At 41.0% G+C, this 141594-nt stretch overlaps 11 protein-coding genes and 1 long non-coding RNA gene across 14 annotated transcripts; 7 read left to right on the top strand and 5 right to left on the bottom strand.

The window, feature by feature from the left end:
- Window positions 1–10097: 10097 nt before the first annotated feature.
- adora1b (adenosine A1 receptor b) lies at window positions 10098–14543 on the top strand. The gene is made up of 2 exons (XM_046398157.1): window positions 10098–11313; window positions 12954–14543. The coding sequence occupies exons 1-2, from the start codon at window positions 10973–10975 to the stop codon at window positions 13738–13740; spliced, it is 1128 nt and encodes a 375-aa protein (XP_046254113.1). The 5' UTR covers window positions 10098–10972; the 3' UTR covers window positions 13741–14543.
- An 11522-nt stretch (window positions 14544–26065) lies between these two features.
- mmp9 (matrix metallopeptidase 9) lies at window positions 26066–30545 on the top strand. The gene is made up of 13 exons (XM_046396590.1): window positions 26066–26397; window positions 26639–26877; window positions 27048–27196; window positions 27307–27435; window positions 27545–27718; window positions 27809–27982; window positions 28074–28247; window positions 28339–28494; window positions 28615–28837; window positions 28937–29076; window positions 29171–29321; window positions 29582–29685; window positions 29805–30545. The coding sequence occupies exons 1-13, from the start codon at window positions 26260–26262 to the stop codon at window positions 29927–29929; spliced, it is 2076 nt and encodes a 691-aa protein (XP_046252546.1). The 5' UTR covers window positions 26066–26259; the 3' UTR covers window positions 29930–30545.
- Window positions 30546–30848: 303 nt separating this feature from the next.
- On the top strand, window positions 30849–41884 carry LOC124063190 (zinc finger protein 335-like). Of its 2 annotated transcripts, none has more exons than XM_046396588.1 (28): window positions 30849–31096; window positions 32519–32725; window positions 32873–33149; window positions 33253–33330; window positions 33573–34703; window positions 34810–34992; window positions 35114–35278; window positions 35385–35643; window positions 35752–35929; window positions 36020–36132; window positions 36254–36272; window positions 36360–36476; window positions 36793–36869; window positions 37034–37194; window positions 37299–37519; window positions 37632–37731; window positions 37830–37918; window positions 38007–38263; window positions 38375–38486; window positions 38584–38781; window positions 38986–39128; window positions 39273–39412; window positions 39557–39654; window positions 39758–39844; window positions 39983–40066; window positions 40151–40210; window positions 40317–40422; window positions 41182–41884. In XM_046396588.1, the coding sequence occupies exons 2-28, from the start codon at window positions 32534–32536 to the stop codon at window positions 41301–41303; spliced, it is 4767 nt and encodes a 1588-aa protein (XP_046252544.1). In that variant the 5' UTR covers window positions 30849–31096; window positions 32519–32533; the 3' UTR covers window positions 41304–41884. The 2 variants fall into 2 exon arrangements, with proteins under 2 accessions (XP_046252544.1, XP_046252545.1); XM_046396589.1 differs by lacking the exon at window positions 30849–31096 and adding an exon at window positions 31148–31305.
- Window positions 41885–42759: 875 nt separating this feature from the next.
- On the top strand, window positions 42760–45098 carry LOC124063193. Its single transcript, XM_046396591.1, has 6 exons — window positions 42760–42959; window positions 43038–43349; window positions 43583–43709; window positions 43821–43939; window positions 44054–44100; window positions 44233–45098. Exons 1-6 carry the CDS (start codon window positions 42926–42928, stop codon window positions 44401–44403), a joined length of 810 nt encoding a protein of 269 aa, XP_046252547.1. The 5' UTR covers window positions 42760–42925; the 3' UTR covers window positions 44404–45098.
- Window positions 45099–45238: 140 nt separating this feature from the next.
- Window positions 45239–48619, bottom strand: LOC124063274 (pepsin A-like). The gene is made up of 9 exons (XM_046396741.1): window positions 48515–48619; window positions 48117–48258; window positions 47766–47883; window positions 46987–47105; window positions 46686–46882; window positions 46481–46597; window positions 46240–46384; window positions 45594–45692; window positions 45239–45496 (listed from the first exon to the last, which is right to left on the bottom strand). Exons 1-9 carry the CDS (start codon window positions 48571–48573, stop codon window positions 45359–45361), a joined length of 1134 nt encoding a protein of 377 aa, XP_046252697.1. The 5' UTR covers window positions 48574–48619; the 3' UTR covers window positions 45239–45358.
- Window positions 48620–50204: 1585 nt separating this feature from the next.
- prok1 (prokineticin 1) lies at window positions 50205–52409 on the bottom strand. The gene is given in 4 exon segments (XM_046395877.1): window positions 50205–50681; window positions 51076–51201; window positions 52229–52370; window positions 52372–52409. Coding segments are annotated over 4 exon segments (426 nt in total). The 3' UTR covers window positions 50205–50561.
- Window positions 52410–54491: 2082 nt separating this feature from the next.
- Window positions 54492–57678, top strand: lamtor5 (late endosomal/lysosomal adaptor, MAPK and MTOR activator 5). The gene is made up of 4 exons (XM_046395879.1): window positions 54492–54651; window positions 54739–54800; window positions 56199–56316; window positions 57217–57678. Exons 1-4 carry the CDS (start codon window positions 54617–54619, stop codon window positions 57275–57277), a joined length of 276 nt encoding a protein of 91 aa, XP_046251835.1. The 5' UTR covers window positions 54492–54616; the 3' UTR covers window positions 57278–57678.
- A 138-nt stretch (window positions 57679–57816) lies between these two features.
- Window positions 57817–80393, top strand: slc16a4 (solute carrier family 16 member 4). 2 transcript variants are annotated; one of them, XM_046395876.1, is made up of 11 exons: window positions 57817–58441; window positions 58754–58827; window positions 60910–61046; window positions 67464–67596; window positions 67932–68064; window positions 68773–68916; window positions 69125–69286; window positions 69410–70063; window positions 74271–74482; window positions 75965–76058; window positions 78366–80393. In XM_046395876.1, exons 4-11 carry the CDS (start codon window positions 67480–67482, stop codon window positions 78572–78574), a joined length of 1725 nt encoding a protein of 574 aa, XP_046251832.1. In that variant the 5' UTR covers window positions 57817–58441; window positions 58754–58827; window positions 60910–61046; window positions 67464–67479; the 3' UTR covers window positions 78575–80393. The 2 variants fall into 2 exon arrangements, with proteins under 2 accessions (XP_046251832.1, XP_046251831.1); XM_046395875.1 differs by lacking the exons at window positions 57817–58441; window positions 58754–58827 and adding an exon at window positions 58918–59422.
- A 3760-nt stretch (window positions 80394–84153) lies between these two features.
- Window positions 84154–88916, bottom strand: rbm15 (RNA binding motif protein 15). The gene has a single exon (XM_046395874.1). The coding sequence runs from the start codon at window positions 88757–88759 to the stop codon at window positions 86210–86212; it is 2550 nt and encodes an 849-aa protein (XP_046251830.1). The 5' UTR covers window positions 88760–88916; the 3' UTR covers window positions 84154–86209.
- A 2803-nt stretch (window positions 88917–91719) lies between these two features.
- Window positions 91720–97559, bottom strand: alx3 (ALX homeobox 3). The gene is made up of 4 exons (XM_046398242.1): window positions 97051–97559; window positions 92905–93179; window positions 92662–92784; window positions 91720–92459 (listed from the first exon to the last, which is right to left on the bottom strand). The coding sequence occupies exons 1-4, from the start codon at window positions 97400–97402 to the stop codon at window positions 92112–92114; spliced, it is 1098 nt and encodes a 365-aa protein (XP_046254198.1). The 5' UTR covers window positions 97403–97559; the 3' UTR covers window positions 91720–92111.
- A 192-nt stretch (window positions 97560–97751) lies between these two features.
- LOC124064008 lies at window positions 97752–102986 on the bottom strand. The gene is made up of 3 exons (XR_006844198.1): window positions 100571–102986; window positions 99556–99611; window positions 97752–99430 (listed from the first exon to the last, which is right to left on the bottom strand). It is a non-coding gene; the product is annotated as an uncharacterized LOC124064008 (long non-coding RNA).
- A 15446-nt stretch (window positions 102987–118432) lies between these two features.
- slc6a17 (solute carrier family 6 member 17) lies at window positions 118433–136970 on the top strand. Its single transcript, XM_046397344.1, has 13 exons — window positions 118433–118589; window positions 118746–118845; window positions 122744–123167; window positions 126271–126428; window positions 128318–128444; window positions 129871–130052; window positions 130796–130906; window positions 132230–132471; window positions 132594–132786; window positions 133387–133579; window positions 133669–133828; window positions 134526–134688; window positions 134896–136970. The coding sequence occupies exons 3-13, from the start codon at window positions 122867–122869 to the stop codon at window positions 135256–135258; spliced, it is 2193 nt and encodes a 730-aa protein (XP_046253300.1). The 5' UTR covers window positions 118433–118589; window positions 118746–118845; window positions 122744–122866; the 3' UTR covers window positions 135259–136970.
- The last annotated feature ends 4624 nt before the right edge of the window (window positions 136971–141594 follow it).

Raw genomic sequence — 141594 nt, forward strand, 5'->3', positions numbered from 1 at the left:
GTGGGGAACACAGTCACATCAATTTATGCTGCTGTTGTTTAATATTCATGGTTCGGGATAGATTTTTAAGGGAAGAAGGACCTGACAAAAATGCCAATAAGAATGTCCCATCTGATTGACAAGACAAGGCTAAAATGTTAGTGGTGGGTTGTCACACATTTAAAAGCCTGCATGATATTTTCCCTCAATTGTGCATCAGTCAAAAACAAACAATGCATGTCTGTTATTGACTGATGTGTGTAGATTCCCAGAATCCCACTGCTGTTTCACACTGACTGCAAGATAATGACAACAACATAATGAACAACATGATGGCTTCAGTGCCAAAAGGGGTTGGATGGAAAGAAGAATAAATCTATGTACGCACTTTATAATTTGGCAGAAAGGCAAACACAATGCACTGTAGCAAAGGGAGATGCAGAGGTGCCCTGTGGCTACAAACTGAGTGGGAGGAATAAAACCAAACCTGAAGAGACACTTGAATGTGCAGAACCCGGATATACTGCAAGTTCAAATGTTAACTAAGCACAGAGATTTGCTAACATTAAACCTGGAGAACTTCTGTCTCCCTCTTTCAGCAATGAGCGCACACCCCACCATTCTGTGGGAAATTCACCACAGACACCAGATAAAAAAAAAAAAAACTGTGGTATACTGCAAAACAGACATTTATGAGACATTTATGTGGTGGTGATCTTAATCAGCTTTGTGTGAACTCATATGGCAAGGACTTGAATGTAATGGATGTTCCTTTATATCAAATAATTCCAGGATGAAGTCAGTTTTTCTGGGCAGTCGACTATACAAACTTGTGGCAAATTTATTGGCTGTCTTAGCCTGTTTTATTCCCAAATTGTTGCTAGTTTTTTTTTTTTTTTTTTTTTAATGAAGCTAATAGTGCTATTTGAAGCTAATATCTGTTTTTTTAGCTTCAAAACTACAAAACTGAGTGCTTGACAATTAATGACAATTAACTTGTTCGATTGAGTGAAACATGCAGGGGAAACCATTGTGGCTTTTCAGACCGGTTTCCCAGTGTGTCTAAATATGCATCACTTATTACTGCTCAAATGTTTTAAGCCTGTGAGTTCATTTATTTATTTATTTGGACAAGCAACTTGTAGTTGCACTCTTAATGGTAAGCCCTGAAGAGGACACACAGTGCAATTAATATCTAGTCAAGATGTTAACACAGCAATTTATTTGGAAGATATTTGTGTATGATTTCTTAGCTCTAAGGATAGGTAGCCATACTGTATTAATATTAACTTCTGTCAACTAAAACTGGGCTAAAATTATGAAGGATAGAGTGTGTCTAAACTTTCAAGTATTTGCAAGTCTAAGACAAAGCCAAGTCTGGTCTTTTACATTAAAACTCATTCACTCAATTAAATTGTTCTGTGATTTAAAGGCTCATGAAAGGGCCTCCTTACATTAACAAACAAAGATAAACCAAGTGAAGTCTGTTTCAGTTTAAAGATTAAGGGCACAGTGAATACTGATGATTGTGTGGATGCTTTAATCATGACAATTCAAATGAGAGACTACAATGGTGCCTATAATCGTTCTTTTCTGTATGTTAATAATGCAACCCCATATCTCTCTTCCAGAGACTGAAGTGCTCACATTGCAGAGCTCTTTTTACTGCCAGGCGCTTTCCAGCATCCACACACAAACAAGAATAATGCATTTCACGCTCAACTAATTATTTCCTGTCTTAGAGCCAATATTTTTGCCCTCGAGTTTGTGTAAACACACACACACAAACACACACACACACACACACAGTCATGTTTCCATCCCTTTTGGGGACATTACATATACTTACATTCATTTCCTGGACGCTTAACCACCTAACCGTAACAATAAACATTACTTGCCTAATACTAACCCTTACCTCCACCTAACCTTAAAGCAAGTCTTTACCCTAATATTTAATGATTTATGTTGTGGTGACTCGTGTTTTCTCCCCTTAAGTAAGGCGGGTCCCCACAATGTGACTGTGTAAACAGATTTCTGTCCCCATAACTACAGGAATGTGCGTACACAAGCTTTATAATCCCAGGCCAGCCAACAATTTCCCTCATTTGCAGGATTGCTCTTAGATTGAAATGGCATATAACCATAGAGTGCAGGGATTTTATCTCATTAATAAACTATTACGCCTTCTCTAAGGCTATACACGGTTCAGAAGAAACTCAGCGTGGCAAGAAACAAAGGACCTTTTAAAATCAATTCTCAATTTCTCTGTCAGGGAAAATTGTGACCATGATATAAAAGATTGACAGGGAAGAAATGCTTCTTTGGGTTAAACAATTTGCACAGACTTCTCCCCCTTTCTGCCATCTGACTTAAGTGGCTGTTTGTTTTCAAGTACTACAGATAGTAATACCCTCGCCCCCATCCCCCCAAAGCTATCCAATTTTAATAGAGAGGCCAAAGAAGATATTGGTTTCTGAAACGCCTACATGTAAACTGTGCCTGCCAGGCTGCGATAAAATTCTGGTTATCATTCAGTGTGACCGACAGACAATGCGACCATACAGCTATTATTATGTTCTCTGGTTGTATCTGGATAACTAGAAAATCAAACAAAACACAGTGTCCTTTGCAAATAGATTTAGCATTGTTGAAGACAGCAAAAGTAGGAATATGTTGTTTTGCCTATGTGTGCTGGATATTTCAAAAGGTATAGAGCACCCATATACTAAAACATTTCAGTCAGGGGATTCTTATGACTGAGAGGCGGTGAGCAGGAAAAATCCTGCAGCAATGCAGGGTGGCATGCAATGTGAATGCAGCACACATTCAGCGACACAAAAGTATCCTGCTTTTGCTCAGTGGGAGGAGCAGATGCTGGCTTTCAGATTGATCTTTTACACTAACAAATGCACACTGTACAGGTTGCCAGAGCTGATACACTTTTGAATGACATTGTTAGTCATTCAAAAGCAAAGTTATTTTATTATTCTCCAAGAGGGGAAATAACTCCGAGCAGTTTGGGGTTCAGTGTCTGTGCTGGACATAAACCAGTCACCATCCACTCCCCAAGCCAAGCCCTGACAGACTGAGCCACAGCCCATGTTTTCTGGACTGTGGTAGGAAAATCCCTCACAAGTACAAGGAGAACATGTGTCAGATTTACAAAATATACAGTAAAGAAAAATTAAATAAAACACATGCCATCTCCCCTGCGATTGACTGGCGACCAGTCCAGGGTGTACCCCGCCTCTCGCCCGTAGTCAGCTGGGATAGACTCCAGCTCCCCCGCAACCCTGACGGATAAGCGGTATAGAAAATGGATGGCTGGACATGCCATCTCCACTAATGATGCAGTTGTACTGGATGAAGAACAAGAAAACATGTTTTGGGGATTGCACATGGTATGGAAAGAGGAGAAGGAGGAATCAGTCTAAGATATTGACACACAGAAGCAAAAGGAATAATAATCCTAATAGCTGAACAGTTTCTATAATTATATAAAATATTCCAGAGTATGGAAAAATAGTAAAATGGAAATAGTTTGAGGAGGCCATAAATTCACCAAAATCAGAAGGATTCTTTTATCAGTGAGTGTGAATGTACATTGTAAATATTGTGACTTGATGATGAACTGATCAGAAATTACAGTCATCAAAAATATAAGAAAGTTCCTCCTGGCTGAAGTGCCAAACAAGGATACAAGGTTAAAGACATTATTCCTTTTTACAATCTGCAAAACAAATGCCATATACAGGCATTAGTTATTTTGGAGGTGCAGTCAGTTTTCAGCACAGAGAAACAAATGGATGTACCTGTCAGCGACTGCACGATCTCCTCGCCAGTGCTCATTTAACAAACACTGTGGTGCCTGTCTTCGGCCAATGAATGCAGTTCTGAGAATTAATGGAACACATGCGCGGCACAGGCTAGAGACAGGTGCACACGTTAGAGAAATCAGAATAAATAAATCCATCCATCTAATCAGCAGCATCAAGAATGCATTTGTATCTGTTGCATCATCCCCAAAGTATGTCAAGGTCTGATTAGTGGCAGGCAAACTGTTGTGCATGATAAACCAACATCCACAGTCCCAAAACAATTTCACTGTGTGGCATAATGATGGGTATGAGCATCCAGAATAAATACACGTAGTCTTTTGTATGCAGACACTGCACACTGAATACTGCAGCTTCTTGGTGTACTCCACTAGAATTAGACTTGATTATTAATTCTTGCTTTTGCAACGCTGAATCCTGACAGCCTCCAAATTCACTGAGCCAACATCAAAGAAGATGAGGCAGGAGCACAATGTTCCCCTCCACAGAGAGGCAATACTCCATGTTTGACCCAGTTTTCTTTTACTCTTAAGGACCTGCTTTTCCAAAGAGTATTTTCAAAGTAATATCACAGTAAAGTGGGCCGACAACAGCCGTGACTTAAAAGACACATTCTGAAGTGATAAATGCACAAGAGGCCACATCAAGTTCTTTGATTTGGGATTGACCACACCTCTTAAATAGACGAGATTCAGAGTTTTGTCATTAAACCGCACATTTTTTCCACCTCTTCCCTCATTTCCTTTCATGTCCTCTGTCATCTGTCTTGTCGCCGCACAGAGACCTAACTGATGCCGCTCTCGTTTTTCTCTTTCTAATTATATTCCTTCTGCCTTTCACTGATTCTCCACCATTTTCCTCTGTGCTGACTTTATAAGCTGTTGAGAGTTCAGTGTTGTTGAGAGGAACAAGATCCAAAAAGAGGAGTGCTGACGTGTTTTGAAGGCTGTAATTATTCAGGTCTGGCCTTATTCCTTTCACTAACTCTGAATAAGGATTGATTTAATTGTATAGTGTGATATTTGTTGATGCAGTAATAAGCACATATGCAAAACATATCATTACACATTGTGCCCTAATTACAACCTTTTGTTGACAAATTATAAATTTGTAATCAGTAGCTGATATAGTAGAGCATCAATATTCCATTTGCAAATTGTGATCATGGGAGGCATGTTATTCTACATGCTGCTCTTTAAGTGCTTCCAGTTTTTGCTGTGTGCCAGTAATAAGAGCACATGTTGGGAAAAAGGCATTAAATATTCCCTGTCATCCAGAGGCCTTTGCAAGCTATCGTTGCAAACCACGAGGAGAAATTGAGACTAGTAATAAATCATTTCTACGTTGTTAGCAATGGCTATACTGGGCTCATGGTGGCCAATTAAAGTTATATCGAAAATAGCATCAAGCAGCCCAACACAAAGTGAAGCTAGCTCAGACACCTGTATGAAGACAGGATGTGGGTTTCTCATTAGGTGTTTTTTTTCTTGTTTGTTTGTTTTCTTTTTTAACACATGCATCTAATAATAAGTTTGGGCTTAATTCTGTGACTCTTGTGTAGGCTGCTGGCAAGCAATTTTCCATAAAGTCGTGTGTGGGAGCATCTGAGATGTTTCCATGCAAATAACATGCTGATCAGTGGGCAGGATGGCCAATGTCAATTGAATGTTAAAACTGCAAACATGCAATGTGTGAATTATATATTTAAACTGGATATTTTGTGAGGAGTAGAGTGTGGCACCCACTGATGCTGAGTGAAGAGCTCTGGGAGATACAATATATTTTCTGCACTGTAATCTTATTTGGAGCTGGTATTGGATGACGTGGAGGCGCTCTACCCTCAGAGCTGCATCAGGGAGCCTGTGGTTTCAGTTAAGCTTTTCTGTTGGGGTGGACGTCCACTTCACATTTCAGCACGCATTCAAACACACACTCCTACACATACAGAAAGAAAAACACCGTGGGGAAATCCCTGCTCTGACTGTTGGGGAATCACAGAAAGGAAAGACTATAATCCAAGACCATGACGTGGTCATATTACTTGTTGCCAACTTTCCATTCAAATATCTAAAGAGGATGCTGTTGTTAAAGAAATATGACAACAATTGTGGAAATACGCTTATTGATTTTGCTGCTGAGAGAGTTAGATGAGAAGATTAAATTAAAAAAAAACTTAAATATGAAGCTACAGCTAGAAGTTGGTTAGTTTAGCTTAACGTAGAGAATGGTAACTGTTGTAAAAACTAAGGCTAAGTACCCGTAATGCAAAAACACTCACAACACAAAGTAGGTAAAGTTTAACAGTAAGTCCAGAGAAGTGATCTGGGGCCGAGAGGCAGGTGAGTGCTTGTGGGAAGGTAGAGACGGTTGGATGGGTGGCAGGGGATTAAAAGATACTGCCATAAAGAAGACCAATCATCGGGCCAGATTTTGTTCTTTTCATGCAAAGAAAACATAATGTGTAAAACAACATCATGAGTTACAGCATGTGTCCTGTCCCAGTGAATTTTTACACAAACATCAATTCTGCTCTGCTACCACCTCCACTGTTGGCTTAAGGGTGAAAAACTAGAACCAGTCCATGTAGTTACTTTATGCAGAACAGCAAGATGCAACATTCCTGCCTTGAACAGGCCTTGTAAAGGTGTATTAATTATTGAGATTTAGAGGTGCTGGTAGGCAGGTGTTGTTCCCTTTGGAGAGAGTCACAATAGCAGTCTAGTGTGGTTGACCAGGCTAATCACCTCCTGGCTCTAGCTCTGCAGTTTACTTAACTGACAGACATGTTAAGCAAATAAGTACATTTCCCAAAATTTTAAGGCTTTCTTTTCATATTTCTTTATTCATTTTTCACTTGTCTTTTTGGCAGAAAAATAAAACTAAACTTCTTCACAACAAGGGGATTTAGACTTTTTTTTTTTTTTAACAAAATTTCAATATTCCCGGCAGGGTCAGGATGGTTTGGATGCAGCACTTAGCTCATCATATGTTTAATAACACCAGTGAAAACATATATAATTGAATGGTTTAATGAATTTAAATAACCAGCAAATGTTTTTTTGGTGTGTAGCCACAGATTCTCAGGGTGACTCATGACCTCCATATTTTTAAAATTCTGGCTGCTACCTTGTCAATCATTTATGTTATTTGACAAAAACTCATCAGTTGGCGAAATTGAAAGACTCACACATCAAAATATCCCAGTTTTCATGATCATTTTGATCTTTTTGTATGATACCAGACAGCGAGCAGCCGGATTAGCTGTTGACATTTTTCATTTTCACCCTGTCAGCTCAAGCAGCTTGGAGTGGATGTGGTGGTTAATTTCCTGCGTACCCTGTGGGTCTCGAGCTGGCAATGACGACACAGTTCAACCAGCTGGCAGCTTTGTGGAGAACTCTTACACCAAAATCAGTATGTCTGCAAGGTTGTTCTCTTGTATTTTTCATGGGCAGTGTATGATTATGTGGTCCAGATGAGCCACACTCAGACTCAACACTCAGAACTGCAACAAGCTTAACTGTTTATTCTTAGAATGTAGACCAAGATCTGCGTCACACGGATAACATAAAAAATTAATAATGACATTCCCATGTAAGTAACAGAGGGTGACATTCATTCTCTGCAGCTGTAAGAGTTTAGAGCCTGCTTGTTTGATTGACTGCAGGTTACATGGGAGTGCTTGAGGGTTGAGGGTTCAGATTGCCTTCTGTTTAAGATTTTCATCAGCCGTGGCCTAGAGGTTGGAGAAGCGGCTTGTGATCGGAGGGTCACCGGTTCGATTCCCCCACCAGACGGGCAGGAAAAATTTGGGTGTGCGAAGGGGGGGGGTCATGCGAAAAATGACCCCCCCCTCCATTAGCCAGCTGATGTGCCCTTGAGCAAGGCACTTAACCCCCAATATGCTCCCCGGGTGCTTGATGCTGCCCACTGCTTCTGAGTGTGTTTCACTGCATGTAATTTGCCGGATGTTGCATGTGTGTGTTTAACTAAGGATGGGTCAAATGCAGAAGACGAATTCAGTGTGTGTATGTAAAAATATATATACTGTCAATAAAAGCTGATTCCTCTTCTTCTTCTAACAAGGGCCGAACCAAAGATATTCATCTTGTGCTGTTTTTCCTGGAGTAGCTATCGCTTGTAACAACATTGCAATTGTACTCCTCGATGACTCCAGTCTTTTCTGAAATGGCTAAACTGTTTTCCTGAAGGTTTTCCTGGCTAATAGGACGAGGTCCCAAGGCTTTGACGGTTTTAATAATGGTGTAGCTGTCTGGTTCAGCCTTCCCCTGAGAAAGCCACTGCAGTTCATTGCCGAGGATTTTTTTCATGGTTAAGCAGTATTGTTTTTGAACTCAGTTCAGCAGACAAGACACTGGGGAGGAAGCCGCTATGTGATCTGTCATCACTTAAAGAAGGACATGGTTGTGTGCTTGTTTTTTTCACCCAAGCACTTGATTCCTTCATATAAATTGTGCTACGGCAAATCAAAAAGGTTGATGTGCTTTACAAGCTGTGAGGGCGTCACACCGTGCCTGTGCCCATTAGCTGGTCTTTCTGTCATCAATGAGAATGATCAACTTTTCATAAAGAGGTTGTGTTAAAAACCTCACAGCTTCCAAGCTTCTTTTCCACCAGTCAAAATAAAGCTCTTGGGCTGAAGGCTACTTATTAACTGTGGACATTTGCAACTGCTGAGGTGTCTATTTGATCCTGAGCTGAGCAGAAAAAGAGCACTGAACTGAAGAATCTGTCTCATAAAATGAAGCACACTGCACTTCACTGGTTGCACATCCTCGAATGACAAAAACCTGACAAACGTTTACTGAAGCATTTCCTCATATCCTTGTAATCTGTCATAGAAGTAATAATAAGCTTTATTAAAATTTACCCCTGAAAGACCTTGATAGTAATCGAAGTCAAGCTGTTTTTGGACACATGAGATACAGGGAATGTTATACATCTCCCATATTGTCAGCTTCCAGCGATGTCCTCAGTGGAAGCTGTGAGCAAGCATAAACAGCATTATGAGGTCTATGCAAACTATGTTGAGCTGTGAACTGTGTTCCATGTTCTGAGTCCATAAGCTGCTAAAAGGAGAAACACAGTTAAAAACAGCAGCCTGAAATGGTGTAAGCTTCTTTCCGGATCCCTATGCGACTCTCAGCTAAGGTTTGACAAACTGTAACAGCGGGATTTGTACATATTTTTAACTGAAAAAGTGCATAGAAGGAAGGAAATGAAACCCTGACAGTGAGTGAAAGTAAACCAACTCATAATCTCTCTTAACTGTCGGCTGTATCGGCCTGAGTGTTTGTGCACACACTTAGCTCCACAATGATTGATTTCTCAATGCATTACCAACATGCTTATGCTCATTAAGATGTCACAAGTGGGTTTGATGCCAATCACTGCAGGCAGACCATATGGCTGCTTCCTCCCTCAGTGTATGCTGGCTGACCTCTAGACTGACACTGACATCTCTGACCACGATGCTGGTCACAGATGGAAACTGTCTTCAGCTAAGCCCGTGCTGATCACACGCGGTCTCTGGGTGTGAACACTGACCACAGTATTACCATGCTTTGTCTTTTGTTGTTGCCTCACTCTGAATCTCACACCAGCTGTCAGTTGGAACCCAGGATTTCCACCATGCCTTCTTCCATATTACATCTGAGCACAGAGCACCGTCAGGGACGCCTTCACATCCAGCCTACAGAGTCACGCCTGCTTGGGTGTGAAAATAGATGTCCTGCCACGGTCGGAGATGCATGCAGCTGCCTGCTGCTGACCTTTGAACCACAGCGAGGGAACGCGAGATGCTATTCACTCCTGTGTGGTTGCAATGCTTGACTGTCTCAGGTTCAATGAGTGTTGACAGGACAGAGCATTGTGTCCCTGGGATCAACAACATCCTTTTCAAAAACCTCTTGGAAAGCTACAGATAGTTTTTTAAAAGGCTGGTTAATGGATCTAAATCAGTCACAAGGTCTCTAAGTGTTGTTATAGATTTCCTATTAGTTTGGAGGATGGGGCACGCCTGAGGCTCAGAGTGGAGGTCTTTGAAGTCTGAAGCACATGTTTATATTTAGCATGACCTGAATATCTATTTGTGTTACAGATTTATGATTCTCTGAATATGTTTTGAATTAAATGAGGTGCATGCTGCCAGATGAGGGAAAACACAAGGAGAAGGATTGTGCCACTGTTTGCTCTGTCTTTTATCACTTGGTTCAAAGCTACAATGCCATTTTCATTAGCTTTATCTGTGTTATTTTTCTGTCAGCTCAGCGCCTCACCTCTTATCAGAAAAATACCCAACCGAGCAAGGTCCGTGAGCATTTGAAAGGGCGTATTGGACATGCTTGCATAGCATTACACAGGAAATGAATGTGAGTTCAAATCACCTCTGCTCTACCTGACTTCCTTGGGACGGTCCCGCAGAAGGCTACAGCAGCATGCACTTATTTCTGCACGGAAAATGAAGCAGTCGCATACACTAAATGAAACTAAAATTATACATTTCACAGAAACAAAGACAGCACCTTTGAACGGAACAAGAAAAGGCGAGAAGATAACACCGTTATTTTCGGCATTATTGCTCCAAGTGAAAGCACAGAAGAGGGAGAGAAGAGGCAGTGGGTGACACACGCCTGCGCAAAAGCTGCAACCGTGTGCGCTTTCATCCAGAAGAGAGTTAATAATTGCTTTGTTACAACGTGCTTTGATACACTTAAGAAAAACGTAGGCTGATGAGGATGAAGCGCCCTCTTGGATAAATCGGAGCACATGCTGGGAAGGATGCTACTCTCATCAGGAGCAGGTGTATTTAGCCAAATGGAGGAGCAGGGCACAGGGCAGGAGCGACGCACAACAGCCGCCGGACCACAACACCTGCTCCAAAAGGAAAACCCCTCATCCTTAGATATGCTGCTGGCTAACGCGCTTCTTCCCCTCAAAATCACTGGATTTTTCCTTGCAAGTTACATGTGGTAACCAGGGGAACGTGGGCACCGTGAAACTGATGGACGCGCATCTCGTTGGGAATATACTCTCATGACAAAGAAAAATCCAAGACTGCTCTCCTGGATTCTCATACGGCTGCTTCACTGAAATCAGTCTTGTTCTCATCAAGGACATAATCATCTGCAAGAATGCCCGGAGCCCTGTTGTCAGCGCAGTCGCTTTATATAGGAATGGAGGTGGTGATTGCAGTCGCGTCTGTAATCGGAAATGTGATGGTCGTCTGGGCGGTGAAAATTAACAAATCGTTACGAGATACCACGTTTTGCTTCATCGTCTCCCTGGCTCTGGCGGATATTGCAGTGGGAGCCCTCGTTATCCCTTTGGCCATCACCATCAGCATCGGACTCAAAACTCACTTTTACAGCTGCCTGCTCGTGGCGTGCACGGTGCTGGTGCTGACGCAAAGTTCAATCCTGGCCCTCCTGGCTATCGCGATTGATCGCTATCTCAGGGTCAAGATCCCCACCAGGTAATGAGGTTTTCACAGTCCACACAATGAAAATGTTATGCACTTATTCTCACCGTCAGGGCCAAACAGACAGATGATAGAGGTGTTGATGATGGCACCGTTTGACTTCTCAGAAAGCCCCCCAGAAGAAGTCACTACAGCTCCACTGTTATGTTCCTGGGCATTGATTTCCTTACGGGTCTTGTTTCACTTCACTGGATTCATCTGTCCTGCCAGACCCATTACACGCATATAGATCTGACTCACCAGCATAGACATGACAGCTAACCAGAGCAAGGCTCATCAACCAACAGCTTCAATCAGTCCCCCTGTTGTCAAGATACTGGAAGAGTAGTAAAGAGACAGATTTGGACATGGTGTTGTATAAAGGAAAATCATGTTTTCTGTGCTTCTGGAGGACACAAAAGATGTCTGGTTTGTTGTCAACGATATTTACAGTGTTCTTTGTATTTGACACAGAAGACCATCAGTGGTTTATTGTGTCAGACTGAAACAAAAGAGTGAGAGGCAGCACTGAAAGGCTGGAAAGATAAGCTTAACACCAGAGGGGAATTTATTGTCTGAGAATGTTGTCTGTGATATCCTCAAACTTTAATCTCCTGTCTGAGACTTCCAGGCTTATGATAGAAGTTTATCAGGAATTGTAGCTTTTGACTGCTTAGTCTTACTAAATATAAAACCCTCAAAGCTCAATGGTGTTTGCCTAAGGAGTTGTTACTGCCTGTGCCTTCCCACAACTTACTGTTTCTGTGTCATCAAGAGGGAGAATATAATTCAAATAACACAAATACACCATTATTTTGTGTTTCTTCTGTGCAGTAACACCACAAAGTGCTGATGTTCCCATTCTATCCTCATAGATATTAGATCAGTAGTATCTGATCTCGCTTCTGGTCTTTGAGTGTGAATAACGATCTTCTGGCTGTGCTTCAGACACAGACTTAACTTAACATATCCATCCCTAATCGATACTAATCCAAGAAATGGCACCTGTGACAGCCAGGCTAAATTGCAGTGCTTTGTTCAGCCTCTGGCTACACTTGTGTAAGGTCAGGTTAATGCATAATGTGTTCCTTATGATTACAACAACAGTAAATAGCGACCATTTATGATCCAGAAGGGTTAAATTGTTGCCCCACACACATTTTCAAACACAGACTGGATCAGATAACTGTTCACATTCCTGTTCACAGGAAAGCAGTGATAAGAATTTAGCGCCTCTGTTTGGTATCATTTTCTACCTTTGGATTCTTATCCATAAAACACTATAAACAATGAAAATTCTAAACCTGTAAAGCCTGTTGTAGCATGCCACAAACGGCAGCTTGTGTCCCCCGTACTGCTGTAATGGATTAGTCGCTGAGCCAATTTTAAGATCTATAATTCACTTTTGCTCTGAACAAAAGCATGAAAAGCAACAAGGCCAAGGTTTACTGATAACGGCTTGCAGGGACTGTCTGTTCAAGTTGAAATATGTGCGACATGGAGCTGTATGTAAAGTGTCAAGGGGATCTGTCTTCTGAATCATGCCTTTTGTCAGTACAAGAACACCGACAAATTGAAAAATGAAAATAAATAAAAAGCTTGCCTTAAAAGCACTGCCAGAAAAAGTGCTGACATGATACTGCTTCCTCCTGCAGGTACAAGCGGGTGGTGACACCTCGGCGAGCAGGGCTGGCAGTGGTGATATGCTGGACGGTGGCTTTCATCGTGGGACTCACACCCATGTTGGGCTGGAACAACCTGAGGCGCCTCCAGCAGAACGGCTCCATCAGCTCTGACCTCATCATCACTTGCCAGTTTGAAAATGTCATCAGCATGAACTACATGGTCTATTTCAACTTTTTTGGCTGGGTGTTGCCACCGCTGCTGCTCATGCTGGTCATCTATGCAGAGATCTTCTACATGATCCACAAGCAGCTAAACAATAAGAAGATCAACACGAGTCACACAGACCCCAACAAGTACTATGACAAAGAACTGAATCTTGCTAAATCACTGGCTCTGGTCCTTTTTCTCTTTGCCATTAGCTGGCTTCCCCTACACATCATCAACTGCATCACACTCTTTTGCCCTGAGTGCCAGAAGCCCATAGTCCTCCTCTACATCGCCATCCTGCTCACACATGGCAACTCGGCTGTCAACCCAATTGTCTACGCTTTCCGCATTAAGAAGTTCCGTATGGCCTTTAAGAAAATCTGGCAGCAATACTTTTGCTGCAAGGAAACACCAGCTCTGGAGATTCAGCCCAGTGACAGGAAAGAGATGCCCGATCCAGGACCACACCAGGTGACACAGAAGAAAATCTTAAATTCTGATCCAACACAACAGCAGCCGCCTCCATCTGAGCAACAGCAGGACCAGAGGACCAAACCACAGCAGCAACCTAAGGACCATCCACCCTTACTGGAGCAGAATCCAGTCTAAGCCAAGGAACGGAGCTGAGTAGCGGTCGGGAAAGTAAAGAACAGTGTATGAGCATTGGTTCTCATTTGAATGTCGTCTAATGAGGAGCATGAAGTGCTACGATGCTGTAGTGACTGATTCATCTTGGATGATAAATCTCAAACAGTGGAAGAATATTTTTGCTTTTGAGGAGTGGATTTACTTTGTTTGGTCAGGGCAAAAAAAATTAAAAAGGGTATCAGTAAACTTGCAATAATCGAAGTAATTTTGGCAGGGGCTGTCAATCTTAGTAACACACTGAAAACATTCTGGTCATTATGGTCAACCAGTTGATGCGAACATTACAAAATGTGCAGTGTAAGTTATTGCAGTTGGTCAGTATCAGCTTATCAAATTTTATAACTTGCTTTGAAGGAAAAATTTCTCCTTTCAAATAGAGCAGGTTCATCTTACTACTGTAATACTGTGTGTATGTTTAAATGGACAGTGGCTGAAGGATATGAATGTAATAATAATGTAAATAAGGGACTATGGCAACACAGCTGTGAACACTTATCTCTGTTTCAGGGTCTTTATCGCACAACAGCAGTAGAGCAAGTACCACTATAGGAAGAGATTTTTGCAGTAAGGAGGCGTGTATGTGCTGATAGAAGGGTTTTGTAATCCCTTAACTCTTCTCTACTGGAGCTGAGTCCCTCAGTGAGCCAGCAGCACTGATCCATTACAAAGGAGATGGACAGGGATAAGAAACAAACAGCTGGAGGGAAAGAGAGGTTTTAACCTTTTAGAAGCTGCGTGCAGTAGACTCCTGGCTGCAGGATGACAGCTCCTCATGGGGAGGGTGGGGGGGACAAGATGCACTTAAAGCTCATGTTTATCCAGCCTCCATGCCAGCTGGTGGTAATGAAAGTTTTTCTTTTTTTTTCCCTTCATGGACTGATAATAACCTCATTGCTGACTTACCACTAGATACAGTGGCATTCAGGGCCTTACTCAGTACTTTAATTAGTATGGACTGGACAAGAAAGACAACCTAAAGATTGTAGGTATGTTTACTATACTGTAAGCCCAACATTTTCTATAATGCCAAACTGGGGCATCTATAGATTAGTAAATAAACTATGTTCAATGCCGCTGACATAAACACTGTATGAGAATGTAAAGTAATTCTGTTTTGTCTCTTGTAAAGACTGTGGACAAGACAGTGCACTGATGCTCTCCTACGTGGCTGACAATCTCTTACGCAAGATGAAGACATTTTTTATTGCAGGCTTGACGAACATCTCTCAAGCAGGCAGTGAACATTTTGATGCTCTGATGGCTGAGAAAACAGTGTCAACAGAAACTTTAATGCAATCCACACCACCTGTATCATGATTTCTCTACAAAGTCTATAGACCAGGTGGACTGTACATAAGACACGCTTGATAAAAAGAAGTGCGTAAATAAATGTATAGCATAATGTGCTTTCTATAGATAATGTTATTTACAGTCTTGGTTTACAGTTTTGATTCCAATAGAACAGTGAAGTATACATTTGTGATATTATTTTATGATATTTCATGGTTTGATGAATGACCTGCCATGCAAATGTGACAACTGAGCACACACTTCAACCCTGTCTCCTAGAAATAACGTTTATATACAACTAATTTGCAGCAGTCATGTTTTCTGTTAACATAATGAGGAAATATCAATTAATTATTTAATTATTATTTGTGCATACTAAACATATCAGAAAAATGTTCACTAAGAGTTTATTTTTCGCTAGAATCTAATTTATCCATGCAAAATTAGCTCATAGTCGCTACTACATTATTAAACTTTTCATGGTTATGTTTGGGCATAACCACTTTGATTAAAAGAAGGGAAGGCTCCTGGTCTTCCTTTACAGAAGAGTCCGCATTGGCCTTAAGAATGAGACACAACATGATCATTCATTTCATTCAACGTTCATTTGAAAATCACATCCTTCTGCCTAACCAAATGCTTTTTTGCATAAACCTAACCATAGACAGACACAGGAATCTAGATGCGAACCCCAGACTTTGACGTCTAAGTCTGAACTATGCTGCCTATCCACCTCAGCTACATCTTGTGCAGTAGATATCTGTGGAGCTTCACTTACTTAATACTTAACATCGCATCTGAGCAGGTAATGATTCTCACCACAACATAATTTCTAAGAGACAGGGTTGGACAATCAAGCACAAAGTCATGGAGCACTGATCCACGCATTTTCAAGTGACTACATGGAATAGTTTTATACTAACAAAGGATCACCTGACAACTTTTACGAAATGCCCTCATATAGGCCTATACTTTCCCTCACCTCGGTGGTGTTGTGGTGTCTTTCAGCTCATTGTCTTCTGGCCCGCAATTGGAGTGTTTTGCATTAATCCTACTGTTCTGATCTTTGTTTCTAGCAGAAGAACGCTGTTATTTTAACCAAACATAGCAACTAGCTGGTGATGAAAATTGAGCATTTAGCAACAAGGCTAACATTTTTCTCAGGAGTTGCCAGACCAGAACAGAAATAAAAGCAAAGTAAATGTTGGACTTCCATCAACAGGTGTCCTAATGAATGTTAATGTTTCTACATATTAGCTAGCTGTGCAAATAAGCAGCTGTTTAAGATAAGATAGGACTTTATTAGCCCTGCACTAGGGAAACTCATAGCTTGTTTCCAGAAAATCTGTCCTTGTCAACACGTTCCTTCCCCACATAAAGTCAGCACTTTCTGTAACCAAGGATACACTTAAGAACAGCCACCCAACTACGTACTAAGCTCATCTATTAATTTCATTTTAAAATGAATGACAAATAGTGTATTATCTGTCTAGTCAGTTCTTTCAAGAAGTCAGGACTTCCTGAGTTGTAATTATTCCACCACAACCAACATTTAAACCCTGGATATCTCCGCTTTATATTGGCACCTTGCAGCAGGTTGACAGTTCTGTCAGAATTCTCATTACCACGGAGCAATAATGTGAGTTGTCACAGCTCTGACAACCCACTTCTCTCGTCAATACATGAATTTCTTTGATATTTGGCAACATATGAAGTTCCTGGAAAGACTATTTAATTGGACTATTAACTCATGCTGCTCTGCTGTGCTCTGCAAGGTCTCCACCTCTTATGCTGTGAACAGATTCACTTCAGTGTCCTCTGTCAAAAAGAGCTTGCCCAGAATCCATACAGCAGACAATACACAACACATGTTATGTAGTGCTGTCCAGAACGCTTATATAAAATAAATAGTCTGAATCAATATTGGGAATATTTTACTGAAAGTGTAACAGTGATAATTCTGTCTTGGAAGCTATTCTTATCATGATGGCTTGGTTTCCTGGGAAAAGATGTTCAGTTTCAGGCAAGGATTGAATATCAAGTCGAAGGAGAGCTCAGATAAGAACTGCAAAGAAGCGGAAAGGAAATACTCGTGCTGTGTATTTCCAATAGAACAGCAGAGGTGACCTTTCCCTGCAGTGACCTGTAGTCCTTGGGGCTAATGTGGATCTTAACCGCAGATCCTGAGAGAAGGAGAGGGGCCTCTCTTTCCACTACTTCATATGTACATTATGCAGTAAAATCAGCTCAGTGTCAGGGTGTACTGACCTTTTGTTTTAAACCAAAGATGTTAAGATAAAACGTGTGCTTATTAGATTCAGTAACTGCTTGGTGCTCATTTGAAAGGGAAATAATTCTTAAGAAATGTAAACTGTGGTAATTATGTGCTGAAATGAAGTCAAATTAACATCAGAATATTTAATAATAATAACAGGGCCAGTAACCTCTACTTCTGCTCCTCTGTATCTGCCCTTGTCCCCCTGCTGAAATGCACCAGGTCAATATTTCCACAGAATGGTTTGTTTCAGCCATGTTTCTGTTCAATACTCAGCTCAGTACATTAGCTGAAGCTCTCACAGAAACTGACCTTCCAATTCCCCAAAGACTCCCTGTACCTCCAATAGGGTGAGCTGACGGGAAATGCATGGTTTGAAATTTACGTCCAAGTGAAGGTCTTTTTTCATTAAAAATGGAGGAGCCGTTTGATCTACCTGAGCTCTGATCAGGCATCATGAATAAGCAAGCGTGTTGTGTCCCCAGTACTGCTGCACAACAGGAAACAAGACTGTTTGTCAGAACACTTTTTATACCATCACGACGTCTGTCTTATAGGGAGCAGCTGTAACATAGCTCTGACACACACCTTTGAAGGATGAGGGCTGGATAACAACATGTCATGAGGTACTATTATGCAGTCACAGCGGCATTCACAGTATCATGGTGTTATCCAGTAAAGCACGGAAAAATCTCCACCCTCACATACAGCTGATTTGTTCTTCTGCATGTGTGATTTCACAAAAAAGCAATCAATCATAAAAACAAGGCCACTAATTCTGTCTCTGCTGAAAGAGCATCTGCGTCAGACTCACCCATGTCAGGATACAGCAGTGTGGGAACATCAATTCCTAGTTGACTGCATCTGAACTGAATAGCATATAAGTAAGAAGATGTAGGGAAAAAAAGGGTAGATGCAAATTTACAGTACAAGGAAATTCTGCAACCAGTAACAACCAAACCCAGCCTATTGACATGCATCATATTTTAGATAAACAGTTACCAAATTGCAAAGCAATTACACAATCTTCATGGTAGCACCTGCCATCATCTTGAGCCGTGAACTTGAAGGTGGTGTAATCGGAAAACTGTGTTGTCTTTCATTGTCAGTCTTCAGAAAGGCTTTCATCCCACACAGAGAAACAGCAAAAAAGCCTCACGTCATACACAACAAACAGACTCATTTCCCCTAACAATTAATTATTCACCAAACAGGCTTGCAAAATTAATATTTTATCTCTCTTTAAAAAAAAAAAAAATCAAATCTCTGCCTCCAGAGGTATTTTAAAAATATGGCCTTGAAGCAAGGTTATAAAATGAAGGGGCGGATTGCCTTCTGTGTGAACCTAAACTGAAGCAGGTGTGATAAAATGTTCAAGAACCGAGATGGTTTTAAGCTTTGTTTAGTAGCATAATTCACTTCCTTGTGTATACGAGAGATTTTCCTTATATAGTTCCAACTAAAGCTTGATGCTGTGTTTCTTCCTAACACTAATTCCCTGTACCAAAGCTTTATTTCTAAATCTCCTTTGGCCTCACTGACTGTCCTTATGGCAGACTGCCACCTGCTGGTAAAGAATATTTTGCTGTGCTAAAGCTGCAGGAGGACTCACTGCTGATCTAGTTCCCTGATTCAGGGTACCAAGGTCACATCTGGTTCCTTCATTAAGCCTCTCCCACAGGTCCTGATGGCCACTTCGCTTTTATCTAAAATCTTCTGAAGGCAGTTCCAGAGACTGGCATGGCTAATTAATATCCTCAAGACACTAGAATTAGATCATGGACTGCAGATTCAAGTGCCAAAACAAAAGCCCCAACTGCTTGTATTTGCACATCAGATTCAGTGTGTAATTTAGCAACATGGTAAAAGCTCAGATACACCATAAATCCACAACTTACTCCGTTTTAAGTCAGTACGGGAAAAACATAACAATGCAGAGTAGAATGATAGTTCATCGTGTATTTTTATCATAAACAACATTTTTTCATTCTAGATTTGTGATTATAAAGCAGTTGATTGAAGTTGTTGATTATCTCACAGAGATTCTGAAGGTATGAACCAGAAACATTTCCCAAATCCACATCGTAGGATCACCCACACACGATCATAGTGCAGAAATGCTGTCTCTGCCACAACATTTCGGCACAATGAGTGAGAGAGGGCCACTCAAGAACTACAATATCCCTACAGGATAAAAAGACTGTGAATTTAGGGGGTTTTATTCCTTTATTCCTCTAACATTTTAAAACGATATGTTTCAGATAATGTTAAGCCAAATGTATCACTGTCCACTTTAGTAACACAGGAAGATTCATCAGCAAACCACACACAGTAACGTCAGGGTTTGAGTTGTTTTGCTGCACTACCGGAAAATGACACGTCGTGTGCAATTTAGGTTTTTGTCCTGGAGGGAAATGTTGCATGAGTTCAAACTCCGGCAACCCCACATACAGTAACAGAAAGCTCAAACACACATCAAAAGAAGGGATAATTGCTTGCCTCAACAAGTCTGAACCAAAGTGTGCAGAGGCAGCTGAAGTGCTGAGCCTGACTCACTTCCCGCCCTCACTTCCCTGCTATCAGCTGCTTATCCTTTATCAGGAAGGGGAAATTCCCATTTCTCATTCGCATTTTCTGAAATGGTTGTTTTAAAAACCTGCTGAATGAACTTTACACATGACCTCATTATACTAATGTTTTTTTGTTTTAATTGGGTTTTTTTCTCCGCAGGGGTGGGGGTTGGGGGTGGGGGGGGGGTCGCGTCGGAGGGTGGTCATAAAAAATCTTTATGCATCTTAGCATCTTTAAATGTGTTACAAAGCACTTCTTTTGTTTTGTTTTGGTTTACAGGCTCTCCATTTTTCTGCTGCACATTTGGAAAACAACTCTTTAAAAAGTTATGGAGGCGTTGCTCCGTATTGAGTTCAACAAGCAATAATAATATTCGGTGCAATCAGAGCTCTCTTCGTGGCCCATGCTGTCACTCCCTGTGGCTATGTTGTGGATGACACAGGATGGAACGCCCATAAAGGCCACTGCTGATGACTGGCAGTAATTAGCTTTTAACAGTAGTGGTGAAAGATGGCTATCCATAAAGTTAACACAACTCCGCCTGCCTGGGTTTGCTCTGCAGTGGCAGACGCAGTCTACTCTCAAGCATGGCTCTTGGCCAAACACGCCTATGCTATTTAGTGATATTACAGAATTACATGAACTCATACAAATTGTCTGTTTGTGGCCTAGAGGTTAGGGCGCCGACCATGAGAAACCATGTCCCCAGGAACCCGCTGATTGGTCCCTATATTGCAATTCTCTTCATTTCCTGTCATTATCTATTGGTTGAAAATGCTGAAATAATTGTGTGTGCATACCTCAATTCCTTTTGTCATGATAACTATCCATTGTCACGCAGGTGACCAATGTACACAACTAAGATGATATGTTTGGTCCTCATAAAGCCACAAGTTACTCAACACAATGCCACAAATGTTATAATCGCATATTGTATCCATACAAAGGCATTGCAAAACATCAGTACACATACATCACTTTGGTCTGGGGACTCTGTCATATCCTGTTTCAGTCATCAGTACCAAAGTGTCCCAATCCTGTAGAGTACCTGAGTGGAAGCTGAGGAAGTCTGCATTTTTGGTCTGTGGTTATCACCAGTTACTTGGTGCGAGAGTAATGGGAAAGAAAACAGTGATAAGCAGTAAAGGTTTATATGACATGCTCATTTAGCAGTTTTGATCAGATATAGCGGACACAGCACTGTGCTCTGAATCCTGGCAATGTGGTGGAACTTCATTTCCTCATATCAGATTGAGAAAAGTCGGTGTCTGCTAATGTGAGCCATGTGAAGCCTTGAGACTGAGTCAAGTTTTCAAAGGTATCAGATTACATAACAACTATTATGTTTTAATTGTTTATTTAGTTTTGTATCAACAAGTTATATTGGACTGACCTACTGTAATCCAACCTAGTATTTTATATTGTGCATCCTGAGCTGGATGCGACAATGACACATCACTGTGATGATCATCATTGTGACTATGACATGACTTCTGTGGTTTCAGCATCTGGAACTGCTATAATGCAGAAATATTTATATTTGAGCTACTTGTATGACTCATTTTGACTCCATGTTATTCAGAATCTCATTATCTTTACTGCTAATTATTAGGTTGTCATGCTGAAATACATGTTGAGTTGGGTGAAGCAGAAGTATCACTGATGTCTGCTGTCCCAGGGAAACATGAGTCAAAGCTGTGGCCTCTTGTTCTCCTACGATTCCATTCATATGACTGTACACAACTTTATGGCAACTGTTTAAAACTTGTTCATGGAATTATTTCTGTCAAACTTATCATGCTGACTTATGACTCATTACAGGCAAGCTGTTATATGAATGACATTTGAAGGCTTAGAGGGCACAATATGGTTTCCTCCCTTATTGCTTGTTTTATTTTGATTGTGTCATTTGTTTTGCTTGTTGTGCTCTGAGTATCTGTGTGCCAGTTTTACCCACAAGCATGCGTAGCATCTTGAGAAATCAAAAGGAATAACAAATATTCAAAGACAATACATTAGAAGTGCTGTTAATAACTGTTTTAGTCTTACTGTTGTCGTAATAATGAGGTGAACAATACTGAATGATCAAAACAAGATCAAGGAAATGTAGAGGCGAACTTCTTGGAAAGCTAAAATAAACTGCTGTCAGACTTTAGTTGGATATAAAAACAAAACTATTCCCAGAATAACTGCAAGGCACAGCAGACTCAGCACTGCTGGGTAAAGTACCTGGACATGGTGATGGGGTAACACTGCCCCCACATCAAACACAGTGACGGTCCTGTGTGTTGCACAGTCTCTGTGTCCCACCACAAAGTCAACAAACCAGTCGTCATAAAACACAACGCAGCTGAATAAGGGAGCTGGCCAAGGAACCACATCAACTGTGGCAGACAGGAAGTGATTTTTGCATTTATAACTGCCTGTTAGAAACATACCATAAGGCATAAACAGTTTGCCTTAACAAGACGGCTGGAAAATAAACAGGGCATTTCATAATTAAGCACAGAGTTGCAAAATTTGAACTGTAAGCGCTGAAGAATGTAGACTCAAGAATCTAGGATAAAGAATCTAGGTTAAAGAAAAAACAGGGTATAAAACAGGCCCCACAGTGCTTCGTATGAGAAGTCCCACATGTAATCAAAGTTTTCACCCTGAGCTAATAATAATCTTCTCACTGGTTTTAACACCACATCACCCCCTCCAGCCTCCCTTCCATGGCTGCCAGTTTGTTTTAAAACTGATTTTAAGATTTTACTGATCACTTTTAAAGCACATCTATTTTTTATTTTTATTTATTTTTTTAAATCGTAAACCTTCACCATTTGTCTATTTATATTTTGTTTATTGCATTTTATTCAGTGTACTAATTGTTGATTTTGTTTGGAATGATAGTTAAGCACCTGTTTTTTGGAAGGTGCTATATAAATAAAGTTATTATTATTATTATTATGCAATAGAGAGACAGGATTTTACTGTTTCTCTGCCTCACTTTGTTTTGGCAGCCCCAGAAAAAATAGGGAGAGGTCACAAATGATAACTTTTTGATATTATGTGACTCTGACATTGCATGGTTAATCCGATCATGAAGATTCTGCCCACGTGTGCTATGATGGTCTTGTTGTTCTACTATGATATTATCCAGCTCACTGGTGACGCAGTTGGCCACCCAATGGAGTTATATGGTCTGTGCCAACAGGCTGTGCAGTGACTGAGGGCAATTTTGGGAAGAATGCCACACAAAAATGTGTATTTTCTGAGGTTCTGTGCCAGACGTCTTTTTGGAAGCAAAGTGGCGAAACCAAATGAAGTGTGGCATTTGTTAAAATGCATGGAGCCGTATTCATTAAGCCTTTGACGCCATGCAAAATCAGTGGCAGATGTTTTCAAAGGAGGCCTGGGGATCCTCTGAGGAGCCACATTTGAACAAAAATACCCTTATGGTTGTTCCTGAATGAGCATAAAAACTGCAGCAAATGAAGGAGGGCTTGTGCATTTGAAGAGCTTAGAGCTGCTTTAGTCTGAATGAAATTTAATGTATGGCCAAAAATAGGTGCACAATATGGATATGTGTCAAGTAACTACACTGTGGTTGGTGTTATTTTTGTGTGTTTACCAAATGTCTGTTTTAAATATCTATATCCACTGAAATTAAATAACATTTTATTTCACTGGAGTTTCTTACATGCACATAAAAAGAGAGTCGACAAAGGACAAGCATCACAAAATAAAAAAAATTTACATTTTTGAATCTCCCTTACAAACAAATGTATTTTGACCTGACAGGGTGATTGTCACAATCTGAAAAAGGAATGTGTATTACCAGCACTGGGAACACACAACAGATTAAACTTTGGTATAAGCATTGGTGTAGAGATACACTATGTAGACAAAAGTATTCAAACAGGGGTTATTTTTCAGGGGTTGGGCTGGCCCTCTTACTTCCAGTGAAGGGCAATCTGGACAATGCTATGCTTCCAACTTTGTGACAACAGTTTGGGGAAGCCCTTTTCTATTCCAGCATGACTGTGTCCCAATGCACAAAACAAAGTCCATAAAGACATGGCTGGATTAGTTTAGCATGGAAGAACTTGACTGGCCTGCACAGAGCCCTGACCTCCAAACCACTAAACACCTTTGAAATGAACTGGAATAGAAATTGCAAGTCAGGCTTTTTCGTCCAACATCAGTGCCTGACCTCACAAATGCTCTGCTGCATGAATGAGCTAAAATTCAATTTAGTTCAATTCTGTTTATTTATATAGCACCAAATCACAACAAAAGGTCCCTCATGACATTTTCCAGTTAGAGCAGAAACACTCCAAAACCTTACGGAAAGCCTTCCCAGACTAATGGAAGTTCTTATAGGTGCACTCTCAAGAAATAACATTAAAGAAGTACTCAGAAGAAGACATGATAACATTTCCTTGACACGTCAACAACAAGTTAAACATAGTGGGACAGATGACATGTGTGTCAAAATGTGTGAAGCATCAACCACATCAGGAAACCATTTCTTCGTGAGAACGCAGTCCACATCTTCTCACAACAGTCATTAGGATAGCTACAAGATTTCCTTTACCTTAAAAGGCAAGTTACTAGATATCCTATGAAAGAGGATGTGGACTTAAATCTTTGCAATTTTCCAAGTTAATACATGTCTCAGCTACAGCTAATGTTTTCATATCCACTTGAATAATTTGAAAAATATTTATTCAACAGGGGCTTGGGCAGGGATCACTGTCTGCACTTTACATTGAATGTTTTGAGAGTTGTTTATTTTTCTGCACCTGAAAATGCAGCAAGGCTTTAAAGTAAACATGTTTGCACAGGAAGAAAGGATGTCAGTAGTGTGCTCATTGAAAAAAGCCCCTCATCAGCAGATTGGCCATTTATGTGGGAAAGCAGTGAGTCATGATACGCTGGTTGAGACACATCCTCTCCCACAACAACCTGATATTCACATACCCCAGAATATCAACATATACTCAGCATAAACATACTACAGCACATAGCTGGTACTTTCAAGATTACTGATTAGCCAGTGCATAAGTTGTTGTTCACAATAAAAAGTAATGCTGTCCCTGCATTTTCTGGCTCACTCTATTATGAAACAGAGATGTGCATGTGAGATAGAGAAGTAAGATAGAGAAGTAAGATCCTAACACAAAAACATTTAGTGCAACAGACATTGGTCCATAAGGTGTATAAATCATTTCAATGAATTTGGACACTTTGGACATTTTGCATCAGCAACAGCACATAGTCATGATGAAGCAGGTAGTTCCCAAAAATCTGACCAACAACAATGCTGTAATACTACTGAGAATCTGTTTTAAATACACTGGTATTTCTTAATCATCTCAGTCTGTTGGCATATCACAGTTTTAATATATAATTTCAGCAACACAGACAGTCAGTGGTGTAATTATAGTATATTCTTTCACCTTTTTTGAAAGAATTTACATTTGGCCTAGTTTGACATTTTATTGAGTATCTAATTATAGGTTTAGAGGAAACAAATTTATATTTATGAAAAAAAGTGGAAGCAGACTTTTTTCTATCATACCTCTGGGTAAAGAAATAACAGAAGTGTCTGGCTGGGTCCCATGATGAGTGTGTTGTATTCAGGCAAAAATACATTAGCATGTAAAAAAGACCAGTTGCTGTGAATTAAAAGGATAACATTGACTATGTACAATGAGCAAACACTGTGTTTATAATTTATTTAGGATATTTCCTGAAAGGATTTTATGCCCATTTTTTCTGATGTAAATTCTTAAGATAATAGAAACCTTAAAATCTTTCAATGTAATTTTTCATATTGTTAATAATTTCATTCATTAAAGTCATTCATTTATTAACAGTATGAATGCAAACATAAAAAATGTACATCACAATTTATGTTATCTATCTCTGCCATTGCTGGTTGTCATTACCACACCCTTCCAACTTGAAATATCTCCAAAAAAGAACAATTAGTTAACCACTCATTAGCTATTAGGTAAAGCTAAATGTGGATATTTTGGAAATTCCCCACATCCATTCAACCAGTACAGCCTACCAAGATGTAAGTGGGAGGGTTGAGGTTAGTGGTAGGCGGGAGCAAGGTTAGGTGACTAAGATGTTAGGGTGTATAAAAGAAGGTACGCAACCTCAACAAGGCAGAGACAGCAAGAACCACCAGTCAAAACAAAGAGTGAAGAGCAAAGCCAACACTGAAGGAGAAACACAGTCGATCTTCAGCTGAGAAGCTTTTTTAATTTTTTGTGTCAGAATATTTGTTCATTTCAGGGCTTTGTTTTTGTTGCTACAACTTGCATCAGTCTACAGACAATCTCATCATGAGATTCTGTGCTTTAGCTGTGTGTTTCATTTTGGGGATAAGTATTCAGGATGGATGGAGCCTTCCCCTCAAGTCTGTTTTTGTCACCTTCCCTGGAGACATCATCAAAAACATGACAGATATGGAGGTGGCAGAAGTGAGTAGCAGATGGTTCATTTTGTCTTGACATATTGAAATTCCCAAAACTGTGTGCAATCAAGCTGTGCAGGGAAGTAATTACCTGAACAGAGATCCTAATCATAATGCTAATTAAAAGAAAAATAGTTTCTTCTTCATTCAAAAGACACAAAAACATAAGGACAGAATTTGTTTTCCAAACTCAAGTTTACTTCATGAGGAACCAGTTATTAATGTGGTTTCTTCTGTTCTTCTGACAGAGTTATCTGGATAAGTATGGCTACACGAAGAAAGAGTTTCGCAGTGGCTTCCAGTCTATGGTATCCACTTCCAAAGCTTTGAAGATGATGCAGAGGCAGATGGGGTTGGAAGAGACAGGAGAGCTGGACAAGCCCACCCTGGACGCCATGAAACGGCCTCGCTGCGGGGTTCCTGATGTGGCCAACTACCAAACATTTGAAGGAGACCTCAAATGGGACCATCACGACATCACTTATAGGTGAGTATGGAGAAAGAACCCATTGCTACAGCTGGTGACAGTATAAGGCTTCTGGTTCGTAATGCAAGGTACCACATACAGTGTCTCCAATGGAGATTTATCACCAGTTGTCATCACTTACATTGTCAATCATAAGTCTGAATGCAGAGTGTCATTCTTTTCCTCTACAGAATTCTGAACTACTCTCCAGACATGGGGAGCTCACTGACTGATGACGCCTTCGCTAGAGCCTTCAAGGTGTGGAGTGATGTGACCCCTCTGACTTTTACTCGCCTCTTTGATGGGACGGCTGATATCATGATATCATTTGGAAAAGCCAGTAGGTTATGAATTTGTATGGTGATTTCTTCTCCGCCATTTATACTGATGTCACATAACTGAATTAAGTCATAAGTCCAAAATAAAAGACAATTCTAATTTTCTGTTCAGACCATGGAGACCCATACCCATTTGATGGTAAGGATGGCCTTCTGGCCCATGCTTATCCACCTGGTGAGGGTATCCAGGGAGACGCCCACTTTGACGATGACGAGTACTGGACTTTGGGGAAAGGACCAGGTATTTAGAAAAAAGATACAACTCCACCGCCAACAATTATTGTGAGGTTGTCTCCCCCTTGTGTTCATTTTGTAGATCTCATTAAATGTATGTTTTTCTACCTCTTAAGTTGTGACGACCAGCTATGGGAATGCGAATGGTGCTCTATGCCACTTCCCCTTCACTTTTGAGGGCAAATCCTACACCACGTGTACCACTGATGGCCGTGAAGACAACCTGCCATGGTGCGCCACCACAGCAGACTACACCAGAGACAAGAAATATGGCTTCTGCCCAAGTGAACGTAAGCTTGACTATTCTCCAGAGGTTAGCCAGATGAGGCATTTGACCCATTTCACACACTCATCCTTGCCCCAAATTCTCATCCTGACAGTTTTGAACACATTTGGAGGAAACGCAGACGGTGCTCCTTGTGTCTTCCCCTTTGTCTTTCTGGGGAATAAATATGACAGCTGCACAACAGAGGGCCGCAATGACGGCTACCGCTGGTGTGCCACCACAGACAACTATGACAGGGACACAAAATATGGATTCTGTCCCAGTCGTGGTGAGTGACAGTAAGCACACTGCATGAATGCCATGGGGTGCTACCACAAGGGCATGTTTTCTTACTGTTGTTGTTATGACTTTGTTTGCAGACACTGCTGTAATTGGTGGAAATTCAGAAGGAGAGCCTTGCCACTTCCCCTTTGTGTTCCTGGGTAAAACGTACGACTCCTGCACTAGTGAGGGGCGAGGAGATGGCAAGTTGTGGTGTGGTACCACTGCCAGTTATGATGATGACCAGAAGTGGGGCTTCTGTCCTGACAGTGGTGGGTAACAAATATAATGCAAGACAGGTAAAATGCTATGCATGTATTCACCCTTATGATTCATTAATATTCCTTCATGCATGTGTTCCAGGTTACAGTCTGTTCCTGGTGGCAGCCCATGAATTTGGACATGCCCTGGGCCTGGATCACTCCAACATAAGAGATGCTCTCATGTACCCCATGTACAGCTATGTGGAAGACTTCTCCCTGCATAGAGATGACATTGAAGGCATTCAGTATCTCTATGGTAAGGTCTTGACTGCATAAAAGACCAACCTGAACTGCATTATCATGCTAAATCACATCAAAATGTTTGAAGTTCCAACTTCTCGACAATTTTTCTCAATCAACACATTGTTTTTCTCAGGAAGCAAAACAGGCCCTGATCCCACCCCCCCTCAGCCTGACACCCCCACCACTGACTCCTACCCAGACCCTGATGAGACTGAAGCTACAGATGAACCTGAACCCACTGAGCCCACCACCACTGCCACCCCACATCCTGTGGATCCAACCAAAGACCCCTGCAAGTTCACCAAATTTGACACCATCACTGTGATTGAGGGAGAACTGCATTTCTTCAAGGATGGGTGAGCAAATCAGTCTATTCTTCTTTGTGAAAAAAGTAGAAACAACAGTGCACACAGAAACTGTAAGTGTTGATATGTTAATTTTATATTCATCAACAGAAATTACTGGAAGACGTCCAGTAGGAGTGATGCAGGACCCAAGGGACCATTTGCTGTTTCTGAGAAGTGGCCTGCTCTGCCAGCAGTCATTGACTCTGCTTTTGAGGACCTTCTGACCAGGAAATTGTACTTCTTCTCAGGTAATAAAGCCTCAGACACTTTGATGGAGGGAGCACCAACAATATAGTCAAAACTGCAGTCAACTTTCATAATTGTCCTTTTTTTTTTTTGTAGGGACCCGATTCTGGGTGTACACAGGGAAGAGTGTGCTGGGGCCCCGCAGCATAGAGAAGCTTGGCCTCCCCAGCAGCATTCAGAAGGTGGAGGGGGCACTGCAGAGGGGGAAAGGCAAAGTCCTGCTCTTCAGTGGAGAGAACTTCTGGAGGTGAGTTAAAATTGGGTCTTCAGCATATTTAAACCTTGAAATCAGGCTTGGTTAGAGTGTCTATTGCTGGAATACTTTCGGCTCAAATTCAACCCTTTTTTTGAGTCATCGAGCCAGCTATTTAAACTCTTCCTCCACTGATTATCCAGTGAGTCTGACTGTTGAAATCACCTTTTTTGTCAACATAATTAAAGTCTGTATTGTAACTGATTATATTTCACCATTGTAATAGCATTCTTTGGTGTGATTTTGTAACACAGGCTTGATGTGAAGGCCCAGAGCATTGACAAAGGGTACCCCAGATACACAGATGTTGTCTTTGGTGGTGTCCCCAGTGATGCTCATGATGTATTCCAGTACAAAGGTATGAAAACCTGTTTTTATCTACTGAGCGCAATACACAAAATTATCAAATAGCAGTAGACTGATGCGTTCAAAAAATTTAAAAATTGCATTCTAGTGATTTTAATATTTCTGCTGTAGGTCACTCCTACTTCTGCCGGGACCGCTTCTACTGGCGTATGAACTCTCAAAGGCAGGTGGATCGTGTTGGCTATGTGAAATATGACCTCCTCAAGTGCTCAGATTCTTCAAGCATTCGCTACTGAGGAGATGAACACACTGGGATAAGCTGGAAATTGTCTGTAATGTGGTAGCACCTACTTATCCCTTCTGTGCAAGTGACAGGGAGAATAACATGCAGTTATTTGTGTATAGCACCTGTTGTATGATGTGTGTGCTTTGATGTGAATAATTGGTCATCGTTGATGTTGGCTAAGTCTAAAATATACAGCACTGGCCTATAAATAGCTTGAGTTAAAGGCCTGAAGGAAAGCAGAGCAAACTGCAATCTCTGTCACTGCCCTGCCCTCAGTCTGATCATCTGTGAACTAATAGGTTATGATGGTCTAAAGATCCATAATCACAATAAAAATATTCCCAAAAGCAAACTAGATTTGCTAATTAACTCCTTTGTGTCTGACAGGCTCAGACTCTTTAACAGTATTGGATTATTTTGGTATTTATAGCAATATCTAATATTATTTTTGTGTCCTAAAGCTTGTTTTTTTGTATAATTCTGTGTATTTCTGAAAATGGCTTCAAAGCCAATTACTTGCACTGGAAGACAATGCATGTCTCCTTCACTGAAATTATTTATGAGTGATGCGTTTTGTATTTAAGTTTTAACTTTCAATGCAATAAACATTCAATGAGAACTACCTACTGCTGTCTTCAGTCTGTCTTTACTAACATGAACGGCTTGACATAAACATGAATGATGTGACAATGCCCACATATTCTTGTTGTTCGACATTAGTCCACGTTTCAACGACAGTACAAATATGCATATTGACAGCACGAAAGGGGCTGTAAATGTGTAATTTAACTCCTTTTGCATCGATTACCAACAGTCCCTTCAAACAACAGCCGTAAGTGGATACATATTACTCCGCATTCAAATGCGTAATACGGCTTCCTCTAAAAACAATAGTCCTCCAAGCGGTTATAAACAAACATTTATTGACTCAGAAGCAACATTTAACGGCCGATCTGTCAGTAAACAATAATAGATAAAATCGACGAATTAATCAACGTTTGCTGAAACAAAGGGCGAGATTTCAACAAAAATAATAAATAAGATCCGGTTGCACGGACAGGAAACGAGGAGAGTCTCATGGCGCCCGACTAGAATGAAGCAACAATTATCTGTTACTAATTTCTGTTCTATTTAGCGCATCTACACTGAAGGATACCTTTCTACACGAAAATATACGGTAAGAAAAAACCGTGGTGTTTCTAGCGCCGGAGAGGGAAAATATTTTCATTTTCTTCAGGGAGAGAATTTGGGCGGTCTGCCGCAGCTGAGGCCCTCGAGGTCCCCAGTACAGCTTTCAGAATGCCTGAGTGTAAAAGCGGGTTGCCTGCTGCAAAATGGCGACGCGGAGCAGGCAGGGTGAAGGGCAGCTAGGCCTGTTTTAAAACGGCTAGTACATGATGTGTTGAACGCTGTAACACTTGATTTGTGTACCTGGTTATATCGGGTTGAAGTTCTTTTTTCAACAGCGCTGTTCTATTCAGTCACTCAAGCGGTCATTGTACAAGTGCGAGACATTGAAATATGATTTGTACCTCACAAAACAAGATACTGAGCAAAATGACAACAAAGCTAGTAGCCAGCTAAGCTAACGTTAGCTGATCTGGTTTACCGTGGGCTAACATTAGTTTAAGCTGGCATCAAGTTTCTTAATAACTGATCATGATGATGATGTAATTTTACCACTTTAGTCATACTTTACCAATTGTGATCTGATCATGCAGCTGTCATCCCCACTTTAAATCACACCAACACTGAAGTTTTGGGCAGTTCACATAGCTTATGTACACAGACGTGAGAGACATTGGATCAGTTAAATGCCTTGTTACTTGTGCATCGAAACTCCTGAAGCAGTTAGTCTCTCCAAATAAACGCTGTTCTGTACACGTATTACAAACCACTACGTGAAATTACGCATAAAATACTCTAGTAAAAGAGCTGTTTTCGATTATTTAAGTCCAGGCACATAACTAAGCATCAGGAGTCAGGTTAGTTATATTTAGTATAGTCCAGAAACCCAAATCACAATTTGCTTCGAAGGATTTACATTTTGTACAGCATAGCACAAACTCTGTCCCTAGACCTTCGAGTTGGATAAGGAAATAGTTTACCAAAAATGAACTCACAGCCAGTAGATGGAGCAAAACAAGGTCTAAAAGTGTCAGTATGTTAAACCTGTTTACCTGATTAAATTACCTTTATTACTTTCCACCTTGTGATAGTGATGTTTCACAGTTAGCTATTTCAAGCTTGGTTTCCATGTGCACTTTAAATGGAATGAAGAAATTTTACATTCCTACACACCTACACCTACACATATTTAATTTGCAGTTGGATGGCCATCTGTTAAAATGAGTGAGTCAGGGTGTCCACAAGTCCTCAAGCCCTTAGGGTACCATTACCATACTTTGCCGTTTGTCTGGTGACAAATTAGGTTTGCAAACACTCTAAATAAGTGACAAACAGCTGTCTTATGGCAAGTAATCAAGGAACTAGAAATTAGATATGTTCATCTAAATAGAGTGAACTTGAAAGTAACTTAAAGCCATGCTTTAAAGATGTCACAAATTTTATCTGATATTAATATTGAATGTATTTTTAGTTTTTGCCGATAGTGATGGATTCAGAGGAGAATGAGGTGGAGAGCAGCAGTGATGCAGGCCCCTCAGGGATGGAGGAGCCGTCTGAAAGCGGTATGGGTATGGAGTCATCTGAGGCCATGTCTGCAGACAGCAGTGATGCTGCTGCCTCTCATGCACAGGCCCCAGAGTCTGACTGCCATGTGGGACAGAGCTCAGAGGGACTTGTGGTAAGCTTTATTAATAAATAAAATAAAAAGGCAACTTTGTGTACAAATGTGGTAAAAACGGCCACAAAACCAGATATAGCATTTAGTCTTTTTGATTTCATGATCAAAGTTTTTCAATATTGCCATCATGTGCTTGTCCCTGTTAAGGTGTTCATCCCAGAAACCAGCTCCAGTACAGACATCAGAGTTTCATCAGTCCACCTCCCGGACTCCTCCTCAGTTGCCCAGTCCACCAGTGTGTCCAGTGTCTCCACAGTGACGCAGTCAGTGCTGGTGTCTGAGTCAGCCCAAGTACTCGTCCACTCAAGTGCTGTGTCTGAAGGAGCCATGATGGTTTCTGACTCAACTGCCTCTACCTCGTCAGATCTAGGGTCTGCCATTGACAAGATCATAGAGTCCACCATCGGCCCTGACATCATGAACGGTATTTCCATTGATACTCTACATTCTGTTATACCTTAGGCTGAGCAGGGTGTGTCAGTTTGATTAATTAACTATAAAGTTCTGTTCTTCTGTTTGTCTATTAGGTTGTATAGCTGTGACCAGTGCAGAAGACGGAGGTGCAGAAACAACCCAGTATCTGATATTACAAGGACCAGATGATGGTAAGTGTACTATTGTTACAGCTAACTCATTAATTTTTTGACTTATTTCAAGTCATGTCAAGAAAAGTCACTAAAGTCAAGATAATTATACTGTATGTTGCTTCCACATATGATAGAAACCTATCATATTTAAAATTAAACCTTTCCATGTGAACTTGTTATGAACAACTTCATTATAATACTCTAACAAGTACATCTGATGATGCAATATTTTACAGTCCTTTTATATCTGCGCTCTATAGGTGCTCCAATGGTAGCCCAAATGTCATCTTCAGCCCTCTCTGATCGTATAGCTATTGAGGCTCTTGCAGAAGGCCCTACGTCCACCTGTCTGGACCAGGGAGACCTGCAGGGTAGCCTTGAACCTGACCAGCCTGACGATCAGCCTGGTCATTCGGGTTACCCCGAGGACAGCAGCAGTCAGCCTGACCAGCCCCAACATTCCCACCCCTCCCAGTACATGGATTGCAGTGCAGATGGTCCAGACCAGACAGAGGAATCTTCATCTTCCTATGTGGAGTGTTCAGGCGAGGAACCTGACCAGACACGCTCCCAGTCAGGTTTTCCTGACTACAGTGGGGATAACAGTGACCAGGACCTGCCTGGATATGTTGAATGCAGTGGGGCTGACTCAAACCCTACCAGCCGAGGTCACTATATGGTGGAGTGCAGTGCTGGGTATCTGGAATGTGCTGTGGATGACGGCGAACGACCACATCATTCCCGCAGTTACATTGATAGTAGTGCAGACCATCGTACCCAGACGAGTAGGCAGTATGGGGCTGAGTACAGAGGGGAGTGTGTTGCAGCTGCAGACTCTGAGCAACCAGGTTGTTCTCAGTATGAAGCAAGGGACGATGATGAAGATGATGAGCAGAACCAGGACCCAGATCAGCCACAGCACTCCCAACAGCAGCCCCAGCACTCCTGTTACATGGAAAGTAGCAATGGCCCAGAGGGCTCTCTCTATGCCGATGACAGCTCCTCATCAGACCACCCTTTGGCTGACACGGCAGGTTCAGGTGGGCTGCCTGAGGCTCTGGAGTGCAGTGAGAGCCAGCCTGGGCCCTACATCAGCAGCAGTGGGACGTACACCTCTAATCCAGAACCTGAGCTGGCGCAGCAGTGCTCACCTAGCCAGGAGGAGCCCCAAGGCTCCCAGGGGCCACAAAAGGAAGCTGGGTTTCTCAGGGAGATGGAAACCTCAACAGTGTCAGATGCCTCTGGAGACAGACCACCAAATTTGGCTGAGTTGGAGGAGATGATGGAAGTAGTGATTGTACAGCAGTTCAAGTGTAAGATGTGTCCATACAAAAGTGCTTCTAAAGATACACTCATTAACCACATGAGAGACAAACACTTCAAACCTGCAGGTAAAGTACAATGGTGTGGTTGATTATATGGTGAAGTGGACTTTACGTTGCCAATTTTTTCAAAATTTCTTTAAAATTTGTTTGCTGTATCATGTCCGGTTTTCAGGGGATATGCCAAAGAAGCGTAAGCGTGGGCGGCCTCCTAAAAGTGAGACGTTGGCCCGTCGTCAGGCAGAAAGAGAGGAAGCTGAAGAGAGGAAGGCAGCAACGGTTAAGGACGCTGAGCCCCAGCAAGCAGAAGAAGAGGATGATGACATTGTGGATGCTGGTGCCATTGATGACCCTGAAGGTCAGTGAGCAAGATTTCTATGAAACAGATTCATGAATATTCATACTTTTCTGAGTGAATCAGTCAAAGCATAAGAATCATATTCACGCATTCCTCTCCCCGTTCCTGTGTTTATCCCCAGAGGATAGTGACTACAACCCAGCAGATGAGGACTGCAACGGAAGACCACCTGCCATTCTGAAGAAGCCCACTCCTCCCATCTCTTCCTCCTCTCCACGACGTCCTCGACGTAAGGTTGGCCGTCCAAGAAAGTACAACCTTTTAGAAGAAGGCTACAGTGGCAAAGGTTGGTTTTCAGCTTTGACAGAGTGAAACAAAAAGCCGCCTGTTGCTGCATAGGAGAGCCTGCACCACAGTGCTTATGCTTGAAGTTGCTGTTATTTCGTTCACAGAAGCAGAGAGCATTGCAAAGAGGCCCAGGATTACTGGGGATGCTAGCACACCTGAAGAGGCAAGCTCTTCCGGGTTAACCAATGGTTCTGTCATGGTGACTGATGGAGAAACAGCTGAGGCAACAATAAGCCAATCAGACTCAGAGAACAAAGACCCATCTTCCAACACACAGCCAGAGGAGGAGTTGTTCCAGAGGAAGCGTGGCCGACCCTCCAAGCATTTTCTTCGCAAGAAGTATAAGAAATATATAAATCGAAAGTAAGTGTAAAATCATTAAATAAAGTTGTGATGTTTACATAATAAATAATACATATTACATAACTTTCACAACAAGCTAATTGCTTAGTTGTCTTCCTTATCTTCCAGTCGGTACTATAAATCCCTCAAACCGCTCCTGAGACCTCACAACTGCTGGATTTGTGGCTCACGCTTCCTCACTCAGGAAGATTTGCGCTTCCATGTGGACTCTCATGAAGGCAATGACCCAGAGCTCTTCAAGTGCCTCCAGTGCAACTATCGCTGCAAGCGCTGGTCCTCACTCAAGGTTAGTTTCAATAAAACAGGGCACTGGACCTCAGTTTACATACATGTTTGCACAGTGTCCTAAAAGGCTTGCTTGTGGGCTGTTGTGCAGGAACATATGTTCAATCACGAGGGCACCAAGCCATTCAAGTGTGAGGAGTGTGATTACACCAGTGTCTACAGGAAAGATGTCATTCGTCATTCAGCTGTCCACAACAAAGACAAGTAAGTAACTCATACAGTAACAACGTATAAGTATACGCGGTATGCAGTAAGAGGTTCCTAATCCTAAACATGTTTCACTGAGGTTCAAATATTGTTACTGTTTTTCCTTTCTCTCTGACAGGAAAAGAAAGACAGAGTTGGTGAGACTTTTCCCATATTTCAGTGATGGTTAAATGCAAATTAACATGCTCTTGGTATAATAATAATATTATTTTTAATTCTTGCAGGTACCAAAGGTGTCTGAGTTCCTCTGCCCTGTATGTCACAGGGTTTATCCCATGCAAAAGAGACTGACCCAACACATGAAGACCCACAGCTCAGAGAAACCGCACATGTGTGACAAGGTGGGATCCCAAAGACTGTAGAATTCAAGAACACTTATAGAACACATATATTTCAGAAGCAGTGGTGTTTGAGAAGTGAAAACTACAGGAGAGTGATTTTTTTTTCATATGTTCTCTGTCAAGCTTACAGTATATTGTGCAATTTTGCACACAATGGTTTAGACATAGGTAATCGGTGAAAGGTTTCATATAAAGACATTCCCAAAAGCGTAAAAAATGAAATATATACATAAATATATATGTATATATATATATATATATATATATATATATCAACTTCAAAACTCTTGTTGAAGATCCATCTCTGTCTTTGCAGTGTGGCAAGTCTTTCAAGAAACGGTACACATTCAAAATGCACCTATTGACCCACATCCAGAGTCTCGGAGACAGCAAGTGAGTATGAGTCCATATTTCAAAAACATGAATGTAAAAGAATTGTCTGATTAGCAGTTCTGGCTGGAATATGTCTTCAAGAATCAACATTGTTTTCTTTTTTGTTCGATTTCGGCAATGATGACATTATCTCAGTGAATAACATGTTGATGTGCATGTACCAGGTACAAGTGTGAATTTTGTGACTACACTTGTGAAAACAAGAAGCTGCTGCTCAACCATCAGTTGTCTCATACCAATGATCGGCCCTTCAAGTGTGACTTCTGTAAATACTCCACTTCTAAAGAGGAGTTCTTGATCTCCCATCTGGCCATCAAACACACAGGTGTGGCACAAAGATTTTCAGAAAGTTTAAGCTGAGCATGTTTTCATGTTCATACACATGTTCATGTTCAATAAATACTGTAAAATTTGTGAAAATATCTACAGGAGAGAAGCCCTTTTCCTGCGATATGTGTCACTTCATGACCAAGCACAGGAAGAACTTGCGTTTACATGTGCAGTGTCGCCACGCCGAGGCATTTGCAGAGTGGTCTGTGGCTCACCCTGAGGAGCCTGTGAGGAGGCGACGCAGACCCTTCTTCACCTTGCAGCAGATTGAGGAGCTCAAACAACAACACGACGACACGCAGGGCTTGCAGAATACTATTGTGAGTCTTTTACCGTGTTCTGTTTTTCATCTCAGGTCTAATTCTAATGTAATTTTACCATGCAACATAGGGAATGATACATAGTAACTGTTTTTTTACTGTTCTTCCTTAGGTCACAGTGGATTCTGCAACATTACAGGCCATGCAAGGTATGGAAAATGCCTCAGTGTCCCAGGATGCATTGGGAAACACCACCATCATCTATGAACAAGGTCAGTCCTGTTCTTATTCAGGAGATGTTTTCAGTATTCCTCGTCATGTGTGCCACCTGAAGGACAAATGCTGACATTTTTCTCCTTGTGCACCTCAGCTGAATCCAGTGATCTGTCTGCGCAGAATGCACTTGACCTGCTTTTAAATATGAGCAATGCCCGTGAACTAGTTGGAAATGCCTTACAGGTTGGTGGTGTGGCTCACAAAAAATGTCACGTAAGCAGGCAACATTTATATGGAAATAGTGTAAAAGTTGACTGACTGTAATCCTCAGGTGGCAGTGCTAAAGTCGGAAGGCAAAGCTTTGGAAAAGGGCTCTTGGAATACAGTGACCGCAGCACCGGGCCAGGCCCAAAAGATCGTGACCTTCCATGTGTCTGAGAACGGTGAGACAGTGCTACAAGAGGCCTATGAAGCGGCCACTTCTGAAACAGGAGAGCTCACCCAGATCGCCATCGAAGCCTTCGAGGGTGGAGGCGACTTCAGTGTGGTGGATCAAGCTGCTGATGAGAATCATAGCCCTGAAAACAGGTGATATAATACACTGAGTAGAAGGAACAGATAATGCTGGATTGGAAAACACTGTCATTTGACTATTATGTCTCAACAGTCTATAATGTCACGAAACTGCTGTCTTTGCAGTAATGTTGGGAGTCCTTCTCAGGCTGTAGAGGTCTCTGGGTCAGAGAGCCTGAAAAGTAACAAGTTCTACCTCACTTCAGCACTGCCTGATGGTGTTTTACAACAAGTGGAGGTAACTGCAAGAGAGAGTTGTTTTGGAGTATAAAAATCAGATCAGTGCAAACTCAGTACTTCCCCCTCTCTGATTGTGTTTCTTTGTTTTCTGTCAGCTGAGTAGCGAAGCTCCAGCCTCTCCCTCCAATGTGAGCTCTCCTAGTCTGAGTACGAAGAGGTTTTCCTGCCGAATATGCATGGAGTCTTTCCATGGACGCTCTGACATGGAGAACCACAAGAGGGCGCACTTGGATGCCAACACCTTCAAGTGTCCTGATTGTGACTTCACCTCCACCTCATGGCCTGAGGTCAAGGTGTGTCTTTCTAAATTGTACAACACTGTCTTCAACTCTGTACTCATCTTATTGTTTAAGAAACACGTTTGTTTCATTGAAAAGACATTTCTACCCTCATTTTTAATCTATTTTAAGGTGTTTCTGTCATTCCTGTTTTTGTCCTGAAGAATCCTGAATTTCTTGTCCTGTATATGAATGTCACTCGCATCCTTTTTACTTCAGGCTCACATGGGGCTGCATTCCTATCTACGCCCTCACAAGTGTCCAAACTGTAGCTTTGCCTCCAAGAACAAGAAAGACCTGCGGCGACACATGATGACACATACCAATGAGAAACCATTTTCTTGCAAACTCTGTGGACAGAGGTAGACATTTGAATTATCACCAAATCTATGTTTGGTTCACATTAGGAACGTGTTGGAATGCAAGATATCTGTATGCTGCAGAGCAGTAACGAACAGCAATCAGTGTGTGATGTTTTGTTTTGCTTTTTTTGCCTACTACCTCAGGTTTAACCGTAATGGCCATCTGAAATTTCACATGGAGCGTCTCCACAATCAAGATCATCCAACTCGGAAGAACCGTACTGCCACATCTCAGCAAACCATCATAGTCAACAGTGATGAGGAGGCCCTGGCCACACTACAGTGTAAGGGACACCATATAACACAACACAAGGCTTGAAAATTGAAAGTGAATGAATCATACCAGGTAGAACACTGGTTTATGGGTTATAAAAAAAGGCTGCATTCATATATGTGTGTGTGCGTTTGTGCTTGTGTATATCTAACAGCACTGCAGACGCATCAGACAGTGATTACTCCAGAGCGGTTGCAGACTCTGGGACAGGAGCACATCATTGTAGCTCAAGAACAGGCACTATCAGACCAGGTATATGCTGTAGCTTAACATAGCTCTCTCCTATTTTTTGAATACACTGTACAGTATAGGCTCTCATGTTGTAATTAAACGCATTAATGTGTACATTAATCAGGAGGAGGGCACATACATCCAGCAGATAACCACCATAGATGGACAGACAGTTCAGCACCTGATGACAGGAGACAACCAGGTGACTGAGGTAAGAGCCATTTTGTAGATTCTTACTACTTCCTGTTTTTATGTACATGTGGACAACAGTGTATCAGAGATTAATGTATATTTATTACAATGTCCGTATTATATTCTTTTGTCTCAACTCATTTGTCACATGTTTTAGGTTCAGTATATCATCTCACAGGACGGAGTGCAGCACTTGATCCCTCAGGAGTACGTAGTAGTAGCTGATGGCAACCACATACAGGTCAGTGATTTACCTCATGAGAGATCACGGTAGCTGGGTTGTAAGTTGGTGATGTCCGGTTTTGATTGCTCTTCTGTTCCTCAGATGCCAGATGGACAAATCATCCAGTATGAGCATGACGGAGCCTTTCTGCAAGAGCAACAGGTGAGACAGATGTTGGTGATCTAAAACACTATACGCTTGGCGGGACACCTGAAATGTTTTTCAGAGTTACAAAAAGCTCTTTCCTTCATGTTCTTTATGTGCTCAGATTGCTGTAAGTCATGATGGTCAGATCCAGTATCTCCCTGTGAGCTCGGAGCAACAAATAGTGAATCCTGAAGATCTGGAGGCTGCTGCCCACTCCGCTGTTACAGGTTGGCTCCCCTAGAGAACAAATTGCACTTCACTTGTTTTATATTAAGTCCTTCCCAAAACTGTGAGATTGTTTTATTTACCAACTTCATTGAAGACTAGGCCTATGATGTTACACGTAACGTTTTCCAAAGCTTACCACAAGTTTCTGAATTATATCTATATTATAAATTGTCTCTGAACTGTTGATTTTCCTTCACTTTAGTATTAAAATCCATCAGATAAATATATAATTAGGTAATCCATTGAAATGATAATTTAGGTTTTTTTGTCACACTTGCATCATTATAGTATGCTAATGCAGATAAAATCAGGGACCATTTTTAAAATGCTCCCTGATGATGTGTTTCAGTATGTTCTCATGTAAATTGGAGAGTCGGCTGCCATTTCACCCACGTCCTATTTTAATGTGAATGAGAAAGTTACTTTTTGACAGTTGACTCTTAAAACTCTCATGACGCTGCACTGAGGCCACCTTCAAAGAGGCAGTAGTGGTCTCTGCCGGCTGCCTTTAGTGAAATGAATGTAGACATATTGCTTCCTGAAATGTAAATTCTTTGGAAAATGGTGAACATCTGTAGATGATGTGCTGAAGTATAGCAAACTACCCGTATGGTTCATTGGGTGACTAGTTAATGATTTTATTCATTATGAATGTTTGTAATCTTATAAATAACATGAACTGAGATCACTGGTACGATGAATAATGGGATCCACATTACTCTGACACTAAATGGAAAATCTTGTTCTTGTTCTTGTAGCCGTTGCTGATGCAGCAATGGCTCAGACACAGACACTCTACACTGAAGCTACACCTGAACAGCTGGAGCAGCTGCAACAACAAGGAATCCAATACGATGTCATCACCTTCACAGACGAATAAACCATTTTTTAAAAAAAACAAAAAACAAACACCATGACACAAATCATCATGAGCCGACAAAGTGACCTCAGTTTATTTATGCATTGAACTGGCTGTGAACTAAAGCATTATCTTCTCCACAGAATCATCTGCTCGGGGGCAGTCGAATCATGAGATGAACGGCTTTTTATAGATTGAAATTATTGCACCCAATGCTTCTAACTTAATCACGGGGTTGTGCAGAGTAAATTCGAGCAAGGTTGGTCTGTTCTGTTTGTGTTTACGTGCTTCGACTGCTTCCACTTGCGAGACAATGTTATCAAAGATAATCAATGGCTTGTATGATGTCTTCGTAAATATGCAGAGCATCCAAATTAACGTTTTAGTTTTTGGGTGGGGGTAGGGAAAGGAAAGTGTTTATTTTTGATCTGAAATCAGATATGTTAATTGTTAGAATGCCACAACTTTGTGTTTACAGAATATTAATTTGTACATATTTTGTGCCTCTGTCTTCTGTTCTGTGATGGAGTTTATTTGGTGAATATGAAGTGTTTAATAAGCTGAAAGCTGACACCAAATAAATCAGTTTGTGTATACTTGTGTATAAATGTACAGTTTCGTTCTTAAATGCATTCATATCTGCTTTAAAGTATCATTATATTACAATGCAGTGGACACAATAAAAACAAAGCCATTACAAAATAATGTCTCTTGCTGTGTCAAAATTGAGTTGATGCGGTAATTTGTGGTGTTATATTGCATTACAATGTACTAATGGCAGTTGCAACATGTGTCAACATTATTGCAATCGGGAATGATGCAATTTCAGGAACTCTTGAGCAGTCTAATGTAATCCAATACAAACACACCACAAACTATGATCTCAAATATGACTTAAATTGACATCCATCTGACAGTGTCCATTAGGATCATTAGTTTAGCTCTTCGTTTTCGCCAGTGATTTTGTTTCTGTTCTCCCTGTGTGTGTGTGTGGATTCCTGTGGCAGGGCAGAGCTGGGCGAGGTTGATCCACTTCCTTCACATCTCTTCATCCGCACAATTGCCATTTATTCTACAATCAGTTTTTAAAGCTGCCAGTACTTAAGTCCCAATTCATCCACCCAGACTGTCAGATGGTTTCAGTCTACGCTGCGGTCCACTGCCTTGTCTCTGCCCGCCAGTCTCATTCAGCTCTGCCTCCAGTCATCTCCTGGTGTGTTGTTCCTGGATTCCTTCAGTCCTGTTCCCTGATCCTTCACTTCCTCCACCATCACTCCACTCACCTGTAAAGATCCAGACCACATTGCACTCACTTGTCACATAGATTCTCCCCTTTCGGAATCAAGCACTCACCCGCTTGGAAGCTTTGAACTGATTCCCCTCAGCTGAGAAACTGTTTGTACATTGTGTAAATAAATCAAAAATAAAACTGTTTTCCTTGAGTGGCTCCAGTGAGCTGCTTTTAGGTCTGATCGGATGTGTGCTACAGTCAAACAACTGACTCCCTCAAGGGAGGCACATCCATCTGTTCCTCCAGCTCATGAACTTCCTCTTTTCTTCAGTGGGGAGGGGCCTCTGATCCTCTAGAAAGAGTGGAAAACTGTCAAAAAAGTGCTGAGTGAGCAGTGAGCGTTACACTGAAGATGAAGATTTCATTCGTCTTGATTCTTTTATTAGGTATGGTGGAGAAAAAAAGCCAAATTGGATCATTTTCTGTTTCCTGTGCCTTTTAATCCCAAAATGTTTGCTTTCCAGATATCCCTCATCTGAAAGGGCAGCAGAGGATTGAGAAGTTTGAACACATTGTGCTGAGGCTCACCTTTCCCTCGTTTTACAATAGTTACTACAAGTCCTGCTGTAAACTCTATCCTGGAGGATGTTACAAGCTGCTGGACAGTACAGGATATACCTGTGATTTGCTAAAAGGAAGAGTTACAATAACTAAAAATGATGGCTGGATAGAATTTAAAATATCAAACGTGCAGCTTGCGGATGGAGGTTATTACAGATGTATCGTACTGGGAACCCAAAACCGCGTCTACAGTGATTACTATGTCGAGGTGTCTGGTAAGCAGTTTTCTAATCTTCATTGATGTGATGTTTTAAATGTGCACAAAAATGCTTGGACAAAACTGCATTATTACAGCTTCATAAGATAAATGTTTACTTGCAAAATAATATTTTAGGGTAGTTGGTAATAGTTTAGGTCATCTGTTTCCTGATAAATTTGGGGAACAAATGTAGAGGTTAATTATAGCCAGAAACGCTGGAAGCTTCTTTGATATTCTTGCATTTTACAGAGGTTTCAGTTCACCATAGCCAGTCTCAGCCTTCACTGACAACAACCATCAAAGCCCCCAACACCTCCACAACACTCCCAGGCTCCACTCGGGCTGTTTTGGCACAGGACCACAGTGACAGTCCCAGGTAGTCACCCTGCAGATAGCTTGTCTTCTGTTGTTCACTGGCCGCATAGTGCCGTGAGCCAGAAGAACAATAATGGTTAATCTGGACGTGGCATATTTTCTTTATTTCCAGAATTCCCTGGAGTTTCAGCCTGCCTGTAGCTGTCATTGTGTCCATCACAGGGATGATTTTAATCACTTCAGTTATTGGTGTGGCTTGCTGTGGAGTCAAGGGAAAACGCAAAGATTCGGGTAAGCAGTTTTCTTAAATTGATGATATCTACCAGTGTTTCCGGAAAATAAAATGCTGTGCATTTTCTTTGAAATGGGTACATCAAACCGAAGTGATTTTGTTTCTCTTTGTAGACAGATATGGAGAAACTCCATGTGAGTCACTGAAACAAGAGGCTCCGGTGAGTGCTAAACAGGGAACATGTCGCCTCTGTGATTCATCGTCACTTGTTTTTAAAAGCAGATTGAGTTTTTGTGCTTCAGACTTCCTCTACAAAAACGTCTCTTGACAAAGTTTGTCCCCCCCCCCCCAGGACACGAGTGGCATCATCTACACAACCGTAGACTTCAGAGCTCACCAGAGGCCGACAGAAGTGTGTGCAAACCTGAGAACACACAAAACACAAGTGAGAGCCCCTGACTCCATCTGGAGCGCCAACAATGATGGGATGGTGGAGTACTCCACTCTGGCAGTCCACCAGTGAATCCATGTGAAAGTCGGACTTCAATAGGACAGATCTTCTTTGTAAGGGAAAAAAAACGGAAGTTCAAGCATGGAGTGGAGTCTGAAAGACATTTACCTGGAAGGGAAGGTCTTGGTTGACACTGAAATGACGGAGCATATTTGGGGCTTTACAAACATTAGAGACTGTAATTCATGATATGTTGGCCTCTGCTGATTTTAGCTATTCTTTTGTCTGTTGTGGATCGATAGTTTTATGGAAGTGCAATATTAAATCACCGAGCTACCCCCTTTAAGAGTATATAACATGTTGTTTGCAATCAGGATAAATGACATAAGAATTTAATGATAATGGCATTAAAGAAATGAACACTGTGTTGATAAAGCCAATAATCTGGTGAAATAAAGACCAAACATTTGTTTCTATGTGGTTTTCTCTGAGCACTGCTGTCCTATTCACAGGTTGAGATAGCAGCATGGTTGTCGGATCATGTCATCAGGTTATCTTTTGTTATACTGATGCTGTTCTTATCAGTTTCTTCTCGATTACAGCCTCAGAGGACAACTGATTCTGCTATTCTGAGAGTCGCTCGATATTCTATTCTTGACCAGCTCTTCCTTTACCCAAAAAGCTGCCAGTGATCCTTTTTGTATCCTCTATAAAAGGTCAAGTTTCTTTAAAGAGCAAATGAATGAACAGCCTGGACATATTCTCATTCCTGTGACATTTCAGCCCTGCAGTGTAGCACAAAACCAAGGCCACTAAAGATGTTTCTGAAGATGTTTTTGCTATACTGAAATATGTTCTCAAAAAAAAAAAAAAAAAAAAAAACACATAATGAGGGTTTTTTTTTTTTTGTTTTTTATTTTGCTCTTTTATTTAATGCAAAGTCAGCTACAACACACTCACATGTAATCAGACAAGCCCCTACAGGAAAATACACACTTACAGATTATCCATCAGGTGTCTTATTTGATTACACAGACTTGGCCAGACCAACGTATTTAGTATGAGGATTAAAGACGGTGTAGTACTCCCTGATGAAGACATCTCCCAGGATCCAAAGCTGTTGAGTGCCACCCTGGCCAAAGCCAGTGCTGCAACCAGAAGAGCTCTGTTGAGAGAGAAGAGAGAACAGATTAATTCTCACAGTTCTTCATTATGGTGTTGAAAGCTTTTCTTTTGCAGTGGTTGGCAGGAGTCTAACTGACCTGAGAGACATAGGCAGATGCAGGGACAGTGAAGGCATGTCCATTGAGAGTGAAGGTGACTTCAGGCATGTTCTGGATGTTCTGGCAGTTCACTATAGCCTATAAGAGGAACATCACACGCAGAGTTTAATAACATGTGGCAGAGTAAATTGCATTTCTTGGTGTTTTAAAGGTTTACAACTAAAGCAAGTATCCGTCCATCCACCTTCTATTCTGCGTATCCATTAGGGTTGTGGGGGGGCTGGAGTCTATCCCAGCTGACTATGAGCGAGAGGCGAGGTTCACACTGGACTGGTCACCAGTCAATTGTAGGGCTTACACACACCTAGGGGCAATGTAGAGTGACCAATTAACCTAACCTAACAAGCATGTTTGTGGGATTGTGGGAGAAAGCCGGAGTACCCGGACAAAACCAACACAAGCACAGGGAGAACATGCAAACTCCACACAGAAGGGTCCAGGCTGGGATTCGAACCTGAAACTCTTGTTGTGAGGCAACAGTGCTAACCACTGCACCACCCTACCACCCTAAAGCAAGTATCAAAATCCTTATTTTTATTTGAAAGTTTTGACGTCAGAGCATTAAATGTCTGTTTATGTGTTCTGTCTGGGTTCAGGAAACGGTATGGAAAATGGTATGACTCACATCTCCATATTCATTTGTTGTGGCTCCAACCCAGGAATTTATGTTGTCGATTTCAGTGCTTGGGCCAACGATCAAGGAGGTGCCAGTGTCAATGATGGCCTGGCAGCCACCAGAGCAGGCCACAGTCTGTCCATTGATGGTAACACTATGAGTTGGAACAGCAGAAGGTGGATTACAGTCAAACTAGTGAACTTTGTGAAACTTATGTTTTGTGGTTGGTTAGTTAGTTAGTTCTTTGTACCTGTCCATGTTGATTTGATAATAGGTGGCAGAGGACAGAGGGATCCAGGTGATTTCTCCAGTGTAGTGGGTGCTGTCAATACCCCCGAAGATCACCTCGCTGCCAGCCTCACTGTCGCTATAAGAATGAAAAACAATTGTATGTAAATTTGATATCAAATGGCACACATGCTCTCAACCAACAGTGTTCCATCCTGTTTCAGTACCCGCTCAGGTAGACGGAGAAGTAGGGGTGGGCCACCAGTCCCTGCTTGATCATGTTGATGAAGACTGGCACAACATCATCAGAGGCAATGGACTGAAAGGCCAGACCCAGGATGCCATCAGCAGCCATTGAAGCCATGAAAGTAGCCTCTGTCTCGCTAAGTCCAAACACCTGGCTGGCCACAGAGATGCCACCCACCTGGACACACAAGACAGCTGTTAGTCACAGTTCAACAGACCGTGGAGATATGCCTGTTTGAAGTGTAAATAGACTATGCATTTTGTTCCAGGGGTTTTAGTTACCTCAACAGTGTCACTGCCCAGATATCCAGTCATGCTGCCAGTGCCGTACTGGATGGACAGAGACTCGCCGCCCCATTTAAAGGTGGAGGACAGCTGAGGGTTGAACTTTTTGTGGTTCTCTACAAATGAAAGGCGCATTTTCATGCATCATGCTTTTCAGAAATATGTCAAAAAACTTCAACCATCTCTGGTCCTTCTGCACTGAACATTGTACTACTGTTTATACCTTATTACCTATCATAGTGTAGCACACTATTAAAGTAATTAGTTGTGAAAGAAGAGTCTTCTACCATATACAGCAAATTAAAAATACTGCACTCCAAGTTAAATTTCTGAAGTCAGAGTTTTACCCATAGAATCACATACACAAAATGCAGTGAGGACAGCAAAATGAACTTCAAAGGCAGAAGTAATATAATACTGAAGTATTATTATGTTTTAAAATGGTTACTACTTCAGTTAGTAGTAGGTTATGTCATTTATAACAATCTATGCATTATATTCCATAAAAATAATTTCATGCATGTAGATTCTGTATGTAAAATATTAATCTGCACCAGTTACAAAAAAGTAAAAAGAAGAAGAAAGTAGCATAAAATAGATATTCGTTTTAAATACAAGTATTTCAAAATTGTACTGATATGAAGTCCTTGAGTAAATATAGTTTACTTTACTTTATTTTCCACCACGGTGTAAAACACTATCCAAATAAAAGCTTGTTGATCCTGAGAGTCAACTGACTGAGTAACAGCTTGGGTCGCAGTCTCAGCGATACTCACGGCAGGCCTCGCTGGTGCAGTAGACTGAAGGGACCCACAGGTTGGAGGACCCACTGTCAAAGATGACGGTGAAGGACTGAGGTGGGGTACCAATGGAGATCACACCATAGTAGGATAACTAGATGGGGCGTGAGAAGACATATGTATTGATTCAAAGCACAAAATTTGTTTGTGTCTTATGCGCAACAGCAACAGAAGTACGTTTAAGTACGTCTTGCTTGTCACCTAATATTAAACACCTGTTATTCGCTCATTGAGACACAACTCTGTATATTATGTCCTTCAACCAAAGGCGACTCAGGACAAACAATGAGATGAACCAAGTTTAAGTCGTCCCCAGTCTGGACTCACGTCAGCATCGTTGGTCATGGACTCGGTTCCGGTCTGGATGAACTTGGCCAGTGGGTTGTATGGATACATCTTCCTGTACTTCTCCCATAATCCTTTCTCCTTCAGGGCTTGCCTGGCAGTCTTTCCCTTGATCAGGGGAATCCTACACACAGAAACACATAGAGTGAATGAAGAATCAGCAAAATGCACAGGTGTTTAGCATTTCATAGTCAGAGACAAGTACGAGGTTTGTGATCAAAGTTTGAAAGGTGTGATAGCTCAAAGCGTGATGACCATTCAATTTTCCCTCAGGAATATTAGACTGAGTGACTATCTTTCGACTATTCGGCCTACTGAGGTGTAAAAAGTCATAGAAATTAAAGGACAGTTTGCTTTTCAGTCAGCCGTGACAAACTTACCTGTGGAAGCACTCGGAGAAAGCCACGAGGGCTGAAAGAACAACAAGCCACTTCATCATGTTGGTTGCTTCGTTGCTGGACTCAGAAGAGTGACGTTTCAGCAGCAGAGTCCACACCTTATATACAACGTATCAAGGTTGTGTCATCAAAATGCCCTTCCACATTACTTGATATCATGCATCAGCTGGAGATAAGAAACATGCAATATGGTGATAAATTGCGTCTTATCTACAGGAGCAAATATTACATTGAACAACTGAACAATGAAAACCTTTATCAGAATTCTAAAATATTTTTGAGCAACAATTTACTGTAAAACAAAACATACTCATTTGAATTTCGCTGTGCTGAAGAGAAATCACACGAGAGAAAAGTAGTGTGAGAGTGCTAATGTTTATGTCAGCATTGTTAATTTGCTTTATTTAAACTTAATTTGTGAAAAACAAAAAGATTTCTTTGACTTTTATCAACAGATGATATATATTAACAGATCATGTGAATGTACAGCCTCAGACTGATGTTGATATGGAAGTTTCCATGAGTTTTTCCAAGGGTGTGAACTGAAGTTAAGTGGGTGAGGTTATCTGAGAACAGTACTACACAAAACAAATAGCAATGACTTCATGTTTAAGTGAAGAATATCAAAGTGCTTTGTACATACTGTGTACTATGATTGGCAAGCTGAAAGCATTGCAAGTTTTTTCACAAAAAGTAAAACAATGTAAAAAAATACATTACAAGTAAATATCATGCATTCAAAATCTGAATTAAGTGAATAATATGTTATACATGTATAATATATATAATATTGAATAATATTCTCAGTTATGTAGTTCATATGTTAGCAGCTGGCTGAGGTCATACTAATTTTGACAGGAAGATTCATCTGTAGGATTAATTGTTAACAAACCATTATATTTTATCGGTTCATCGTTATGTTTTTTATATCATAACTTGATCTGCAAAGTGCACTATATAGTGTATAGTGTGTGTATAGTGCCCCAGTGCACAAAGCAAAGTCCATAAAGACATAGTTGGATGAGTTTGGTGTGGAAGAACTTGACTGACCCACAAAAAACCCTGGCGCCAACCCTATCAAGCACCTTTGGGATGAACTGGAACAGAGACTGCGAGCCACGCCTTTTCATCCAACATTGCAGGAAGCTGTTACAGGGCCAAAGTATTTTATGAGCTCATGATGGTTGTAACTGTCATAACTTGATCTGCAAAGTAACTAGTAACTACGCTTTCAAGTAATGTACCTCACATACCTCAAAACTGTACATACGTTGCCATCAAAGCAATGAATAAATCACAGCTCACAATCTCTGTGGTGGTTTATTGTGAAATTAGAATTTGTCATAATATCACTGTGTTTTTATCCTTACCTGCTGAACTGTTAGCACTTGTCAAGGACCTAATGTCAGTGAGTGAAAAACTGCCAGAAACATAACAAACCCCTAAATCGTCGGGTGGAGACGTCCTGGTGAAATTGCCCTTCAGCTGACACGTGCAGTAGTCAAATGTTTGGCACATGTCAGGCCATCACTTCAGTTACACAAGAGTCTCCTCACGGCGGTAAAGGAGACTGATTATAACCTTCACTTTCACCTCTTAATAACACACATTATGTTTGATCAAACAACATCAAAAGTACATGGAAAAGAAACAACACAGCACATGTATCCAATGAAAAGGTTATCATACTTTTATTGACAATAATATGTTACCATTTCTCTTGATAAATTAACAGAAAATAAGCAAACAGCAAATGTTTCAACTCTTCACAAATGACCTCTTTGTGTTTATTACAGTGAAAGGTGTCTCATGTCTACTGTGGCTGCTGTTAACAGGTTACTTTTATTTCTGTCTTTGTTGAGTGGATTAATGCAATCCAAACTATGTATTACAGTGCATAGAGTACACAGATGAAGAATAGTGTCACCGGAGATTAAATATGTGTTTCTGATCCAAAGCCTGCTCCTCACTCTGAAATGCTGTTTCTGTTACAGCATACAGCTTCTTTTTGTGTATGTTTGGGCATCTTTTAAAAGTCCATGTTTTTGAAGTCGTCAGTACATCTATACTTGTTATCATCGTACCTGGTGCACACCAAGTGGGGGAGACAGGGACAGGTGTGATGTTGCCTTTTGCCTAGATAGGGCACCTGAAAATGGGAAAAAGGAAGAAGAAGTGGGATAATCTGACAGTTTAAATCCCACATCAGCTGACAAGGGGAGCTGCAGGTCTTAAAAAGCTGGTCATTAAAAGTCTGATTTCAGAGACGGATGTGATGTTAGCAGAACTAATTCTTTCCAATGATGATCAAGGTGAAGTATGGCTCTGATTGCCCTGCTCGCTGTGGAGAAGATCAATAGCTTCTGCAGTTATCAGCAGCTTTTCTAAAACTTCAGCCAACCTGCCAGCACTGATATCATCTTAAAGTCCACTAACGTAGAAAGTAAGTGCGGGCGAGAGAGCAAGACAGCATGATTGTGTGTGTGTGTGTGTAACAGGGAGTGTATTGCGGGAAGATTAGTGACATCACATTTATTCCCCACCTTGTGGCTAAAGGGGTGGCATTCATCGCCTTCCACACCTCTCGGGACACACATCCTCAGACCCCTCAGCCATAAACTGACAGCACAGCAAAGACCAAATCCACACTGCATGTCTCTCTCACAGGCCTGCAGGGAAGACAGAGAGACAGACAGGGAAGAATAAAAGAGGCAGACGGTCAGATGAGGTGAGTTCTTTTGATGCCAGTGAATCAGTTTTATTTTTATTTATGCTAATACAGATGCCCTCTCATGTTCGTACAGTGAAAGCCATTTTATCCATTGCCTGTCATCTCCCTAATCCATTTACAAATGAATATCAATCAGACGACTGACATAATTTCCTCTGGTTTTTCCAGTGGACAAAGCAGAGGAGGATGTGGTCTTCTGTCAGTCATCTGTAATCAAATTGTAAAAAAAAAAATTATCCATAAAAGTAAACTGTAATGTCTGCACATATAAAGTATATGTATTTTTGATTTTTCAGTGTATATATTTTTTGGAATATTTGTATTTTGAAAAAGAAAAAAATCAAACCAAAATCAAATGTCAAGGGGGTGGTATTAAAAACAAACAAACAAAAAAACAAAAACAGAGGTTCAGCTACAGGTACAGCACAATACATGGACAGATATTCTGTCAAAAAAATCAATTGGTCAATTGATTCATCAAAATAAATAAATAAACTGCCAGTTTTCCTATATTTAATTATTTATTATAGTTAATTGTTTAAGTAATTTAGCAAGCAAAACATTTGCTGGCTCTCATGAGGTTTTGCTGCCCTTTTCTGATTTTTATGGCTATAAATTCAGTATCTGGGGGTTGTGGATTATTTGTTTGACAAAAATAAGCTAACTGATTCACTGAGTACTCAAAACAAAATAATACAATAAATTATCCTGAAAACCATCAGCGGCAGTCATGCAGTTGCACAAAATCACATACACAGTATCTCAAGACAGAATCACAGAAAGAGAAGATAGCAACTATGTAAAATCTTATTTATTTTTATTTTAGATTACTCAAAATAGAAGAATAATGTTTAATATATTGTCATTGGCAAATCCTACAAACATATAAATCTAATAAACTGACATAACAACAGAACAGAAAATGACTCAACAGTGTGCAGCAGAGCCAGAAACCTCTCTCTCACCCCTGTGATGACAGCTCCTCTGGTCCAGCTCAGAGACAACAGGAGGAAGGATAGCAGCACCACCCTGAAGCCCATGACAGCCATAGAAGAACTGGACTCTCTCAACACCCTCAACACTGGACAACAGCTGTTAACACTCTCCCACACTTGACACTGGATCCTCGACTCTCCAGTCAGTCATGAAGGTTCCCAAAGCTCCTAAGAGGGGGGGAGCCACACTCTCTCCCTCTTTTTATCTACCTCCGACCCCCATTCAACACTCCCTCCCTCTCTCCTTCCCTCCCTCCACATGTCTGAGATCTCCCTACGCCCTCTCTGCCTGTCTCCTCAGAAGCTTCGTCATTTTTCTCATCTGGATGATGGCTGATGGAGGTTTACAGTAGTCCCCTCCACCCACAGATCTAACCAAACATCTGTTCAAGGCTGACAGAGTTTCCATGACTCAAGGGGTTCAAGCTAACACAAAAAGTATGGAAAACTGCTCAACAGTTAATGACATTCATATAAACTAAAATGAATCTGACACCTCCATGAAAGAAAAAGGGCACAGGTGCCATGATTTTATTTATCAGTCTGAAGCAACCAGGACAAGACGAATCAACATCAAATTCATATAATGAGTTTACGGATATTACCACTGGCTCCTGGAAGGAGCGCATGCAAAGCATTTATAGGCTGGAAAGAAATATTCCTTATTTCATTATGGGATATGTGTGCCATGACGCCATGTACTGTGACAGCTGCCATCAACTTTAGCACATCACCAATTAACACTGAGAGAATAAGATCTTCAGAGCTAAAAAATTTGCAAATTTGCCACACAAACTAGTTTGTAATCCATGTGATCAGCATGATCTCAAATATTTGTTTGATGTATGTCTCATTAATTCATTGACTGCATTTATTTAAGAACACTTCAATTACAACGCTGGAAGCCTGATAAAATTTGGAGAGATTCCTCTCTACACCTCACTGATACTGCTTTAAAAGCTTTTAGTGTCACTTAAAGAACAATAGAATATGAATTTTATGTAAATAGAAGGGAATTATATTATCCATTATATATATGTGGCAGGAAGATGACACAGAGACATTGCATTTCTATTTTGGGTTGGGTTCATCCAGAGATTTACTGTTGTAAAGTGACCATGTAGGAAATGATAAGATCTACTCTTTATGCCGACCTCCCTTCATACAAGATCAAAGATTCCTTGTGTGTGTGCATTATTCACATTGTAAGGACATAAATATATTTACATAGTTACACTGTGGGGACTTAAAAAAATAAATCCCCATAAGGTAAATCATTAATTTTTATAGTGAAGACTTGGTTTAAGGGTAAAATTCGGTTCAGGTTAAGGTTAGAGTAAGGTTTACAGTTCGACAAGTAGCGGTTATGGTTATGATTATGGTTAGACTAAATCTCCGTGACATTAATATAGGTCTGTGTCCCCAAAAGTGATATAAAATCGACCGTGTGTGTGTGTGTGTGTGTGTGTGACGACCATCTGTGAGTGTGAGTGTGTTGGGGGGGGGCAGTAAATGTGGTTCTTATAAATTATTCTGCATGCATAAACTTGCACTTGTTTGCCTACGTGCTCACTCTGACAGTGATGGGCAGCGGATTGTCAGCAGAAGCGTCCGGACTCTGATTTAAACTGCAGGACGAGAAATACGAGTGAGCAAAGAGGGGAGGAAAAGACTGAATTAGAGGAGGAGAGAGAGAGTGTGTGCCCCATGGGTTAGTCAGCAGGACATTACCCTGTTGCTGCACAGTTGATGGATTCCTCCAATGCAGAGGCTACATAATTACATTCACCCATTTCTGCCCTGTCAGCAGGAGCACTGAAGCCTCACCATCTTGGGACAGCCAGCAGAAATCATACAGGGAGGTGAGCCCAGGCAGTGGCCTCCAGCTAACTTTTGAAGAAAACACATTAACAAAATCCATCAACAAAAGGCTGCAAGACACAAGGTTCCTGCTTTATACTCTTAATATTAATACAATATTTTATGTTCAATAAAGAACGGGCTTTGGTAAAGTTCACATTATGTTGGTAAATGTTATATGAGTGTTTATCAGAGATGATCTTGTTTCTTTGTGTCAAAAACAAAAATTTTGATTTTACAAATGGTTGGTTTTGTGAAACGTTTTATCATACACGCAAATTTTTCAGTCTACAAATCTAAATGTTATAGAAAATTCGCGTTTTTTGGGTTGACCTTTCAATTACCTTACCGCGTTTCGTGTAGTTTGTTCCTTACGGGGACCCTGCATACACGTGACAGTCAGCTGACGCCACCCGGAAGCTTTGAGGAAGTATAAGATCATAACAAGAAAACTGCTACTCACAGCTTGAATTTGGCAGTTATTTGTGATTATTAGTTATGGAGTCCACCCTCGAGCAACATCTCGATGATACGTAAGTTCATGTCAAACTCTGCGTTGTTGTTTTAAATGCTGGAACGTTAAAGGCGACTGATTGCTCTGTGTTTGTCTTTGTTGACAGCATGAAAAATCCAGCAGTTGTCGGTGTGCTTTGCACGGATCAACAAGGACACAACTTGGGCTGTAAGAAAACATTGAGTTAATTGTTCTAGCTGAGATTTTTCACTAAAATGTTTCACACCGAAACGGCATTTTACACAGAGCAGAGTACTGAGGGCATCGGTCAGTAAAGTACTCATGTACTTTAGTGTTAAACTTTCACAAATTGTCGTTAAGCTTTCATAAAATCGCACCAAACAAGTGCTTCACACAGAAAATGTGCCTTTTTACTTGTCAGTGTCTCAAACAACTGTCTGATGATGCTGCTATTGTTGTTTTAAAACAACAGTGTTTCTGTATTTAATAACTTCCAGCTCTTGCCAACACTTTTTAAAACTGTTTTTAGCACGTTCTCTGCAACACTGTCACAAATCTCAAAACATCAAGTTCAATCGCCACGTTTTATTACTGAGCAGAAAACACTTCACTTGTCCAGCAATAAAAAAAAGAAAAGCTCACTCCAAAGAGCCAGTTTAAATAGCAAAACTTGATCCAGATTGCAAAATGTGAATATTTTCTGGGTTTTGTAGCCTTCTATGATAATAAGACAAATCATTTTGGGTTTTGAGCTGTCGTTGAGCAAAACAAGACATTTCAAAGCATCACAGTTGGCTTTGGGAGCTTCCTTGTGATGACCATATTTTGCTGTTTATTGACTTTCTATAGAGCAATGTAAACAGAGAAAATACCAGGCAGAATGTTTATTAATGCAAATAATCATTAGCTGCAGAAAATCCAATGTCCCTTCATCTTGCTTAAACCAAGACATAAATAACAATATGATCAAAGTTGTGTTTCTCATCGAGACCGACAACCCAGTAATAAAAGTCAAATATCCAAATAAACTCATAAAAACGCAAGTTTTCAGCAGTCTCTTCCCTTGTTTCAGTGTTCACAGTAAGCACCTTCAGAACTTACATTTCAAACTGGAAATAGGAAAATGAAGGCAGAGTAAGAACATGCCTCGATACAACTAGTTCGTGCAGGTAGGAACTGTAAAGAAAAATAAAATGTAAATCCCTGAATAATTAAAACAATAACATCTCATTGGTAACATCGGTTCTTATTAAATGTGTCTGAGAAATGAGGAGCTGAGGAGCTGCCGCTGTAAACTAAATGCACAAGAATTAGAAACATGAATTTGAATTTACAGTAAATATTCATTTGTTATTAGTTCTTTTTAGGACCACTGAGACCTATGAAAAGTTTGAAATGTTGTGGCTCTGGTGAAAATACAATCCAGTTGTCATGTGAAATAAAAAACAAGGTTGCATCCATCCGTCCGTCCGTCCGTCCGTCTATTGTACATGGATGGATGGATGCACTTCAGTTGCCTGAGTAGAAAGTTTTATTAGAGCTTCTTTTGCCAGTTTCTTTACCTCTGCAGTAAGTAACACTCTCTCATATGTCACAATGAGACAGGCCGTGGCTCACTGTCTGATGAACACGGAGGCGTTGTGTCAGTTTTGTCCAAACAAGCTGCAGCTCTCACGAGAGACCCAACAGACACTCCGACTGTGTGCCTGGAGTCCGAGTCAGGGTGAGCATTGAACAAACCTTTTGTCTTTCTTGCTTGTCTGACTTGCATCTCCTGCTTTTTCATCATCTTAGTGAATTTAAGAGGGCTGACTGTAGTAGTTTTGATTTACAGTTGGAGAGAACAATAAATATAGGACAAACTGTTGAAAGAGATCCAAAATCAAAGATTTAGGGGCCGCTATTTGTACCACAGACAGAGTGCAATGTTTTGGCAAAAGCGTTGATCTTCATTTACATGGTTGTGCTGCCACCTTGTGGATGAAAGAATATGAGCTGGCCACAGCTACAGTATTTGCCAACAAGGTATAAATCAACAAACTGGTAACTGAGACAGATATGAAATTGCAAGACAAAATGTGACAAACCATTCATCCATCCAATCCATAACTGACTAATAGGTCAAGTTATTTCAATTTGGGTTTGTTCTGATTTAGCATTTAAAGGCCAGCACTCAATATCTTCAGATATCTCTTTAAACAGTAAATTTCTGCAACGAACAAAGAACTTTGCTCGTGGCCGGTCGAGAAAGTCTATGAAACAGCTTTTTCTTTTGGCACATGCCCATGACAAGAGATTCAGTGATGATACTAAAAGTGATTGTTATGGTCTTAACGTTGCCAGCCATAATGGTTCTTATTTTGGGGATTTAGTTAAGGAGTGCAGTACTGATCAGACATACAATAACTGGTCAAATTGCATCACATACATAATATTGAATGTGAATGACAGACAGGTTGTTATAATTAATCAGTCAAAGGTCAACACATGCCATACAGAGATATCATCAGAACAACATGTTTCTTAGATTTTGTCTAATCTCGTCTCGTCTCTGTGGTTATTGTTTATCAGGAGAATGTCTCATTCCGTGTATTTTAATTTTGTTTATTTATTTATTTTCTAGAAACATTCTGGTGAGGAGTCACGGGACCATCACAGTAGCAGTTCACAAGATAGCATCCTGAAGACAACATGACTTCACTGCAGAGTTTTTACCGTGAAGAAATGTGCATGTAAGCACACATCATGATCACATAATCTCAATGAACTTTGATGATGGGTTTCAGTTTGCAAGAGAAATCTGGAGTTTCACTGTCTGTTGTGTTTGCTTTATATTCAGATTCCATATTTAAACTAGGACAATGCAAACTTTCTAATACACTGAGTGTCCTTCCTTTTTGTGTGTGTGTGTGTATACAAAAACAAATCTACACCAATCTGTCATTAATGCTGACTTGTTAATGTCATGTACAAATTATGCATCTTAATGCTTTATGTGTGTGGCTTTGCTCCATATTCTCAAATCCAAGTCAGTCATACACAGAATAACAGGCTTTAATAAACTTTAACTTGACTTTGTGCTGCCCTCTTCTGCGTTAAGTATTCATTATTTTCTCCTTTGCTCAGTGTTTCGTGGTTAACCAATTAACTTTCTTTGGCAGCTGTATGAAATCGTCTGTGAAATGAAAAAAGAACAAGTTTGTAATCATTAAATAAATCCGCTATAGACCTGCTGAAGTGATATTTGGCGGTAGGGTCTCGAACATATATTGAGGACGGGAGCATGTAGGAGGAGGCAACCGCCAGGTGTTTGCTGGTTTTCATGCTCCAGGGAGGGCGAAATTCCTTCAGCAGTGTTTATTCAGAAAACCCGTGTGTGCTGCTGTCTACAGCTGATGCAGTCTGTCAGTGCAGTGCGCCACAAAGACGCACTGCACAGACCCACCTTAAGTCTGCGGTGGCTCTGATATTTCGACCGCAGAGCATTTTTTTCCCCTTCTACTCCCTCATAGCCCTCAGACGAGGTTCGCTGCTACGTCTCAGTCACGTGGCTCCCCCTCAGTGAAGGCTTTGCTCTCTGCGGCTCCTCAGCGCAGCCAGCGATGTTGGTTCTGAAATGTGAGATGCAACTAAGAGGGACTCGCTCATAGAGGGCAAAGTTATGGCACGGTCATCATCGGAGAAAAAGGTCCCGCAGCAAATTCTCTCTGCCAAAAAGTCCCTCAAGGGTGACGCGCACGGCTTTCTGGGACGCACAACTCCGGAGCGAGAAAACCCCAGATTACGCGTCAAATTAAACTGAATGGAAATTGGGAGAGGAGTGTGACGAGGACTGAGCGAGATTTAAGGTATGCGTTTCTTTTCTTTTCTTTTGTTTTTTTTTGAACATATAGGTTTCAAACACGTTCATCGTTTTAAAATATGAGATGAACGGACAAAAAAAACATTTTATTTGGGTTAATTGGTTTTCTTTATTGATGGGATGTTTATCAACACACTTTCCAACCTGATAAATAAAATTATACTCTTAACTTATCCTTTGCGACCCTCCCGAGTCACATTTGTCTTCAATTGCGTCAGTGTGGATTTATGCCTCTGGCAGATGTTGAAGTGTGACAGTGTGTCTGACTTCACGCATCTTGCCTTTCTTGCCTTTCCAGCGGTGTCAAGTTGAATGAAAGGCACGATGCAACAGGCCTGTGAAGAGAAGATAACTAGTTCACAGCTGCACACGGTGAGACCTCCCTGTTTTCTTCCCCTCAGTAATATGTTTTTTTGTTTGTTTTTTTGCTTATGCCTGCGTGGACTAAGCCAAAAGCTTTCGACGAAACGCCCTGCATTTACTACATAATCTCGCAGCTCCTCAGGCCTGATGATTGACTTTCCTCAGAGCTCGACGCTGTGGTCTTGTGAAATCGCTTTACCTTCAGAGGTGAAATAGTCAGGCAAATAGAAACAAGTTAAACACACACACACACACATACACGAGAAAATACAATTTTCCAGTAACTGAACATTATAGTAATTAGTGTAAACACTGTTTTCCTTCACTTTTTGTCAGTGTTGTAGAGCCACACAGAAATGCAAATTCTTGCAAAACAAAGTAATCTCATCAGCTATCAATGCATAATCTGCTCAGAAGTGGGTTATTGGCAGGGTTGGAACATGCCCAAAATCCTGATATTTTTACTCGGTAAGTAAATGAGTATCTCTTCGTTGAGCCTTTCTCACCTCACAAAACCAGCCTGATAAGATTAAAGTGGTCATTTGGTCACTTCTGCTGAGCACCCAGAGTCTGAACAGGACTTCTTATCTCCAATAATCACCGCGTGAGTAAACTTTAACTTTCTGCAAGCAGGCTCAAAATGTTCAAAAAGCTTTTACAGGCTAAATGTGAAGTTAATAACACTGCAGAGGGAGATCTATTATTTCACCAACTATTGCTCTGTGGTCATGTTGTATACAACAGATTATTCTTAAACTGTCCTTTTTCAGATTTTCACACATTTTTTTTAAGTGTTGGAGAGAAATGAGTAAATATTTTGAGTGCAGGATCTTTATTTGACCCAGTTTCTGTACAATTTGCTTGCTCTATTTTGAAGCTGATTTACTTGTCTTGGCCCTAAGCACTTTTAGATGGCCTATTTAGGATGTCAAATTGTGATTAAGTGTTGTTTTTGCTGTGGTTAGCAGATTTTTAAAGTGACAGCTCAAGTCTTTAAACTGAAAAGAGATTCAGTGAGCAGTATATCGGCGTCACTGAACGCCCTTATGTCAGTCACACCTTGGATTCTTGTGCTAGTTTGAATACATGTTTGTCATGCTGTACTCTCAACTAAAGCAAAACATACATTAACAGGACAAAGCTTCTAACCTTCTAAAGCTGAAGAAACTGTGGGGTAGGTTTCACAGCTGTGGACGAAAAGGGAGTGTCTGCTAGTTTCTGCAGGTGTGGATGTAGGGAGAGCTCAGAAGTCAGGCGCTAAGTGACATCTGGCTAACTTGATTTCTGGGGGAAGCAAAATGCAAAATTAATGTTCTTAAGCTGTACTGCTGACTGAAGCAGAATGGCATCCCAGCCAACTCATCTTTTGATGACCAAATATGTTAACAATTCATGCAATCGATCTCTTGTAAATGTCTTATCAAATATCACATTATCCTTATGTAATAAACAATTTAAGTAGTAATAGTAAATAGTAGTTAGTAAAGTCACCACTTTAAACAGGTTGATAATTACAGAGTGTTACACATTAATGTAGGTTAAGCTCAGGTGCATGGAATACAATATGAGGCAATTTACTGTGAAAGACTCGTGCAATAAAGGTTTTAGAGAAGAACTATTAATTGAATTGACACGAAATTTTGATCATGCACCAGTGATGTTCAAAGGATATGACATCATGACTTTGATGATCCTGTGACTTTACTTCTGGCAACACCAGCAGGTCAAAGTCATCTTGTGAAATTTCTCAACATCTGAGATGAATTGGCGAGAGGTTTTGCACAACTACTAAAGGTTCCTAGATGATGAATCTTAATAATTTTAGTGACTTTTCAGTTCCACCAGAGGTTGAACATTGAGGGTTAGAGTGAAGTGTCTCGGTAATGACTGGATGGGTTGAATTCTGAATATTGTTATTACAGAATACTGCTATCCAGTATCCACCTGTTGTTTGGAGAATACTACTAATGTTCCTACTCTCAGGTTTAAGACCTTTGAGCGTGGACCTGCATTGATTTTAATCTTTCTTTCCCCCATGTAGGACACATGCCGTTTGTTATGCCACTGCTCACTGTTCACTTCTCATTGCAGGTTTAATGGTAATCTTGATGCAGTCATAGTTACAAGTGCTCTTCAACCAATCTGAGGATGACGTACGGAGAATAGGACTCCTCAGTGTATTCGTCACCTGCAGAGCCTTCAGGCATTCTACCAAATCAGAATCAGAGGTAACTCACCAAGCTGGTTTTATGTTAAAAACCCCATCAGTTGGATGCTGTGGGGTTTTTACTTAACTAATATTTTTTCATGAAATGTTCACACCCAGTCTGTCGCCTTTGAGAAAACATTACCTATACACATCAGACCAGCTGAAGAACAATGTATAAACTCTGACTGACTGACAAGCAAGCCTGTCTGAAATTTAGCCACACTGCATAAGTAGTTATGAGTGTTTTCTGTTGATGTTTTGTTATACTTTCGCCGTTGTTAATAAAAAACTGGTCTTTCTAATGGCCATTACTTTCTAGTTCCGCAGTTCCAAAGTTCCATTCAAACATTATCGTGAGGCATTATTGTCAGCAGGGGCAACAAATACAAAGATTTGCTTTCGGTAAAATGTCACATAGCAGCCAAAATTGACAATAAGATCTATACAGGTTCATTGGCTAGACCTGCAACTTGACAACCCTGATCCCCAATGCTTAATGCTTTCAGTTGTCACAACTTTTGTGTGTGTGTGTGTGGTGTACATTGGAATCACAGGAAATGACAACTACAGAACCCAAAACATGACACGGTGAACTGTGATTTTAATTGTTATAGTCTGACAAGGGTTCTGGAGAATAGAAGGCTTTGAGCTCACTGTAGTTACTGTAGACATCTTCCCTCATTTCTGCCTACAGTCAAGAGATTGATTTGAATGTCATAGTCATAGAAGAGGGGAGATAATTCACAATCCTTTTGATGTCTAGAACAAAACTTCCATATTTCTCTTCCACTGGGACTTGTACTGTTGTTGAGTTGTTGAGCAGTAGAGGACAGTAGGCTGAAATGATGGATAATTAAAAATGATGGATAATTAAAACTTGATTTTTTTTTCTCTGGTTCATTCCTTTCAAAATTTTATTTCATAAACATTCATAAAACCGGTCTTTTGAATGTGAATTGTTTCAGCTCGTATCACATGAAAATTAAATGGAAATTGCAAGTACAAGTACAAGTACAGGCTCTCCCAGGCTTGATTTTTTTTTTATTTTTTTTTTTTTTTATTTTTTTGAATGTCATCAATTCTTCTAAACTAGTCAGCAATATGAATTTGTCTAAAATGTGACAATTGCAGGACAAACTTTAACGGATTTCAATCAAGCAGGTTTCCATGTTCACATAATTTGTGTGTCTTTGGACCAGTCTTTCTGGAGTTGGTAGAAAATAAGGAGTAGTCTGTTCAGGCAAGTTTGCAACTGTTCAAATAATGGCCATAATGTGCTGGTATTCTTTTCATGGTATCTTCTGTTGTTGTAAATCACAAATATTGTCCAGGAGATGAGGCTTCTTTGACACATTACGGTATGAAAGTTAACTCTTCTCTGCAGAATGAATTTAACACTGAGTGAGGGATTCAAAGGCAGTGAAACCACACATTGTACCTATGCAGAGGACAAACTGTAGCAGTAACACTGTGTGTGAAACATCGGCCCCCGTTGAATTATTTTAATATTAATGTTTAAGTGGTGTTAATATTGAGGTTTACTGTTGAGCAGCTTCTGCTTAACCCTTTAGAATTTTTAATATTGAATTAGGCATTTTGGCTGCAAACTTCTCTGCTGCGCTTTCTCGTGGCTGTTTTTCTCCTTTCTCCTTGACTGTTTTGAGTTCAGCTTGGATACAGTCATGTCCAGGTGAACACTGAGATTCAAAACAAAGATTTAAAAACTGCCATCACACCTAAACTGATGGAACAGGTTGAAGAATTACAGGCAAACTCAACAGCTACATTTAAACTTGGAGGTTTGTAGCGTAACGTGAATTGTCTTAATTGACTGAAGGCTCACTATAACATATTTCTGTGTAATGTCCATTCAGATTGGGTTGTTATGTTATGTTACGTTAAAAGTTTGATTATATCCAGGGTGTACTTCCAGGCTCAAATAAATGTTTCCGATATGGGAACTTTAAATTTAAAACTTACCAGACTCAGATCATTATGTTTTATGTTTAGAATAGTTCACACTTTCCCATTTGATCATCTAACATTATCAAATGAAAGGGAGGTGACATGTAATTTTCTTTGATGAGTAACTTTAAATGTAAACAGAGACCTTTGTTACTTTACGAGAAAACAGCTCAAGATCCCTTTTAGACTTTTTGTTTTCACTTTGTCCAATCCTGACTTTCAGAAGGTGGAGGTGAAAAGGTTTGTTACAAGTGTCTATTTGGTTATTCTGAGACCTTTTCTCCATGAGAAATACTTTTTAAATTTAGACTGGCAGCACAATGTAAAAACTGGAAAGAGAAACTCCCTCCAGACATGTGCAGTAACATGGTGTTAATACCACACTACAAAGCATTGGTCCTCCAATCCCCCATTGCTGAAAATCCTCAGACCCTCAGCACATTCACAAACATGCACTCAAGCACACTTTGAGGACAACTTGTGAACAGCACATGGGGGGAAATACTTTTGTCGCAGTACACTGGCCCAATTCATTCCCATTTTAATCCGCTCTGTGCTCTCAGCCTAATTTGGTCTCGGCTTCTTATACATGACTGAGTTAGTGATGCAGGCTACAAAGGACTGGTGGTAAACACAGGTTTACTACGCCCTTATCTTCTACTTTGTTCAAGGTCACTTTAGCTGCATTTCCACCAAGTCATCTAGTTCAGTTCATTATACATTTATTATGTTTCATTGACAAAGGTTGTGGATGGTACCGATAGAAGAGGTAAAATGTAAAGACTAACAGGAGCTATGGACATCCCATCAGGTGCAAAAACTAATATGAAGCTACAGAAGTGAATAGCTGCCACTTTAACAGCAGAATGAGACATCACCATAGTAGACATCACAGAGATGATGTCATTGATCATCTGTCTGAACATCATTAATCATCATAGCTTGCACCTTAAAAAGTCCTCAGCTAACTGCTCTTTGCCACTTTCTTTGCTTGACCATTCCCAGTTGACTTAGCCCCTCTGTCCCATTATAACCAGTCTGCTTCTCTGTCCCACTGTGGTCCTCAAAGTTTTCAAACATTTTGAGTTGAAAGAGGTTGACTGTAGTGGCTGAAATAACAGCAGGAAGGCCCATGACTAAAGCAAGAAGTTCCTCAGCAGTGCAGATATAGAACCACTGGAGGATCTATCCTGAGCATTTTGTGAGTGCACAACAGGCTGAAGCAGCCACAGCAGTAACCTGCTAACCCAAGCTTAGTACTAGCCACGTCAACTAACTTTACGCCATCAGTTGCTTGGTGCTCCTTCATTGTGTTGTATTGCGTTGCTTTGTACTGCACTGCACTGCGTTGCATTGTGCTTCATTGTGCTACATTGCGCTACATTGTTTTATTGAAGAATTTAGCAATTTTATGGAAAGTTTCCTTAAACTGGGCATCTTCCTTTTTCTTCTTCTCAAATTCACTCAAATGCTCATTCAAATAGTCCATATTGGTAACGACTGGACTGATGGTAACTCAAATTGCTATGTTATTTGATTTAACAGCATGAAAAGGTCAAAGGTCAAGGTGGAGGAGTCATGGGTGATAATAAATATTGACAAATATAGATATTTAAGTCTCTTGGTCTTTAGTGGTCCAAAAAGGGTTCGGTACCCTGGAGAAGGGAAATAAATCGAAAAAGGCCAAAAAAGGTTACACAGACAAACTCAAGCATTTCCTGCTTTGGTGCAGTCTTCCTAGTCGGAGTTTAATATTCAGCTTTACCCTGTGAATTTGTCAGCCAATAGAAATAATGCATGCATTATTTGGAAATACAGTGTACCATCAACTTTGTTATATAAAATCTTACAGAGCGTTGCTGTCTCACATTTCTTATGCAGTTTAATGGAGATAATAGAATAGATAACAGATAATGAAGACATAAAGACAAATCAATAAATTTCACATCACGTAGGTTTCTTGCAAATTCTCATTTGATAAAGCAGCTTGGTTTTTTTTTATTTTTTTTTTGCATAATGCACCTTCAGAGATACACATGATCCATCCTGATATAAAACCAGCTAAACCCGTCTATCCAAAAAGTGAAGCCGTTGATGAATCTGTACCTTTGCCCTTATGTCATTGTTAGCAAAATTGTTCAGCTACTCTGAGGGCAACTCAGGAGAGTCAGAGATTAAATCTTTGGGGCAAGTAATAAGCAGAGAATAGTGAAGCAAGAATGGTAAAATAACAGTGACAGGATGGTAAAATGCAGATGTTAAGTACACATGATGTATGTATGTACAGTAAAGAGATGAGTTTGCTTATTGCCATGACCAGTGCTGTTAAAGTCAACAAACTGTTTGCCTTCTGGCCCCACCCTTTCATCCAGCTGTGAGCTCTGTTTCTCCATGGTTGCTCGTGGAGAGCTGCAGAAGTTTTAATTTTGACTTGACACTTGTTACACATTGACTCGTGTTTGTCTAGAAGTTGTGCTTCATCAGAAATGATTCCAAAGTATTCTTTTTGTGCATGTTTGCCAGTGTTGTAAGCTCATGCATGAATACACCAAAACTTATATGTTTCTTTTTCATAACAATAATTTAATATCTGCTGACACAAGTCATGGGTCGATCCTTTTGAAGTGCGTTCCAAGAAGGTCTCAAGGTGATTCAGTGTTGCCTTGGGGAGACAAGTGAAACTGCAGCGAGGCTGGCTGGCACCACAGACATGAATAGGTTGCTCGTGAATCCCCTCACAACAGGAGCACAAGTTCATTTCACAAAGCTGCAGTCTTACAGCTTAGGTCTTAACTTCGTGAGTTACACATACACCATATGGAATCAACACACGTGTGCATACGCATGCACACCAGAACATAATGCATGACAAAAAAACATTTAAAGAAACATTTAACGATCAAATGCGCTCAGTAATCCATTATCACCCCTGTTGACCCCCTCTGCCATGTGTCAGTACACACATCAAACTGGGTTATTTTAGAAACCATCAGTTTATTTATTGTAACTTAAAACCTGGTTATTCTGATCTCTATAGTAACATAACTTGAAAAAAAACAGAAAAAAGCTTATGGATCTTGAAGCTTGAAGCTTAAAGGACACCTTATTTGCAAATTTAAAGGTACCCAGTAATTTCTCAAAACAAAGAAAATCATGTTTGCTTCCATTGTATCTTTAGAAAAATATTTTTTAAAGATTAGAAATCTACGTAGTTTATATCCTTGATTACTTTCCTACCTTTGTTCAAGCTTTGCTGTATGTTACTGACATGTTACAGCCATCACCTGTGGAATAGTATGAAACAGTTTGCCAGACTAGCTGGTTGAAACAGCAGCATTTCTCTTGGAGAGACTGGATTTTTTTTTCACCGTTAATGCACTTAACTGGTTTTACAAGATTGTGTGTGCATGACTAAAAATTAAAAACAGGCCAAGTGCTGTTGTAACACCAGGTAATGAAAGGAAATGCCATAATGTATAGTCCATGTCTCCAAAAGATTCAATTACAAATCTGAGTAAAACATCAACTCGAATTATTTGTAGCAGATCAAAAATATTTTTCAGGCTGTGTGCTTGAAAGCTATTCAAAAGTCAATTCCTAGAGGCAGGTTTATTGACCTATCTGGTTAACCTTGCAAAACCAAACTCAGATCATTTTACTGCAAAGAGTTATCCGGATAACCGCTTCCTGGAACAGGCCTCCAGGTTTCTCGGTCCACAAATTAAAATATCACAAAGCAAAAACATCATGTTAAAACATCTTTGAGGTAGACATGATTAAATAGTTATACTTGCTGCGACATAGACAAACTTAATATAAACACTGTTGAGACATGCAGTCCAGTGCAGTAGTTGTAATAGGAGCAAAAGAGGTGGAAATGTAACCAGGTTTAGCTGCAGAGTAACTGGCCTGTTATACAGCCCAATGACTTAACAAGTTAAAACAGCATCACCGTCTACTCTCAGTTATCCTCAAAGGATCATTCTGTGCCATGACACAGTGATAACAGATCAACGTCAAACATCAGTGGTCATTTTGAATGCTTTCAAATTATTTTTGGTTGACACATCTCTGTAAATTTTCTTGAAGAAAAATCACAGTAATGAGGAAGAAATTTAAATTAAAATTAAAATTTTAAATAATTGAGCCTTTTTTTTTATCTTGCACTTCAAAAACTTTGCTGCTGCTGCTGCTGCTTTGCTGCTGCTTTTACGTCAAAACAAAGAGATGAAGACTAGCAGAAAGAATACAAATTAGTCAAAGGTCTTAAGTACACATTGGTGACTGTGTTAGCAACTTTGCAGTGGCTTTAATTTTTTTTACAACGAACCCTGAGCATTGCCTTAACATGCTGTGCCTATAATAACCATATTCATATTCGCATTACCTGCATTTTAGAATATGTTTGAACTGACACGATAAAGGCTTCTGGATTTTTAAGTGACTGAGGTTTTCATTTAATTTCCCACAGTGAAACCAAGACAGCCATGAACCTGTTCAGGAAGGATGCCATGACCACTAAGAAGGAGAAAGAAAAAGAGATCCAGTATGAGGACCCTCCCGATGGTGGTTGGGGCTGGATGGTGGTGCTGCATTGTTTCCTGGTATGTCTACCTCAGTTGTTTGTGATCCCTCATCTCTAAAACAGACATATTTTGAACAGCACTGGTTTCCCCAACCACTGGTGATGGTCAAATGCAGACTAATTGTGTGCAGTGATGTGGTTACTGCTTTTTTTTTTTTTTTTAACAACTTGTCAACAGTTGTTGATTTAATATTTCCACAGTCTGTTTCACTGAGCTCTTACTGTAACAAGAACACCAATTAAGCCTGAAAAAATGAAACTAATTTATCTCTGATTTATCACTGCTCTCTTTTTCCCATTATTTGTGTGCATAAATGTGTGTGTGCACGCACGCGCGTGGATGTGCGCATGCAGGTAAATGTCCTGGTGATGGGAACACTGAAGAGCTTTGGGATCTTCTTTGTGGCATTTCAAGATGAGTTTGGAGGCTCAGCTGAGAGCATCAGCTGGATTGGTTCCATCATGTCTAGTCTGCGTCTGTCTGGAGGTTTGTACAGAGAAAACCCATCTCTGTCTCTGTGTTGAGTCTATAGGCTGGATATAGACAATCATAACTCATAAGTTTTTCTTGTGTAATTATGCCCTTTGTCCCTCATGTCTCAGATAAATTTGTAAGAATGAAAATTACTTTGACACTCATATAATTTCTTGACTGCTGCATAATTTTTGCCGTAATTTTTGCCAAAGGTTAGCGTACTTGTCTGCCGTGTTTGGTATCAAAGTGCCGCCATAAATTTGGCACTGACACTGCCTTGTTACAAAGGAGACATACCAGCTTGTCTCCATTAGGCACAAATGTGTATTCAGTTTTCTATCTGTTGTTAAATTTCCTTCCTTTTGCATCAACTAGGCTAGCCTGCTACAATTAACATTACTAGCTACAACCACTTGGAGTGCCACTGATGGAAATGGCTGTGTAATATTGAGACATTATCAAAGGTATACTTACATCTAGCCGCTAGACAATTTCAGTGTGCAGATAGCAAAATCAGGATTCATTCTGGGACATGCAGTTTATAAACACTGTACTTTCATAATGCACCATACAATTGCATTGCACAAATTATATAATTTACAAGTTCTCACATAAAAGGACGCATAAAACGAGGCTGGATTTGGCCCATTTGACATATGATGTTGATGAACAGTAGAAAATGGAAAATAAGATTTTATGTCCATACTTCTTCTCCTGTAGCACCCATTGCCTCTGTGGCCTGTGCCAAACTAGGATCCAGAGTGACTTCCATCACTGGGGCAGTCCTGGTTAGTGGAGGCTTCCTGATGAGTATTTTTGCTAGCAGTGTGGTGTTCCTCTACATCAGCATGGGAGTGATAGTTGGTGAGTAGAGATCTGTGGTAAGAAAATACCTCAATGAGACTCACACCTGCTGTGTCCCAGATGACTCTAAAACCACAAAGCTAAACCGAAGTCATTACTGCAGAAGCACATTTATTTGAGGTCATCGGCTGTGAATGAATGTTATCTCTTGTCTGCCCACATTCCTAGAAAAGTATTTGATAATGATAACCTACTTTGCTGCTCTTAGGAATGGGTTTTGCACTACTATACCAGTCCTTCTCAGTGGTCACAGCACTGTACTTCCGAAAGAGGCTCGCGACAGCATATGCGATTGGGCGTTCTGGGATGGGTTTGACCTTTGCCCTTGCTCCGTTCACTCAGTTGCTTCTGGACCAGTATGCTTGGCAAGGTAGTTAATAAGCAGGCAGAATAATTTCTTTGATTGGTGCACATCGTATCATATGGAATAGAGAACAAATGTAGCACATAAACGTTGACATTTTGGGTCCTGAGATCTCTTTGTCCCCTACAGGGGCAATGCTGATTCTTGGTGGTCTCATGCTGAATCTGGTGGCCTCTGGGATGCTTCTCCGTCCCATCAATGTGAAACCTCCAGTGTCAAACCCTACCTCTTCTCCCATCCAAAAGAGCCCTGCTGTTTCTCTCAAGAACTCCTCAGAGAAGGAATACTCTAAGAGTTGCTTGAATGGCTCCTCTCACTTATCCAATGGCATCTCCAAATCAGACTCATTCCCATCCCCTCCTGCTGCCCCTCAAAGGGACACTGAGAACTTGGGGGGGCAATGTACTCAGGGACTCAAGGACCAGTCAGTGAACCCTGAATTGAGCAGACTGGTCCCCAATGGTGTGAATGGTCATGAGCCCCATCATGACTCAAGTGAGTGTAAATCTACAACTCCAGACAGCTCAGCGGAACCCAGTGGTAGCATGAATGGGTCCACCATTGTTGGATTTCCCTCACATGCCAGTATGTCAAGTGAGGTGACCATCAAAAAAGCCAAAGCACTGGATTTCTCCCTGCTAAAGGATCCCTTCTTTTGCATCTACACTTGGTCCTTGGTCTTCAGCCAGCTGGCCTACTTCATCCCCTATTTCCACCTATCTGCCCGTGCCAGGACCCTGGGCATTGATGCCATGGATGCGTCTTTTATCATCTCTGTGGCAGGTGAGGAACACATTGCCCAATAATTCCCACTATATGTTCCATTTTAAATGAATAGTTTGACATTTTGGAAAATGCACAAAAGTTAGATTAGAAACAGGTGGAAACAGTTAGGCTGAGCCTGTTTAAAACTATCAAACTTCACCTACCAACACCTTTACAGTCCACTACTAAAATGTTTTATATGGTTCTTAATATGAAAAAAAAAATGGTAGAAAATAACACTCTGTGGTTTCACTTATTCATGATGGCTGTAGGTGACACCATATTTCATCAAGAGGAGTGGTTGCATTAGTACAAGAAATCCCTACTTTAACCTCACAGACAACAAGACCCCAAATAAGTGTATTTCCCAAAATATCACGCTTTCTATAATAAAGCAAATAAAGCATCTCATAGTTAAATTAGACTCTTATCCCATTCTATCCAATGGAAAAATAATTTTTTTTAATGTTTCTAATGTGTCACATTTGTCCGAGACATACTGATACTCCCCTTCTGGGTACCTCTGTTAGGAACAGTATTTCTCCTGACCTCCAGACCAAATGCTGCCATGCCATTGTTCTGACAGCCATTATTCTAAAAACCCCAATAGAATTTCCCTCCAGGGATTAATAAAGGAATTCTGAATAGTCCCAAAAAAGTCCTGTTGGACCAAACTGCATTTCTCCAGCAGCCTGTTATTATGAAAACAAAACCCGTTGCCCCAAAGGGCTATTGATCACGAAATATAGTCAAATAATAAGTACGATACACATGTGACTGAATACACTGTTGATTGCTGCACTTCGTCTTTGAATGTGGATTGCAGCAGGGATTCCACAGTGGCTGAGATAGGAGGAGGGAGGTCCAGGTTTCTTTAAGACTGGGTTTAAGAAGAAATGCAAAAAAGTCCTCAGTCAACTCCTAGGCATTAATTATTTGTGAGCTGCTCAGTCTCTGCAGTCTTATGTAATGAATGTGCTTACATAAAAGCTGAACTTTGGTCCACTGGCCAGAGCGGGTGAGTTCAGCAATATGCCATTGATGAGGCCAATCCATATGAACAGAAAACAGCAGTAACAATTTGTCCATCGACCGCATATGCGTGTATTTCTTTTAAGCGTGCTTGGTCAGGCTTTGTGAATAATTCAGATGTCCCAGATAGGGTTGTGCATTTATGTGTTACATGCTTCTGTTCTGACATCCATCCCTTGGTAATCAGTCTTCACAGATACATATTGCACCACCTTTGATAAAAGCTGTCTTTTAGATAAGAATAATGACAATGAAATGGTCTGAAACACATCTATTATCACTTTAGGATGTAATAAATGGAGAGATTGTTGGAGATGCTCCAATCAAGTGCTGACTTGTAAAGCATTTTTCACATTTTTAAGTCGCATCTCTAAAATGCAAAAAAAATAAATAAATAAATAAATAAAATAAAATAAATTTCAATTGTGCATCTGTACTCTGACTTTGAGAACACGTTTTTTAGGCAGCCTGAAGGACTATTTCAGTGAGGCATGGTATGGAGATAGCCTGGAAAAAATGTGTTTCCTTTGTGAGTATTGGTGTGCAATAGTAGCTGGACGCAACTACTGCTGGAGAAAATTTAATGATAGAGGCCTCAAGGTAACCGTGTGGCCTGCAAAAGAAACACAGCTGGGTTGATAACATTCATGGATTGAGCCAAAACGAAGAAGGGGGTCAAGTCACTGCTGCATAAAATTACACACAGAACACTAAGATTAACTAACAACTATACTTTACGGGAAATTAAACCACTGCAGAGCTTAAACCAATCTCTGCAATGTTTCTATGGAAAGAAAAAAGTGAGAATATAGGTGTCTGAATTTCCCCTGATGGTCAGTGTACGTCTGAACTTTGTGCCAGCAATCAGTGCCAGTGAGCAGCAAGACTGGCAGTTTCTTTTGTCTCAGACACGTTTGTTCTGTCACATTCTCTGGTCATGTGCACTGCAATGAGAGAGAACGAGAGGCAGAGCTACGAAGACGGGGTGCCACCCACGCCACAAAGCCACCATGCCAGTGTCCCGCTGTCCCTCTTTCCCCGACCCAGCACTTGTCATAGAGGCCCATTGACTCGGCTGAGGGAGGGAGGCCGCTATCATCCGGGTCCATCTGTTCATCAACCCCCAGTCACCAGCACTGGAGCTAACTGAAGTCGCTAAGCAACAGCTAACTGTGTAAATTTGGCTGGCGTGGTGACAAGAGGGGCTCCCAATTTTTGTTTGAGCCCAGCTCTAAAGTGGTTGATACTTTGCGGCGGAGCACTCAAGCGGCAATACATACAAAAGAGGAGGCAAGACAAGCCAACTGCAACCTCAGAGAAGCTGGGAAAACCAACATACTTTAGTGTAGTGACAAAATATCCATCTTAGGGAAAGGCAAACCCTCCACACTCTGCACATGCCCAGAGGTATGCATATATACCTTTTATACCTGTCAGCACTATGGAGAGAAATGAACAGAACTAATGATGTCCCTGATGCAGCTGGCTTAAAGTGCTACTTGGAGAGGCCAAATTTAAACTGTATTGTGCTGAGTTTGAACAGGAACAGCTGCAGGCCTGGACCAACCTGCTGAGGCTAAAACACACAAACAAACTCACAGCTCGTCTGTATGCAAGCAGGGGACACCCCAGGACTCTGTCTTGGGTCGCTAGAGGAGGACACATAAACACAGCACAGCTGCCTCATGTCATCTTTCTAACCTCAGAGGAGAGAAATGCTCCAGATTCTGTTATGTAAGGAAAGCAGGGATGCTCACCGATGAGGCTTTCATTTGTCATTCATTCATTGGAGCTTCATTCAAGAGTAAAGTTGATATTAATTGATATTATTGACTGACATTATTTACTAAATCCACATGTTAATTTATGCAGATTGATGTAAACTTTATTCGCAATAATAAATGCACAGGCTTTACTTACTTACACATACTGTATGTGCCTGAGTGGCTGCAGCCTGTGTGGTTGTGATGCAAAGGTCGGACAATTCTGATCTGCATAGAACCAGTTTGTTCCATTGATCAGTGCCTCAGCACTGCCTGCTTGTAGCTATTCCTGCATCAGTCGATACACCACTGCAGTTTCCGCACCACCTATCACATTCCAGTCGGCCTCAGCAGAGAGCAGCACATAATCTGCCCAGTCATCATACCTGGCTGGAGCAAATAATCAATCAGATGGGATGGAGCGCATAACGAATTGTTTCCCTGTGTGTGTTGCCTGTGTCAACAGATGGGTGTGAAGCCAACTTCCACTGGAAACATTCTCATTTCGAAGAACATGAACAACAGGGACTTTAAATAGACTTGTCTGGTCTCAACATGCTTTGCTGACTCCACCCTCACATACACCCACACAGACACACACAAACATGCAGTGTATGACACATGCAAATAGATGCACGCCACCACTCCCTAATGTAATTTCAATGGAACCTGATGTGGTACACACCCGGATGTCTGCATATCACTGAAGCTTAATGCCTTACTAGATTATCTTAACTGCACTATGCAGTTCTTCTAGGAACGTATCTGCATGTAATTTTGGTTAAAAATGTATGTGGAGCATAAAGGTCAGGTTCACCTAAATTACAACAAGATCAAGGATCTGTAGTCACACTAATGGCTCCTACTTAGGCACAGCAATGCTTTGAGCTAAATGCTAACATTACCATGCTCATCCTTAGCAAGTATAATGTGCACCATCTTAGTTAAGTTAGCTCGTAAATACTGAGTACAGCAGAGGCTGATGTGACCCCATTAGTTTTGCAGCTGTTGAGCCATGAACCACAATTGAACAGGTTAAAATTTTGACCTGACACTAGAGGAAGTTAAGGGATCACAAAAGTTATTACGAGCCATCCTGAGAGGGACGTGTGTGTCAGGATGTCACCAAATTTATTAGGATTCACCATCTGGGAACCTCTATGATGTAACAATCTTCCCCTTACTGCGTATTTTATTATATGTGATCCCCAGTCTGTCTCTCTTCTCTTATTCTTATCCTTCTTTTAAGACTTCTTTTACTGTATTTAACTAGGATAATCCACTCACTATCAGCATTACTTTCTAATGAGTCAATTAAAGCATAAAAATACTATAGTATCACAAACCTGTGTCTTATTTTAATCTAACTTTTGCCACTATTATTTCTCATCTGCCCATTTATAAGCTTCACCTGTCCAACTCTTTTGCAGGTATCACAGAGACCATTGCCCAGCTGGCCTCAGGCTGGGTGACAGACAGGAATCTGTTCCATAAATACCACTACCACAAGGCCTACCTGATCCTCTGTGGCCTCGTTAACCTGCTCTCCCCACTTGCAACTTCCTACATCCTGCTGATGGTTTATGCTGTCTTCTTTGCCATCTTCTGTGGTGGATACATGGCTCTGCTGCTGCCTGTTCTAGTAAGGACACCACGTTATCTGAACACGCCTGTTAATTTGTACTATTATGAGTAAGGTTGTAATTTACAGGTCCCGTAGTTGAGTAGAATTTCCTAGAAAATAACTGATAATAATGACAAATGGATTAATTCCATTGAGCTGCTAGCATATTTAATAGTCCTTTGTTTAGTTCACAGCAGGTGAGCTGACTTTGACTTTCTTACCATATTATCAGCCTGTAATTCATTTACCACGTAAGAACCCCCACAGTAACCCCTACTCTGGTGAATTCACAGTCACTTTGTGTGTGAAGAATTTTGCACCATGTAAAAGTGACTTCATTACATCATCGTGCTACACACTGAAAGTGAAAAGTATCCTTGAAGCATCCCAATTGGTTGATGTTTCCAGTGCCTTTAATGGATGGTGCAACATGTTAAGTCAGCAAATATGGAGTATCATGAGGTCATATCACACCTTAAAACAAACATGAGGCATGAGACTTCATTTGGCAATAGTATGCACTCAAAAGCTAGCATATAGCTTTCAGCATGAATGTTGACTGTGATCAGATCACTTTTTGTGACAGAATCTGTCAGCCCAGTTTTCTTCTTCAGTCAGATAAAAAACATTATTAATACTCTTCACATCTTGCAAACATACTGTCGTTTCACTGAGTTTGAAATTCCAATTAAGAACTATCTTATTATTATCATATTATCGTATTATCTCAGTGATTTTATTCGCTCGTATTGTGTTGACATGCATTGAGGTACAATCTACATTTCAAATGGAAAGAAAAGAACATTTAGAAATGTAAGCCTGGAACATGTTGTCTCTTCCAAAGCAGTGAAATAAACCTATATATTCCTATATTTATTTAATTATAACAGGTTTGTAAAGACAGAACCATTTTTGACTTAAGAATAAATTTAAGTGACTTTTGTGAATTTGGCTCAAATTTAAGTTAGAATTTTTAATTAAAGATTGAGCCAATGTGTTTAAATAATCAACATTTTTACCCGTTCCATCAACACACACTTTTTAAATTAGTTTTTAACTGGCAGGACGGGGATTAACAGACGGCGAATTACAAATGCTGTGCTCTGTTCAAGATCCTAACTCAGAGCACAGTTTCCACAGCACGCTGAAAATGTGTCTGAGACTTTTCCTTTGTAGTGCTGAGCACACACATAAGACTTTGAACAGTTACATGGAGAAAAATAATGTAATAAAAATAATATAAAAATAAAATCATACAAACTAAAGTCCCTATTATTGAATTTAAGGCAATGTTTTTCACATAATTTTTTTGACAACTGATCCATGATGTCGATCATTTTTTTTTAATTGTTGAATGGTTTCAGCTTCATGATGGCTCTTGTTTAAAATTCCTGTATGGTTTGGCAAGGAAGTCATGTAAAGTAATTTGTGCAGTGCTAAACTGTAGGCAAACGACAGCAGCTGCTGCCATGAGACTAAATCTGTTTTTCTGCTCTGCAGGTAGATCTTGTGGGGTCGGAGAAACTTAACAGCTCCATGGGCTTCTCCATGTTCTTTGTTGGCCTTGGCTGCCTCACAGGGCCTCCTTTGGCAGGTGAGTGAATCAAGTCATGGAAAACATTCAGGAGTCGGACATGTGCTAACCTACTTTTCCAAATGCATACAATAACAAGCACATACATATGCACTACATATGCATGGGAATGTAGCTGGGAATTTACTGTTAGAAAGAGATTTGTTACACGGAGGGCAAGGTGAAGTGTGTATGTAGGTTTCTGAACCTTCTTGTATGTGTGTGTCTGCGTGTGTGATCCCTCCCATTCACTCACTCCGCTTCAGAGTGAGTGAATGGGAGGGGATCAGTGAAGGGTTTGATAAGCATTCCTTATGAACATACACTTTTTGGGGGTTGTTGGAGCACATTTTTTCACGGGGCCCTGAATTCCTTGCTGTGCCTCCAAGTGTGTGTTTGCCTGAATGCGTGCCTGCAGTCACTATGGTGTGTGAAAACTGAAACACACAAGAGCAAAACAACCTATAGTTAGTGCCGCCCTCAATGCAGACTGGGATTTTGAGGTCGCTTTGACAAAAATGCATACAGGGGTTACTGGGTCAAATTTCATGCTGCCTACGAGTGAGTCAGTTCTAGCCCCTAGAATAACAGTGTTGTGTTCAGGGCTGGGTTTGACTCGCTTTGTTCAAGTGATGGCAGATCGCCTTTGCTGGCCTTAGAGAGCTGTTTCTAATTTGGTATGTGTTTATATTTCCTTGTTTTTTGTTAAATCAGGTTATCACAGATTCCTTCTAATAAACGGAGTGTATTCTAGGTCAGCTAAAAAAAAACAAAACAAAACAAACAAACAGTCAGTCATCTGCTTGGCACTTGAACTGCTGCTTGAACCAAACCAGTTTTCATCTAAAACATATGGAATAGTGAAACTCGCACAAATGCATGTCCCACCATGATTAATGCCTACATCGAGACGCACTTTTTTCTATGAGCATGTGAGGTAATTCCTGGAAAAATAACTCTTCTTGCTGTTCAAGGTGACATTTGGCCCCAGTTAAAGTAGGGGTTGGGGGTGGGGGGATCCCTTGAACCAATTGACATGGTCCCTGCACACTGTGCTGTGTTGGGCAATCCCCTTTGAGGAGCTTATGGATTTCGGGGGCTGAAACATGACTAATGGCCCCCTTTAGAGTTGTACGGAAATAGCGTGTGGCTCTGTTTACCATCTCTGCGGTTCAAGTAAGAGACTGATGTTAGGCAAACTATGGTCCCTACTTGAGACCGCAGGTTGTGATAACAATTCGTTTCTCTGCTCCATCTCTTCAGGATAGCAATTAACTGTCTGTTAATCTCCTCAGCAGCAGCAGCAGCTTTAATGTGGTCGTACCTGCTTGCCATCTTGGGTTGGGGGCTCTTGTCTCAGACCATTTTACTCAAGTGAAGTGAAATGTCAACATGGATCATGCAAAGAAAGCAAACACAGGAACACGGGAAGTTATGAATCGTCCACCGTATAGTTTACACTGAGGTCACGCGTGCGAAAAATGCGATCCCTCACTCGTGTAAAATATGTGTCTAATTTTTGGCACTAATAATAAGACAATCTTTGAAAAATTTGTTGTAACTAATTGCTCTATTTATAGTTAATTAATGGTTAGAACTCAATAAACATCAACCATAGGGAGTTTTCACAACCCGCAACTTTTAAACTGTCCTCATCCCACATGCATAGTGTGTGGGGTGTTTACAGCACAAACTCAGCTACAAGTCTGATTCATCATTGTGACAATTTGACAAAGCTGCCAAGAACCCAGGATACAAGCAGAGTGCAAGAAATGTGATAAATAAAACTATCATACACTCATATCATACAGCCGTGGCCTAGAGGTTGGAGAAGCGGCTTGTGATCGGAGGGTCACCGGTTCGATTCCCCCACTGGACGGGCAAGAAAAATTTGGGTGTGGTGGAGTGATTAATGTGATAAAATGCTTTCCCCCCCCACCCCCCCCTTCATTAGCCGGCTGATGTGCCCTTGAGCAAGGCACTTAACCCCCAATATGCTCCCTGGGCGCTTGATGCTGCCCACTGCTCCTGTGTGTGTTTCACTGCATGTAATTTGCCGGGTGTTGCATGTGTGTGTTCAACTAAGGATGGGTCAGATGCAGAAGACAAATTCAGTGTGTATGTAAATATATATATACTGTCAATAAAGCTGATTCTTCTTCTTCTTCTTCTTCTTACATGTAATTTCATCCCCATCTTTTTGTGCATTTCTCACTGAAAGTCCATGTATGCAGCTGGTTTCCTCAGCTTGTCTCTGTGTTAAATCTAAACGAAGTCATGCCAGTGTAAATGAAACTGACTCTTACAGCGCTCCTATGTTGTTTGCAGGGTTCCTGTACGACTACACTCAGACTTATGACTGTTCTTTCTACCTGGCTGGACTCTGCTATCTGCTCTCCTCTGTCTCCCTCTTCATGGAGCCGCTGGCTCAGCGCTGGAAGGCCAGGAACAAACTGACTCGGGACAAGAGAACAGAAAGCAGCTGTAGGACCAACGGCTGCTTCACCCCCGACCGCCTACAGAACGGCGCTGTGTAGGAATGAAACCCAGGGAAGGCCTTCGATCTTAAACCAGCATGCTCACAACCTGCCACAGGCCTGCATACCTTGGACCTAGGACTCCATCTTAAAGTTGGGACCCAAGTGACCCTTAATTTCAGCAGGAACATAACACCGGCCAAGAAGAAGGTTAACACCTGCCTGAGATGTCTAAGAACATCCGGTATTCTTGATGTTGGTGAATAAATGATTATGTTGAGCTTATAAAAAGCCAAAAGTTTAGTGTTCTGCAAAATATGTCACACCTGTTTTTGTTCTTATCAGAAATACATGCATCCAAACTAAAGATAATCCCTTGCACACATCATCCAGCACATTTTAATATGAGCAGCTTTTGATAATTTTTTTCCAATGCAAACAACAAAAGCGCACTCACCTTGCAGTGACTCTTCATTGCACTTAATATCGCCTGAAACTACGCTATGCAGTTCAGCTCCTCTCTTCATCCATTTCCATAAAGAAATTTGCTTTTCACCTGATTTCTCTGTAAGCTCTCACCTGCATCTATGAACCTGTACTCACTGATATGCACTTTGGGTCAAGTTGTAATTTTGCTGCATGACAAGACATGACCTTTAACTCCCAGATTGTTAAGAAAGATACTGAGCAACCACTCAGTTGCAGTTTGCTTCTATGTAGTCTGCTCCTCAAAGCCAAAAAGCAGCAGCTGCTTCAATAGTTCAACGGAGAAGAAAATGTATCTAACGGCCCAAAAAGTTTATTGTAGATAGTAACGCATGTGTCAGCATTTCAAGGTATAACTTGCTCGGTTTTGGTGATGCATGTTCATATTCTCATATTTATATCTTTATTATTAAAATTCTGGGTGTTTTCCTGCCCATTAACTATTTCAGCCCACTTTCACACAGACTCTGTATTCCAACTTCAAAATGTAGAGCTCATTTTGGAGCTTTAGGTGCTTCTGATCAGATTTTTGATCTTTCTTTCAGCCTTTTCCCTTTAGAGTGTTTATATGAGTTTCTTTTTCTTTTTAATCCATTCATAATCATTCGCACCCATATCAACATGCTACCCTTGGCACTTAAATTCAAATCTGTCATATTTTTTTTTCCTGGAATTGCAGTTGAAATTTCAAACCCCAACTGTGATCAGCACTTGCACATAACCTGATCCTTTTAACCTCTTTCACTGATTTCACGTCAGCTAACGCTTTCACACATTTTCACTGACATTCAACTGTTGTCACCAGTTACCTACCGATTGCCACTCAAGTGGCAGGCCATACACTTCAGCAATCTGTAGTACTTGTAGTACTAGTACCTAACTTGTCCACAGTTTAAACTGATATTTCAACATTCATTTGCAAATGAGAGATCAGCCGCTTTTACCTGTTTGCTTCTGATTGGGAACAAACTTGAAACTTAAATTTACATTCACTTTAACATCATTTTAACTGTAGCAGAGATGCCAACTCTTAAAGGAAGAATGCATGTTTGGTTGAGGTCTAAATACGTACTCCCAATTATTTTGATCACTGTTGAACTGGGCTGACAAGCTCCGTTCTGAGCTGACTGAGCTGACAAGCTCCACTGAATGACAGGAGTTTATCTGTGATTGCTTGTGATTCTGTGTCATTCTGTTGACCTTTTGTGTCTGCAAATCATTCAGCCAACCGTGTGACGTTGTTGTTGATGTTTTGCTGGTGTTGCCCATATAAATGTTGATCCATGGTGCCCCAACTGGACTGGTAGGAAACTGATGCCCAGCCTCTACAGTGCCTGCAGGCAGCCAATTAAAGGCATTGCAACTTATAACTACATTGTGTTTTTACATGGGAGTCTGTTGGTTGTTGATTTTTTTTTTTTTTTCTATAATAGAAGTTTTTGTGTTTTCACCAGTTTGCCTTATAAGGTACTTTTTTGTATCTTTACTAACTTCCCTGTGATGTCAGCCAAAGACACATTAGAAATCTACCTACAACTTGAAGCTTTTCATTACTTAAAAAATTTGTTTTGACAGCCTAGATAATTTGATTCGCTGTGACCACCTGTTCATTTATTCAGTCATTTCCATGTCTTAAGCTCAGAATCCAGTGGATATGTGTTTTGTTACACTGCCCTCTTGTGGCAGAGAAAGGCTTCTGCTCAAAGAACGCTGTCTCAATTAGTACCAAATTATTCCCCCTCAACTCACTTTCACAATACTGAGCAAGGCTCTTTGTCTTGTTTGAATAACGACAGTCATGCACAAAAGCTCTTTTGAGTTGCATTCACCACCAGTATGCTTTTGAGTTTGAGGACCACAGAATATTTTGTACCATGATAAGTCTTTTATGAAAAGTATTTCATGCTTTAAAAGTAGTTTTTGGTTTGGGATTACTTTTCTTGTTAGTTTTCTAGATATTTTAAGGAACTGTATGTATGGCAAATGTCTTAAAATTATTTTTATGTCTCTTTGGTAATGTCTCAGACACCACTGATAAGGAACTGTGTTCTGTCTGATGGAGTCTGATCTTATGTTTTTGCAGTGAACGTATCTATGGGCAACACACTGGTTTGTCACGACTCTGGCTCCTAGATTTGTGAACTGACTTAGAAAATATGCTTAACCAATCATAGATATCCTGTTCCAAGCACTTAAGAATTCATTTTAAGCCTTGTAACAGTGTGCAGTCAGCCTTAATAAAATGACATGTGGCTCAGATCTGTTCTTGTTTGATTCACACAACTCAGCAATAAATGCACTGATATCAGAACATCTGTTGCTCTGTGAAAAAAAAAAAAAAACATTCACAACTTGCAACTTTTTCAACATGTTTTATTGGCAAATTATTTATACAAGTTCATTTAAAGAAAATTATACAACTTTATATACTCATTTTTCAAGTACACCCCAAAATTACTAGATTTTCACTGGGCATATCAAGGCAAACTGATTACTTACTGTTGATGTGTGTTTACTGGCAGCCTGAAACAAGCTGATGCTCTTGCCCAGCAGAACCCTGTAAAGGAAACCCACAAACATGTTTAATCTTGACAGCGGTTTACAGTGTTAAATGGTGACTTATGATAATGTAAATTAATACTTAAGTGCTTTATACTGCCATGAACTGCATGGATACCATACCATAAGACTGAAATTGTCATTTGTGCCTTCAATAAATTAGCTTGTCTTCTACTAAATCTGATGACCTTTCTAGTAGTAAAGTATTAGCAAATATTATGACACAAGATGCACTGAGCTGAGGTGAGTGTACAGTCATACTGCACATCAGTTTACATATACTAACACAGGCACAAAATTATAATGTGGTACCTTTGTAAAGGATTACCTGCCTCTGTTTTAATTTCTTCAGATGTAGGTGCATTGATTTCACCAACTAACTTTTCAAATCTACAATTCCTTATTTTAAGAAGGTAAAATTAGCCTGTGTTTCTAACATTGTGGGGGGGTGGTTACCTTAAATTGTGAATATCTCATTTAAAAAAAAGAAAAGTGTATTACTGCTCAATATATTGATGAGCACATTGTGATGAATAGCACATGTGGCTGAACATATAGCATCAACATATTAAGAAGAAAGCAAAACACCTACGGTTATCACCGGAGTGCCTGACTTTATTTTTACAATCTACATTTTCATTACCAAACAGTGGCCTGTAATGGACATGCAGGGGTCCAGGACTTGACTTCCTTAAAATCTCTCCCTATTACTTTTCATTTCATTAACTGGGGGTTATCATTTGCATCCTGCAGGTGTTAATATCTCCTAATGCAAAAGACAATTTTGTGGCAGAAGCTTTTTTTCCAAGTTATTGTAATTCCTTTAAATTACATTCGCCCAACAATGCTTTCGGCTTGCACAATCAATAACATTACCTATGATCAGGAGTAGCTTACTGACAGCATGAAGGAATACAGGTTGTGAAATAACTGCTACTTCACCAGTTTCCTAACAGAGCACACTATATAAATGTTAAAGTCATGCTGGATCCTTGGGTGAATAATAGTAAACTCCATTTGTTTTGAAATTCATATTTAGGTTGCACAAACAACTAAATGCAGAGCTAACTTAGTGCAATATTTCTTATTTCTTTTGCAGGGCTTCAACAGCCATTAAACAACCATACATCAACTTCACAAAAACTGTAAATAAAACCCTCTGCATGAGCATATTATCAAATAAATAAATAAAGGTATTAAAATGTTTAATATTTGAGACAATTTATCCTCTTTTTGTTTTGTTGATTCTAAAGCTGCTGGTTGAGGCCGCATTGTACTCAGTTGGGTTAGTGTGGGCAACAAACAATCTTATTGCACAACTGGAGTGATGCCAGTCACCATCATTGAAAATACCGTCACAAATGACTTTGCCTGAAAACTACAATATGGCATTTTGCATTTGTTGTTGTAAAACATGTGGTGTTGACATTGTGTACTTACCACTGCTGCCTAAGCCACCGACACAGACCTGGCAGGCAGCACTCTGTGTCTTTACTCACCCTCATGCTGTTTCTACACAGCAGTTATACAGCCATACCAGCTCCATCCTGGGTGTCTGGTGTGCGTGAGTGATTTGTCAGGTAGCCTGTGAGAGGAGAAAGCAGGAGCTCCACGGTCCTCAAGATGGCAATGTTTCTCTAGTGGAGGGGTCCTCCTCAGCACAGAACACAGCATTTGTTTTCACACTAATATGACTAAAATGGATGGTGGGATGAAATGGAGAACTTTCTTTCCTGTGTAAAGTGGCCATAAACTTAAATAAACAAGTCTCCTAGAAGAAATTAGTGGAGGGCCAGGGTCCGCGGTGTTGGATTCCTTCCAGCGGTGTCAAAAAGGGGTAAACAATTCGCCCCGTTCGTATTTCATTTCCATGCCGCAGCAGACCTCAGATGATGACGGAATACAGCTTCAGCAAAACAAACACTTCTTCACACGTCCCCTGAGAGAGCGTTCAATGAGAGAACACAAGATGGGAGCAAGCAATATTCCTAGCTGAGATTTGGGCCAATCCTCTTCCCTGAAACAAACATTAAGTCAAATCAAATCACAACTGGGCAAAGTATGACAAAGACAAATCAGCCCAGTGGTTCAGCTTGGCCTCTGCAGCGAGACAGCCTGAACTGTGGATGCTATGGAAATTTCAGAGCGGTGTCACTCACAATCTCCAGAGTGGAGTGTGGATACTGCTGCTGCCGCTGCTGCTGCTGCTTGCTCCAGCCCTCGACTCCCAAACTGCACCGCTGTCTGCTTCTGCCACAGTTTCACACTGCAAACTGGATTCTGGCTGTAAACACGGGGCAGCGGAGACTCCTCGATCCTGATCAGGTGTTCACACGCCAACAGGAACAGTTGAGGGCATAACAGGGGATCATGGGGGGTAATTTAAGATGAGCAATGTAAGGGCTCAGAACAGGCCTGTAAGCAAACAGCGATCCTCACGCGACACAGGGGTCTCTCTTCACTGGTGCTAAACAAACTGCAAATTGTCTCCCTTTTTCGTGTGTAGAAACAAAATTTCAATGCAGACAACTCCTTCGAAACACAATAAGGCATGGCAGCTTGTTTCTTCAATTTACTTCCATCGAAGAAACATGTTTCCCTTCAAATGAACAATTTATTGATAATCGGTCACATTAAGTGCCCAGTTGCACTTGCAGGTATGTGAACAGCTTCGCACGGGATCTACGGATTTTCCTTTCCCATGAAATCAAAGTGTACATTGCTCAATTTTCCATTTAAAACAGAAGTCATCACAGGTGCAGATGGGACACACAACTTAAAAGCTGCCTCATTACTGAGGACTCACAAACACTAGGTTGCCTTCTCTGCAGAGGTTTTCAGCTCTGTGCTCGTCTCCTCAGGAGTCCAGCGTTGAAGAGGGTGTGATGTTCACAATATAACAATTTTTCAGACATATTAATGTTTTCAATACACACCAAACTCAGCATATTATAATTCAGGGTGGGTTACTATTGCATAACAAACATACGATGGCAAAACAAAATACAGTAAACAGGCCTTGGGAACTTGTTGGCAGGCATGAGTGAAATACTGTCCAATTTAGACCTCTAACCTTCAAATTCAAACATTAACTGTTAAAGTGTTTCTAAAACTTTAAAATTAGAGACCCTAAGTAGTGTACAAATAGCAGGTTTTTGTTACTTGTTTTTGTTACATTGTACTGATAGTGAATATTATTGTTATCGGGATGACCTACTGGTTTCAGAGCAATAAATGAAACAACACAAAACTCTCTAAGCTTTTTATCCATTACTACTGTAGTTGTTTAGAGCTCACATTACATAACCATTTCTAAGGTAGGGATGCACGAAATAAAACAGGAAGTAAAAAATAAAAAAAATACATGTTAGTATTTGCTTTACTATGCTATGCGTATTGTGTTATGGGCTGTTCCCAGGGCAAATATCTCACATCTGTTAGTATTCAGCATTCCACATAGAGTTGACATAACAATTTAGTTTTTTTTTTTTCTTTTTCCAGTGGACACACACTGAGTTCATTGTCTGTCTGGCGATCTGGTGTTCCAACTTTGAGGAACACATTAATAAAAGATGCAATCAAATCAAAACCATGAACATAATTCACAACATGGGTGACTGAAACGTGCGACGTGTCTTGAGATGTTTAAAAGTCCATCAAAATTAAAACATATTGCACAAACCCTCCTCGGTACACCAAAGTCAGTCACCAAGCTTTCAAATCCATCTTGTTATCATCATTATGGTCACCTTGGGAAGGCAAGATACCCAAAAAATGAAGTAAATGAAGCGTGGTGTGCTGAAGGAGAGTTATGCAATATGTTTTGACCTTCAAAACGTTAGAGGGATTCTTTCTCCAAAGAAATTAGCGTTGTAACTGCAGAATCAACTCATTCACTACACTTTCAACGAAAACCTTCAATTAAAAAGGGTAATGCACACTTTCGTCTCAATCCAACAAAAAGTAATTATAGTAGAAATATTATTGCACTGTAATTCAAAGGTTTGAAAAGGATGTTTGCTGAAATACCTGTGCAGGTAGCAGATACAATAACAACACCTATACAATCTCAGGCAATGCGGTATAACAGTCCATCAACAAACATGACCTCTGCTGAGCTTGCAATTTTCATTGTTAACACTGTGTCAGAGAGACGTGGCTTCAACACCATAGTAGCTTGTGGTTTTGCTGTAGTGGAGGTGTTATTGTGTCCACTCACTGCACTTCTACATTTGCTAGTGCTTTGCTTGCGGTAGACTTAAGTAGCTACGATTTTAAAATGAACCCAAGTTTAGTTTTCGATGACTTCTCTCTTTTAAATGAAATTGAAATGTATTCAACAAATTCTCCCCATATATTTACTACTTTACAATATTCTGGCTGAATTACTGCAGGTTTATGACCTTGACAGCAATTCGTACACCTTTTAAAAGTAATTTCAAAAACACATACCCTTTCAGATTGGTAGGAGGGCACTGCTTGTCCTTCTAGTTGAATTACATGGCAACATACAAACACTCAGGAACCACACTAGTGTACCCCATAATGCAGAACACACAGCATGCAATAGTTACTGACATACAGCAGATTTTTTTTTTTTTTTTTTTTTTTTTACACATTTTGAAATTAGTGTGTTCTAATTTTTTTTTTTCAAGATGCTCCACGAACCACAATCATGACCAGATAGTCCTCTTCACTTTTAGCCAGAGCTTTGGCAGAGGAATCCAGGAACTGCTGGGAGAAATCACAGGGAGGGAAAGCATGAAGAACCCCTGTGTTGTCTTTATCTCTGCTCCCCCCCACAGGCAGGCTGATGACCCCAGCTGCTTGTTTTTGGTTGAGGTAGGACACCAGGTTGCGAAGTGGCCGCTGAGTAGAGGCTGCAGGGTCAGATGAAGATATATCCTCTGTGGCCCCAGGAACTGCCAGCAGGATGGCGTAGCCACCGGGACCCGCTACCTTGATGCGCCGGGAGACCTCGTCAAGCTTCGGTTGATCCAGGCGAAGGCGCTGGGTGATCTTTAGCTCGCTCACTTGCCTCCCTGTTGTGCCGTCAACAAGCAGGTCGCTGGCTACGTTGTGATCGCCCTCTAGAAGGTGCATGTTAGCTGGGAAGTTGCTGTTCTTGAGCAACAGCATGCCATGCCAGGCCAAACCGAGTTTAGTGCCATCTGATTTGGATGCCTGGCCTCCCTTGGTACTGCTCTCAGAACGTTCTCTCTTGGCCAGCCCCTTACCACCATCGCCTGCCTTGCGTTTACGCTCTCCAACAGCTAAAATGTTGCTGCTTGAAGGGCCTTTGTCAGAGAGATTCTGGCTTTTCAGTCTCCGTTCAGTCCCACCCCTTTCCAGCCCACTGTGATGCTCTCGCGTAGGAGAGGGTCTCTCGCCCCGCAAAGGGCGCTCTGAGTCACTGAAGCGCCCTCCATCTCTGCTGCTACCTCCAGGACTACCATCTGGAGAAGCACGCCTACGTCTTACTGTCCTCTCAGTGCTGTCAGGGGAGTGGTCTATATGGCGTCCGTCGTCCATTACACGCCGCTTGCGTACGGGTTCTCGCCCCTGTAGCTCACGTTCCAAAGACCAAGGCTCCCGTGCCCGCCGCTCACGTTCCAAGTGCTCCAGAGGCTCAAACGGTGAGGCACGTACCCGATCACGAATAGCTGGATTAGGCCACTCAGTTCCATGAAAGAGCTCTCTCTCCCTGAAGTGAAGCGGCGGAGGAGTTCGTTCCCTGACCCTCAGAGGTTCAGGAGTGGCACGGTGGACAAACGACTCAGCAACCATGTCAAAAGGTGGTATTGGGAGAGGCTGCAGCAACTGCTGCTGGTAACGATGCTCTGTGTCAGCAAAGTCCACTCTAAGTCTCCTATCTGGGCCTCCCAGTGGGAAGCCCCTCATGTGTGTGCATGCTGCCTGTGCAGCGTCCAAACTTTCATACTGAATGTAGGCCCAAGTGTCCCCTTTTCTGTAGTCAATGGTCCTTATGGTGCCAAAGCGATCAAACTCTCTTGCCAGAGCGGCTAAAGGAACCCATGGTCCGAGTCCACCCACCCACAGGCGTGTAGTGGGAGTTGCTTTCCCATAACCTATCTTTATGGGGTTGCGGCCCACTACTTTGCCAGACATATTAAGCTTAGCACGGTGAGCCATGTCAAGGTTCTCAAATTTCAGAAATCCATATGTGCTGATTTGACCCCGAGTAGGTCTTTTAATGTCCACTTCTGTTATGGCCCCAAACCTGTCAAAAGCTCTCCTCAGGTCCGCTTCTGTAACTGTTATGTCAAGATTGCCTAAAAACAACGTCCTATTGGCTCTTTGGTCATCTTCTGGAGATATAAAATCCTCCTCACGAAAAGCTGCTCGCTCTGCAATGAAAGCTGGTCGTGCCCTGGCTTCAAACAGAGCGAATTCCCTGTCCCGCTCCAGTTCTCTGGGCAAAGGGGGCGGCGGGGGAGGGGGAAGCCGCCCCAAGGCCAGCTGCTGCAGCCGGTAGTCCCTGTACCCTAGCCCGGTGGGCGAGAGCGGTCTCTGTAGATGTCTATGGCTTTGAGCTGCACCATACACGTCTCTCTCCACCGGCGATCGGCTTCTCCTCCTGTTGATGTACACTGCTTCAATTTTTAGAGGCCGGTCATACAGCACCAATCGTCCCCTGGCGTGCTTTGCCGCTCTGGCGTCCTCCGGCTTCCTGAAATTCACGAAGGCTATCCGTTCGTCGTTGCTACGGCTTATCTTTACGCTCACATCTCCGAATTTTTTAAATTCATGAAAAAGTCCATCCTCAATGTCTTCGTCGCTCAGCTGGGTACCGAGGTCGCTTATTTTGAGGGTTTTGTACTCACTTTCGGCGGTGGGTGGCTGAACCCGCTGCTCCGCCCGTGAAGTGGTCCTCGGTGAGGCTAAATCCAGAGTCAAACCCAGGTTGTGGTTTTTGCCGACGGAGCTGGCGGTAGCAGACAAACTGTGATTATTTCCAGTCCGACCATGACCGTCGAAATCTCTGTCCCTTTTTTCACCGAGCAGACTCCTTCTAGTCGAACCACCGTCGCTTTTGGTCGAGCTATTTCCATTATTACTCCCACTGGATACGGAGAGAGCCCCCATTTTCTTGCTGGTCGGGTGGCATCCTCCCCTGTCTCGAATATCGTCCAAGGCCCGGGAGCGTTTTTTAATCGGCGACCGCTCTTTACCTTTCATTTCAGTCCACACGGAGCCGACCCCTGGGACACCTGGGCTTTTCAATGCTGTTTTCTGCAATTTAGTGCAGAAAATTACTGAATTGAAAAACGGATTTATTCAGTGACCCTGCGGCAAAACAACAACAGTCGCCATTTTGTAAAGATTACTGCTAAGTCCCGCCCTTCAACCTGATTGGTTGAAAAGGTGGGTGGGAATTTTTAAAACGCATGTCAGTCATCCATTGAGACGTTTACATGAAAACATTCGTGTGTTTCTGACTGAGATTGTGACAAAGTCAAGGCGGTGGATAAAATCTCCCACCTTACAATACTAGACATTATAAGCAATCTAGTTTTTATTCAGAGACTGCAGTTGTATGGGTCCATAGCACTCCTGTTTTTTGATCCCAGTCAAATGACTTCACTGCTGCGGACAATGCACACACTAAACACCGGATGCCACTAGATGGCAGTATTTGCGCAGCAGCTCAAAGGTTACAGTAAGCACATAATAAACTCTCTAAAGTAATCCTTAAAAGTTAACTTGGATAGGCACATGGACTTTCTTTGTGGGTATGTGGACAAAGCAAGCTGCTGATGAACCAGCTGTGATGAATTTTCCATAAGTATATAGTAGCCAAGCACCGGTCATATTTGCAAGACTTTTCTAAAGTAGCCTTTTAAGCTAATAAGTAATTAATTAGCCTCGTAGCATGCTAATTAATGTGGATTAATTGAATAGATTTAAACAAACCAAAATTGTTTTTGAACATTTTTGGTTACTTTTAAATACGTTTAAAGTTTGAAATCAAAATAAGAATAAACCACCATTAATAAAGCTTCTCAAGTACAAATACTGAACTCCTTAAACTGAGTCCCTTTTTTTTACCCGCAGATGATGAATTGCTAACACTGATTAGTATTTGGAGGCAACCAATTATTTCACGACAGACTGTGTTGAACTTGCCTTGTTCCACTGTTTGATTGTGTGCTACCACATTGTTTAGCTTAGCGTGTTAGCATGTGAATGCTGTTCGACTACTTCAAATACATGGTTCTGTTGTGTCACAATATCTGCACTTCAAGGCCAAGATAAATCTTGTTGAGATCAAAGCTCAGAACAGTGGCCCAGCTGTCAGCTCTACAGATTTTAATGAGCATTAAATCATGCATATTTTCAGTTCATTAATGAGTCTAATGGTACAGTAATTTCCAGACTCTAGTGACAGTCTTCACCCAATGACCCTGACACAAAGAGCAATGCTTATTTAATAAGAGCCGCCAGCATTGTGCAGTCTTAACTCGCTATTTTTCATTTATTTTCTGTCAAATCGTATAAATCCTTTGTAGCCTGATATATTGACCCAATACAGATCAAAGCTCATGCCACACCACTGTAACTTTAACGACAACTAAATCAAAAGTTATCAACTGCCTATTGTAAGATGATGTGATTGGTGCTTTTAAAGTGGAGCAACCCATTCTGCATTTCTAACATTGTGAGTTATTCTATTACAACTTTCCTGACAGAGTTAACATATCAAGTTCACTAAGCCACTAAGTTTCCTTTATTCTCTTTTTTTCTCTTTTGTTTTGGACAGACACAATGAATCTATGTGTAACCTGCTCCCTATCTAAAACTAAATATTAAAATTGAGCACTGATCCACCATCTGCTATTTCTTCAGCTTTCCTAAAGATGGCCATCGTCTCAATCCCTTATCCCTACTGACAGGTCTTCTTATCTTCTCTGCTTAATCTGGGATTTAATCAGGGGGGCTATGTAACTGCAGTAAGGGCTGCTGTCTCCCAGGGCCTGGCTGGAATTTGAAGCTGTGGGTGTGGAAAGTGTTTCTGATGGGTTTGTGCATTCTTCTATTGGAACCACATGTTAGTGGCTCACACAAAAACCAGGCACAGACTAAGGGAATGGCAGCTAATCCTCCCCAGCATGGCTGTCATGGTGAAGCAGGCAAAAGCAGTGGAGAGCCAATATATTCCGCCGTAAGCCATGTACACTCCTGGGGAGTAAGTGGAGCTTGTGAGGGCTTTGTCCACCAGTGGAACTCTCTTTTTTCTCTGTTCAAGTTGCATTTTCAATCTTACACAGATTGAAATGTTTGCACATCTGACATGAATATGTTGGTATTTAGTAATTTACACCAGATGGGATGGTACCATGCAATTCAGTGTTTCCTTGACAATAAAGTAAATTGTTTGGGGTAAAGAACAACAAGATTTCCTGAAAACAATTATTAACAATGCTTTCAGAATACATGAGAGACTAAGTATGCCACAGAAACATTCGTATCACATTTTTCTTCTTTAAAAATACATGAACACATATATATTTATAAATAAAAGCACAAAGCAGATGAACTGGCTTCAGTGAATAATATTACCAAACAAGTACACTCTGGGCCATGGTAAGCACAGTTTCTTCGATCATACTGTAACTCATTACCCAGTTGGTCAGGTTTACGGCTGATGCCAGATGTGAATGAGAAATGCCTGCCTCACTGTGAGGTCAGTCGTCTGTGGGAGGCTCTCAACTTTATCATCAGTAGTGAAGCGTGGTCGTTCAGTTAGCTTTCTATTAATGAACCTGTCCCTCGCTCCTGATACATGAGGTACCACCTGAAGACCTCTTGAAGTGAGGCCACGTATGCTACACATGTAGGGTCGCTCTGTTCACTTCCTGAACACAAAGAAGCTCACTTCCTGCACAGCAGAACCCTTTGTGTTTATGGTAACCACAGCCTGTGAAACATTTTTGCTTCACAACCACATTCCCAGTTAAATTTGTGACACAGACCTTTGGTTAACGCTCATTCTTTTTTTTTTTTCCTTTCCTTTCCTTTTTTTTTTTTTTTTTTTGAGAATCGTCTCAAGGCTAAAATAATTCCGACTGAGATTGTTTTTGTTCCATTTTCTTAATCTTTTCCCCCCAAAATAGTTTCCTACTGAATAAGACACATACTTTAGATGGAGGCCTTTATTACTGGTCACACTATAAAGCACAACAGACAAAACAATGATTAATATGATAATTACAATTTTTACATGCTTAAATAATTTTTCCTCTTTGGTCTCAGCATCATGTTATCAAACTAAAAGTGAAAACAATGAAGTTCCTATTAATACGCTGGGTTTTTCGTGCAAGAGGCTCAGGTTGCCCTCAATGTTAATGAAATTCTTATTCCAAGATTTTCCGAATTGTGAAAAGTCTCCAAGTTGGCTTGCATAAATGTTAAGAGGAAATATCTGAGTCATATGCTGAGGTGGATGTGTAAAACAGGGACTGTGTATGGGTCAGGAATGTAATAAGCTTTGGCTCAGTCAGTGCATAACGGGGAACTGGCACTGTTGCGGTCATGTAGGCCAGGAGAGGATGCTACCTGGCTCTTTGGCTTTCATCCGCAGAGCCACCAGGCCCGTTGGCTTGTATTCGCTCTCGGGCCCCTCGATGGAAGGGGACCCGAGGCTACCTGGGAAGCCGTGGAGTGAGTAGAGGCCATTGATGCCTGGATGGTGAGGCGGATGGTGGTGGTGGGGGTGGCCAGAGGATGGGGGCATGCCCATGAAACCCTGCAGATTACTGTGGGAGTGAGGGTATGGATTCATGCAGGATGAGGGGATGGAGTCAGCTCCTAGGACACAGGCGGCACCTGAACCCCCTCCTCCTCCTGAAGCCGCCCCCGGCCACAGATTGCCCTGCATCTGGATGGAGAGAGATTTCAGAAAGGACACATTTGAAGTTTGATGGCATGAGCATGGAACTCTTTCACATTTTGCCATGAATGCCAAGTCAAGATACAACATCAGCAATCAGGGATGGTCAAATTGATGTAAAAAAAAAGAACAAAACAAAACAAAACAAATAAACTAACAGTTATGCCATTTAAAATCTGCAGTGGCCCACCTGATATGTGTCATGACGCGGGAGAAGAGAGATGTCATATGTAGCAAAGTGGTTGCGAACCTCCTGAATCTTCCCATAGCGTTCTCGTTTCCTCCACTTGGCTCGTCGATTCTGGAACCAAACCTTTCAAATACAAAAATACAGTATAACAGGCAAGTTTCAGAAGAAAACACATCTTGTTCAAGTGAAGAAATCTATTCTGTGTATAGTTATAAAATGAAAAGGTGTCACCCTAACACACACCTGAACCCGAGCCTCAGTGAGCTCGGTCCTAAGGGCCAGTTGCTCCCGGGCGTATACATCAGGGTAATGTGTCTTCTGAAACACTTTCTCCAGTTCCTCCAGCTGAAAGGTGCTGAAGGTGGTGCGATTGCGCCGCTTCTTGTTCTTGCCTGACAGGTCAATGGAGTCAGCGATAGAGTCCGCATGTAAACCACCACCTGGCTGTTTCAGCTTGCCACAACAGTCCGCTCCAATACCAGGATAGCCCATGGTCTTTGGAGCTCCTTTCTCTCTGACTGAGACATGCAGGGCACAAAGAAAAAGGTAGAAGGTTGTATATACTTCAAAAATAAATATGAATTCATTTGTAAATTCTAGCATTTTCATTGTCCATTAATCAGCCTCATTGTTTGATTGGTTTAGGTTGCAGTTAGATTGTTGTTTTATTAAAGATTTTGCAAACAACAACTAAGAGATTTTCTTTCAATAAAAAACATAGAGTTTTTTTGTTTTTTGTTTTTTTTTTTACAATATTTAAATCGCATCCTTTGTCAAATATTTTGTTTAATCTGTTTTGCTTTATTTCGCATTGGAGTCCAGACTCAACAGACAGCAGACAGGCAGAATAATCTTAATGAAAAAACATTTTTGATCTCAACGATTTCTTTGTGGTTAAACAAAGATTAAATGAAATTAAAATAAAAATGCTCTTCTTTTTTTTTTACTCGTGATTCACTTCTTTTTGAAAGATTGCGTAAGACCCAAGAAAACATCCTGAACAAATCAGCAGCCTTTTAAAGGGTAATACAAACAATAATTCATACCAACACCCAACTTAAATATCTTTTGAAATTGTGAGGAAAATGAAAATATGGGGATGAAAAACACACAACATTTGTACAGAAAAGATAAGTGTTTTTTTAAACAACTGAATGACGAACCACTCCTAGTTTTACTTCCAGAGGAACTGTTTTAAGTCCCTTTTTTAACTAGCTTTGACGTGTTCTGGCACATAGTGGGCATTATAATCCTACTCACGAAATTGAATTAAACAGCGTATCACATCAAACGCTGTGTGCTTATGAAGTATTACTGAAAACCATCAAACTCTTGCTTATTTTTTTTTTTATGTTCCTCAATTTTCTTCCCAAACCCAAAGAGCCATAAGAGGCTGAACTGTGAGACGACTGAGAAGCACAACAACACCAATTCAGCCAAACAGTGTTTTAATTTGATTATCTCAGACAACCCATATAGACTGCCTGACTTAAATCAAACCCGCGAGACAATAAGTTAAAAACAAAATTTGATTTGTTTCATTTGGAAATAGAGAAATGTTTAGGGTGAATTTGCAAACAGACGGGAAAAGAAGCATCTACGTCAAAATATTCACATTAAGTAAGAAAACAAGGATACAGCACTGAATTGTATGGCAAATTTATATCTGATAAAGCATATGGTTGTTTGAATTAATAATATACATTCTGCCCTTTACATTCATCAGTAAGGGGAAATCTGAAAGCATTATTTCTCTTCCTGTAACACAGCACAGAAAGAGCTGCTCCCTCCTGCAGTGTTTGGAAGATGTTGTCCATGTTCATTATGTTTAACCCTGAGCTCCAAAACAAAACTCACTCTCCATCTATCTGCAGGAACTCACTCACTGGGGGCAACTGGGACACCACTTTGCTATTCTCCTAATTGGGGCCCAACAGAGAGCACTTTTCAGTGCAACATTAATTTCCTCATGCCCATTAGATCCCACCTCAACGCCGCAGTTCATACTGAAAATATTCTCCATCAAGATTACAAACTGGGGCCGCAGGACACTGTATAGCTTTTACCTCGTCAAACACCCACATCCGCTCTGCCTCCACTCCAGTGTAACTGGAGATCTACTGTAGGTAAAATACGGGAAAAGACAAATAGGGGATAAATTCACAATGTGGAGGTAGGAGTATTATGCTCTGAGCATGGGGATCAGTTCTAATATGTTGAAAAAGTCGTGGTAGAAATTTAAGCTGCTTTCTGTCCGGGCCTGAGTTTTTCAAATTGGGAAAAATCGTACTTCAGTCCTTCAGGCTTTGGGTATTATAAAAGAAGATTAACAAAAATGAAGAAGTATTAAACATGAACAGTGATCTCTGTCTTTAATAGCAAGGTTTGAACTTGTGTTTGTGACGCCAAGTTAAAGAAAAAAAAGGATTCAAATAGTGAGGGGGTATTTTATTATCATGCATACAGAAATAAGATGTGTGTATCTTATTTCTATATCAGGAAATATGAGTAAAGTAAGTAAGGTACTGTATTGTGTACATGGATACATTTTGTATGGGATATATTATTGTGATGGATATGATATACATTGACAGAAAACATTGTGTAAACTAGAACTTAGTAATATATCAAACATAGTGTTAAGTATGTTAATAAAGACATTTAAGTGTTAGATCTCCTCAGCGAGTAAATGCAAAGGAAGCATTGTTTTCTACACATTCTGAACCCCTTTAATTTGTAAAAACACTGAGAAACTTTTTTCTGTCCTTTCTGTCAGAAATGTATAAGTTTACATTGTAAAAATCAAGGAAATCATGGAGCAACCATTCACATAAATATCAACTCACCCGCTGAAATTCTTTAAGTCTATAAAACAGTTGTACAAATTTACTGCGAGAAAACAATATTGCAAACTAAATCAAAACTTCAGCGTGTGAAGATGTTTAAAGAGTTTTAAATGCTTTGGGCTGTCCCACAATCACTGAACTTTCCTTACATTGTAGACAACACAAGAAGACGTGTCTACCTTTGAAGGTGTACCCAAACCAAAAGAACAAAACAAAACAAAACACACACACACACACACATATAGAGGAGTATGGGCCGACACACACACACACAGAGTATCCATTTTGCATACATGAAAAACCGACTCACTTAGAGTAATAAATCTAGTAATTTACAGAAAAAATTAAACTAAGACTGAACAGTTGTCAGCGCACACGCATATGTGTGTGCGCACGCATTTGCAACAATGGAGAAACCATCCATGGCTTCCTTTGCTTATTGAAAGAGAACTGTAATAAAAGTCCACTTTCAGACAGGGCAGCTTATATCATTACCATAACTAATTGTGAAAAAAAATCTATCGGCTGACTTTGGCAGTAACATGAATCAGACTGTTGTGTATTATTCTAGACGCAGATATCACAAAGACCTTATCAGCGCTCATATCCTCTGCTGCTTTGCAGGATCATCAACACCAATAAATAATGTGGAAGACCACAACATTTCCTTAGGCTGCGGTTCAGCGTATACAGTCGTTACTTTTCTTCCCAAGATGGTCATTTACCGGCTGTTTTCCCCGCCAGCCTTTGGGCACGCTCGCAAAATTCAAGGTCAGTTCTGATTTTCACGTTTTACATGACAAAAACTTACATATGAGAAGAACACAAAAATTGTAAGAGAGTTTGAGGACTAAAATAAAGAAACATTAAGCTGAATGTTGGCCTGAAAAGCTGATGTGGCCTAATGACACACCCAACTTGCAGCCACGGTGACCTTTAACCTCCATCACTTTACATCAAGGACTGTCAAGTGACAGAAAACTTGTTGACATTTTTATCGCAACCGTGTTTTCATTTGCATCGTCCGTAAAAAAAACACTTTTGTGCAGTTATTAGTTTAAATGACACATTCACAACGTCTGCAAACTACCAAGAAAAGCTGTCCGACAAGATGAAACTAATAAACTAATTTGTGTCATTCAGTTTCTTACATTCGATGCAAAAAACAGAGATTATTTTCCTACTTTATTCCTTTTTTATGCACTCCCTTATCATGTGCAGGAGCACCATTATTTAATTATTGTTAAATAACAAAATCAGAAGATTAAAAAAACTGACGCCAAAACTATCAACGCCAGAAAAATGTTGGTATAAAATACTTTCATATTCATGCCTAAGTAAAAATGTCCTACTGAGGTCTTAAAAAGTCCATAGTGCAATTGTGTTTGCTTTCAAACAGATTCTGTATAAAAAATATAAAAACAAGCAAGAAGATCGTCGTTTTTATTAGCGGTAAGCTACTTGTTGCTTCTCTTTGTAAAAATCAGTCAGTGGCTCGTTTTTTTCTTTTTTTTCGGTTATAAACACATAACTTCTAACTTACCTTCCGCGTTATTATCATAAAACTGCGGCTTGCCGCTTATCGTTGTCCCCTTTTGATCCTGGTTTATACTGTCCAGAAACTTGCTGTGTTTGGCCGGTGAGGCGGGCGGGTCGGCCGGGGCAGCGCCGTGCGTAAACTCCACCGCAGCATCTCCAAACCTCCCCATGGCGGCGGCGTACAAATCCCCGCGCAGGCTGAGGCGGTGAGGAAGAGGAGGAGGGTGGTGCGAGGGTTTCTGTAGCTCATCGCAGGGGAGATAGGAGCCGGAGCCGCCGTGCTCCAGTCTCGGAGAGTTTTCCGGCGTCCTCCTGCTGGTCTGCGAGGAAAAAGGCAAACAACTCTCCGCGTCCATCTTACGGGTCCAGCAGACAGCAGAGACAACAGCGACTGGGCGCTGATGGTGTGGGCGCCTGAGTGAGAGATTTTTTTCTCTTCTGTGTTCATGTCAAGTGGGTGGGATTTAACAGATCAGAAACAAAGACCCGTGAAACCGGGATTGTGTGTGTGTGTGTGTGTGTGTGTGTGTGTGTTTGAGAGAAAAACACACACCCGGCTGTGTGTTTGTGTGTGTGCCTGTGTGTGTGTGAATGCATTGGTCACATCATCCAGCAGTCTGATATAATCCGCCAAAAATTCAATCACGTGTGGTTTCTGTTCCTCCAATTAACCATTTAATTCCTATTTCATATATTGTTATGAAGCAGGACAGGAGAAGCAGACAGCAGACACACACAACAGCCCAGAAAAAACGACTTAAAACGCACTCCTTTTTTACTGAAGGCTTTCATGATAACGTTAATTGTTTTATGTATTTATTTTTACATTTTCCACATATCTAGGCTATTTCATTTAATTTTATTCTACTTAATTTAGTTCTGCACAGTCGGGCATAACGACTGGGCTTAAACCTTTTCATAAAGACTGCGTTGTCAGACTGAGACTTTCTTCCTTTTCCTTCACTGATGATCTCTGCACGCCCAGTAGTGTTCAATCTATTAAACAGCTCATACCCGAATCTGTATTTTTCCATTAGCTTAGATTTCGATGCATTATTGTGGGACACTGGCAAAAAAATTTCTAGGTTTTCTACCGCTAAATCATCAGACAAAAGACCCTGACTGCCTACATGTCACAAAATTAACATGCCTAACAAAACACATTTCTAACCGATAAAAAGGGCTAATGTAAAAAAAAAAACCAACAACAAAAAAACGAAGAAGTCAGAAAGACTGATGCAATTATAAAACACGTAGAAATCGGTTCAAAACACTGACGAAGTCAAATAAATGAGGCCAGTAAACTACACACAAATCCATTCGCCAACATAATCATTAAAAATGATAGTCGATATAAACCAAACCTGAAAGCTTCACTTTCTCTCATTTAACTGTCCTCTCCCCGTCATGTTTCTTTTTTGATTTTTGAGATAAAGCCTGAACGAACAGGCCTACAATTTTCGATGAAAATGCGTCTGCAGTCAACACAAATGTAGCCTAAAACATGTCATTTCTCCTGCATTTAATTCATTTAAAGTCGGGCCTATACAGTTAACTTCGTGAGTTGTAGGAGGCTGCTGTCTAAATGGGCTGATATTAATTTTGAACGAAGAGCTGCAACACTACTTATCATTTTAAACAAAACGATTATTCGACCGGAAATTTTGAGAATAACGCAACATCTCGAAAGCAAAACGAACAAACAAACAAAAACCGACAGGCTGTTATATATCGGTGGGCTATCATTAATGCTCTCAATCAGATTAAATACAAAACACTCATTCTGTTAGTGCACATCAGGCCACCGATGCGTGTGTGAACTGCAGTCATTCAGCCCGCCGTTTCCTTGTCGTTCAACTCTAAACTATGGCCGCTCATTTCCTGTGCTTGTACTGAACAATACAGAAATGTCATTTAGAAATGATGGAAACAACAAAACAATAGTTATGATTGTCATAACATGTGCTTAGAGTCAAACACAGTTTTAATTAATTCACTTGCCTGTTTAGAGTCAATAAAACAAAAATAATAATAATAAAAGTAAAGACAGAAGAATATGTTTTGCCTGTGGCACAGAGCACAAAACGTGTTATTAATATTTTACCATGCAGCTCAAAAATGACTGAATACCCTCAGAAGGAGTTAGACTCAGCATTAAGATAAAAGGCTTTTGATACTGACATGTTATCTCCGATCTAGACAAACCTTGTCTAAACACAGAGCACTTACCAGGTTCAGGCACGGTACCATTGCTTTTGGGGACATCTCACCATCTCTCTGGGTACCTGAGGCTGCACACTGCTTAGCTGATGGACAAGTGTGTAAACATGAGATCCATTTGGGCTGAGAGGCCTCATAAGCCCCATTTGAATCCATTTTGAGCTCTGAAATATCAAAGTATTTCACAGTACACGTTACAGATCCAAGAGTAGGGAGAGAGAAATACAGAGATGCGAATGATGGCTCCAAATGAGATGGAATTATTGTGTAAATTTGCACAAAGTCTAACCTGCATTAGAATTTAAATAATATGAGAGAGGTGCAGGAACTGGCAACTGTTCTTGTCTAAAAAAAACAAAAAAAACAAAATAAAAAACAACAAAAAAACAGAGATTAATAAACCAACAAGACAAGGTTTTTTAACAATCTTGTTCAGACCTCAATATATAGATAATACACTCAAACAAAATTCCTCTCTTTATCAAGAGACTCGTAAAAATATGTTCATGTACAAAATGAAAATTCCAGCCTCCATCTGGCCGCAAATTGCAAAGACGCGGCTGCATACATAGAACGGAAGAGGTCCTTTAAGTGATTAGTGACCTTAGATATAAGACCTAATGACATTTATGAGTAACATGACTTAGATTAACATGTTTGGGTCAGTAGAGTGTGCGGCTAAAAAAGACCACGCTGTCATGTTAATCACAACCACAGTGCCACCTTTTAGCCTCCCACACTCTTGAGCATATTCATCCCCGTAGACTTCAGCCTAGGTGTAGTTGCCAGCATTTATCAAAATGTCTGGCTGACCACCATTAAAAACCTCATAATTCTGTTAGAGGGGAGTATATGTTTTAAGATGTACACACAGGGGGACAAGGATATGTTTCCCAAATCTCGTGACAAGCATGTCCTCTGTAGCCTGAGGCAGCAGACCACTCTTGAATTCACAAACCCAGCTGAGTAAATGCATTCCAGAAATGTGGGCAAGAGGAAGCACGTCCGCGCTATGATCTCAGAGCAGCCGCAGGTAACAGTGTTTATATGAGTACTGCATCAAGAGGGTATAAAATGTAGAGGATTATGGGTATGTTATTGGCTGAATCTAAGTCTCCTATGTGGATGTCTGTGTGCTGTGGGTTCCTTAATTATACTTGGGGGGGGGGGATCCATTCATTCATACAGAGAAAAGTCCAACTTTTTGGGTAAAATAGACATTTACATCTCTGCCACATAAAATAAAACAGGGCAGTGCCCTTCATAAAATAAGCGCATTGTGTGACATTATGGCTAAATCTTACCTCAGACAGAAAAGTGTGCATTTTATCTTCACACACTCGCAGGAAAAGAAGTGGTGCATGGTTAAAAGCAGGAAAATGGCAGCAAATGGCAACAACCCGCTGTCCATACCATGCTGCTCCGCTCGTTGCTCCCTATGGTCCTAAACCCTTGTCCCCCTAGCCTGTCCTGGGCATGACCCTGCACAGGAAATCAGTTCAGCCTGTTGGGACTCCCAGGTCTCCCCCCGCCGCTCTGGGCACAGACAGCGTGGATAAAGGTGACCCTGCACTCTCACCGCGCACTCTGCAGCCCTCAGGCTAGAGAGCCACTTCCACCCCTTCCTCTACTACATCCTCCTGGCCTAGCTGTCAGTCTGCAGGGCTTTGACACACCCTGTTACACCTTACATCCTCTGCCATACACACACACACACACAACTTAGACACATGCTTGCATGCACAGACACAACTGTAATGAAATGAACTAAGTGACTGGGCACTAATCTTTATAACAAAAAATAACATTTTAAAATTTTCAATAATAATTTCGTGATATCATTGCAGTGAATGATGTCTGTCATGGGTGTAGAGAGTAAACAAAGAGCTGACCTTTTCCACTGAAAATCTGTGATCGTCCAACAGCACAAAGATGGAGACGTTACTAAGATCAAGCTGCCACATGAGCACAGACAGCTAGCTTGTATGAACTACAACTCTGTACTTCATACAAGCTGGTTGCCTTTGTCTGGCTATCACTGCCTGGGGCCTTTCCTCTCACGTACAGGGTGGCGATTCAACCTGAGGTTTGCATTAGAATAGAAGAAGGATAGCTAATTTAATTACCCGCTGTGAATGCACAGAGATGATCCCATAAGCAGAGCCAGGGCTCCTCTCAGAGGCCTCCCTCACATCCTCCAGTCTATGTCCAGAAGATGCAGAGCCAGCTGAGGACGTGACTGACAGCTGCCGACCCCTGGGTCAGCCGGCTGGGCTGTAGAGGTGCATTCTGGGAAGCTTAAGCCGGCCTGCTGTAGCATTGGGGGTTGAGGTTTCGAAGGGAAATGGGAAGTGGGGTTGCTGTCCTCTGTCTGACCTCGCATGAGGCGTCATGGAGCACACTGGAGCCCGTAAAGTGAGTGTAGCAGCAAGTCAGTATCCACATCCACAACATGCAGATGAGCCGTAATGTAAGGAAATATGACTTTTTCATAGCAGTTGCTAAGCTGTATTGTTTTTCTTGCAGTTTTACTGTATGAATTATTTTCCACACTGTTGTAAGAGCAAAAAGCATTGAATAGATTTCCATTCATTTCACTGCTGGAAAGCTCCTGACATATTAAACTACTCAATTAACCCCCTGGTGATCTTCAAACCAAAAAACCTTCATGTTTGACATTGTAGACAAAGTAACAATGACAAGTCCTGCACCCTTTGTTAAATTACATTTGGACATAGCTCCCCTATGGTTGATTTATCATAAAAAAATTTCTGTTGCAACACATGCTGTGTATTACTTTCTTACTGTAGTTTTTAGAAACTGGAAGCACTTAGTTCAAATCTGACCCAGAACAACCACAAAGGCTGCCAAGGCCCACAACAGATAACCTACAGTATATGAAAATTCCAAGTTCACTCAGTTTTTTTTATGTTTAGACATTTACTTACTTTCATATTTATTTGTGTAGCTGTTATTGCTATGACAAAGTTTTTTTTACATGCCATAAAAATAAATAATTTCTGTAGCAGCTAACTGCTCTAGCATATTGCGTTGTCTGAGTTTGTCCTAACAGGTGTTAGCTTACCTCTGACATTTTAGCAGTTTAATATGAGAGCACTTAACCTCTTTTATATCGGTTACAGTGCTGTGTGTGTGTGTCTGTGTGTGTGTGAACACCGGGTTATGAAAGCTCAGTCTGTCGTGATAAATACCTCTCTGCTCTGGCTGGCTCTTAATGAAGGACAGACCGGTGCAGCCTCGCTCCTTACTCACAATCTCCAGGAATCCGTAAACATGCACCTTAACAAAACCATCTGGATGTATCAGCTAGCTAGACCCCGATATGCAGACACACGCCAGAGCTAAAAATAAATAATCCCTGAACGTAATTCAGAGCGGACAGGGAGCCGTTGACGAAGAGATGCACGGTGACGCATGCGTAAAACAGTGGATTAAAAAATAGATGTCCGTTAAAACAAATTTAAGCCCTTGTTTTGTTAACTGTGTGCATGCGTGGCTTACTGTCAAATTTATTTTATTTTATAGGTCCATTGGCCTATTAAAATTCCCCTTTATCGTTTGTCTCATCTGATGTATTTTAGGTAACCTATGATATTTAATTCTAATGTAAACTAGCTAGTAATCATCCTCTGACGCAGGGTGAAATAAGCTAATATTCGATTAGAAATGGTCAATAAAGACCATTTCCTTGAGGTGGGATCATAGCCAGCATTTCTTGGAGAACGTTTTATCCTAGTCTATTTGTTTGCCTTGATCATTAATAGCCCAGCTTAAGGCTGAGATGTGATGAATTAGCCTATTTCTGACCAATTTCCACCAAAATATTTAGGGGAAGGTAGGCTACAGTTCAACGCCAGACGAACTGTGGGATCACTTTTCACCTCGAACTGGTTTCTCGGATTGAATTAGAGGTGGTCAGGCAGCGATAAACAGCACTGACTGATCATCATGGGATTTTCATTACCCAGAGGCAGAGGACAGGGACCTCTTGAAGTCCTCCTGTCCTGCAGCCCCGGGTAGAATCCGGTGGGGAGATTAAAAGTGTCCATCGGATCAAGACGTGTAGCACCTGTGATCATCCCGGAAGAGGATGAAAATTTGTGGAGAAAACGTGCCGACTCTCAGTCAAGAATTGTGGACACTTGGACTATCAAAAATACATTTGAATAAAAAAAAATATATATATATGAAATAGAAAACAAAATATATTCATGGTACAGTGATGAGAAATTTAAATGAGTTGTTGAAGCGCGTATTTATTTACGATAAGATTTGAAAATCACTTAACCAATTTATAGGACTCCTAATGTTTTCATTTGCCTAAACTCTTACCGTTCAGTGTGACATAGTGAAAACGTTGCTAAACTAAGATGAAATACGTGTTTATAGACCAACTCGGCTAATAAACGGTTGTTTAAAGTGTGCATAAGTTTGGTTTAATAATGCTTTGACAATCGTTGATAATCGTTTTCTGTTTTCCATCGTTTATATCTCTAAGCCAAATAGAGAATATTAAACGGAGACATTCTAGGGTGAATTAACAAATGAACCCTTTCTTAATAATTTGTGAGTTATTTATATATTAATTTGTGAGTTATTTATAGATATATTTATATATAAAATAAGATCGTTTAGCACTAGGCATTGAAGGAAACCAACCTCTTTTCTGATTTCTGACTGCAGGACTGGAAATTTACTGTGAATTATCCGTATAGGTTATTATCTCACAGTTCTCTGACAAATTTCCTTTGCATATTAAGGAACGAGGCAAGAAAAGGGAATGGAAAAGCATTCAAATTTGCACTGGGTAATCATCTTTTCTGATTTTCACAGCGATTGTTGTTGACTAATTATTTAAGGACGGCGAAGTGAGAGAAATTATTCACTCTGAATTGTTCGGTTGTCGCCTGCGTTTAAAATAAAATAAATTAGGATCCTAAAGCTAAACGATATGTAAAATAAATCATATTTTTATTCTTAACCTATTGTGAAAATAACCTACTCCCTTTTTTAATGCAATGGGATAACCTATTTTTCCTCATCTTTTTATTTTAACCTGCGGAATATTACAGACTAAAATAAAAATTTACCATTGACAGTATGTCATAAAACTCCAAACATGATTTTGACGGGGGAGACATAACTACTTTTCTGAAAGCACAATTGACTTTTGTTGAGATATTGGTGATCAATTATCTTACGCTCATCAAAAATCGCCGCGTCTATATTCGTGTGTGTGTGTGTGTGTGTGTGTGTGTGTGTGTGGCTGTCTGTATGAAAGCCCTGGCATTGTGACAGACAGACATACTGACAGACAGACACTCACAGGTCTGTAATCCCGAGGCTCCAGACAGGACCTGCGGCTTTGGCAGCGGCCTTCGTCTCCAGCGCATCAAATGAAAAAACTCCTGACGCACAGGAGGTCTCCGGTAGCCGAGCAGCTTTCTCACATTTTTGGGGAGAAACCTGTCAGCTATATCCTGGACATGTACTTATGAACGTCCGCGGAAGAACAACACAATCTTTTCGCAGTGCCTCACAATAAATCAGTTGGTTTTGGGAGTTCAGCTAAGGGAAAGGATGACAGTTGTAAAAATTATAACGTGATCATATTTCTCTGTTGCTATCAGTGGTGTCAGAGGGATTTGTTAGACTGCGATATTTAATAGGTTTAACAAATGAGTCATAGCGTGAAATCTCCTCCAGAATATGTAGCTTCTAATCTTTAGTGGATTTTCCAGGCATACAAGCAAAATACAACGTGACCTAGATAGATAGATAGATAGATAGATAGATAGATAGATAGATAGATAGATAGATAGATAGATAGATAGATAGATTGTTCTGAATAAGTCAGACAAATTTTTAGAGGAAGGAACAAAATTACACTGTGCAAAACCGAATTTATTTATTCATTTGAGCGCACTAAGCGCATGTTCTCCTGCTTTTACAGGACGACAAAACGAGCAACAATACTCAAAAAATAAGTATGAAAATGTACGTTAACACTAGTAGCACTGATAAAATGTCAAGATAAGTTGTACAGAAACCCCAAACATTCCTTTAAACATTTTCCCCTTCATTCTGAGTGTGGGACACACAGATCAAAACAATTGTAAAGTATTAATGAAAATACAGGAGTGTCTTGTCTAAGAGGATCACTTCTTATATCTGCTGAATGCCAAACCCCCTGGTGCAGTGCAGCCCTTTGTTCCTATCCAATCAGATACAGCTGTACAAGCCAAACTCCACAGGGATAGCTGGGGTCATCCTCTCAACGGATGCTCGGGCCCATCCTGCTACTGGTGCCCTGAGGGCCTGGGCACAGAGCACGACCCCCCAAACAGCCACCCAGACACTGGCCATAATGCCCTCCTTCACCCGCTGCTCACGGTGGCTAGTGTTTTGTCTTTGTTCTGACTCATTCACTGCCTTAAAATGTATTTATATCATGCAGGACATAGCTGAAGTTATGGTACTTATATGCACAAACATTTAAGCACATGCAATTCACACACATTCAAACGGTATTTCTTTGTGCAGTCTCTAAATTATTATAAAAGGCACCTCGAACATGTTTTTCAAGCAATACATTGAATATTATGCTGTGTAATCTGTGTGAAAGGCCTGCATGCAGCTGAGACTGGCCCTGCTATGTTGTTATCAGAAGATCTCAGGCAAGTGATGCGGTCTGTAAATTATAGGAACTTTGACACATCTGAATGAGGCTGTCATAACTCTGCTGGGGAAGAACAGACCAGCATAGCAAATTAGAATGAGTAGAGTTCCACCAAGAAAGGACACGTGAGAATTCTGCCTGTTTAGAAAGAGAAAAAGCAAATGACCTTGGGGGCTAAAGTGGCTGGATAGAAAATAAACTGTTTGGAATTACTCTGCACATTGAGGAATAGAAAACAGCTGCAAAAATCTGAACTTACTCAGTTGATTTCTCTGTGATTTGGAAAAGCTTTCAGCAGGCACATCACACTAACCTCTAGGCTCAGAGAGCAAAAGCATAAGTTGTAATGTTTTCAACATGTCTCTGCTCTCTCTGCTTTTCAAAAGAGATAAATTGCATTGCTGGAGGTAAAAGTTAAAATGAAACTAACCTTTTTTTGTTTTGTTTTGGTTTGGGGTTTTTTTTTTTCCTTTTTTTGATCTACCTTGTCGGGAAGCAGCCCTGCAGCAGACTAAAGAGCTGATGCACAATTTAGATCATTTGAGGTATGTGACAATTGATCATAGAAGGTTAAAGGATTTAGGTAATGATAATGAAAGCTGCAGTGGGTGAATGGGGCTTGAGTGCTCCAGTAAATGACACACTGGAGACCCCGTCTGCACCAGCTTTCAGAAAATCTAATTTATGGCCACTTCGCAGCAGCTGGATTTGCACTTCCGACCAGGGGATACCATTACCAAACACCATGAAGAAGGCTGATGGATATGCAGGAGTTAGGACACTCTCGCTCACGCTCTCTCGTCTCTCTGTGACACACGGATATACTGTATATTTACAGACATGCACATGCTCACACAAGACTAACAGATACGACATTACAACTCATTCCGTGCAACTTTATAGAGAAAAAATGCTATGAAGATTCTCTATTTTAATCCAGATGCTATTGTTTTTACTTTTTCTACTATATAACTGTATATGCATAACTAAACTCTTAGGTCAGTGAACTGCACATGGGTGGTACTGAAAGAGAAATAGTGCTCATTTTAAGTATTTATATATATGTCATGGCTCAATGGGAGCTTAGGAACTAAATAACCAAGTAGCTTGCAACAGCAGACAGCTAAAACATTTATCTGTCATACCACTTAGATCCAGAGTCTGGAGCTGCTCCACTGACCATAAATTGGAGACTGACTTTGAGGTTGGTAATGAACCAGAAAATACATCTACTTGATCAAAAATGAGTCTTTCCTGTTCATTCCTCATGGAGTTGAGATGAGACATCACAGATATATTAGCAACAATGCGGCCATTTAAGTTTCTGTCCATGGGAAACAACAGTAAATGCACCCCGAGTATGAGCTGAATTTGTCCCGGGACATAGGAAAATCATTTTTGACATCTAAAATTCAGTGGTGTATCCCAGTAAGGATTTTAAGCCATGCCATGGAAAGTCTAGTCAGCTGCAACCACGATTCAAGAGCCACAATTCACTGACTTGGCAAGGGAGTGTAATCTTACAACAACCTAAATGGAAAAAAAAAGAAAAGTCAAAGCCTAGCATTTACACGAGATCTTTCTCTGCCTGATAGTGCCTGCCTGTCTTTCTCAATCATAAGCTTCAGCACTCTCCCTTTCTAAACTTCTTATCCAGCATGCCTAAGATTACAAAAACGTTTGGTAATCAGATAGCCCAGACTAAGACAAGACAGTTGACATTCCCAGCCTCAGATTTCAGATGTTTTTGTAGCAACCTTATTTGAATCCCCGTCGGCATAAAACCAACAAAGCAATTTTTGTTGTTGATGTAAATCATCATCAACAGATAAATCACCAATTTCATGGTTGCTCAGTTCTTCGAGGACACTCTTTGTCAGATGATTTGTTGGTGGTGTGTCGAAAACAAACCAGCGACACCACATTTTTGGCAAATGTTGGGATAGTGGAAGTGACCACTGTCCCCTTGGTTTGGAGACCTGGCAGTGAACTCTGTAAGGCCAGCCACCTCCCAGACAGCTTCCCCTCCAGCCTTTAGTCTCCATTATCCAGCCATAGCCTGGGGACCAATCACCCCGGCTGCCCTCCCTGTCTCTCTTTTTCCCTTTCTCCTTCTATTTCACTATCAGTCTCCTTTACTCTCTCTCTCTCTCTCTCTTCCTCTCTCCTTTCCTCTTTCTCTCGTTTTCTGTCTCTCCAGGCTCTCTTTACCCGGCACTTTCAAGGGCTCCCTGTGTCACCAGTCTGATTAAAACAAACACTGACCCTATTTTGGTATCTAATCCAATTGTGCTCTTTTTCTTTTCAGCGGCCCTGGAGCACGCAGAGTATTAGGTGTCCTGGGAGCCACAGGGCCCCCCCTCTGTGACTGATCTTAGATTTCAAACACACAGGAACATCACATATGGTGGGTTAAGAGTAAATAAAGCCTTATTAAACTCCCTTTTAGCATTCATCCGTAAACAGGAGTTAGCATGCATTTTGATTGTGATCTGTATATCCCCGTGGCTGGAATGGTGAATAAAGTCATGCATGTATGTGTGCATGCCCCCTTGCATGGCTGTATGCTGGTTGTATTTTGTAAGGAGATGAAAGTGTGGGCTCCAGAATGCTAACCCTATTGGCGAGGGTGCTGACTGGGGGGTTATTCAGAGAAGACTGCTGTTTATTGTTTTATTAACAAGGGCATGTTGGCCTTACCAGGTCAGGGCTTTACCTTTGACCTCAAGGAAAAAGACTAAAGAGCAGCGGCCTTTGTGTATCAAACAGGCAACTGTGCTTATTGAAGTCTGTGTGTGTCCATGTGCTTTGACCAAGTAAGTTTTTTTTATATTAAAAGATACTATTAATTTTTATTAACTCACTTCAAACACTTGCTTTTTTAGGTTTTACTTACTTTGTGCCTTTTATTGCTGTTTTATTAGGAGGCTAGAATATATTTCTTGCACGCATGTAATGTGACCTCTATTGCTTAAATTTATTTCATGCTATCTATCGTTACAGCCAGAAACCGTTGTTTGTTATGTCTGGCTTGCTAAGTCAAGCACTGAAATACTAGTTGTGATATCAAATGTCACTCTGTATGCCCATTCAATCTACTTGCTGTATTATGAAAAACAAAATGTCTCTTTACAGTCAGCCAAAACATTCATTTAAGATTCAGGTAGCTGACATGTGTTCGGTACATGGAGATGATGAAAACACATCCCACAGTGCAACATGCAGCTGCAGACTGATAGACTTCACACCAGCTAGTCATCATCATAATTACTTTGCTTTCTGAAGCACAGTGATATTAATGATACCATCTAGTGGTGATTAAAGGTCATATCACCCAGAATTTAATCTTTTTCACTTTCAGTGTGTCTGCTGTTTTTCATTCATGAACAGTGAGTGCAAATGTTTTCCATTGCTCTGTGTCTTGAACTGTGCATGGTTATTGTCTTTATGGGATGATCACTTAAGAAGGATAAAAATCAAGTTCAGTACATTATTAGGTGTAATGCTTTGACAATGGCAACTTTAATCTGGTTAACTTTAACTTCAACATTAACTGGAATACTTCACCAGTAGAGGAATGTAACTCTGCGTATGCCATTGTAAAAAAGAAGCTGAATGTTTCTCTCTGTACTGCATTTCAGTTCTATATCCTGTAAATGTGTAGAACAAGGGCTTGTAATTGATAAATCTCCTAAAGCCTGAATATGCATTCAGATTTTCTGGTGACTGGTGAAATAGTATCATCAAAATCATACAACTTAAAATCATTCCTCTAAAGTTGGTTTATATGCAGAAAACCGGTAGAGTAATAACTTCATGCAGCCAGATAAACGGCCTGTCAAACAGGCACCTTCAATGTATGGAGCCCAGCTTTGATTACGGCCAGAAACTCTTTTGTGGGCCTTGTGAATTATGGCCAATTACCTTTACCCTCTTATAATAATCATTTGTTTTCCCTACTGTCACGAGCAAGACCTTGGAGTTGCTATTACCTAAAACTTCAGTAGGCGACTACAGGTTGAAATATATGGCAGTAATCATTCCCACTAATGGCCGTGGAGCTCAGAGCAAAGGCAGTTTTTATAGAGCCCAGAACTGTACATCAAACCCAGTGACTAGCCAGATTTTATGACCAGGTCATTTCACCTTTTACTCTGTTGTTTATGGTTTTAATGGCAGACTGTTGCCAGCTTTCATGGCTGTAGTGACTGATTTTAACTCAGGCAACATGCTGCTGACCCCAAAGTTAAGCATCTTCTACAGCAAGAATGACACTCTGGCTTAATCATTTGAACCATCCTCTCAAACCAGCAGCTTGTGAAATGGATGTTAGTATATATAGGTGATTGCTCCTGCAGTTATTATATTTGCTTTTCGCTTATAGGAAAAGTTTGTTATTGCTATAAATACAAACAAAAAAAGAGATCCCACTACAAATAAAAAAGATGTCAAGCTCTTATCACCCTGCATTCAAATCAATAGTGCAACAGGGTGTGAGGAAACCAACAAATTAAATAAGAGGGAGGCAGAAAAGGGGAAAGGATGAGGCGTGGAGAGAATGAGACAGCAAGCACTGATAATCGATGGCGGCCACAGCGCGATGACAGAGATTAGGTCGTTTGTCTCCAGGAGAGGGAGAGAGACAAAGAAGAGGAGGTATACAGACAGAGCTGTCTACTGATGGAGCTGGCAGCCAGCCAGACTCAGTATGAGGGCGTCTGAGCAACAGCAGAATTTATCACAGTGACTGCTGGCCTTGTTACTGATGAAGACATGAATCTGAACATGGAGAAGGAATCAGACTGACCCAGACTGAGCATTTATTCTTGCAGTACTCTATCCATTTATGTGCACACATACAGTGCAGTATATGCTCATTGCACTCACCGTTGCCCTGCTTTTAGATTCATAACTCGTGATTTTAACAGCACAAAGCACTGCATTTTCTTCTGAATAGAGCATAACTGACCTTTGTTTATTTATTGAGCTTTTCTGAACACATTACCACCTCGCTTCTTCTCCAACACAGAGATGCCAGATTTTCAGATGCACTCCAAGAAACAGACTTTTTCTGGAAGCTCCTAAAGTAAACACAGGCCTATTTTTAGATACAGTATGCTGCCGTCCCAGAATAATTCACAACAGACCTTAAAGCTAGTTAGTCTGCAAAGCCGAGTAGTTTTGAACAATATATTAAGTTGTAACTGTGGATGGTTTAAGTGATGACACTTACATGCCACCTTTGTTATTTGATATATGCTTTTATCTTTTCTTTGTCCTCTCTTGATATCCTTGAACCTAAGTCCCGCAGTCTTGAAAAGGGAAGCTTTTGTTCCTCCATGTGTCTTGCTGATGGTTCATAAAGGTTGAGCGTGTGTCTGGTGCTGGTGTCTTGGTTGCCACTCCCTGTTGCAGCCCAGATGGCAGTGAAGCCCTCCCTCCGCAGCAGAGGTCTTAGCAGCCTGCGTCGACAGCCGGGGAAGAGGTGGAAGGAGGAGAAAGGATTACCATCCTAATGGTTATGAAACCAGAGACTGCAAGTATGTGGAAAATCATTAAATTTATGTCTTTATGTCATTAACTGAGCTTGTAGAACAACATTATGAAGTAAACGCCTTTTGATAATATGACATCAGTGTTGACAGGTTTTCTCTGGCCTTATCTGATTTCGCACTGCAGGCACATGGGATACTGGAATGAATTAATCTCTCAACACTGGTTGGTCTTTAAATTTACATTATATGGTGCTGCTACAATTCAAACCAGTAGAGGGCGGAATAATATCACCGTGGCTTTTCCAGAATCATATCTTTAATCTTTCAGGTTAAGAGTACTCTAGGTGGCCTCTTTATTATGTATACCTGTAAAATCTTATACAATCCAATATGACAGCTCAGCTGTAAATCCTACCTTTACAAAGATAATAATGTTCAGTTTTGATTAACCTTGTCAGAAAAATCTTGATTCAACTACATGTGTAGGATTGAGTGTGTGTGAGATCCTGTTTACAAACATGGGGGAGAAGAACATCAGGAAAACATCTCAGTGCAATGCAGTTCATTCCAATACCACCAATAACTATGACCTCAGTAACATACAGTTACATACATACAGTTTCTTCTCAGAAGGTTTTAACATAAACTGCCCACTATAAGCTTTGTCAAAGTAAAATGTGGCAGAGCTGTTGTACTGGACAGCACTGAACTGTATAGGTGTACCTAATAAAGTGATAAATAATGCACAGACTAGCATTACATAATGCACAGACAGCAAAACATACAGTTCATTGTGAGTATCATTTTGATAGGTTAGCTATTCACATTTCTGTCATATCATATTCTAACTGCATCAGAGCTGAATTAGCTTGATGTGTGACTCTCGGTCACTACCCAGAGCTGATGGCCATAGGTGAGGTTTGGAACATAGATCAACTGAACTTCGCCTTCTGGCACGACTCCCCTTTCGCCACAATGGTCCAGTCCAGTTACTGCTGATGCCGCACCAATCCACTGTTTTTCAGCAGGAGGTCAAGGCCTCAGACTTGGAGATGCTGACTCTAATCCAGCCTTTTTCATGATGAGCTGCAAACTGCCAAAATACAGTGAAGGTCACAGGCTGATGAAGCCAACAAAATGATGTTATCTGCAAAAAAGCAGAAACTCAGTTGGGAGTTTCCCAAACTGAACACTCTCTGAGATCTTATCTGTGAATATCACGATACAGCAATGGAGAGAAGGGGCAACCTCAACAAAGACCAACACCAACAGAAAACCTGTTTGACTTGACCAAGAGTAGGCTATTCTTCCCGATCACCCCCTCAAGAATTCTTCTGCAACCTTTTTCAGTATTCCACTCCAAGAAGTCAGAGTACTCTGAGCTGCTGTCAGCTACAATGCATTAGCACATGTAAGAGTCAGAGCCTTCCCCTCAGCGACACACAGCTTTCCAGAAAGAACCTCATTAAAGAAAGACTCAGCCATGGCTCATCCTGTTCAACTCAAGAAAAGGAGTGATTCAAGCTCTTTCCTCACTGGAGAGGTAACATTCCATGTTCCTGGACTAGCTTGCACTGTCTCCTCTTTTGCCTGCTCATCGGAATCCAATACACTTGACCCCAAAGCCTCAACCTGGAATACCCTACTAGTGGCTGTGGCCCCTGACAAAACTGCAGGACCTTAACCTCCACCACGTTAAGGTGGCCATTTTTTTTGATCCCCCTAATCCAAATACTGAATTTAAAAAAAAAAAAAAAGAAAATAATTCGACTTCCTATCTTTTCCCTTATTCAGAGTCGCTTAGTTTTAACACTGGAGTCCCTACAGAGTGCTAGTTGAGGTATTTGAGGCAGGGGAACATGAGTCATCTCGCGGTCTGTTTGTGAGCACAGAGGTCCATTAGATGCTTATGCATGAATAAATAAGTCTCACTGCATAGGTTTTCTACAGCTGCGTAGCTTTCTACAGCTGAGTGAAAACAATAATAACAATCCATGACTGAATTCCTAATACAGGTATGATATGTTGTGTTAAATTTCAGTTAGCATCCACCACAGCTGATTTTGTTGATTGCGGAGCTTTGGTTAACATGAAGACACAAAGGAAGTGAAACTGTTTTGGGTGTAACACAGATTTTTGGCCGATTTGACAACGTAAGACCTCATTAAAACCACTGTTCTTAATTGCACTGCAGCATCTGCTGTGTTCGAGGCTGGTTAACCATGAGACAGAGACAGTAGAAACACAGGGAGCTTGGTTAATATAATCGTGCAAATGTAGACACAAAAACACACCCACAGCAAATACACATGAATATATCCCGCTCATCCCCAGGGAGTGCAGATTTATGACAGTAATGCAGCTGACAGGGTCACAACGGCCAGGGTGCAAACATTTTGTTCACAGTCTTTTAGGTTGTTACATAAAAGACGGTGCATGTTCTGTTTCTTTAAGTGGTGTAATGCCCTCCTGGCACCAGTCAGTGCGGATTAGTCACTGCGAGGTGGCAGAAAAGTGTCCACAGTCTGAGGTAGATTTTTCACAGGCCACTGACTGGGTCAGTGGGGTTTTCATATATCATGTCACTGTGTTTAGAAACAATCCTCTGGTCACAGTGGTATGTATATTACTACACTGCTAAGCTATTAAAGGCTCTATATTAAGCAATTGCACGACAAAGTAACAACTGTGACCATAACAATAAGTGATGGAGTTAACATTTACTCAAAATTTTGTTATTTACAGGAACAACAGTTCCCACTTAATTGTTCTGTTGATTCTATCAGAGCAAACCTGTTCAGGCCCATTAAAACCAACAAGACCCAGTGAATTTTTATTATGCATGATAAGGATGAATGCACACTGACCTGTATGAACTAGAGGGAAGCTTTTACTGTATTGCGGATTTCTTTTACCGTACAGCTTAGGACAGCATGGGTCTGAATGTCCATCTGTTGTGCTGGAGGCAGGACAAGGAGGACCAGTCTTCACACAATGTAATCATCAGTCTAAATGACTTTAACCCTCTCTGAGCCTCACTTTGTGTTACGATCGTTACAGCTTCTCGCACTGCTTAAAGAAGACCAATTATCACATAATTTGTTTGCAAACCAAAATCAAGAAATGCGATACTCCTCTCATTTCACAGTTCATTAATTCTGCTCTCGGGAAATGAACACAGATCGCCCAAACAACAGATTTGTCTCTGCCTTTTCCAAAGTAATTACACAGTTAAGCTGTATATTATAATAGTATTTACTCCAAACATACTGCATAGGGCTTGCATCATATTTTCACATATTTGTGTACATTAAAGGAAAAGGATGATCAGTAATAATGTACTGCTGCTGAAAGGTTAAGTTGTCTGTTCTATTTCCAGCAGCCTCCTCTCCTCACACACCCACACTCACATTCTACATAAACCACCACATGGAAGAAGGGCTTGTTCTCCATGAGCAAAAGTCCTCATGATGAGAATAGTCGCATGAATTCTGACAGAGTTCTCCATACAGATGAAGTTGCTGCTGAGATGTTTGGATGATGGAATAAAAAAATGTCTTGGCAAAATGTTATCTTAGTTCTATTTTTGCATCCAGTGTTAACAGGCCAACTGTCATCTCTCTGAGCTCATAAAAGCTACCTCAGTAGTAAATTCACTCTCAGTGTGGAGATTTACAACAGTTTCATTGTCTGTTCTTGTTGGAGAAGGCCAGACTCTTTGGTACTCATCTGACAGCCTTAAATTTGGGTGCGATTTAATAGAATAGAATAGAATCTTTATTTGTCTGACACCAAAAGGTAACAGAAACATTTGTCTTCGACGGGGCTCAACATCATCACTACACACACATACAAGACATTTAAAGACACTCTGATCACATAAACCTGAACCAAAATCACACACATTGCTACTTAAAAGGACCATTAGTAAAATCATTATCGGGTTATAGAAATTCCTTTTCTATTGAGGGCTGTGATTGCAGATGGAATAAATGATTTTTTTATAGATTGCTTTTTTGACCAGTATCTCCTGCCTGATGGGAGAACCAAAAACCTGTTATCTTCACATAAGCTCTCAAAGATGTTTAGTGCCGAACATCACAGCCATCATGCATCATCAGTTTAATTCTGTATTGATCACACAGGCCAAACCTCCGTCACTGATTTTACTGCTGCACATTCATCACAGTTGTCAATACTTCTGCTTGTCCTCTCATGGTCATGACTTTTGTGTATGTTTCTTTATCTGGGGAAGAGGAGTGAAAATTTACCAGAGAGCTAATGAGCCTCTTGTCACTTTAACAGCAGGGAGAAATGATTAAAGGGAAATAGGCAAAGGGCAGTGGAGGAATACCTAATGAACATAATGTCCTGGAGCACTGTTGTACATAAAGTAAGTTTTAGTGAACAAATGTGAAATACTACCACCTTTGAATAGGAAAGGTAAGCCAGTGTGTTTGGCGTTGCCCTGCAGCTTTCTCGTTCTCCTCCTTTATGGACAAACGGACAGCAGGGACTCACTCAGGGTACTGTCTGAAGTATCCCTCCCACCTCATTTGTTCATCTCTTTCCTATGGCAGCGTTCTCACACCCAGAGGGGAGTAGGCGAAGGTGTCAGTGCATTGACAGAGTTGGGACTGCACCATTAATAGCAGGCAAAGGGGAGAGCAGAGACAGGAAGTTAAATTGCGAGTTCTGATGAGGCTCAGCTGCACAGAAACACCCCTCGAGACATGGATCAGATTTAGGCTGCCGGTGTTCGTCAACATGTTTAATTTGTGACCTGGCAACCTGGCTCTCCTGAGGCTTGCCGATCAACCCTGGTGCTTCACTGAAGGTGAATGGGATTCTCACAATACTATCAAACACGTAAACATCATCACCATTCACAATTTGCTCTCAGGTCAAAGAATACAATTTAATCCTATTGAGCAATGTAGTGGGGAAACATGTTATCTCCCACCTGTTCCCTTGCTAGGCATCGCATCCAGAATCAGTATTTTATGGTGCACTCTTGTATTATGTTATTACATATGACTGCAGTTTATCTGAGGATGCCGTCTGTCTCCTTTCTATTTACTGGATCTTTAGCAGTTCGACTGCTAAAGATCCAGTAAATAGACAGTCTTAAAGGTCTTGGTAAATCACAGCCCAGTCTGATGGCTCATTACCCCTCAATTCTGTGCTCCAATTTAACATCATGTGAAATACTGAGGCTGAATCCAAGGGCCTCGCTGCAGCTTCTCACTCTCCCACCCTCTCTGTTGTGTGACGCGAATAAAAATAAAATCACCCAGCTCAAGGTCAAGATGCTTCAGGTCAGAGCTGTAATGATGGAGAGCCGTGCTGATGTTGCAATGTGAGTAAAATTCCTCCTGTGACAACATCTATCAGATCAGATCCCACAAGACCTTTTGTTTGTTCATTCGCTCCCACCCACAGTGCCCACCCCAGTGGTCCGGTCCACTCTGAGGATCATTCCCTCTGTTTATTCATGTAGTCTTAAGGCGAGTAACACTGCAGCAAGGTGCTGTTAGGAGGCAGGGCACACTGTATCCCCTTCTGCTAATTTAAAGGTGTGATAAACTACAGGGTTCATGAGTCTAACCACACATCAGAAGCAATGAACCAAAGACAGGAAAATCAACACTGTGATAGGTTGTGTTTTGTATGGAGGGAGGAGGGGGACTCGGTGGCTCATTCACAATCACACTGCAGAATGCCAGTAAGTGAGAGAGGAAGGGGGGGGAAAAACAGAAAAGAAAGAAAAATGCTACAGCGTGAGCAACCATCATATGATCGGTGGTTGCCATAGCAACTGATCCCAGCAGTCAGCCCTTGGAAAGTGAGTCACATGAGTGAATTGAAGGAGACAGGAAGCATACTGTGCATACACGTTGTCAGTTGATGCAGAACTACTCGTGTGTTTGCGTGTGTGAGTGTTTTGGGGTGTCTTGTGATGGAAACAGCGAGGTCTGACCGCAGTCAAAGGCACGTATTGTTAGGATTTTTATTACATTTTTCAAAATCATTAGAGTCATAGAGTGGATCATGATGCAGGGGGTTCCCTACAGTGGGAACAGGAGCAAGAAGCAGATGCCTTTATTGGGAGAATACTCATTGCTACTATGATGATAATCACAAAGCTATGAGTGGAAAATCAAACTGTCAGTCCTATGGATATCATTCAGCATCTGACACACTAGCGGCACATTCCATCTCCAAATACTCTAATCCCTCAAACTGTATCCGAGTCGTTGCTGACAGCCTCATTTTCACTCTCTCAGTTTGTTCTCGTGATAGCAGAAGGATGTTGCTACGAGCTTCTCACTGAAACACCTGACACAAAAAAAACTAAAAGATGGTCTGAGTTGACAAATTCACCACTGGGTTGTCTGAACAATAATCCATCCCCTTGTTATCATCTGGCCAAACAATAACATGCAAAATAGAGAAAAATAAGACCATGCAGACGTCTCTGTTGTCTGTTTAGAGAAAATAAAAAGCCACCCAGCGAGCCAGGGGAAGAAATATGGAGTGTGGAGCCGCAGGAGACAGATCCAAGGGCAGAATAAATTGCTGGTGTCAGAGAGAAAAACGACTGTAACACAAATTATCTACACATGAGAAACGTCCATTAGGAAGTACTGTCTTTTCGCACCTGTTTCAGTGTGCATCACTGTGGGCACAATACAACAGGTCTGACGTGTCTATTATAATATTAACATCAAGCACCTACACAGTAAAGGATGCAAACTGCGTTGGGATAGCTTCCATCACTGTAAATCTGATAAATTGATATCCTCTGTTTCTGCGTAGATATAACAATCGTTCATCATTCAGTCAATTTGCACAAGCAGTACATTCAGTCAATTCGTCTGATGTACCTGATTGCAGGCCACCTGTGTGACGCTCTTATTACCGTCCTGTGAACACTGCAGATGTTTTTTTTTCCTCTTCTAAATCAACTGCTGACGTGCGCACGAGCGGGTGAGTCAAACCTGCGTCAGACTTTGTCGTGACTTTCCATAGTAATTTCTAAATCCCACCGGGAGCCGATTTACCCCACAACACAGCAACAAGCACGTGGAAACCAGAGGTGCTGCGGAAGATCGTTAAAGCGCCCAAGTGAGACCAATAGCTGTAGTGAGCCATTACCTGCACAAGTTAATGTTATTATAGTGACCAAACCTGTGGCAGGCGTTGAGCTCCTGCGTCAGACTTTACGCGCCATGCGCCCTGTGTGACTGGAAGCTTTGTGATTTTGCATCTCTTTGCTCGCAGAGATGTTGCACACGGAGACAGTGCCTGAATGAAGACACCGAACATCCCTCTGGACTCATACGGTCGCGCTCCGACGTTATAACCCGCTCTGCACACTAAGGTAAGAATGGCGCTCTTATAACCATTTTCACAATTTGGTCACTTTAGATTTGGAGTTTGTTTCTCTGTGACAAATTCATAGTTTTACCGCTAATCACACGAACTACCAGCATTGGCCGCCCCCATCACCGCAAAAATAACCTCTCGAAATGTCTTGATGGAGACGAACGTCGTCTTATCACCTGACAAACGGTGATTTCGCCGCAACTTTGACGGCGAGCGTCGCTCATTAATCCTCCGTTTTTGACGGTGCTGCGCCGTGCGGGTTCACATTTGCCTCAAATATGACAGATTCTGAAGCGGCTGATATCCTGCTGACTTACTTAGGCGTAATTGCATCTCCGCATTGCTGTTATTCTGCGATTCATTTGACCTTGACAAGGCATCAGAGGTTATATTCACGTAGAAAGTCAGCCCTCAAGCTGTGGCATATGGGCCCGTGTGTAAGCGTAACGTGTCTGAGAGATGCCTGAACATGGCCGTGCAGGTGCTGTTTTGTACCTGTCAGAATCACGATGTTGTCCTGGATCAGATTCCCCTGGGAGGCAGTTCATCATTACTGAGTGTTCAAACCTCATATTTTACAATGACACCATTTTCTAAAGATGAGTCAGATGGCTGCCTGATGGACACTGGATCCCACAACAGACCGTCACCCCAGCTTTGCTTCGCCACAATCTATCGTCCCGCTCTCAGTCATGTCACAGCACCTCCATTTTATTTGCATCCGACCCTCGAGGGATATCATGTCTGTCTTTCTGAGATGGTGAGAGGAGAGATAGGTGACCACTGATGCTGCAGGGATGGGATTTCAATTTTGCAGGAACAGTCATTGCTTAGCAACCACACTAGATGAAAGTGAGAGTGTGTCTTTGTCGGACAAACAGAGAACCTGTGTTATTACATCACCAACACCAAAGAGTCTGTGGAGAAGTAGAAATACACCTATAGGAACCAGCAGCAGGAATGGCACATTTGAGGCGTGTTAGCACCGCTCCCATTTCTTTGAGAAGTAAATGCTTAACTGTCTGCAGTGTCGTTTCCTTTGCATTAATGTGTATTTGGTCAGCGCTCCTTAATACATGCATTTTTTTCTCTTGTCTCACTTGTCTCTGTGCCTCACTATGTTTCCCTCATTCTGAGTCATAATCTGTCAGAGTTTCTTGCACTGTGTGTCAAGTCCTGCTGTCTCTGTAATGTGCCATCTGTGTCAGCACATACTGTGAAACTCACAAAGTTGCCAATAAATTTGCGCGACAACATCGAAAACTTCCACTGCACTCAATTAGAGAGCCAGACTGAGAACCCCGTCATCATCCTAAGCCATAAGCGCAATTTAGGACAGTTTGTTGCTAACCATACAAACGTTTCCGTTCATAGGAAAAGTAGAGCAAAATCTTGTGTGAACAATGTTTCAGAGCTTCACTCTGCACATCTCAAAACCCCCAAAACTCTGCATGTCGGCCAGAAAATCCATTTTTGTTTGCAAACATGCATGTTGTTGCTTCACACCTCATTCTGAGAGTATTCGTTGATGACTCAGTATTTTGTAGTTGTAGACTGCTGTGGGAAAGGTCACTGCTGTTCTGGGATCTGTGTGGAGCTCTCAGCCTCGGCGCTGCTGCGTGTCGTGACTGCAGGGGCTTATTGCCACTGTTGAGGAATGTGATGTGCGTGCTGCTGGTGCGGCCTCTGGGTGGGCTTAGAGTCCAGCCGGCTGGCAGCCGTTCTTGAGAAGTCGCTGTGAATTAAAAGCCCAGCTCTGACTTCAGTCGGCTGCATCTGGTTTCAGATTAGAGGCCTTGTCTCCAGATCAAACACCTCCAGCTTCTATTCTCTGCCCTCGAACTGGCCAGAGTGGAAAGTCAGATCTCGTACATCCCACACAGCTAACCTCAGAAATCTGCCTTCAAAGTCAGCTTTCTGTCACTTTCCAGTTTTTTAAGCTTCTTTTTTGGCATTTAACAAATGTTGTCTGCATCATTCCCTGTTAAGCTAACCTTTAGTTAATTAGTTAATGTACAGTAAATGGTGACTGTCTCACAATGTTTTGGTGTAATTTTCCAACAGCAGCGGCTAAAGGCCAAGGGTCTTGTCATTTTGAGTGTTTCGTGCTTGCTGCTACAAATTTCCATTTTAATTTAAATGGATTAAGCTTTGATGTTTACAGGGTTTTCCAGTGTTTTATAGAGGAGGTCTTGCCTGAAATTGAAGAGGACGGGCGCTGTTTCACTCAACAAGCAGCGTATATTCAAAGTGGAACTCCTCTGATTTTACAAATCAAAGCTTGTTTTTATATCTATAATATATATAATACTACTGCATGTGTATAAAAAGTTCTAGAAAGCTTAATGCAGCTGAGCAGCACAAAGTCCAATAAATTGCCCCCAAGTGATGTCTCTTGAGTCAGCATTGTTGAGGTTACAAGTTTGAAAATAAAAAGAAATCTGGGAGACTGGAGGTAAAAACAAGTGAGCTGTCCTTCAAGCCATTTTAGCTGCTACTATGGCACAACACGCTCGAATAACTCACCACACTGCCTGTGTTCAGGTTGCATTGTGGGTAATGTAGGCACCACGTTTTACCAAGGAAGAAGAATGCATGGATTAAAAAACACAGCATCTCTGCTTCTACCATATGTGTCATGAGTTTTGACACCCATGTCTTATTCGATATTCGCTGACTGTGATAATGTTATAGGAGTGCAATACGTAAAGTAAGTGCTTTTTACATCAGTGTGCCTGTTTTTTAGTTTGTCATTTACGAAGTGATGTGATCACAAAACAGGATGTGCCAGGATTTGGATGGCTTATCACCTCTGCCTAAACACAAGTGTAAAATCCTTATTTATGCAGGAGAATCAGACCTTCCAGACTTTCTGGCACAGTACCTCTACACCAGTTTCCCATGAGGGAAGGATTATACACTGGACTGTAGGCTTATTAGTGTTTGTTTTTTTTTTTTTCAAAGGGCTACTGAAAAGGTGACACGTGCCAGAGGACACTGAGAGACTAACTTTCCCTACAATCTCTGAAATTTAAAACAATCTGCAGAAAAGGAGTTGAAGCAAATGGAGAGAGTAACTTCTGAAATCTGTGTTTCAAGGCTTTAGTTTTATTGCACAGCATTCTCCTGAGACCAGCAGTCACACAGACACACACACACATGGCTGTTCATGCTGTTCACATGACTCAACATGAGTATAATGGGCTCTGCTGTGAAATGAGTTCTAATTCAATTTTTGGGTCTCATTCACCATAATGAAGTGGATTACTGAAATACCTCACTTATGGCTCTGAAGTACTGTAGTTTTACTGCCCTTTTAAAATACTTTATGTACTAACTAGCAAACAGGAGAGAAAAAAATGATTCTGAACCCAAATGGTTAAAGTAATTTGTTGATAGAAGTCTGGCTCCTGAGCTGCTCTCCTAATGTTATGAAGGCCTGCAACTAACAACTGTATTCATTATTGCTTGATTAATTAATTAATTAATTAATTAATTAATGCCCAACCAGCATTTCAAACCCGCCAAATGTTCTTGTTTTATAGCATAGATAATATAATAATAATGTAGTAGTTAGAGAAGTTGTAATCTTTAAAGAAAGAGAAGATTTCAGCAAATAATTAATGCCGGTTTCATCACAAATAGTTAGCATTTTGAAGAATTTAATGTGGCCTGCCTCCAGTGTTGTAACTAGAGTAGCAACTGAACTTTTGCTTTTCACTTCCTGTCATTTTTCCTGTGGGACAAGCTGTGGGACCAAATTCAGATGATGAGGGAGAAACAGTTACAGAACTGTGTGTTATAATAAAATACATTTTTATGGTTTAGGCAGCGAAATGTACTTTTGTTATTCCCAAGCTCCTGCATTTCCTGTCTATCCCTTCTCTTCTCAGATTTAAGAAAGAAAAGCACATCCCTCTTTCCCTGCTTCGCCCTGATCTCCCTGCTGTCAGTCACCTCAGGCCCCCCTCCTTTCCTCCACCACCCTCGACCTGAGGGACTCCTGCGTCGCAGCCATGCCAAAGAACACCAAGGTGACCCAGCGCGAGCACAGCAATGAGCCAGTTACTGAGTCGGTGGCTGACCTGCTGTCTCTGGAGCATCCCATGGACTATAAGAGCAGTCAGATGAGTATGGGTCTCAGTCCTGGCTCTACAGCTCCAGTAAAGGCCCTGCTCCCCTCCCCTGACCCAGATGCTGAGGACGGCCGACCAGCCTGGAACAACAAGCTGGAGTACATCTTGGCCCAGGTGGGCTTTTCTGTGGGCCTGGGTAACGTCTGGAGGTTTCCTTACCTGTGCCAGAAGAATGGTGGAGGTAGGTGGATGGATGACTGTACATGATTTTGGTGTATTTTTAACAGTTCACTGTCTGTCTTCGACACAGAAACCAATCCAGCATGCAAAGCGTAGTAACACTTTCCAAGTTGGGAAGATGGTTCCTAATTGGGCCACCCACGGTAAACATGTGTCCCTTCAGGGTGCTGAGTAATTGTTAACAACAAGAAATGTTGTGCTGAGTCAATACTGTTAATGCTATTTTTTTATTAGTTTTGTAAAACCCTCAATGAAATAAGCTCCCAGATGGGAGAAGTTAACTTAATAGCACATAACAATTTTGATGTTATCCTTTTGCTTGAGCATAGCATTTGCATTTTCCTTTCTGCAGTCTTGTCCAGGGTAGTGTTCTGTGCCTGGCAGCTATTCACTGAGAGATGATTTGATTGAGAGTGTCCACTGGTGACTGGTGTGAAATCTAATACTGTATCTCATAAAACCGTCATTTGCATCGCATTACGGAAGGAAATGCTACAGTGACTTCAGCTAATTTAGCTCTTATTTTCCCCACCACATAAAATCAGGGAGTACTGTTTTTTGTTAGTGTCTGTCTAGCCCAATTCCTCTTCCCAGCATGTAGATATTTAGCTCACGGACAAAACAGTGTGGTGACAATTTCAGCCACCTAAAATGTTGCATTTGTCCAAACTGTCACAACATCTTAGCATGAAACAACATTATTCTGAACCATTAACTATCGGCTTTTTAGACAGCTGAAGGAGTGATTGTAGTGAAAAGAAAATGCACATACACTGAAAAATGATCCTATAATAATCCATGATGTGATATAGAAGATATCTTATTGATATCCATCTTTCTCCACTTTCTCCACTTAAAGGAACAGTTTGACATTTTGTTAAACGAAAAATAATCATGTCATCAGTTTATCAGTTTATGTCATCCAAATTAGTGATTCAAAGCAGAGTAAAATTAGGGAAAGAGGAGAAAGAATTCATTATGTTAAACAGTTTTATTATTTTACTTGACGGTTTGTATGCATTTCAGTACATTTTTCGGTCCCTGTTGAGATTGCCTGCTGATGCGGCTGCAGCCTCCTCCTCCTTGATAAATTGCATACTGTCAACCAATTAACCAGCTAATCGCGTAAGTCAGAGGGGCAGTCACTTCAACACTTCTCAGACTTTGTGAACTTGTGCCGTCAGCAGCGAGGGAATATTGAGGGGTCTGGTATAATGTGAGAGATTTGCCTTCCTTGCAGGTTTCTCAGCCTTATCTCTTCAGTATTATAATTCACTGGTATTGCGGTGAGATGAGAGGCTGGTGATGACTAAGATGGAGGAAGTGGAAGAGTAAACACCGATTTCCTAGGCTTTCAGACATTGTCGATTCTACCTTGTGTGGGAGGTGTGTGTAAAGAGGGTATTTGAAATGCATGATATAACAAAGCAGGATAATTTTAATCAGTGTGTGTGTGTGTGTGTGTTAGCGCGTGTACATTGTGTGTGTATCCCCTGCTGAATTTTGACTCAGCAGGCGGTGCTGCATTGTGTTGCCTGGGCTTGTCTCACAGATGAGGACAAACTGTCTCTGTCGTTAGTCCCTCTTTGTCCATGACTTTTCTGTCACTTAAAAACAAAGATTATGTTAAAAGAATGTGCGCAACAATCAGTAACATATAGTATACAACAAAGCAAAACATATGGAAACAAAATACAAAGAAAATTTTATTTATTATTTTTCCATGAAAAATAACAGAACAACTAGAACCACTAGCTGATTTTAGCATCTTTTACAAAGCTGTGAAGGCAAGTTGATGAGAGGAAGCACAAGAGGACAAGGGCTTATCCTCTGAGGAGCCTAAATGTCCTTAGGAAAGGTCAGCATCATCACAAAATAAAGAGGATTCAGCTTCATGAATACCTCCATTAAAATCCATCTGTCCATCTGTCTGTCCCCAAGTATCTTAAGAATCGTTCATATATGATTGTTTTTCCACAATGAGCCCTCATGGAGGTATATGGACGTAGTTTGGTTAAAAAACAAAAGAAACTGAAATAAACTGGGAAAGTAATGGGCAGTAAAGATGAAAATGATAAGAAATCATACTCTGGCAAATGATCAGTATTTATTTCAAAGTATTCATTATTATTTTTAAAAAACTATTAACTATAAAACTATACTACTACACTTGTCTCCTTGATCTCTTGTCCATAGTCACATAAATTTCTTCTTTGAGACTGACTGGCTATGATGACCACACCTACATTTATACAGATTCAGTCAGTGTTAAACTGTCTGTGGCTCATCATCAACCTCATTGTGCCAATCATGAAGATCAATATTGCTGAGTCTGGCTTTAACCTGAAGCATAATGTGTGAAGCGTGACGTCTGGAGGGATAAAACCCACAGTTAGTCACAGGTTTCATTTTTTTGTTGTCTTGTGTTCTCAGAATAAACATCAAAGATCAGTGAAAGCAGGCAGCAACACAGTAGTCGCTTCTAACCGTCCAGATAATGGTACCACTGTGTAACATGACGCTGTGTCCCTGTCTTTCTTTTCTTTGTCTGCTGCTTGATCTAATAGCCACTCAGGACGTGATCGGTATTTTTGATCGAGTCAAACGTCACAGCCATTTGTTTATAGTCTAGAAACAAGATGCTCCCTCCAGCTGTCCATGAGTATGAACCCATCCTCTCTGGCTGTGGATGGGTTTGTCACCATGGTGCCCCATCAGGCCTTGACGTAAGCAGGACTGGACGTGACTCGTTGTCTCTGAGTGCCTGCTGCTCGTCTCTTTGTTGTCCCTTTTGCAAAAAGAGATGGTCATATTTGTGAAAGTACCTGAGCAAATGGAAGCTGATGATGATGAAGAAGAGAGGATGGAAGAAAACCTGTGAGAAGGAAAAGAGGAAGAGAAGGGAGTGGACAGAGTGAATTTGATTGGTAGGGATAAAAAGAAATAAACAATGGAAATAGAAAAAAAAATCTCTGCTGTTTTGCAATGACTTTCTGTTCTCTGCTATACGTGGATTTCACACAAAGAGAAATGAAACATTCAGATAGCCAAGGTAGTTGTAAATTGTGCAGTAAAACATCATTCCTGTCCTTCCCCTGTCTCAGGTGCATACCTGGTGCCCTACTTTATTCTCCTCCTCCTCATTGGCATCCCCTTGTTCTTCCTGGAGCTGGCGGTGGGTCAGAGGATCAGGCGTGGCAGCATCGGGGTGTGGAACTACGTCTACCCACTGCTGGGAGGCATCGGAGTCTCCAGTCTGATGGTAAGTGCCAGCATGACCTTAACCAGTTAACTCATCATGGTCATGCAGGTTAACAGTAGGACAACCAGTTTCAGAACAGCTCTGAATACTAAAACAGCCCTGAGTCTCAGCTGCCGTTGCTGTGGAGGAAAATCCAGACAGGCCCATAGTTGAAGTTGCAAATGAAATGTGGCTCTGTGGATGCAGAATTTAGCTAAAGTTAATACATTTTTAATTAAGTGATTTTAGCTATGGGGAAAATTAAGTAACTAATTAATTTTTTGGTTCTTTTATTTCCAAAACCAAGGGCTTCCAAATTAAGTCTCCTCACTTCACAACTTTATCACATAAGGGCGACAGATTATCACTAAAGTCTTGATTTGAAGTCTTGACACAGCCATGCTGCTAACTCTGTGCAGCTATTCTTAGGCACAGTGATGCTTCAGCTAACATACTCACAAAGACAGCACTAATAGGCTGATGGGTAGTAGGAATAATCTTTCCTATGTTCTCCGGCTTAGTGTTGTGTTACTACGCTATTTTGTTTAAGAAGAACTATTTGGTCATAAACTGAAGTATGTGATAGGTTGAAATTTTGACCTGATGATGGCACTAGGTGAAAAGGATTGCCAGAGTTCATGGCCGTACAATCACTTTGTTGTTGAGACATTTCACTCAGAACTGCAAATATTAACCTCATGGTTTGCTGGTGGAAGAATCATGGGATCAGCAAAGTCGGAAACCTTCCTCTGGGGAACAGGAATATCTTCACTGAATTACATAGAAATGAGTCCTGTAGTTGTTAAGATATTTCAGTCAGGACCAAAGCAGTTGACAAACCAACCAACAGTGACTTCAAATTGACCACATTTGCCTTGTGCACTCGCTTGTCTCTCCGTTGTATCCATAAAGAAACCTGCCTCATTAAACAGTGTGAGTGCCAACGTTCTGCAGGATGGCTTAGTAATAACTAATATTTGCTGTTTTATTATCAGTGGAAAAACCCATGACATGTTTTTTCCACTTTACAGTGAGCCAGTGTCATTATAAAACAGTAAACAGAATTACACATGATACACTCTGACTAGACATGCCTTTTGTGGCCTCAAAAACCGACAATAAAAAAGGCCTTTGAATTGCTTATCACTGATCTGTAAAGCATTAATGAACCAATAATTTGATTGATGACAATTTATGATCCACACACAGTAAAGCAATACTGTAATTAGATCGTGATACACCAGCTCAGTTTTATTGCACTGGTGTTGTATGTTAATTTTCCCTCAGTTAAAAATGTCACATGCAGAGACAACAAACATGCTGTAAAGCCCAGAGTACTTGACTCCCTCTGCTTGCTCATATCACTTCCTCTTGATGTTTTACAGCAGGCGGCATGCAAAGACGAGCACCGATCACTGTCATAATCTGTCCCCATCATCGGGAAGAGTAGTGACCCATCATGTCCCCATCCCATCAGCGTCATCAGCCTAAAACATAGTCGGTGCCTGAGTCTTTCAGTCGGTGATCTAGTGTGTCAGGCTTTCTCTTTGTCAGTCCTTCTGATGGTGATTTCATCAATCTGGTGCAAAACAGGGGAGGGAGAGGCCTGGCCTGGGGCAGTGAGGCGTGTGGCAGCCCGGATGTGGCAGCGGGAGATTCAGCAGCTATAAATACTTTCTCATAGAGGACCTCAGCCTTGGCTGCTGAGAGCAAACAGCTCAATAATTCAAATATACTCCAACTTAAGCTGTGTGCTCAGCGTCTGTGCCCTGACTCAAGATGAGGCGCTCACCTCACCAAACTGCACGCTGTTAATGCCCAGTGCTGTTTGTGTTTGTATATTTATGGGATGAGACATTGATTGTTTTTAGGAGTGACACTTATTGCTGTTTTATCTCATTTTCTCTCAGGTTTGCGGTTTTGTGGGCCTCTATTATAACGTGATTATCGGCTGGAGCATTTTCTATTTCTTCCAGTCTTTCCAGTATCCACTGCCTTGGGCTGAATGCCCCATCCAGAGAAACGGAACGCAAGCCAGTGAGTTCATAACACAACGTACTACACAACACAATTGATACTCTCACAGAGGTGTACAAGACAGGTGCCCATGAAAAAGACACCACATGGAGGAAAAATGCCCTGCAAGACAATCTCATATTCAGCAGTATCTCAACAGATGCAGACACACAGGCTGCATAGTGCCGCGCGGGGCGGTGCTTAAAGCTGCAGAACGTGCCTTTGCATTGAAACAGCCTGCCTCACTGTGGCTTTGCAGTCAAACAGTAGTGTCTCTGCGGACGAACAGGAAAGTGTTTGTATTTCCTCTGTAGCCGAGACAGCCCTGCACTTCATCCTACAGAGCAGCTCTGCTGGCCCGGTCTGTCAGATGGTATGACCCAGCTGCCAATGTCAGCTAGTAGCCTGTGGTGAAGGCATGTGCAGATTCTGGCAGAGTAAAGGTCATCAGCTTTCATTAATATTCAAGGGCAGAACGTTGACTCTGCTTATGCTTATGGGTGTAGCTGTGATACTGTGAAGTGTCCAATAGGATTTAGCTAAGCTATATGCAGAGATGGAATTATCCAGCTATGAAGTACTAGTTCTTTATTTGGGCAGCACAGTGGTGCAGTGGTTAGCACTGTTGCCTCACAGCAAGAGGGTTCTAGGTGATGGATATGCGGTATAGGAAATGAATGGATAGTACTTTGCTGGGTTTTCTATTCTTAACTTTTTTTCTTTTGCAGTTACCGTTTTGCTTATCTCCTGCATGAAGACACACCTGCACATTCACCTGGGTGACACAATACACATTCCCCCAATGGTTTCAGATTCTTCCCCTGAATGACAGGAGGTCGAATTGTACCAAGAAACACAGAAATGCAGCAATGAAGAGGACTGCAAGCGGCCAGCAGAAAACAGCTGTAAACAAATGTTCGGAAAATTGGCTTTCCAAGTATTTTTTGAGTGAATGAGATGATTTCAGCTCTTCTCAAACTCCTTTAAGAAGTTAGCGTCAGAATCTTGAAATACGAAGGGTTAACGCTACGTTGAATAGAAAAAATAACACTTGGTTTTAGAAAAGTCTTGAAATTAGTTGGTTGGTTTCCAAAACTCACTGCACTGGCAGATAGTTTTCAAAACGCTGACTAGTTAAACATTAAAACACTTGTACACATGAATGCTTTCAAGTACCTTTTTCTGCTTGTACCTTTCTACTTTTAACAGGAGGACATCACACTGTGTTTTTTGGTATTTTTACTCAACGCAGCAACGCACTCAACTTCCTCCCCCATTGGCTATTTGCAAATGTGTTTATCTGATAGATAAAATTAAAAGTAAAAGAAATATTCAGAATTCCTTGTAAAACTTAAAATCCCTCACTGATTTTGTATATGTATGTATATTTTGTATTTGTATATGGAAAACACTTAATTCCTGTGTCCTTTTCTCATTGCTGTTATAGTCGTGACTCCAGAGTGTGAGAAGAGCTCTGCCACAACTTACTTCTGGTACCGCCAGACTCTCAACATCACCAGCTCCATCGATGACACAGGCGGCCTGAACTGGAAGATGACCCTGTCCCTCCTGGTGGCTTGGATCTTAGTCTGCCTGGCAGTCATCAAGGGCATCCAGTCCTCTGGGAAGGTACGGAGTGTCCATGGCTTTGCAGCAGGGCGAGCGCCTTCAAACTATAGAGATCACCACACCATAGACAACTGAACTCTGCATATTGCTGTAACAACAGCTTGAAAGATTTCAAATTCTAATTTTAATTTCTATTGATGGATGAGTCATCCATATCAGTAAGTATGTTATTCACTTTGTTAAAGCTTTCAATCAAAGGTAAGATGCTAAAGCCTGTCATCAGCACTGGTCTATTTTTGGATCTCATCTATATTATGGAAGAGAGACACATGCAACATTAACAAGCTCAAACTGAACCAGGCAAAGACCAGTTCAGGATGCAGATGGAAAATGCTTCATTTGGCAACAACTGCAACAACATCCTGTAATCTTGATCCAGTGAGTGAGTCATATACCACAGCGCAACATCCAGCCCACATTTTCAATAGGAAAATACATACATGGCCAAGGTTTGACATGGTTTTTTGAAAGCTAAACTTGGTAATCCAATTATCATATTCAGTACTGCAATAATTCCCCAAAATGCTGTAGGAAGGATTTTTGACTCTCTCCGAACCTCAAGGACTCTCTCTCCACATTTGGTAAGATTTCACAGGTTCTGTGCCAAGCAAACACAAAGCAGTTTTGGGATTGATTCAACGTGTGTGTGTGTGTGTATGTGTGTGTGTAAGGCTCCAGAAAAGCATTTCCATAGCAACACTGTGTAATGTGCTTGACTCTCTCTCTCTGTCTCTCTCTTTTAGGTGATGTACTTCAGCTCTCTCTTCCCATATGTGGTGCTTTTTTGCTTTCTGGTGCGAGGTTTGCTGCTGAAGGGAGCGGTGGATGGCATCGCTCACATGTTCACCCCTAAGGTGAGAGAAAAACAGTTGTGATTTTAAACCAAAAAATTTTCACAATAAAAACAATACAATGTGTAGTAGTTTGCTGCAACCTTAAACTCACTGCTGTCTTGGTGCCGATTCCTTCATTTGTTGACAGAAGTGACACTTTGTCTATTTAAGTTGTCCAGCTGTGAGTGGTGACTGGTTTTAGCTGCTTTACCACAAAGGCCATTCAGGTCCAGTCATACAAGAATGTCATTCATATCCACATGCGTGTCCATTTTGCTGACACAGAGATCTGACTGCGATGTGACTGAGATCACAAGATGTGGTGTTATCATCTGCTCCAAGCAGATGATAAAGCAGCAAATTGTCTGCTCCCCTCACTTGGAATAGCCATCAGAAAGAAACTGAAGGATTTCTTTACCTGAGTTTAAGGCACTGATGAATGAATCTGTTGGTATTTGTGTATGTGCATGGGAAATATTCAAGAAATATTGTACTATAAGTAATAGTATATTTTAGTGTATATCTTCTGTATTTTATCTTTTCTTGTTATTTATTGTTGGGTTGTCTGTAACTTTAATATGCTACCTTCTTGAGCGGGTCTTTCTGGAAAAAGAGATCAGTGATCTCAATGGAACTAACCTAGTTAAAAAAAAACATTGTGTTGTGTGTTGGGTCGACGTCTCCCTCTAGTGGTGACCATGTATGATTACATGGAAAAATGGACAGTGAAAAGCATTATTACAAACAGTGATATAATTGCAGTTAATTTATTATTTGCTCTGTATGTGAGTGTATTTTGTAGTCTGCTGATATCAAATGTAGAGAGATGTAGCAAACAATAGAAAGGGGCAACGCTACATATGTAGTGCTTTTGCAACAAATTGGGAAATTTACTCGGATCGTACTGGACTTGGCTATGTTATGTGTTACGTCACTGTCATCTGTAACAGTCTGCTCACCCAGTGAGACACTTATCAATAATCAGTTCAAGTGGTGGTGTGACGTTGACATGCAGAGTAGCATTCAGAGTTGCTTTGAGTTTGTTCCTTGCCTTTGATATTGTGACAGTCACGATAGTTTGGATCGTTTCAAAAACCAAACCCCTTTTGTGTCACTGCATCCGTTTGTCTCTACCTGATAGTGTGTTGTGGTTGGTGTGGTGATATTCAAGTATAAGTGGGCACTGATTATCATATTTATCATGCATTTAAATTTGATGTTTTGTTTAGTTTTGTAAATCACCCAAACATATATTTTAAGGTTATAATAGATGCTCTAAGGCCAGTGAGAATGGCTGATCTAATCTGTCACTAATCTTTGACATTTTTTTCCCCTTTTCTCCAGCTCGAAAAGATGTTGGAGCCACAGGTGTGGAGAGAAGCAGCCACGCAGGTCTTCTTCGCTCTCGGTCTGGGTTTCGGAGGCGTCATCGCTTTCTCCAGCTACAACAAGCGCGACAACAACTGTCACTTCGATGCTGCACTGGTCTCCATTATCAACTTTGTCACATCCATCCTGGCCACTTTAGTTGTGTTCGCTGTTCTGGGGTTCAAGGCGAACGTCATGAACGAGAAGTGTGTTGTCGAGTGAGTGTGTCAAACGATAGCAAACCCATACCTGACCAGTCTCTCTCTGGCAGCTGTTTCTACTAAAACCTTCTCTCAATTACACATCCCTCTTCTCCATATGTCCAATTGTGCATGTGCAGGAATGCAGAGAAGATCCTGGGCTTCCTAAACACAGGTGTGCTGAGCAGAGAACTCATTCCTCCTCACATCAACTTCTCCCACCTGTCAGCCGAGGACTACACAGAGATGTATGGTGTCATTAAGACGGTAAAGGAAGACAGTTTCGGTCAGTTGGGCCTGGATGCCTGCATGCTGGAGGACGAACTCAACAAGGTCAGAGGGGGACAAGTTCATAACCTGAAATGAGAATGGAATGTGATCATTGAGTATCTTTGAATAATCAGAAGTCTGTTTAGCTGCGATGATATTATCATGATCTAAGACAAGCTATGAGTATATAGGAAGTATAATCAAAAATGGGGAGGTTACAAATGCCATGCTTATAAGCAAGTCAATGTTTCCTGTAGAGCTGCAACACTTACTTGATCAGTCAGTCATTTTTCAAGCAAAAATTCCAGCAAATGCTCCAGTTTTTCAAATATAAGAATTTGATGGTTTTCTTTGCCATATGGGATAATAAATGAAACATCTTTGACTTTGGAGCTGTTGGTCAGAGATAACAAGCAACACTTACTTTGCAATGGGTAGTTATAATGACCATGTTTCACTATTTTTTAAATGTTATATGAAAATGACAATGAAAATAATCGTTAGTTGCAACCCCAGTTTTCTTCTGCCAAGTCCATTTTTTACCATAGCAGGATATTGCACCTAGCACCTATGGTGACCACTAACCACAGGCACAATATTGTGAACACAGAGCTCTCTTTTCCTTCCTTTGACCACAGTGGCCCTCCTTCTCTCGTCCCACAGGCTGTTCAGGGCACTGGCCTGGCATTCATCGCCTTCACAGAGGCCATGACACATTTTCCTGCCAGTCCCTTCTGGTCTGTCATGTTCTTCTTCATGCTGATCAACTTGGGTCTGGGAAGTATGATAGGCACCATGACTGGCATCACCACACCCATACTGGATGCTTTCAAGATACGCAAAGAGATCCTGTGTGGTAAGCAAAGTGTATATCACACTCAAATCTTTTGTATTTGATGAAGTTGAAGTATTTGTGATTCTCATTTGTTGTTTCTTCTGTCTCAGTGGTTTGCTGTATCATAGCCTTCCTGTGTGGCCTGCTGTTTGTGCAGCGTTCAGGGAACTACTTTGTCACAATGTTTGACGACTACTCAGCTGGTTTGCCTCTCACTGTGGTGGTGATCCTGGAGAACATCTCTGTAGCCTGGATTTACGGAACTAAGAGGTAACTCAACTAAATGCCTAGACTGACGTTTTACTTTGATAGAACTGATTTTCAGGCAGGACGTTTGGTGCCAATAGACATTTGCAGTGTCTGATAAATTTGTGAGAACAGATGCATCTTATCTGTTTCAAAACTAGCCATATTCTTACCAATCCCATTCTCCAACCATATGTGGAGGGAGCTTTCCATGCTGGAATAGAAAAAGCCTTCCCAAACAATTACCACAAAGTTGGAAGCATAGCATTGTCCAAAATGTCTTAGTATGCTCAAGCATTAAGATTTCCCTTCACTGGAAATAAGGGGTCAAGCCAAACCCTGAAAAACAGCTCCACAAAGAGGTTTGTCTGGATACTTTTGTCCTCACAGAGCTGCTAGCTTTGCTACAAACACACTGTTTAGACAGTATTTTCTGTCACAGAATAAAAGTAGTGTTTGTGACATGTACACTAGTTTCTGTTCACAATGCCACAAAGCAATACTTCGCATTTTATAGATGTAAAAATTAACTCAAAATCAACTTTCGCCGTGTAAGTGATGATGCAAAATGATGATGACTCATCATAGAGTACAAAATCAAAAGTTTTCTGCTGTTTGCACGCCTCTGGTATTGTGTATGTTTGCAAGATTTCATGGTCAGCTGGGACACCTAAATGGACTTCTTTTCCATTCTTTCATTTTGTCTTTCACTTCCTCACAGGTTCATGCAGGACCTGGAAGACATGCTTGGTTTCAGGCCGTATGCTTTCTATTACTACATGTGGAGGTATGTGTCGCCAGCTGTCCTGGTGGTGCTCATCATCGCCACAGTCATTGAGATGGCCGTTAGTCCTGCAGGATACAACGCCTGGGTGGAGTCTGAGGTCAGATTCTTTTTTTTATATGTGTGTATTTATACTACAAACAGAACGAAGAAAGAAAGAAAGAAAGAAAGAAAGAGTGATTGGTAAAGAAGGTCAATAAAGAATGAAACCACCAACAGACAGGCATGATTATTCCATAGATGCCTTTTTCCACCCCATCTCTATCACTGTGTTTATCCTCTTTCCTTTGCACTCTTCTTTTGCCAGGGTGCAGAGCGTTTCCAGAGCTACCCTCCTTGGGCTTTAGCCATGGCCTATGCCCTCATCATAGTGGCCATGCTTCCATTACCCATTGTCTTCTTCGCCCGCCGCTTCAACCTGATCTCAGATGGCTCCAACAAGCTGTCTGTCTCCTACCGTAAAGGCATGATGAAGGACATGTCTAATCTCGAAGAGCAGGATGAACAGCGCTTCATCCTCAGCAAGAACCCCAGTGAGGCTCCTTCACCAATGCCCGCCCACCGTGCTTACCTGGGCCCCGGCGGCACCCAGGAGATGACCAACACCAACTATGGCACCAGCACCAAGACGGGCTACCAGAACATTGGCTCACCTGAGTCTGAGCTATGATCCATTGAGTTCATAGATCTTCCCGTCCGTTAAACCCTACCCTGCTTGGAGAGAGGGAGACAGAGGAAGAAAAGGGACGAACAGAGGGTGTCAAGAGATAATGCAGTGCTGGTTGTTACAGCGTTCATCACACCTTAACCCCCAGAGCCAACTTCCTCTATCCCTCCTCTTCTGCTCCATCGCTCCTTGCCTGTGGTTCTTTCCTTCTTCCCCAGTGCAGAATCCATGCTGCTAACTTCCTGTCAATCCCTGCTGTAATTGTGGGATCACAGGAGTGTAAGTCCAACCAGATATGACCACATTTTTCCATCTGTCAACGCATTACTGGGCCAGAGAGAGATAGGGACAGAGACAGGAACAGGCTTAGAAAGGACCAGTGAGGGCTCAGATACAGGATTTGTTTTGTAATAAGCTCTAGTCAAGGTTAAGGTGTGTTCAACACTAAAATGCTTTACGTTGTACTGAATTCACCAATCTGAAGAAGGTTATTTTTGAGACAGCCGGATGTTCCCGAATCTAGGAGATCATCATCTTATTGTGGTTCAGATTTAGTAGATTGTTTCATGTGGGGATAGGATGGAAGGAGACTCCGGGTTAAAAAATAACAAAAAAAAAAACATACCCTGATAAGTATCAGGTATGAGAGCATTTCTCATCCAGAAAACAAAATGATTATAAATACATCCATAACAGTATGTAATAAGTGATTCTGATAGTGTAAACAGTGTTACAAGCACATGACATCTTTAAGTTTATTGTGCCTATCATGCATCAGCAATAATAACCAGTCAAAGTAAGGTTATCATAACACTGTGAATCTCCTTCTATCCCTGCTTTCCCCACTGATGTAGAATACTGTACATATGTATTGTGCAATAGTTTGAGATGTCACTGTTAACCGTGTATTTACATTTCACATCTTCATTTCTTCCCCACAAACGGTAAAGCACAGGCACCCGTTATCATTAGGGCATCTCTGAGCCTTTACACAGAGCAGCACTTTTCATTTGAAGAACCTTTCTCCTCGACAAAAAAGGCTCTGGAGTTGTTGCCAGTGGAGCTGCACACGTCATCTCTGTGCTGTTCCAGACGCAGCTGGCCTAGACAAAGCTTTTCCATTTCAATCGGGTGTTTCCATTTTAATCAATGCCTTAGAAGGGCAGAGGTGGCATTGCACGGGCAGAGATAAGCAGAGCAGCTCGTTTGTCTGTGTGCTAGAGAGGTAGACTTGAAGTGAAATTGGGACTGTGTGCGTGCATGCGCAGATGTGCATGTGTCAGTGTGCGAGCGTGTCAGTGTGTTGTCTGCTGCTGAATGAGAGCTCCTGGTGACCCTGCCTCTTTAAAAATAGCTGCGTTACCCAGGGGAAGCCGTGGCAACGAGCCATAGATACAGACCCTCTTCTGATGTGGAGGAGGAAGAGGACAGCGGACACCTTGCTTTGTCTGCTCCACCTGCACGGCTGTTTGTTCAGCAATACAGAAATGTGACATTTTACTGTCCTACAAAAAATATATCTCTACTGTTGTTACAGTGTGTTGGTAAGAGGTTCACTGCCATGTAGATTTATCATGCTTAATCTCTTAGAGGAGGATGTTTGGGTTTAATTGTACCTTCCTCAAATTGACCACTACAGACATCATTTCATAAGCACTACAAGCTACACTTTGATGTCTTTTTGTGATGTGAAAAAAATAAAGCTTTTTTTTTTTTTTTTTAATGTATAATCTTGTATGACAGTGTATGTTTTAGGGGTATAATGTGGAAAATGTACTGTGATCTAAATGTTTGGAATAAGTGGTAATACACAGATGTGACCACTGGGTGTCTCTGTTGGCCAGGGGAGGAACCAATAATGAGCTTACTCTCTATCTGGTGGCCCCGCCCTGAGACCAATACTTGAGACTGAACAGATGTGTGTGAAGCACAGTCAGTAACATTGTTTGGTGCCTAAAAAGCATCTCTTTTATCTGTTTGCCTTACGCTTTTGTCCTTTTGTTTTCTTGAATATGTGGTGCGCTTGTGCAGAGTTTGAACCAATGTCTTGACTCATTCACTTGAGCACTTTATTTAGGTAGAGACCCTGGAGTTGTCTGCTAAGCACAGACTAGACACATGCTCTTTAGAGTTGACGCGTTAATCACAAAGTCCCATCAGAACATGCTTTTGTTAGCATAATAATAATAATAATAATAATAATAAGAGAGTTTAAGATGGGAATCTTTGTATTAAAGGGAGTAAAGGGCAGTAATACAACACTGCCAAACAAAACAATAGATAAACAAAGGGATCGTTCACACTGGTCTCCACCTAAATCATCACAATCCTGGTAGTTCTTTATCTTTAACGTGTTATAAAGTTATGAATGAACATGCTTTCAGCATCTTTAAGGCACCAGATTATAACCTGTTGCTAAAATTTAGTATGCAGAAACAACCACAAACAAACAAACAAAAAATCTTGGCTTGCAAAATTACCTTATCTGTGTTGCAGGTGAGTAAAGGCTCATATGCAACATTGACTGTCAGCTACAGTAAAGCACATTTAGGGAAGCACAAGACAGTGAGCACAAAGGAATTTCATGTCAATCTCACCAGTCAGCAGGTTAAAAATACTGTGTGACTGTGTGCCTGAAATGCATGATGAAATTTGTCAATTAGGCTAGTAATGGTCAGATTCCTGTATTCCCCATAGGCACTGGAGGATAAGCCTTCACTCTAAAATGCACTGCCATCTTTACAAAGAGCACCATTTGTTTCTTCCGCCCAGGTATAGTAATGTATCTACAGATTGCACAATAAATACATAAGACATGTCAACCTGAGCTGATACTGATAGGCCCTGCACACAGAGAGCACAGTCGGAACACAGGAGTTTATACTTGTCTTTTGGAAGCAACATCCTTATGTTTAAACTCAATGCATGTTGCACAGTTTGCACAGCCACATTTTGCCAAGGAGTTCCCAGACACAGCAGATCTTTCCTCTAAAAGTTAAAAACTTGTTAAAACTAGTGAGCACTACTGAAACAACCTGCACAGTGGAAAATGTCTCCTCAGATGCAATCAATTTTCGTTGACAATAAAGTATTGGCATTTATTTTGGCATGAATATTTGACATTTATTATTATAAACAAAGACTCCAGCTCCAGGGTCTCTTTGTCTTGTCAATGTGTCAGCTGTGTTGCATTATGTAGTACAAAGCAACTTCTAAAGGTGTACTCGGTTACATTACTGAGATTGACTCGACTAAAGTAGAGTAATAGCGTATTTATTTAACTGTGCAAATAGTCTTTATGTGACCAATCCTATAGTTATATTTATAGTATTTAAGACAAATTTAATCTGTACATATTGATGTACATTCTGATAAAATCACAATGAGTATCTATAGTGAGACTATATACTTGAGCTGTAAATAATAATTGTATATTTTGAGATATTTTTTGATTTTTGTACTGTAGGTAATGTTCCTTTGGTGTCTGTCAGTTTCTGGTGTCAGTGTGTGGTTTTTCTCAATCAAAATAGCCAAGCGACTGTGACTGTGTATGAGTATGTATATATGGGTGTGTGGGTGTGTGTGTAAAGTAAAAGTACATGTAGGTTTTTGGTGTTTAAATGTGTGTTTTTTTTCTCCTCTCTCAGTGTTGTGTGCTGCTGATCAGTAGATTAAATCCTGTTGTTACAGTGAACTGGGACCTCTGCATTCTCTTCTCTGTGTTTCTTACTGGAACTGCAACTTGTTTCCAGCACAAAACTGGCAATACAATCAAAAGGAAATGTTTGACTTTAACAAAAACTTAGGTTTATCTGTTGAATAGAGTGATGGACTGAACAAACACAATGGAGCAAGCAGGAAATTAAACTATCCACTTTTATTAAACAGATTATGTTGTGTGTCCCCTTTATTCCGATTTATGTTCAGGTTCAAATGCAAAGATGTGTTTTTTGTTTTTTCAGGACAAAGTTTTGTTCATACTGATATGATTTCAGTGATACATAAAGTTTGTTATCTGTAGATTGCAGTCACAAGTATTGTGAGCAGTGTCAGCACTTAAACTGCACTGCTGCGTCTTGTGTTACCCAAAAAACCTAAAATCCTAAAACTGTGATACCTGTTGGTCTGACCACAGCACAGAGACAGGCATCTTGAAAAATTATACCTCTATTACTCAATCTCTATTGGCTCCATAATGTGAATCCATAAATCGTAAATATGCTAAATATATTAACCCACTCTTATTGGAAAAAATGGCAACCAGTTGCTGTATTAGCATTCTCTGATCAAAGAAGAAATGTTAGTAACTGAATGTTACACAACTCTTTTTGACGCTCTGGAGTGCTTTACTCCTGCAGCGTTTTAACATCTACCCACCACTAAACTGACTAAATTGCTCGTCTCATGTCCCACTCTGACAGACAGATGGTCAGAAGTGGGCACAACAGTTTGGTGTGGTAGCCCACAGTGGTTTGCCTCATGTGCAGATGAGCCTATAAAACCACCATGAGCTGAAGTGCAGAGCTGTGCAGCACAGATCCAAAATCATCCAAAGTGAATGCAACAAGAGATGGCACTCCCTTAGACTCCAAGGTTGAACCTATAGGCAAAAAGTTGTGAGGATGTGAGAGAGATGCAGGAGAGACTTTTATATTGACAAATCCACTGACTGTGTGTTGAGTTAACTGACAAATGTTTGGTGGAGACAACAACTGCTCATAGAGGTTTACAAAAGGGAGCTGAGCAAAACAGTGTGCATCCTCTCTCTAAGGAACCGCTATATAAAGTCCCTTAAGGAACAGCTTAGTGAGGTAAACTGGGCTCAGCAGCATATGTGTGCAATGAGTAAAGTCATGATCTGATCCCTGGAGGGATTTTAGATTTTAATGTATTGGTTCAGTAAATCACAGTAGGAATGTGATTACAACAGTTTAAAGATACTCAGAAATGAGTCACAGAGATCAAGATAGCCGAAAAGGAATACATCACTGACCAGATTAAGGGGAATAAACATGTTACAACAAACCCCTCTGGAAATCATTTGAAAACTTAATCTGTGGAAGAAAACAAATGACCTCTAATAAACCCAGTAATACTGGTCTGGATATATATGGGAATTTTATGCTTGTTACAAACAAGTCACTGTCCTCAGTGCATTAACAATCCATATAAAGGTGACTCATGACCAGCTTTGTGAACATTTAAGCAAGCACAAGTTCTTGTAGTAGCCCCGGCAAGAGGGTTCTGGGTTTGAGTCCAGGCCTTGGTCCCTCTATGCAGAGTTTGCGTGTTCTCTCTGTGCCTGCATGGGTTTTCTCTGGGTACTCCTCCCCCAGTCCCAGAAACATTAGGTTAATTGGCCCGTAGGTGTGAGTGTGTACACATGTGTAGGCAATTGATGGCAATTGACTAGCGACCTGTCCAGGGTGTACCCCACTTCTTGCCAGGTGAGCTCCAGCACCCTTACTGCATGGAAAGTGATATAGCAAATGGATGGATGAATGGTCTTGGTCCACAAGAACCGATTCATAATTCCTTGTGGAGTCCAGAGTGACACAGTTAAAACTTTGTCAAGTTCAAACGCTTGTAGTAGCCCCATATTACATATAAAAAATCCTCCCTACAGGTCAGAGGTATTAATTCTACACTGGTAAGACTAGGTGGTCAGAAAGTTATTTTAGATACTTGAGTGTCCAAGATTAGAATCAGGTTCCTAAGAGTATTAAATCAGAATTCAAGTTGCTTTAAAGGCAAATTTGAAAGGGGGGCTTTAAGTACACTGGTGTTGCAACCATGTAAATCATCAGGTAAATAAACAAAAACTAACTGATATTGGACTACATGTGCTCTAAGTTCCAATGTGCAGGGACTGCTGCTTCTGTCGTGTCGATTTTGGCCACACAAACGGTGTGCGTAAACGTCAACCTATTTGTCTCCAGGCTGCGTCACATTTCCTCTCAGCTGACCTGTGCACTTCGTGGACTATCTCACTACTCTGCATCCTGTAAACAAATTATTTCCCGCCACAGAGTAACACATGAGATACACAAATGGGCTGAGGTGACTTGATAATACACATACAGAGTGTATCTGCACACGCATTGATGGGAATTCCACCTGCAGGTTCCCTTAGAGATGCTTATCTAAAAACAGCACTTGCAGCCAACAGGCTGCTTCCCATTTTCCCACTGCCCCGCTGCTTGATCCAGGAAAAGACTGTGTCGGAGGACATTTTTCACACTTTGAGCGGCATTTTCCTGGCAGACTGGGATTGCGTGGGCAGAGATCCATCAGTCATATTCTCACATGGCTCTTTCAGCTGCTGTCGGCTTCCACAGC

The sequence above is a fragment of the Scatophagus argus genome, chromosome 8, assembly GCF_020382885.2.
Source record: "Scatophagus argus isolate fScaArg1 chromosome 8, fScaArg1.pri, whole genome shotgun sequence".
NCBI classification, from domain to species: domain Eukaryota; kingdom Metazoa; phylum Chordata; class Actinopteri; family Scatophagidae; genus Scatophagus; species Scatophagus argus.

Bases quoted from the DNA above. Each gene is read 5' to 3' on its own strand.
- alx3 (XM_046398242.1), bottom strand. From the start codon at position 97,402: ATGGACGCGGAGAGTTGTTTGCCTTTTTCCTCGCAGACCAGCAGGAGG. The intron at 92,785-92,904 runs GTGTGTGTTAGG...TGTATTTGAAAG, and splicing joins TCACTGAGGCTCGGGTTCAG to GTTTGGTTCCAGAATCGACG. The intron at 92,460-92,661 runs GTGGGCCACTGC...CTCTCCATCCAG, and splicing joins CGCGTCATGACACATATCAG to ATGCAGGGCAATCTGTGGCC.
- LOC124063193 (XM_046396591.1), top strand. From the start codon at position 42,926: ATGAAGATTTCATTCGTCTTGATTCTTTTATTAG. The intron at 43,940-44,053 runs GTAAGCAGTTTT...TTCTCTTTGTAG, and splicing joins GGGAAAACGCAAAGATTCGG to ACAGATATGGAGAAACTCCA. The intron at 44,101-44,232 runs GTGAGTGCTAAA...CCCCCCCCCCAG, and splicing joins CACTGAAACAAGAGGCTCCG to GACACGAGTGGCATCATCTA.
- LOC124063274 (XM_046396741.1), bottom strand. From the start codon at position 48,573: ATGATGAAGTGGCTTGTTGTTCTTTCAGCCCTCGTGGCTTTCTCCGAG. The intron at 47,884-48,116 runs GTGAGTCCAGAC...CGCCCCATCTAG, and splicing joins CCATGACCAACGATGCTGAC to TTATCCTACTATGGTGTGAT. The intron at 47,106-47,765 runs GTGAGTATCGCT...TTTCATTTGTAG, and splicing joins CTGCACCAGCGAGGCCTGCC to AGAACCACAAAAAGTTCAAC.
- slc16a4 (XM_046395876.1), top strand. From the start codon at position 67,480: ATGAACCTGTTCAGGAAGGATGCCATGACCACTAAGAAGGAGAAAGAA. The intron at 67,597-67,931 runs GTATGTCTACCT...GTGCGCATGCAG, and splicing joins TGGTGCTGCATTGTTTCCTG to GTAAATGTCCTGGTGATGGG. The intron at 69,287-69,409 runs GTAGTTAATAAG...TGTCCCCTACAG, and splicing joins GGACCAGTATGCTTGGCAAG to GGGCAATGCTGATTCTTGGT.
- rbm15 (XM_046395874.1), bottom strand. From the start codon at position 88,759: ATGAAAGGTAAAGAGCGGTCGCCGATTAAAAAACGCTCCCGGGCCTTG.
- slc6a17 (XM_046397344.1), top strand. From the start codon at position 122,867: ATGCCAAAGAACACCAAGGTGACCCAGCGCGAGCACAGCAATGAGCCA. The intron at 126,429-128,317 runs GTAAGTGCCAGC...ATTTTCTCTCAG, and splicing joins TCGGAGTCTCCAGTCTGATG to GTTTGCGGTTTTGTGGGCCT. The intron at 132,472-132,593 runs GTGAGTGTGTCA...GTGCATGTGCAG, and splicing joins AACGAGAAGTGTGTTGTCGA to GAATGCAGAGAAGATCCTGG.
- LOC124063190 (XM_046396588.1), top strand. From the start codon at position 32,534: ATGGATTCAGAGGAGAATGAGGTGGAGAGCAGCAGTGATGCAGGCCCC. The intron at 34,993-35,113 runs GTCAGTGAGCAA...GTTTATCCCCAG, and splicing joins TGCCATTGATGACCCTGAAG to AGGATAGTGACTACAACCCA. The intron at 35,930-36,019 runs GTTAGTTTCAAT...GCTGTTGTGCAG, and splicing joins AGCGCTGGTCCTCACTCAAG to GAACATATGTTCAATCACGA.
- adora1b (XM_046398157.1), top strand. From the start codon at position 10,973: ATGCCCGGAGCCCTGTTGTCAGCGCAGTCGCTTTATATAGGAATGGAG. The intron at 11,314-12,953 runs GTAATGAGGTTT...TTCCTCCTGCAG, and splicing joins AGGGTCAAGATCCCCACCAG to GTACAAGCGGGTGGTGACAC.
- lamtor5 (XM_046395879.1), top strand. From the start codon at position 54,617: ATGGAGTCCACCCTCGAGCAACATCTCGATGATAC. The intron at 54,652-54,738 runs GTAAGTTCATGT...CTTTGTTGACAG, and splicing joins GAGCAACATCTCGATGATAC to CATGAAAAATCCAGCAGTTG. The intron at 56,317-57,216 runs GTGAGCATTGAA...TTTATTTTCTAG, and splicing joins TGCCTGGAGTCCGAGTCAGG to AAACATTCTGGTGAGGAGTC.
- mmp9 (XM_046396590.1), top strand. From the start codon at position 26,260: ATGAGATTCTGTGCTTTAGCTGTGTGTTTCATTTTGGGGATAAGTATT. The intron at 26,398-26,638 runs GTGAGTAGCAGA...TTCTTCTGACAG, and splicing joins CAGATATGGAGGTGGCAGAA to AGTTATCTGGATAAGTATGG. The intron at 27,983-28,073 runs GTGAGTGACAGT...CTTTGTTTGCAG, and splicing joins TGGATTCTGTCCCAGTCGTG to ACACTGCTGTAATTGGTGGA.